Source organism: Pseudorasbora parva, chromosome 17 (genome assembly GCF_024679245.1).
Source record: "Pseudorasbora parva isolate DD20220531a chromosome 17, ASM2467924v1, whole genome shotgun sequence".
Classification (NCBI taxonomy): domain Eukaryota; kingdom Metazoa; phylum Chordata; class Actinopteri; order Cypriniformes; family Gobionidae; genus Pseudorasbora; species Pseudorasbora parva.
The window spans coordinates 42,234,170-42,378,348 of NC_090188.1; the positions used below are offsets into that span (position 1 = coordinate 42,234,170).

Sequence of the window (144,179 nt, forward strand, 5' to 3'; positions counted from 1 at the left end):
AAGTTATAGTTAGTAGAATGTCTACAGTGGACCACTGAAATAAAGTTTAACTCATTTCTATAGCTATCATTGTTTTTAAAATGACATTTGGCCATCCATGAAATGGGTCATACGGTCATACCATTGGCGTAGGAGTCAACATTGAAAAAATTAGAGGTTTAGTAATTAAAATTCCTTTTTTTGTGTGGTTTTATGTGTTGTAGGAACACAATGGCATTCAGTGTTTGCTGAAGTTCTTGTCTGTGCATATGTCACCTTTCTCTGTAGTCTTGTGCTGACATCTTTTGGCCGATGACAGAACTACAGGACTCACCAAGGACTTGTTCTTAACCAGCACATCCTGAGGCCAGCATAACTAGTAGTTAGCCAAGGGGTAACCAGCCTGACTTTTTATTATTAAATTAAGCCAATATATGTTTTTATGTAACTGTCTTATGAGTTATGAACAGTCTTAAAAATTAAAGGCAGCTCATTTTTATTTTGGAAGTGTATAAGGTAGTCATCTGTCCCCGTCCTTTCAGTGGGACGCCTGTACTTCACTATATACATACATATATGTGTACATCCCACTATATGTACATCGTGGGAAAGGTCTAAGACTCCCAGATAGATTTTTGACCACGTTTTTTTATTTATTCAAATCTTTTTTTTTTTTTTTTTTTTTTACAAATTATGTAGGAACAATAATAGATTAATTTGTGACAAGGGTGTACCTCAGAAAAATGTACATATGATTTCTGGCCTTTGTCACAAAAAGTTGATGCGCACACTTTTAATCACTGAAAAGTTTGTTTTCATGCTTCAAGGATCATAATAAAACATATTATAGTATTTGTACATTAAAATGTTTGAATAAATGTTTATAATAATGTTTAAATAAAATAATATCCTCTAAAAAGTGTAATATATATATATATATATATATATATGTATATATATTATGCTAAACTTTTTAGAGGATATTTATATAGGCCTAAATATGGATCTCTTCTAAAATATAATATTCCGTATCGCCTTTTTTTATACCACATATTGTCGAAAGCTTAAATTCAAACTTCACCCTGTGAAAACCGTTTTGATATTGAACGTTGCATTACGAAATTGTACTATAAATTATTTTAGCGGGCTCCTCCCCTTTTGGGCGTCGTCATGTTTCGTAAATTTAATTTAAAAAATCGAAATTTGACAAAACACATATCGTCAGTCTCAAGGTCTGATAGAAGAGATATTTGGACATTTATTAATTTGTTACAGCAGAATGGAATATTTAAAAAAAATAATAATAATAATTAAAAGAAACTCTATGGAATGTGCCACCCAGTGGTTGTTTTTGTTATTACGCCCTAAATAAAATCTCGTAGGAACTTAATGGGTTAGTTCACCCAAAAATAACAATTGTGTGATTAATTCCTCCTGTGGTTGGCCAGCCGTCAGACCTCCGCTCATCTTCACACACAGATGAAGATATTAGTGTTGAAATCCGATGGCTCAGAAAGGCCTTCATTGACACCAATGTCATTTCCTCTCTCAAGACCCATAAAGGCACTAAAGACGTCGTTACAAAGCCCATCTCACTACAGCGGCTCTACAATCATTTATGAAGACACGGGGAGTTTTTGTGCGCAAAAAAACACTAAATACTAAATATTAAAGCTGGGGTAAGTGCTTTCTGTTTACCGTTGTTGATATTTCAAATCACCAAAACAAACACACCCCTACCCCCAAAAAGGGTCTCCTCCCTGGTTTAATAGCTCCGCCCCACACATACGTAACCCAGGCAACGACTACGGCAGAATCTGTGTAACTAATCCAGATCGAATATTCAATGAAAAAGTCGCCCCTTCATCACAAAAACACAAACCGTTCTCATGAACAACTCGATAGAACACGAGCCGACAGTCCAGCTGACGACATATTACAATTATGACCGGATGGGTTATATAGATGTAAAGAGGAAACATATATTGGGAGTATAGTATCTTACCTGTCGGACACATTTTGTGAGCTGATCTTGAAACACTGAGGGGATTTAGATGCTCCATACGGTGTGGAAATGAACGGGTCTCTATCATCGCTGAAGTGAGCCACAATACGATCGCAAATGGACAAACAAGAGAACACTTTTGTGTGACTCGTGTGTTTTGAATAATGATGTGCACTGAGCCTCTCTTCTCACCATAGACACGCCCCTTACCTGCTGATTGGCTCACTCTCTTCTCACCATAGACACGCCCCTTACCTGCTGATTGGCTCTCTCTTTTCTCATCATAGACACGCCTCTTACCTGCTGATTGGCTCACTCTCTTCTCACCATAGACACGCCCCTTACCTGCTGATTGGCTCACTCTCTTCTAACCATAGACACGCCCCTTACCTGCTGATTGGCTCACTCTCTTCTGACCATAGACACGCCCCTTACCTGCTGATTGGCTCACTCTCTTCTCACCATAGACAAGCCCCTTACCTGCTGATTGGCTCACTCTCTTCTAATCATAGACACGCCCCTTACCTGCTGATTGGCTCACTCTCTTCTCACCATAGACACGCCCCTTACCTGCTGATTGGCTCACTCTCTTCTCACCATAGACACGCCCCTTACCTGCTGATTGGCTCACTCTCTTCTAACCATAGACACGCCCCTTACCTGCTGATTGGCTCACTCTCTTCTAACCATAGACACGCCCCTTACCTGCTGATTGGCTCACTCTCTTCTCACCATGGACACACCCCTTACCTGCTGATTGGCTACAAGTTTGTTATTCCACTCCCCGAGTCCTTTTTCTAAAACGGTTTTGAAATAACACTAACCCCACCTTTAAACGTTATTCTTGTCTTTCGTCTGAGCCTCTGACGTGAACTCACGAAGCATCACGATGCATTTGCATGACCATGACGTAGAGCCCTTCATTTCACAGCTTTGATAAGGCACTTTTATGTGCACTTATTCGTTTCTCAGGGCTCGGACATCCAGGAAATGCACACTTTAGCACTATTTTGAGCACAATGCCAAGAGCTAAAGCACAATCAATGTACACTGAAAAAAGTGTGTTGGATTTACCGTATTTAATTGTGTAGATCGGTCCCACATTAACCAATTGCGTTAAGCAAACATAATTTGTTCATGTAACTTCAACATCATGGAATTAATACATTTTAAGTAATCCAATTAAATAGATTTTTATACAGCTCAGCTACAGGCATTTAAAATCATATATTCATTCTTCCACTTCAATTTCATATATTTTAATGTTACATAACTGATCATAATACTGCACTAACTAGCATTAAAAGCTCTTTCAGAAAAGCCGCGATGACCTTAGTTTTTATTATTATTCCACAGGCAAAGCAGATGCCCCACACTTCTCCACAATGGCAACGTTGTAATTTAAATTTTTCTAATAATTCCAACATAATTGAATATTATAAAACACAATCAAGTCTCCTCCTTTCTCATCAAAAATATATAAAATAACACTTTTATAAATAAAATAACAACATTTACTCTCTCTTGATTTAGCCATATGCAAAGCATGCTGGGAACTAAGAAGCCCCGCCCAGTTTTAGTTAATACAACACAAATCATTCCAACACTGTAAAAATTTATTTAGAAAAAAGTAACCTGGTAGCCTTAAAATTTTGAGTTCACTGAAATTCAAATTTTGAGTTAATACAATGAACATTTTTTGAGATTAGACAATCTTTATTAAAATATTATTAAAAGATTTTGTAAGTATATTGGGTAATTGTGTGTGTTTTATTTGTGATGACGCAGTGAAACATGCCAAATTGTGCTATTTTCATGATTTATCAATTTTTTTATGTGGTTCAGATACAATAATATTTTGAGTTTCTATTTAGTAAACACATTTCCTTCATTGCATCAACTCAAATTTTTAATTTCAATAGACTCAAAATTTTAAGGCAACCAGGTTACTTACTTTTTTAAGTTAAACCAACTGTTTCTTTGTGTGTAACACAACACAAATGGATTAAGTTTTTACTTCAATCTGACTTATATTTAAGTGGATTGACCACAATCAAATTAAGTTAGGACAAAATGTAAAGCAATTGTGTTGCTTTAGCTCATTTTAACTAAGCAATTTGAACAAGCAGTAAAAAAAAAAAAAAAAATCAGTGTAGAATTCAACAGCTGAGATACAGCGCATCTTCCATTAGCACCATTTCTGCTTTAAACACAGTTCCTCTGTCCTGCTGGCTCTGTTTAATGTTCTGCCGCTTGATCGTGATGCTTCGTGAGTTAAAGAGTTAAAGGGAATCTCAAATAAAGATTCAAACGGATATGAATCAGCAAATTGATTCATGATTCGGATCGCCAATGTCTCGTGATTTCAGCAGTTTGACACTCGATCCGAATCATGAATCAATTCGCTGATTCATAACCGTTTGAATCTTTATTTGAGGATTGAACACAAACGCGGAAGAGAAGCCAATGCTGAATAAAGTCGTAGTTTTTGTTATTTTTGGACCCAAATGTATTTCTGATGCTTCAAGAGACTCTAATTAACCCACTGATGTCTCATATGGACTACTGTGATGATGTTTTTATTCCCTTTCTGGACATGGACAGTATAGTGTGCATAAACTTGCATACGCTCTCGGACTAAATATAAAATATCTTAAACTGTGTGTGAAGATGAACGGAGGTCTTACGGGTGTGGAACAACATTAGGGCGAGGAGTTAATGACAGACATTTCATTTTTGGGTGAACTAACCCTTTAAAGTCAGAGGCACAGATGGAAGACAAGAATAAAGTTGAATAAAGCCACTTTTTTTTTTACGCACTAACTCTATTCTGGCCTCTTCATCAATGATTGTAGAGCCGCTGTAGTGAGATGGGCTTTGTAACGACGTCTTTAGTGCCTTTATGGGTCTTGAGAGAGGAAATGTCAATGAAGGCCTTTCTGAGCCATCGGATTTCAACACTAATATCTTCATCTGTGTGTGAAGATGAACAAAGGCGTCCAACCACAGGAGGGAGAATTTACATTTTTGAGTGAACTAACCCTTTTTCTTGTGATATCAACTTCAAATTTGGAACACAACTTAAGATATGACTTTGATTTGATGGTAATTTTAGAGTAAAACATATTTTGTAAAATATATTTTATATAAAATAAAAATATATTTTGTACAGTCCATTTGATTTACAGTACATTTAAACTTCCATAACATTTTTTTGAAGTGCAGTAATCTGCTGAGTGTCTTTAAAACAACACCAAACTTAGGTCCAAAGTATCCGTAAATTATAAACCATTTAGGTTTGGACAGTGCATTTATATTTACACAACTTAACTTATATTAAAATGAATTTAAAAAAAAAAGTTAAATCTTGTATGACCATCAAATCAAGTTAATGCAATGTATAAACATATGTTGTCACAACTTATTGATTAAATGACTTCTGGTCTTAGCAGTTAATGCACCGGCCCATGGTTTCAGTTATTGAAATCAAACTTTGTTGCAGTATTGTCCTTTTTAACACCGTGAAGCTGCTTTGAAACAATAGTCATTGTAAAAGTGCGATATAAATAAAGTTGATTGATTGAGACGATGAGAAGGGCACACTGTAGCTAAGTGTGGTATGCAATAGGTCTGATTATTCAAACTGGACTAGTCTCTTATATGTGGACTTCATTACAGACAGATACAGATTAACCACTGATTCATAAACCAATTTATTTATTACAAAAATTCAAGACAGAACTCTTAAACTGTAATCTAATGGCAAACACAATACAAAAACATACATCTTTATATAGATGTAGGTCTGCTGCATCGAGAGATGAAATAGCGACAGCAATTGAAAACAAAGAAAATGACAAACATAAATCAAACCATGAGGAGGGTGGACAGGAGAGGATAAACCTTATATTAGTGGAAATAATTGAAAACAATGGCAAGAACAAAGGAAATATATTAAAACAACCAACAACTATAGAGAGTACCAAAGCGTTTTCTCTTTTGACAACATCATTCTGGGTGCAACAGTGTCATCTGTGCTTCACATGTGCATCTCAACTCTTCTCAAAGAATGGGCTAGCAACTATATTCAGACAGTAAATGGTGAGCGCAGGTCCAAATGTGCATGAACATCGAACAGGAGACCGATTGAACCGCACGTCTTCTGTGGTGCATTGAAGAGCTTTGGTCTTGCACAGAGTAAAAGTAGCTGAGGGCACTTGATCGATTTTTCAAAATGCGTGGAAGATATTTCCGTGCCTCGTTCATTTGAGGTTGACCGGGAGATCCAAAGTCGCGTTCCAATTTCCTAAATATGTAGTGCATCTGTCTATAAATACAATAGTGCAATGCTTGTTAAAATATGAAATCCCTTGGCTATTCCATAACTTATGAAGATACAGAAAAATAAATCAGATAGAACTTCTTTTTTTGCAACTGCAACTTTTTACACATATACAGAAGAAGTAAAAAGCACACGCTTTGCGAGTATATTCTTTTCTCATATTCATTAAGTGCACACAAATTTATATGAACAATATTTTAAGCGCATCTGTACATGTCCATGTCCAATAAGCATCAAATGTATCATTATAAACACCCTCCATGGACACAATGGATTTCATATTTTGACAAATGAACATCCGAGAGGAAATAAGTACCAAAGACAACATGTTGAGGAAACTAGTCAAACTCCCCAGACAGCAACATAGTGCCAGGTCTAGATACGGGCCACATCATGTGGATTCAGCGCGGGCCAGATGCGGGCCAAATGTAGGCCAGATGTGGGCAAATGTGGGCAAGATGCGGGCCAAATGTAGGCCAGATGTGGGCCAAGTGTAGGTTAGATGTGGGCCAAATGTAGGTTAGATGTAGGCCAGATGTGGGCCAAATGTAGGCCAGATGTGGGCCAAGTGTAGGTCAGATGTAGGCCAGATGTGGGCCAAGTGTAGGTCAGATGTAGGCCAGATGTGGGCCAAGTGTAGGTCAGATGTAGGCCAGATGTGGGACAAATGTAGGTCAGATGTAGGCCAGATGTGGGACAAATGTAGGCCAGATATGGGCAAAATGTAGGCCAGATGCGGGCCAAATGTAGGCCAGATGTGGGCAAATGTGGGCCAGATGCGGGCCAAATGTAGGCCAGATGTGGGCCAAGTGTAGGTTAGATGTGGGCCAAATGTAGGTTAGATGTAGGCCAGATGTGGGCCAAATGTAGGCCAGATGTGGGCCAAGTGTAGGTCAGATGTAGGCCAGATGTGGGCCAAGTGTAGGTCAGATGTAGGCCAGATGTGGGCCAAGTGTAGGTCAGATGTAGGCCAGATGTGGGCCAAGTGTAGGTCAGATGTAGGCCAGATGTGGGACAAATGTAGGCCGACACTATGTTACTGTCTGGGCTAGAACAATCGAATCACTCCAAAACACTCATCCAGCAGTTTTTTAATAAAACTGTATACACTTGTTTTTTTTTATAACATCCCATAAAACCAAACAGCAAAACCTGTTCTTGTGTGTCCAGCCTTCAAGTGAGAAAAACCTTAAATTTGTTGGTCTAAGAAATTAGGTCGCATAAATACAATTACAGGGGACATCAGTGATTCAAACCAAACAACGTTCAAATAAACTGCGTATAAAATTGACTTCTTGAGTACAAAACTTCCCTCCCCTCTACTCCAACCCACACCTCGATAAGTACTTTGAGTTCACAGGTTTAGTGCAAGCCCGAAAAAATAAATAACACCTGCATTGCCAATGCCATCTGTTGTTTTTCTTGTGGACACCTAAAGATGAGGGGACATAAATTAACTACACAATTCGGCTTCCCAGTAAACAGTGAATGAACAAAACAAGGGAATGTCAACCAAAACAAAAACTTGAGATTGCTACTATATCCCCGATAATGTGGCCGAAAAGGGCTATTATAATTACAAGACTATTAGAAAGAAGCCACACAGCCAGGGATGGCGTCAACACTGCAAAAAAAACGCTCTTCTTATTTAGGTTTTTTTTTCTTGTTTCCAGTCCAAATATCTAAATATTCTCAAATCAAGACTAGATAAGTAAAATGACATACGATATTTTTTCTTGTTTTGTTGAAAATAAAATCAAAAATGAAGTGAGTTTTTGCTTAAACAGGCAAAATGATCTGCCAATGGGGTGAGAAAAATAATCTTGTATCTGATTGGGATGAAAACAAGAAACAAGATTTCAATCAGAAACAAGATTATTGGCAGATCATTTTGCCTGTTTTAAGCAAAAACTCACTTAAGAAAACAAGAAAAAGTATCTTATGTCATTTTACTAATCTAGTAAAGGCATCTTGATTTAAGAATTGTTAGATATTTAGACTAGAAACAAGACAAAATTATGAAGTAAGAAGAGCTTTTTTGCAGTGAAATAAGAATGAGAGGGTCAACAAAAAACTGCAAAAACACAACAACTATTTTTTTCCCCAAACCGGCGGAGCCAGAACCAGGACAGTCCAGAATTTCAGCCCTTCTCAGTCGGAGTCGTATTCCAGCGGAGCCACCTCGTCGATAACCAGCTCCTCCTCGCATTTAATGTCTTCCAGCGTGGGCGAAAGTTTCATCGCCGCGTGGACCTTCTTATGGCGAGAGAAGCTGGAGGAATGAACGAAAGTTTTCCCACACTGCGGGCATTCGTAGAGCTTGCCTGAAGCGTGCGTTTGCTGGTGCTGCTTGAGATTAGACAGCCGAATGAAGGTCTTCTTGCAGATGTTGCAGGCGTAGCATTTGTCGCTGGCGTGTGTGTGCTCGTGCCGGGACAGGCTGGTGGTGTGGCTGAAGCGTTTGTCGCACATTCGGCATGGGTACGGCCGCTCCTCGTTCGGCAAGCACAGCCTCTTCTTGCCCCCTTTATTGTGCTTGTTCTTCTTGCAGAGGGTGTAGTAGTTGGGCTTGTCGCGGGAACACAACTTTAGGCGGATTTTCAGGTCTGAGGACTTGTCGAGTGTGTCTTTTCCGTGTGTGTACGAGTTGAGCAATTGGCGTACGTGAGCCACCTGATGCTTTGATAGGCCGGCGGAGTGGCTGAAGACCCTTTCGCATTGGGCACATTGGTACTGCTTCTCTCGCTCGCCCGTTCTTTTACTCGTACCGTGGCTTGATGGGAAACTGTGCTGGGTCATTATGGGCGCCGGGGTTGGAGCTGGATACAAGGGCCTAACGTTTTTATCCAAGCCTTTTTTGTGGATCAGCCGATGCCGCGACAGACTGGAGCTGTGATTGAACGTTTTCCCGCAGGTGTTGCACGTGTGCAGTCTCTTGGTTTTGTGGCATTTCTTGTGTATCGCCAAAAGCCGCTTCCCATTGCACCTTACTCCGCAGAGATTGCACTGGAGAGACTTTTTGTTGTCGCCCGATTTGCTGAAACCTTTCGCGGACGCGAGGGACGATCTATCCGAGTGTACGTGCAGGTGGCGAGCCAGACTGGAGGAATGGCTGTAGATCTTGCCGCAGAAGTGGCACTTATAGGTTCTAGTCTGAGACGCCTCCTTCTCCCAGGAAATATCCGAAACGTCCTCGTCTTCGCACAGCTGGCTATTCTCCGGTTCGTTGTCGTCCGAGTCCGATTCGCTTCCCACCTCCTCCTCGTGCGTCGGGATCAAATTTGGATCGATTTCCTCACATTCTGGGTACACCGACTCATAAGGGACGAAGAACGTCTCATCCGGTTCTACTTTCACTATCTGATCGGAGGTGAAGCAAGTAGCCTCGTCCAAATCCTTTTTGACACAGGCTATGGTGAATTTGGAGCCCACCTCAGCCCACTTGACCACATACTCGATGGGCTGGGTGTCAAGCTCGACCGTGATGAAGTCTGCTCCTAAAGCGTCCTGCTCGGAGCAGGTCAGCTCTGTTTCGATCTCTTCCATTAGGGCTGATTTTCACGGCCCTTCTGTCGCTTTCTCACTGGGGAGCAGTGCCTATTCCAGGCTTAATTTACACCTCTGCAAATCCTAGAAGGAAACAAAAACAAACAAATATTCCAGTTTGATTAAACAGTACAAGCAATAATAACATACATCAACCAACATTTAGATATTTTTAATATTATTGGCTGATAGTCAGCCTGATATTTTTATCCCCCCATGCTTTGTCAATGTATAATAAACAGTTTCTGTAGTAGTTAATTTTGAATTGATATTGAGTAAAATACACTGCAAAAAATGCTTTTCTTAAAACAAGAAGTATTTACTACACAAGAAAAAGCAATTGTCTTGTTTTTGGAAAAAATAACTCACAATTAAGAGAGTTTTTGCATAAATTAAGATAAATAATCTGCCAATGGGGTGAGAAAAATAATCTTAATTCAAACAGATAACAAGATTATTTTGCTTACCCCATTGGCAGATTATTTTGCTTATTTTAAGCAAAAACTCTCTTAATTGTGAGTTATTTTTTCCAAAAACAAGATAATAAAATGTACGTGTCTATTGTAAACATTTTTAGATATTTTAAATTTAAAAAAGACAAAAATACTAAGTAAGAAAAGCATTTTTTGCAGTGTAGATGTTTTTATGCTCATGGCATAACATTACTACATGAACACTGCCCAACCAAAAAAAAGTTGATGTTTGTATTTAAATCAGCAAATGCTTAAAGGAAAAGTTCACCCTACAATGAAAATGACCCCATGATTTACTCGCCCTCAAGCCATCCTAGGTGTCCATGACCCTTCTTTCAGACGAACACAATCAGTTATATTAATTAAAAACCCAATAATGTTCCTCCATCCATTATAAAAGTGCTCCAGTGGGCTAATAAAGGCCTTTTGAAGCGAATCAATGTGTTTGTGTAAGAAAAATATCCATATTTAACACGTTATAAAGCAAAACATCTAGCTTCTGGCGGACCGCCTTCCGTACGCAACTTAAAAAGAAAGTGTAGCGACTCTCGCAGTTAAAAATGCTTACGTTATGTCCAACATCGTCGTTGCGCCAGTTAAAGCCTTTGCATACGGAGTCTGAAGTTCACATGCCAATTTTCGCACGTCAAAAAAAAAGATTTGCCCTCACGTTATGTCAATCACGCTTGCGCACTGCCTCCGAAACTTTCGTCCACATTCGGAACAAGTTCGATTTTTTGCGTTTTTCGAATCTGTAAAAATGCATTTTGAGAGACGTTTTGACAACTCAAAGCCACCGTAAGCGAACGGCAAATTCAAAAATGCCAATAGCATTGCAGCACAAAGCACTGTACGAAAAGCAAAGTGCAGATTATAAAGATATAGAATACAGAGACATTGAGGCTGACGATAGCGGAGGCTTGGAAAGGATGGTAGATACGGATGTCAAAATCGAGGCTACACAAAACGATCCGCTCAAGTCAGCTAAACAGTAGCTTGCTGCAATGTCATTCATTCATTAAATGTGTCTGTTTGACGAAAAAGAAAATCAAAACACTTTTGGGAAGTGCTTTTAATAAGTAGTAAAAGTGGGATTTTTGGTGTAAAATTTGTTTGTTTTTGCAGCCGGGAATTTGGAGACTCCAAATAGACACAAAAATCTACTTTGCCTTTCTTTGGTTTCACAGATATAACACTGCCATCCTAAAGTAAACTTTAAATCGGTCTGGATGATCCCGCAGCTCCTTGATAAGGAGGAAATCTCCTTCCTCTCTACACCACCGCAGGAGTGGATGATGGACCCAATATTTCCTTTCTTTTTCTCTTTTTAAGAAGAGAGAGGACAAAACACAACAACAACAAAAAACACCCTCACTACTTGAAGACGGCATTTTGTATAGACCCTTTTACAGCCCACGTGATCAAAGAGTTGCGCGCGCATTTTGGCAACGGAAGTGGTGTTGTTCCCCAGTGGTTCTAACGTGTGAGCAACTCCGAAAGTTTATCAAAACGGTTTCCCAGCATCAAAATGTATTCCCAGCATCTGGCTGTTGCGTTTTCGGTTGCACTAATCGCTATTCCACCAATGGGCTTAAGTTTTATAGGATTCTGACAGGATCACGGCCGTTTCAGAAGAACTGGCGGTACGCAGGCGATTAAATGCATTAATTGGAACGAGGACATAAAAATGCTCGCATAAAAAAAATCATTTGTAAAACATTTACTGCACTTGAAACTTAATTATTTATAATAAACCTCCCAACATTGGCTGCCACTGGTGTGTATAATGTACATTTTATGTGTATAATGTACATTTTATGCATTATGCCACTGGTGTGTATAATGTACATTCACTGGTGTGATATGTATAATCCCCCAGATTATCATATCAATAATCACAGTATTTATCAATTTCATTTGTAATGATTTTATTAATAGTTTAATTGCAAAATAACCATCTGAGAAATGTATGCAAGCAACATAGTTGCTATTAAAGTACTAACGTTATAGCATTACAAAATTAAACTTTAAGCAGAAGTGTCGACACGAATCAATAACAAAATGTAAGGAAAATGATAAATGTATGTCTGTGTGAAGAATAAGAATAAATGTAGAAAATTGTATTGGACATTTTGTACATGCCCACAGACAACGTATTCATAAGCATCCAGTGATTTATATGCTTGTCTCGGGTGTACACGCTCGGTTTCTCTACTAAATACGTATATATCCGACCACCTGGCCATCTGCTAACGTCTTCTCTCCACTCCACTGTAGAACACGGATCTGGTAGCCGAATACCATTTGATAAAGTCAACTTTTTAAAATAATTTTCTCGGTTTGTGTTGCTTAATCCGCTCACGTAGCTTGACATGCTGCTGATTCTCGCCACAGTTTGTCGCCAAAATGCGCGCACATACGTTGCTACGTCATCATTGTATACAAACAGTAAAAGGGTCTATTGTTTCGATTTTTAAAAAAAATGTTTTTGTCAAAACCCCATCGGTTTGCTTCAGAAGGCCTTTATTAACCCCGGAGATGTGTGGAGTACATTTATAATCGATGGATGCACTTTATTGGGATTCAAATTTTGGGCTGCCATTTACTCCTATCATAATGCTTGGAAAAGAGGACATTTATTAATATTACTCAGATTTGTATTCGTCTGACAGAAGTAGGACTGTAATCAACCAAAGAAAAATTTTTAGACTAAAAATTACATTAGGAAAAAAAACTGTTAAATGAATTAGCTGCGCACTGTGCAGTACTTATTAGCCTTGTTGTCTGCCTAAATTAATTATAAATAAACATAACAACTAGTAGGCTATTTGCAGAATATTAAATGGTGTTTGACCTGATTATTTTGCACTGAAATGATTCTGTCGGCTCTACAGCGTTGCATCACGTGCAATTTCTCAATATCATAGTACTATATTTTGGGAAATCCTAAGCTATGTTGTTAACCAGTGATATCATCACGAGAACTTTTGAGGAATATGCAACATAATTCAATTGTTTTTGTCATATGTATTATAATAACTGACACACACTATCATTTCAGCTGTTCTGTGCCGCTCGAAGCTCAGCTTCGCCGCGGAGACACGAATAGACTATTAACTTAAACTTTTACTCTTAAACACAAAAGCCACGTCCACCTTGAAGGTGGGGTAAGTGTTATTTCAAAACCGTTTTAGACAAAGGACTTGGGCCGAGTGGAATAACAGACTTGTAGCCAATCAGCAGGTAAGGGGCGTGTCTATGGTGAGAAGAGAGTGAGCCAATCAGCAGGTAAGGGGCGTGTCTATGGTGAGAAGAGAGTGAGCCAATCAGCAGGTAAGGGGCGTGTCTATGGTGAGAAGAGTGAGCCAATCAGCAGGTAAGGGGCGTGTCTATGGTGAGAAGAGAGTGAGCCAATCAGCAGGTAAGGGGCGTGTCTATGGCGAGAAGAGAGTGAGCCAATCAGCAGGTAAGGGGCGTGTCTATGGTGAAAAGAGAGTGAGCCAATCAGCAGGTAAGGGGCGTGTCTATGGTGAGAAGAGAGTGAGCCAATCAGCAGGTAAGGGGCGTGTCTATGGTGAGAAGAGAGTGAGCCAATCAGCAGGTAAGGGGCGTGTCTATGGTGAGAAGAGTGAGCCAATCAGCAGGTAAGGGGCGTGTCTATGGCGAGAAGAGAGTGAGCCAATCAGCAGGTAAGGGGCGTGTCTATGGTGAAAAGAGAGTGAGCCAATCAGCAGGTAAGGGGCGTGTCTATGGTGAGAAGAGTGAGCCAATCAGCAGGTAAGGGGCGTGTCTATGGCGAGAAGAGAGTGAGCCAATCAGCAGGTAAGGGGCGTGTCTATGGCAATAAGAGAGTGAGCCAATCAGCAGGTAAGGGGCGTGTCTATGGTGAGAAGAGAGTGAGCCAATCAGCAGGTAAGGGGCGTGTCTATGGTGAGAAGAGAGTGAGCCAATCAGCAGGTCAGGGGCATGTCTATGGTGAGAAGAGAGTGAGCCAATCAGCAGGTAAGGGGCGTGTCTATGGTGAGAAGAGTGAGCCAATCAGCAGGTAAGGGGCGTGTCTATGGTGAGAAGAGAGAGCCAATTAGCAGGTAAGGGGCGTGTCTATGGTGAAAAGAGAGTGAGCCAATTAGCAGGTAAGGGGCGTGTCTATGGTGAGAAGAGAGTGAGCCAATCAGCAGGTAAGGGGCGTGTCTATGGTGAGAAGAGAGGCTCAGTGCACTCATTATTCAAAACACACGAGTCACACAGGACGGACATTAGCCAAGAAAGAACTAATATATGCTGCTTTTGCTTGACTATGCTCGTGTGTCATGTTCTCTTGTTTGTCCATTTGCGATCGTATTGTGGCTCACTTCAGCGATGATAAAGACCCGTTCATTCCCACACCGTATGGAGCATCTAAATCCCCTCAGTGTTTCAAGATCAGCTCACAAAATGTGTCCGACAGGTAAGATACTATACTCCCAATATATGCTTCCTCTTTACATCTATATAACCCATCCGGACATAATTGTAATATGTCGTCAGCTGGACTGTCGGCTCGTGTTCTATCGAGTTGTTCATGAGAACGGTTTGTGTTTTTGTGATGAAGGGGCGACTTTTTCATTGAATATTCGATCTGGATTAGTTACACAGATTCTGCCGTAGTCGTTGCCTGGGTTACGTATGTGTGGGGCGGAGCTATCAATATAGGGCCGAGACCCTTTTTGGGGGTAGGCGTGTTTATTTTGGTGATTTGAAATATCAACAACGGTTACCAGATAGCACTGACCCCACCTTTAATAAAAAAGGAAAATGTATTAAACAAGCCAGATCAAGAGCAGAAACGAAAACAAGTGTATAACTGAAAAATACTGACAGACTATGAAAACGCTCTCACAATTAAATAAATAATACAGCAAATAGCCTACTTCAATCTGTCTCTCTTCTCCAGTGGGTTGGGCCAATCCAAATGAAGTGAAAACAAGGGGGGTGTTACCTGTGAAACGGGTGCTCTGAAAACACCCCCATTAGCAACTAGTGCTTTCCACCTGATGAAATGAACATGGCAAATAATCGACCAATCTCAATTTTGGTCGAGCCAGAATCTACTAATCGACTGGGAGATTACAGCCCTTGAAAGAAGAGTTATATACACCAAGGATGACTTGAGGAGAGTAAATTATGGGGTAATTTAAATATTTGGGTAAACTATCCCCTTAAGAGCCTATGCTTGAGTCATTATTGCAGTGATTATGATGTTTCTAGCATGCTATATATGTTTGGCAACAGTTCTTCTCACCCCGACTGATGGAGTGTGTAGCTTTTCAGCTCTTTAGGAAGACACATTATGGCCATATTCCAGGAGGACAATGTCAAGATTCATCAGCTCAAACTGAGAGGGAATGGCCGAGGAGCATTTCCACACATGAGGCATATTCGGACGCAACTTAAGTACACGCATGTCCGAATCTCGAGAGAAATAGTCCAAACGCCTGGTGGTTCTCACCTACTCTTTTATGAATACTAAGGATTTGGACATACTATTCGCTCGCCTACTGCTTTTACTATATAGTAAGGAAGTAGGCGGTTCCGAACGCAGCCAAGGTCTTGAAGAAAAATGAATAAACCTCTTGATTGAGATAACATCGCAACATTTATTTTCATGTAGAGGTGCATACATTTTTGATCAAGATCTTGTGTTGACAATAAAGACTAAGCTGCTTTGACACAATCGTGATTGTAAAAGCGCTATATAAATAAAGTTGATTGATTGACTTTCAATGAATTTAAAGGATTAGTTCACTTCAAAATTAGAAATACTTGATAATTTACTCGCCCCCATGTCATCCCAGATGCCTTTCTTTCCTCAGTCGAAATTATTTTAAAGTTTCTGAGGAAAACATTCCAGGATTTTTCTCCATATAATGGATTTCAATGGGAACCAACGGGTTGAAGGTCCAAACTGCAGTTTCAAAAGGCTCTTCACGATCCCAGCCGAGGAATAGGGGTCTTATCTAGCGAAACGATTAAAAATGTGTATACTTTTTAACCACAAATACTCATCTTGCCCTAGCTCTGCGATGCGCTACACGTAATCACGTTGGAAAAAGATCAGGCAGAACGGCGAAAAGCTAATTTTCTCCTCTAACTTCAAATAGTCTGACCTTGTTGTTTTACCTTTTTTGTAAAGGCCGTTTGACGCTCGCTTTATAAACACTGGGGGACCTTTCCAACGTAAATATGTAATGCGTAAAATTGCAATTTGGACCTTCAACCCATTGGTTCCCATTGAAGTTCACTATATGGAGAAAAATCCATATTAAAAATCCTGGATGCCATGTGGGTGAGCAAATGATCAGGAGATGCAAATTCTGAAGTGAACTAATCCTTTAAAGGGTTAGTTCACCCAAAAATGCACATTCTGTCATTAATTCCTCTCCCTAATGTCGTTCGACACCCATAAGACCTTCGCTCATCACAGATGAAGATATTAGTGTTGAAATCCGATGGCTCAGAAAGGCCTTCATTGACACCAATGTCATTTCCTCTCTCAAGACCCATAAAGGCACTAAAGACGTCGTTACAAAGCCCATCTCACTACAGCGGCTCTACAATCATTTATGAAGAGACCAGAAGAGTTTGTGTGCGCAAAAAAACACTAAATAACGACTTATATAGTGATGGGCCGATTTCAAAACAAAGCTTCAAATCGTTATGATTCAGTGAATCGATTCATGATTCGGATCACGTGTCAAACTGCTGAAATCACGTGACATTGGCGATCCGGATCATGAGTCGATTCATTGATTCATAACGGTTCGACTCTTTGTATTGAAATCAGCCCATCACTATATAAGTCGTTATTTAGGGGGGGTTTTGTGCACAAAAACTCTTCTCTTGTCTTCATAAATGATTGTAGAGCCGCTGTAGTGAGATGGGCTTTGTAACGACGTCTTTAGTGCCTTTATGGGTCTTGAGAGAGGAAATGACATTGGTGTCAATGAAGGCCTTTCTGAGCCATCGGATTTCAACACTAATATCTTCATCTTTGTCTGAAGATGAGCGGAGGTCTGACGGCTGGCCAACCACAGGAGGAATTAATCACAGGATTTTTATTTTTGGGGGAACTAACCCTTTAAGGTCTGCTCTTGTTTGTGGAAATGCTCCTCGGCCATTCCCTCTCAGTTTGAGCTGATGAATCTTGACATTGTCCTCCTGGAATATGGCCATGATGTGTCTTCCTGAAGAGCTGAAAAGCTACACACTCCATCAGTCGGGGTGAGAAGAACTGTTGCCAAACATATATAGCATGCTAGAAACATCATAATCACTGCAATAATGACTCAAGCATTTGCCTATTTAAATCCAAGCAGTGACTTTTTTACACTGAAAAATTAGTATAGGCTGCATGGAGACTCCTGATCTACGCAAGATATTTGACTTCCTCTTTGGGTGTTTTTTGTTGTTGTAAGGATGTATGCATGATTACAATATCTGCACAGTTGACAACAGCCAAATGGACTATTCCAGATATAAGAGATCCAAACGAGAACACCCTGAAGAATCAGGCACACTTTCGGAGAAGGTTCTAGTACACGGATATTTACAGAACACTAAAGAATCATTCTGACATTTGGAGGCTGTTCAGAGGAATCATTCTGACATTTGGAGGCCATTCAAAAGAATCACTCTGATATCTGAAATAACGTTCAGAGGAATCATTCTGACATTTGGAGGTTGTTCAAAAGAATCACTTTGATTTTTGAAATAAATAACGTTCAGAGGAATCATTCAGACATTTGGAAGCTGTTCAAAAGAATCACTCTGATATTTACAGAACACTCTAAAGAATCATTCTAATATTTGAAATAAAGGTCAGAGGAATCATTGACATGTTGAGGCCGTTCAAAAGAATCACTCTGATATTTGAAATAACGTTCAAAGGAATCATTCTGACATTTGGAGGCTGTTCAAAAGAATCATTCTGACATTTGGAGGCTGTTCAAAAGAATCATTCTGACATTTGAAGGCTGTTCAAAAGAATCATTCTGACATTTGGAGGCTGTCCAAAAGAATCATTCTGACATTTGGAGGCTGTCCAAAAGAATCATTCCGATATTTGAAATAACGTTCAGAGGAATCACTCTGATATTTGGAGAACGTTTATAAACAGCATTTCCAAACATTTTAAAGAATAATTCTGACGTTTAGAGAACGTCCTGAAGAATCGTTCCGCGACTCGTGCGAACTCTGTCAAACGCGTTAATATGTCGATGGTGTGTAAAATGAAAGCTCCGCTTCGCGCCAGGGTATTTCCTCATCCGCGGGATGCCGCGAAGGCTCGGCGAGTCGCGTTTTTCGCGTGTTTACGTCGGAGTCATTTATTTATAAACTCACCTTCTCTGATCAATCGTGGGAAAACACATGCAAACCCAAGTACTTAAACCCGCGACAACAAGAGAAAAGCAAGCAAACAAAAGCGTTACAACGGTAAACAGGAAACAACCGTGTGTGTGTGTGTGTGCAACGACACGGTGCATTGTGGGAAAGGATTAAATGGGGCTGCAACCGAGTGTCCAACTGTATTTTTCTTCATGTAAGAGCCTTTAATATCGTTTGCGTTCAAGTTGACCACGTCAAGAACGTTTCACGGTCTCAATACTAAAATACAGACAATAATAATAGCCATGAATCACTCTGACCTTGTAATAATGGCACGAAAGAGGCGTTCGGCAAAGCCTTACTGTACTTACACATAACATATAAATGTCATTATACATATATTCAGCATTACAGACAGATCTACGCGTATATCTCACACCGAGGCCCACACACACACACACACACACTCACACACTGAAATTGAATACGATGTGTACAAGGTGTACTTTCTATACTACAGCCAAAACACTCTAAAATAACTCGTACTTACGATTGCACGAGAATATATATAATAATCACAGATCATTTCGAGCTGTGCATGACGGAAAGCGCAATCCGTGAGCCGATTGGGTGTTTAAAATACCTTTTGATCGGTTAACCATCGGATGCTTGGAGCAAAAACAACCCAATGCGCTTCAGAAAGAGCCGAATGTGTGGTTCTGATCAGGTGCCATATGGCCGGTGGACCGACTGCACGATCTGTTGTGTTTAAAGTCCTCAATATGAGCCGCTGTAATATTATCACAGCGCGTCTTCCTGTCCCCGACTGCTCTTCGTTGTGATCGATTACCCCGAAGCATCCGACGTTCAAACACTGTGCAATCCGCCAAGCGTGTTTAAAATGTATTTTAAAGTAATTACCAAGCACGGAGTGTGTAGTTTGGTCGTTGCGTCGGGAATCGGTTCGGTTCTGCCGCACCTCTGTCAGATCACCGCCGGTGACGTCACGGATGTCACTTCACAACCCAGCACCCCCCCGGCGGCGCGTCACCGGTGATGTATAAAACACACGGATTGACTTCCGCATTCCATTGTTCACGTCAATAAAATCTGAATACAAAATGTTTTCTGAAAATATAATATACTCAATGGTATATAAATATAACTCAATGGACTGCCTGCAAATGACTGAAATTGGTAATCAGTATTATTATTGGTAATTATTATTATTATCATTATTATATTATTATTATTATTATTATTATTATTATTATTATTATTATTATCATTATTATTTTATTTTTTGCAACGTTTAACTGTTATATGTATGTATGTATGTACAGTGCTGCTTGAAAGTTTTGAACCGCTTGCAGAATCTGTGAAAAAAATGCATGTTATTTTTTATTTAGTGCTGTTCTTGATCATATTTTACATAAAAGTTGTTTAAATATAGACAACAAGATGATATATATACACCCACCCACACACACACACACAGAGAGAGAGAGAGAGAGAGAGAGAGAGAGAGAGAGAGAGAGAGAGAGAGAGAGAGAGAGAGAGAGAGAGAGAGAGAGAGAGAGAGAGGATTACCTTATTTTTTATGAACCTTTATAATTTTAGTTATTAATATACACTTTTTCAACTGTTTTCCAAATCGCAAATCGTTTCAGTTTCCGTATATATTGATCTGGCCAGAAATCGTTTTCTGTCGCAAAAACTGTCGTGGATGTGCTTCGATGAAGCTTCGCAAGTATTCATTTCATAACCACAGTTCGTCCCCATCACCGCACTAACAGTGCTCTCTCAGATTATAACATACTAACACGTTTGACGCGTGGGTTTGAGGGATGAGAACTGTTTGTAAGGGGTAGTTAAATGAACGTCCACAGTTTACTTTACGGCAAACAAGTGGATCGTCAGGTTGAACGTGCGTCATGAAGTTGTGGCACGAGTTCGGTGAAAATAGTGAACAATTAAACCATTTAATTGTGTTTTTGAGGGCGATAAATGACTGATTTTCAAGTGTAACTGTCTAGAGTCCTTCTCTGACATTATTACTGTCTGCTAAGTTAAATCTAATCAGGGGAACAGATTACATTTGTTGGCTAACAGTAGTTGCTCAACGCTATTGCCATAAGTTAGGCATATCTTTAAATGTTTAGTTGAGTAAAAAGGTGTACGAACCTCTAAAAATGGACAAGGATCCATCAGGCTCCAGAAGTCCAGGAGGCTTGGGTCTGTTTGGATCTGGCCCTCAGTATTCAAAGACTGAGCTCGCTGGAGTGCCATGTAAGTCTGGCATATCTCTTATTATATCACTAATTACTAACTATCCATCTTCAGCAGATTACTAAAGTTTGCTTCTCTGAACAGTGACAGGCATGAGTCCCATCTCTCCATACCTTAACGTGGACCCCAAGTATCTCTTACAGGTGAGATCTGGCCGTAAGCTGCCTTTATTTGATTTGAATGTATGAGATGTAATGGATGGCTGTCTTTCTCATGTGCTCGCAGGATTCAGATGAGTTCATTTTACCGACCGGAGCCAACAAAACAAGAGGACGCTTTGAGCTGGCCTTTTTCACTATAGGAGGATGCTGTATCACAGGTGTGTGTCGGGTCCTTCTGCGTCACACTACAGTCTCCATCATATACACATCTGAGTTCACTAGTCAAAATGAATCCTTTTTTTGTTGTCTGATTTAATAAGACATTTTTCATTACACATTAAATGACCAAAATAAACGGCAAAATAGGCCAGAACAGGGTCGGAGGCAGGACATAGGGAACGAGGGGGCCTCATCAATTTTGGGAGGAATGCACACAATTACTGAAATTTAAATGAGTTTGTTACTTACGTTACACTTGCAAACAAGAAGCTCAAATCTAGGCCCTAGCCTGTGTGTTTTTTTTATTTTTTTATTTTACAAACTGTTGGAGCCATTAAGAGCATATTGCAGGTACAATATTTTTCAAAATGAATATATAACCTTGTAGGAAAATACAATATGTAAAGGTGATGCAGGATTTAAAATGTTTTAAAAAGACACAAGAGCACAAATGTATTAGATAAAGTGGCCGTTTCATTGGCTGTTTGTAAAAAACGCTTGTTTATTTTGAGTTGGTATTCAGTACGAGTCTGTGTATTTTCGGTCGTTTTTCTATTTCAGTTTGTCATTGTCATGGTAAGTTATTGCACTGCAAAAAATGCTTTTCTTACTTAGTATTTTTGTCTTGTTTCTAGTCAAAATATCTAAAAATTCTAACATTAAGAAACATTTACTAGACAAGTACAAATTATTGTCTTCTTTAGGGGGTGCACTATGCAGCTTTCCGTCCACTAGAGGGCGCCTATGCAAAACAAATGCGTAGTTTGATGACAAAGTGTGAGCGCAGCATCTTGGGACATGTGGTCTTCACCTCACAGCCGGTGGACAATAGGACTCGGGCAGAAATCACGTTCATGCGGTTATTAACGTTACTGTAGTCTAAAGCAGAGCAGGACCGAGTGTTGAGGAGCTGAGCACAGCTGCTGGAGCGATTGTTAAACAAATACCCGCCTCGCGAATACCGGGACTTTTATTATGACGGGACGGGACACATTCGCCGGGCGCCTGCACAGATCCGCTCTTCCGGTTATGATTATGAGGTAAAGCAGCTCTGTTTATCATATTAGATACATTTAAGTGTGTTTAAAACGATGTTATGACGTTACTCCGTGCGTTCACTTGTTCACACTGCTAAGAGTAAAGCGCTCCTGCCAAATAAAAGCCGAAACCGAGGGTAGCGCAGATATGACTCGATTGACAGGCGACTCCCTCAAACACTATACTGACACGTCCCGGTCCTCAGTTAAAATAGCAATTTTCTCACAATTTACAAATAGTTGGAAACATCTGGGATATTGTAGGTACTCAACTGAACAAAATATATAACACCGGCCTAGTGGTTTTTGGATATTTTACTGCAAAAATACTACATAGTGCACCTTTAAAATAAGATAAATAATCTGCCAATGGGGTGAGAAAAATAATCTTAATTCAAACAGAAAACAAGATTATTTTTCTCACCCCATTGGCAGATTATTTATCTTATTTTAAGCAAAAACTCTCTTCATTTTGAGTTATTTCTTCCCAAAATAAGACAATTACGTTTGCTTGTCTAGTAAATACTTCTTGTTTGAAGAATTTTTAGATCTTTGGACTAGAAACAAGACAAAAATACTAAGTAAGAAAAGCATTTTTTGCAGTGTGTGTCCAGCGACATCGACTCCACAGGTTTCCTAAAAAAATAAAGTTAGCAAAACCTGCATGGTGGTGTTTTGTGCTGGTGAATACTCAATACTCATGTAAAGGAAGGATGATATTAAACAAATTAACATGTAAGTTACACACAGTGCTTCTTTGTCGTTGTTTTTACGTGAATCCATTTCAACAATGATAAATACAAATATGTACATTAACACACATGCATGCAGTCTCACACTTTTCAAAAAAGTGTGGAATTAGGAGCTGGTAATGTAAACATTTTATTCATGCCATGTATGTACATTCAAGTTCACTTAAATACATACTCATATAACGTCATATACATCCTCACACTATCTGTGAATAGGCACGAAATAAACCCATAACACAGAATGAAAGAATAATGGATAACATGAAACACACACAATAACACTACAGTGTCTGTGGTTCGGTGGGAGATGTGACGGCCCGGCAGAGAAGCAGTTTGAAGAGAACATGAATGGTCCACCGTAAGTCTTGTTTTTTGAACATTACACCAAATCATTCGTGATGAGACACCGCGAACGTTATATCACAAAACATAGCAGCATCCGCGTCAAAAGCAGGGCAATGTATGTGCATTTATTGATACATTATGATATCTGCATTTGTGTAGTTTTTTTGTCATAAATACAGTTCACTAGCCTGACGTGGTCAGACTCAGAATATGAGTCTGATGCTCCATTGGGCTGTAATTATGGGGTGTGACCAATGAGATCATCAGCCCGCCCTGATGATCTCATTGGTCAGTTTCTGTTGATCATCGGTCCGTCATCGTCTAAAGCCCGCCCTGATGATCTCATTGGTCAGTTTCTGTTGATCATCTGTCCATCATCGGCTAAAGCCCGCCCTGATGATCTCATTGGTCAGTTTCTGTTGATCATCTGTCCATCATCGGCTAAAGCCCGCCCTGATGATCTCATTGGTCAGTTTCTGTTGGTCATCTGTCCATCATCGGCTAAAGCCCGCCCTGATGATCTCATTGGTCAGTTTCTGTTGGTCATCTGTCCGTCATCGGCTAAAGCCCGCCCTGATGATCTCATTGGTCAGTTACTGTTGATCATCTGTCCGTCATCAGCTAAAGCCCGCCCTGATGATCTCATTGGTCAGTTTCTGTTGATCATCTGTCCGTCATCGTCTAAAGCCCGCCCTGATGATCTCATTGGTCAGTTTCTGTTGATCATCTGTCCATCATCGGCTAAAGCCCGCCCTGATGATCTCATTGGTCAGTTTCTGTTGGTCATCTGTCCGTCATCGGCTAAAGCCCGCCCTGATGATCTCATTGGTCAGTTTCTGTTGGTCATCTGTCCGTCATCGGCTAAAGCCCGCCCTGATGATCTCATTGGTCAGTTTCTGTTGATCATCGGTCCGTCATCGTCTAAAGCCCGCCCTGATGATCTCATTGGTCAGTTTCTGTTGATCATCTGTCCGTCATCGGCTAAAGCCCGCCCTGATGATCTCCTTGGTCAGTTTCTGTTGATCATCTGTCCATCATCGGCTAAAGCCCGCCCTGATGATCTCATTGGTCAGTTTCTGTTGATCATCTGTCCATCATCGGCTAAAGCCCGCCCTGATGATCTCATTGGTCAGTTTCTGTTGGTCATCTGTCCATCATCGGCTAAAGCCCGCCCTGATGATCTCATTGGTCAGTTTCTGTTGGTCATCTGTCCGTCATCGGCTAAAGCCCGCCCTGATGATCTCATTGGTCAGTTTCTGTTGATCATCTGTCCGTCATCAGCTAAAGCCCGCCCTGATGATCTCATTGGTCAGTTTCTGTTGATCATCGGTCCGTCATCGTCTAAAGCCCGCCCTGATGATCTCATTGGTCAGTTTCTGTTGATCATCGGTCCGTCATCGTCTAAAGCCCGCCCTGATGATCTCATTGGTCAGTTTCTGTTGGTCATCTGTCCGTCATCGGCTAAAGCCCGCCCTGATGATCTCATTGGTCAGTTTCTGTTGATCATCTGTCCGTCATCGTCTAAAGCCCGCCCTGATGATCTCATTGGTCAGTTTCTGTTGATCATCGGTCCGTCATCGTCTAAAGCCCGCCCTGATGATCTCATTGGTCAGTTTCTGTTGATCATCGGTCCGTCATCGTCTAAAGCCCGCCCTGATGATCTCATTGGTCAGTTACTGTTGATCATCGGTCCGTCATCGTCTAAAGCCCGCCCTGATGATCTCATTGGTCAGTTACTGTTGATCATCGGTCCGTCATCGTCTAAAGCCCGCCCTGATGATCTCATTGGTCAGTTTCTGTTGATCATCGGTCCGTCATCGTCTAAAGCCCGCCCTGATGATCTCATTGGTCAGTTACTGTTGATCATCTGTCCATCATCGGCTAAAGCCCGCCCTGATGATCTCATTGGTCAGTTACTGTTGATCATCTGTCCATCATCGGCTAAAGCCCGCCCTGATGATCTCATTGGTCAGTTACTGTTGATCATCTGTCCATCATCGGCTAAAGCCCGCCCTGATGATCTCATTGGTCAGTTACTGTTGATCATCTGTCCGTCATCGGCTAAAGCCCGCCCTGATGATCTCATTGGTCAGTTTCTAAAGCCCGCCCTGATGATCTCATTGGTCAGTTTCTGTTCAGCCATAATTACTCTTCTATGGATCGAGGCCAGACCGAACCCGAGCTCAGATTTTGTGAGCGGGGCTGAGTTCAGCTGATCCAGGCTAGCACTAATAGGATGCGGGAGGAAATTAAGACGGTGGTTTCTCATCCACTGTACAAATCTGGGCTTATCTTGTATTTTAGTGCCTGTGACCCATTTAATTAATTTGTCGATTACGCAGGCAGTCGTTCCGTTGAGTTGGAAGGTTGCAAATGTCATACCAATATACAAATCGGGTGATAAACTAGACCCTGCTAATTATCGACCTATTAGCATACTTCCTATCTTCATTTCATTTCATTTATTTATTTATAAAGCACAAATAAACACAACAAAAGTTGACCACTGTGCTGTACAAAGAACAGTAATAAAAATAAGAATAATAAATAATAATATAAACACAACAATAAAAGAGAAATTAAAAAAATAAAATAATAATAATTTAAAAAAATAATAATAATAATAACAATACATCACTAAATTTAAGCTTAAAAGGAAACCATGAGTTATAATGAATGGAATGCTTGATTTAAAAAGTAAGACTGTAACATCGATTTAAATTCATATATCGACGATGCAGACCTCACAGATAATGGAAGACTGTTCCATAACCTAGGACCAGCCACTGAAAACGCACGGTCACCTCGCAACTTCAATCTTGTTCTAGGATATGCCAATGTAATACTGTCTGAGGATTGCAAACATCTAACTGACTTATTTACAATCAAAATATCTGACAGATATGCAGGTGCCAAACCATTTAACGACTTATAAACAAACAACAAAATTTTAAATTCAACTCTATAATGCACTGGCAACCAATTAAGAGACGCTAATACTGGAGTAATGTGTTCGCGTTTACGAACCTTAGTTAAAAACCTAGCCGCGGCATTTTGGACCATCTGAAGCCTTGCAATCGAAGATTGAGGTAATCCGATATACAAAGAGTTACAATAGTCCAAGCGAGATAAAACAAAGGCATGTATAACTCTTTCGAGGTCTTTTAAAGATAAAAAAGATCTGACTTTAGACAGTAGTTTAAGATGGAAAAAACATGATTTTACAACCGAATTTATATGTTTGTCAAATTTAAGGGACAGATCAAGAACAACTCCCAAATTTTTAACCGTTGGTTTGATATAAGAGTTTAGTTTACCACAGTTAAGATTTAGATTTCCTTTTTTAACTGAAGGCCCAAAGACAATTGCTTCAGTCTTGCACTCATTTAGATGCAAAAAATTCAAAGACATCCAAGATTGTACATCCGCTAAGCATGCAAGCAATGTTTCTAAGCCATGCTTGTCATTATGTTTTAGGGGTAAATAGATTTGGGTGTCGTCTGCATACAAATGAAAAGACACTCCATGCTTCCTAAAAATTGAACCTAGTGGAAGCATGTAAAGGTAAAACAAAATGGGAGCCAAAATAGACCCTTGAGGAACACCACAGGTAAGAGATGCTACAGATGAAGTAGCATGACCAATACCTACTGAAAAGGTTCGATTACTAAGATAAGATCTGAACCAGCTCAGGGCAGTTCCTTGGATTCCCACACACTTTTCAAGGCGTGATAAAAGAATGCTATGGTCCACTGTATCGAAAGCTGCACTCAAATCTAAGAGTACTAAAATTACTGAGTTCCCAGAATCAACTAGTAATAAAATATCATTCAGTACTCTTAGAAGTGCAGACTCAGTACTATGATTTTTCATAAAACCAGACTGGAATTTTTCTAGAATACTGTTAGTGGCCAAAAAACTATTTAATTGCAAAAACACAGCTTTCTCTAAAATTTTTGCAATAAACGGTAAGTTAGAAATTGGCCTAAAATGTGATAGGACAGTTGTGTCCAGGTTTGGCTTTTTCAACAGAGGTTTAACCAAAGCATGTTTACAAAAAGCAGGAACAGACCCAGAAAGAAGGCTCTTATTTATAATTTCTAGAATCCAGACCCCAACACTATCAAATACCTGTTTAAAAAATTGGGTAGGAACAATATCGAGAGCAGAGGTAGAAGGCTTCAGCTTAACAACTGAATCCATTAAACCCAGCATAGTAATCGGCTCAAATGAATTTATAAACTTAGTGGGAATCAAAACTTCTGCAGGGTCATCAGTACAGGGAGTAATGCACTGTCTAATTGAATCTATTTTATCCACAAAAAATCTCAAAAAGTCTTCACACAAAGAAGAAGACTCCACTAAATAATTATTACTTGTTGGATTAAAAACAGAATTCAATACTTTAAATAAAGTCCTGGAATTATTTGTGTTATTTAAAATTATCTCCGAAAAATATGTAGATTTGGCAACTTTCACCGCTTTTTGATATATAATTAATGACTCCCGTAGGATTTCATAGGATATTTGGAGTTTATCCTTTTTCCACCTGCGTTCTGCTCTTCTGCAGGCTTGTCTTAAACTACGAGTTTCACTGTTTAGCCATGGTTCAACTTTGTTTTTATGTTTTTTTTAGTTTCAAAGGGGCAACACTATCTAACACACTGGTGCATACAGAATTAAACATGTTAAGAAGCTCATCCACATTTAACACAGTAGTAAGATAATCAACAGAAAGCAGATGACAAGCCTCATTGAATGCTGCGGAAAAATTTACAACAGTGGTTGGGCCAAATAAGCCAACACGTGACCATTTCGCAGGTCTAGTGATTTCAGTAGTATGACAGGAAATATCAGCAGAAAACATTATAGGCATATGATCCGAAAAACTTAAATCACCAATAAGAATGTCTGAAATAGAAAGGCCATGTGTAAGTATCAAGTCTAAAATATGACCTTGTGCGTGTGTTGGTTCTTTCACCCATTGAGAGAAATCACAAGCATCAATAAGACTAATAAACTCTTTCGCTAATACTGTGGAGTCACAACAAACATGAATATTAAAATCACCAACGATTAGAATTTTCTCAAATTTAGGGGTAATGCCACCTAGGAATTCTGAGAACTCATTAATAAAGTTTTTGTTTGATTTTGGTGGACGATAAACCACTGCTACCACCAATGAGTTCTTGGAGTCCACTGAAAATAGTTGAACTTCAAAGCTTGTGAAAGTGTCCGTTTCTATTATTCGGCAACAAAAACTGTCTCTAAAAACAGATGCCAGGCCACCTCCCCGGCCAGACAAACGGGGAGAATTAAAAAAATTATAATTAAGAGGAGTAAGATCAGAGAAAGGACTATTATCTCCGACAGATAGCCAGGTCTCAGTCACAAATAAAAAATCTAAGTTGCCAGAGTTTATAAAGTCGTTGAGAATAAACGTCTTGTTTCCAAGCGACCTCGAATTTACTACAGCCATCTTTTCTAAGATAGCAGAGAAGTGGGTCGCCAACTCTATCATTGTACATCTTAATGATTCCAACCCGGGTCTGCACCCTATGCAATTTGGATTTCGATCTTTTCACTCAACTGAAACGGCTATTTGTGTTTTTGTCGAGAAGGTGAAGTTCTATTTAGATAAAAACAGTTATGTTGCTGCTGTTTTTGTTGATCTTAAGCGTGCGTTTGATACTGTGAATCATTTTAAGCTTTTGTCTAGACTGTTAACATTTGGCTTTAGTAATCAAACAGTTAAATGGATACAGTCTTACTTATCGGATAGAAAACAATGTGTGCAAATAAAGAATTGTAAGTCACCCTATCTTCAATATACACAGGGTGTTCCTCAGGGATCAATTTTAGGACCTCTGCTATTTTCACTGTATGTGAATAGTTTGCCCAATGTATGCAAAAATGTTGACACGATTATGTATGCTGATGATACGGTAATTTTTACACATGCCAAAAGTGCTGTGGATGCAGCTCATCAGCTTTCATTAGCTTTAAATGATTTGCAAAAATGGCTGAATGATTCATGCTTGTGTCTTAATGTTAAAAAGACTGTATCAATGTTTTTTTGTAAACCTAAAACAACTGTGGCCACAGTAAAAGTTTGCTTGGGTGGACAAGAATTAACTAATGTTGAGGAATTTAGGTATCTGGGAGTTCTGATAGACTCAAAATTATCTTTTAAAAAACATATCAAAAAAGTTGTGAATACTGTAAATGTTAATTTACGAAATTTTAAACAAATTCGTACATCATTAACGGATACAGCAGCGATTACATTCTTGCACTCTATGATACTGGCTCATATTGAGTACTGTGTCACAAGTTGGTCTTATACCAGTTATGCTGCGATTGTGCCAATTGAGGTATGCTACAAAAGAGCATTGAAAATATTAGATAAGAAACCTTCATCATACCATCATTGTAATATTTTAGATAAATATAAGTTTTTAAATTTTGCGAATTTCAAATTATTTAAATCAGCCTGTCTAATTTATAAAGTTATACATGGTCTAGCGCCTCCACCATTGAGTGATTTTATTAAACAAAAGTCTATCAGTGCTGTCGGGTCTCGAGTGACTAGAGCCAATATGAGAGGTGACTGTGTCTTGGCGTTTAGGCGGACATCTTTTTCACAGAACGCTCTATCGTATCAGGGGGTGAGCTTTTGGAATACTATCCCTCAGTCAGTGAGGGAAAGCACAAGTTTGCCTATTTTTAGGAATCGTTTAAAGGTATGGTTGAGGGACACACAAATATGCGAGCATGTTTAGTAATCGTTAGTATATATACCAGATGTAAAATAGAGTTAGTGTTTTATAAAAATAAATGGGATAGAACTATCAGTGTGATATGGGTTGTGTAATAGGAGTTAGTATAGCATGGATATAGTGTATTATGGGCTTGTATGTTGTGATCACTGTTATTGTCCTTTCTTCTCTGTATATAGCCTGTGCATAGTGTGTCTGTATGTAGTTATGTGAATTTATGTGTAACATCTACCTGCTTGGGGGTCTGCAGATGGAAATTAGCCTTTGGCTATAATCTGGCATATTTACATTTGTGAAAAATGTTCATTAATATGTATTGTCCCTTTTGTCTTTTGTTTCTACAAATAAAATAATAATAATAATAATAATAAATTCCCACTTGATGGCGATATCACAGCAACTGTCTTTTTCTACGGCTCTGGGCGGAGCCTTCCCGAAATGAAAACGTTGTGACGTAACTCCTCATTCTCATTCACAGTGACCCCTGGGGCCCTTTTGTGGCGCCAACCCTGGGCTTGAAGTTACTTTGATGAATGTTATTATTTCATATTTTTAAAATGATTTGTATTTACATGAATTGCAATGTATGTTTTGTCATACAGGTGCTGTATTTGGGGCTGTGAATGGGCTTAGAATGGGCTTGTCTGAAACCAGAAACATGTCTTGGTCCAAACCTCGCAATGTACAGTGAGTACTGCAGCAGAACCGCACAAATGAGCATATACGTTATGAAAATAATCAGTTAAGTTTACATTTTATATATATATATATATATATATATATATATATATATATATATATATATATATATATATATATATATATATATATAATATATTATATATGCTTTAACTGTCTGCATCTTATGGAATGGCACATAAAGGGGAAAAACATACTTAAAGGTAGGTAGGAATGATCTAAAACACTTTTGTCCAAAATTTGTTTAAACTTTCTTTATATGGCAATACATAATTAAAATGTAAGTACTTTGAAAAAGAGAGTATAAAAATCGAGTGATCCTAGACTTTTTAATCTGCAATAAACACCGCTCATTATTTTTGTCTGGGACGAAACAAATGATTGGCTTGGGCGACTGTCTCTCTCGCTACCATGGCAACCACTGCTTTCGCTACAGGACCCGCCCACACGTGCGCACACCAGGGATGGAAATTAACTTTTTTGTCCACCGGCCACTGTGGTTGGTGGATTTCAAAATCTACCAGCCACTCAATGTTTTGACCAGCCACTTTCTTGTTTTTAACCGACAATGTGTAACTGCATGTGAAAAACTAATACTACAAGCTCTACAATATTTAAGCAGTTTATTTAATCTCAAGTCTCAATGAAATACTGACATATTCTCTATCTCTCTTATACACACACAAACCATGAACTGATATACATTTCATTAAATGAGTAGGGCTCTGTGCTCTGTGCGCTTTTTTTTTACCTGGATGTGGCATTTGGATGATTCGTGATCTTTTATGGCTTCCAGTTTTAGGTTTTTAGTCCCAACAATGAAACTCTTAGTTTTGGCATCTTCTGAAGCGTGTTGACGACACACCGAGCAGAACATTGTCAGTAGGGATGCACAGAAATAAAAATTCTTGGCCGAAACCGAAGCACTAAAAGAAATTATGCCAACTATTAGTACCATTGCATTTATGGCTAACGCTGTGACTGTGTAACTTTACTAAAAATCAAGGCATTGCGATTGCATAAATTAATATTAAAGTTTCAAATATTAATCAATTACAAATTATGCAAATATTTATTTAGCACATTGCAACAATCCACAGTATAAAATACAATTCAAACTAAAATGTTTAACTTGACCTCACTCATGTGTGCATTTAATAATAGCTAATGTACAGGCCTAATGGCTTGCAGAAAGGTACAGAAATTAAATAAAGTAATCAAATGTAAAATAACTGCATATTTTAACTGTTTAAATTAAAGATTAATCCTTATTAAACTTACAAAAGCTATTCAAGAGCAGTGCGTGATGTCCTTTTGTTTGACATTAAACAGACAGCAGTAAAGGCTACTGCCCCTTTAAGACCTAATGCAGGGATATGCTCTTCTTTCTCGACTGTATAACGTTCACTTGAGGCATATTCAGACTATGTCTGCTTGGATACTCATCAAGATGGACATGTCAACATACTTTTTGTGTGAGTTTATCCATTTAAGCGCAAGACTTGAAAGAGAACTCAATATTTGCGGGCTATGAGACGAGTGCGTGTTCTCGGATGATGCACACAGTGACGGATCTTCTTTCAGCGCGCGCGAGTTCGTATTCGCGTCTTCTGGTACTACATCCAGGTAATGACAGCGAAAACGACTGGTCATATTCGGACATACTGCCACACTCGCATGCATTGAACACAGTTTACAAAGAGGGGAAACAGCATGCTATTTTTATTTACCCGCCACGGTGGCCGGTAGGTGAAGCGAGTTTACCCGCCACAACTCAAAATCACCCGCATTTGGCTGGTGGCGGTGCTAATTTCCATCCCTGACTCGCACACCTGGGAAGAGCAAAAGCAGGGTGTCCGCGGGGTTTTAAAAAGTATTAAAAAGTGATAAATCAAAATTGTCAAATTTAAGGCCATTAAAAGTGTTAAATTTGGCCTCATAGGTATTATTTCTTTCCAAATTAGGTATTATTTTTTCAGACTATCAGGTGTCCTATTATATTGAAATTCTATCTGCGTTCGCGTTAGTTCGTTTAAATATGGGCTTCATCATATCTGGGCACATAATCAAAGATCTTTCGTCTCCGTCTCAACGTGTGTTTGATGCTGACGGCATATTCAGCGGTCGTTCGGCATCATCTCAGAGCACAGCGCGCTCAACAGAAGTGGCTAGATTACGTTTTATTTTAGACTTGCTTCAAGGCATATCTTCAACGACTATCCTCATAAGAGCAATCTTAAACGATGTATATATAGATAGTCTAAAATGAACAAAGAGTTGTGAGAGAATGAGGCGCGATCCATAGACCGTATAAACAGTGAGATCCGCGTGGCTGTCTGCTCTTAAAGGGACCGCAGCCAATAAAGCTTCCTGTCAGTAAAGTTAAAGAACAAAGGGAACAGAGAAAATGACTCGCTGCGCTTGACTAAATAACTTTTGTAGCTTTAATAAGGATTAACTATTTAATTTATAGTTTATGCAGTGCAGACTACATATAACTTTGATAACTGTATTAAATTTCTGTATATTTCCTTACTGTTAAGACAGGAAGGGCAGGAATAAACATGACATTTATTATGGATTTATGTTAGCATTGTTTTAAGTTTATTTAAATTAAAAACTGTTGTATTTTTGAAGCCTAATAATGAATGTAAAAAAAAAATCAGTAACTGTATTAATATCAGTAATACTGGCCTTCATTCATAAAAAGATGCCATTTAAACAAGTATTTAAAATATACTGTCTTTATGTTGTTTCTACATTAATTTGATTAACTGTGAAATTATTATATTAAAAACGTACAAAAACTTTTTTTTATTGCGATTAATCACAGAAAAAATGTGTGATTAATCTAGTTAAAGTTTTTAATCGATTGACTAGTTTTTAGTATTTTGTTATAGTTATAGAAATGTAATATTTGGCTCAGGTTTTGTTGTTGGGAAAAAAACACTAAATAATTTAATTGCTGAATTACCAATTATTAATTGAAATCAAATGTGTATGCAGTAATGCTTCACCTCAACCAACTTTTGTGAATGTTGATATCTATTTTACTCTGTCTGAATGATAACTTAACAGATTTCCTCCTGGTGTCGATTCTAAATCTATTCTTTTTTGTTTGTTATACAGTCTTGTTCAAAATAATAGCAGTACAATGTGACTAACCAGAATAATCAAGGTTTTTAGTATATTTTTTATTGCTACGTGGCAAACAAGTTACCAGTAGGTTCAGTAGATTCTCAGAAAACAAACAAGACCCAGCATTCATGATATGCACGCTCTTAAGGCTGTGCAATTGGGCAATTAGTTGAAAGGGGTGTGTTCAAAAAAATAGCAGTGTCTACCTTTGACTGTACAAACTCAAAACTATTTTGTACAAACATTTTTTTTTTGATCCTGTGAATCACTAAACTAATATTTAGTTGTATGACCACAGTTTTTTAAAACTGCTTGACATCTGTGTGGCATGGAGTCAACCAACTTGTGGCACCTCTCAGCTGTTATTCCACTCCATGATTCTTTAACAACATTCCACAATTCATTCACATTTCTTGGTTTTGCTTCAGAAACAGCATTTTTGATATCACCCCACAAGTTCTCAATTGGATTAAGGTCTGGAGATTGGGCTGGCCACTCCATAACATTAATTTTGTTGGTTTGGAACCAAGACTTTGCCCGTTTACTAGTGTGTTTTGGGTCATTGTCTTGTTGAATTAACCGTTTCAAGGGCATGTCCTCTTCAGCATAGGGCAACATGACCTCTTCAAGTATTTTAACATATGCAAACTGATCCATGATCCCTGGTATGCGATAAATAGGCCCAACACCATAGTAGGAGAAACATGCCCATATCATGATGCTTGCACCTCCATGCTTCACTGTCTTCACTGTGTACTGTGGCTTGAATTCAGAGTTTGGGGGTCGTCTCACAAACTGCCTGTGGCCCTTGGACCCAAAAAGAACAATTTTACTCTCATCAGTCCACAAATGTTCCTCCATTTCTCTTTAGGCCAGTTGATGTGTTCTTTGGCAAATTGTAACCTCTTCTGCACATGCCTTTTTTTTAACAGAGGGACTTTGCGGGGGATTCTTGAAAATAGATTAGCTTCACACAGACGTCTTCTAACTGTCACAGTACTTACAGGTAACTCCAGACTGTCTTTGATCATCCTGGAGGTGATCATTGGCTGAGCCTTTGCCATTCTGGTTATTCTTCTATCCATTTTGATGGTTGTCTTCCGTTTTCTTCCACGTCTCTCTGGTTTTGCTCTCCATTTTAAGGCATTGGAGATCATTTTAGCTGAACAGCCTATCATTTTTTGCACCTCTTTATAGGTTTTCCCCTCTCTAATCAACTTTTTAATCAAAGTACGCTGTTCTTCTGAACAATGTCTTGAACGACCCATTTTCCTCAGCTTTCAAATGCATGTTCAACAAGTGTTGGCTTCATCCTTAAATAGGGGCCACCTGATTCACACCTGTTTCTTCACAAAATTGATGACCTCAGTGATTGAATGCCACACTGCTATTTTTTTGAACACACCCCTTTCAACTAATTCAACTAATTGCCCAATTGCACAGCCTTAAGAGCGTGCATATCATGAATGCTGGGTCTCATTTGTTTTCTGAGAATCTACTGAACCTACTGGTAACTTGTTTGCCACGTAGCAATAAAAAAAATACGAAAAACCTTGATTATTCTGGTTAGTCACATTGTACTGCAATTATTTTGAACAAGACTGTATATGTCAAAATCTGTGTACATAATAGAAAGGTCGCTGATTAACACTTGCAATTCAGTGTCGTGATGGTTTTAAAAAATATTCTGAAGGTAGTAAAAAAGGTATTAAAAAGTAGTAAATTTAACTTAAGGATTGCTGTATATACCCTGAAAAGCATTCAAAATGCACGGTGCCGGGTTTTGCAGTCAGCGGAGGCAAACAATGCACATAAAAAGGAAGACAGTAGGCCTACATGTGAAGGCAATGCACAAGAAGTCTTTGGATAAACAAAGAAATCAAACGCGAGTAAATATGGGCGTGGCTTTTCAACGATATCGAGAACTGAGGGACCTAAAGGGGCTGAAAAACGACTAATTGCTGGCTGTATTATATATTTTTTCTTTTTATGTTTTCATGAAGCATGTATCACTAGCACATGAAGCTGCCTAATATAGCATAACATTACTTAGCATAAAGTTACAATATTATACACTTAGCCATTAGTAGAGATGATAAATACTCAATATACTTAGCTCAAGTTGATCGCTGTCGTGTTGAATTTCACAAAATGTAACTTAAGATAACAAAATGCATGTGTAAAAGCTAGTACACCACATCCAGGAACTTTTTTTAGAGCTAAGTTAGCTTTAGCTACTGCTAATCAACAATGCTTCCATCATGGAAACTCTTACATGCAAAACACAGTATATGTTATGAATCTTACACGAAATTCATCTTCATTACAGTATAACTGATGCTATTGGAAAAAAATGTATCAATGCAACCCGTTTTTAGCTTTGGCTTATAAATATAACTAGCTCGTTACCGAAATTCATACTGATAAAGTTAGATGTTTTATTACATGTGATTGTGACGTGATGTCACTACATGCACACTGCTCGTCTCAGGTCAATAATGCGTCTTCCAGCTGATTGGTCGGTGAGGCGGGTTCATGTGTTTTGGGGGCGTGGCTTTGGAAAGAGCCCAGAAGGGAGAAGGTGGAGTGAATGGAAATAATGAGCTGTCTTTAAAACAGTCCTGAGAGGTCTACACACACTCAAATTTTAGACTTTCTTTTTCAGAGTACTTACATTTTAATTATGTATTGATATATAAAGAACGTTTAAACAAATTTGAAAAAAAAAAAAGTTTTTTAACCAATTCTTCCTACCTTTAATTAAATCATAATTATGATGTAAAAAGTCTTAATTATGAGATGCAAAGCATCCTGTTTTTTTATCTCATAATTCTGAGTCTTTTGTCTCATGATTATAGTTTAGTATTTCATTACATAATCAATTATGAGATAAAAGGTCAAATTTATGAGATACAAAAACATAGTTTGAAGTCAAGAATTTCTGTCACGATTTTGATGTGTCTCAAATTTTATCTCACAATTATGACTCAGTGTGTCATGACCTTTTACCTCATATTTACTACTTGCTATCAATTTTTCACTTTTGTCTCACGATTATAGTTTAGTTTTTCATAATTTTGACTGTTAATTATAGTTAATAATTAATTATGAGATAAAAGGTCAAAATTATGAGTTTGTGTTATGACAATTACGACAATCTCGTGATTGTCTTTATCTCACAATTATTACTCAGTGTTTCTACCTTTTGTCTCATAATTATTACTTCCTATACATTTTTTTTACTTTTGTCACGATTATAGCTTAGTATTTCATAATTTTAGATAAGTCAACTATTAGTTAATAATTAATTATGAGATACAAAGTCATAATTCAATTTCTGTCATAATTTTGACATATTGTGATTTTTTTCTCTCACAATTATGACAGTGTGTCATAATTTCAACTTTTTAATCTCAGAATTATGATTTACTATCAGCTTCAACCTTGCCTCTCTATTATAGCTAAGTATTTCATCATTTTGATTAAGTAATCATTTAATGATGAGATAAAAGGCCAAAAGTATGAGATATAACTTCTTCAACTCTTATTTTTGATCTCATTATTGTGGTTAATATCAATTTTGACCTTTGACCTTTAATCTGGACTACATGACCTAATGATTATACATTTTCTGATTATTTGTTATTGTTGAACTTATGGCTCATTAATTCATTATTACCAAACTGACAATGAAGAATACTTATAAAGAATTAATTATTCTAAGTAATGTTAATTTCTTAGTTACTGTTTAATAACATTACTAAAATCAAAAGAACTTATTTAATAGACCTAAGATAAAACTAACAATGATCATTTGTATTTCTTAACTAACATTACCAAAAACATTATACTTTCTGTACCAAATGTAGCTATTGCTCAATCTTCGTTAATGCATTAAATAATGTTGCCTGTTGTTCTTTAAAGCCTAATTCTTCTGCACTTAAATCTGTTTGAATGTTTTATTTTTATATTTTAGTGCATTGTATTATTGTATTTAAACATTCAGAGTTATTTTTATTACAAAGAGTTCTTAAAGCTGTTATGCTATGACAACACTTTTTGTGCAATTTATGACAATATCGTGATAGTACCGGATACCGCGATAAAAGCTTCGCAATTAATCGCAACATGAAAAGGGAGCGAGGATATATAATTTCACTGATTCAGGTTCCCTTTCGAGAGAGGTTCCTCGTATTGCGTATGGGAAAAACTCTTTTTCTCAAGAATGTGAAGCAAAACTTTATTAATAAAGGTATCTATGTAAAGCGCAGTGCAGCTGCACGGCCATAGCCCGGCGCGAGGAGCGCTCTGATTGGCCGGGCTGCGGCAACTGCAGGAACCTATGGTGAGGCGGCTGAGAGGAGCGAACCAATGGGGGCGCTCCAGAGAGACCGCCGGAAAAAGGGGGCTAAAAATAGCATACAGGAGGCTATATAAGACCCTGACTCACCATAGGTGTCAGATTTTATCTCCTTCAGCGACACCGTCGCTGACCTCCAGAATCAAGCAAACCGCCGTCGAAAAGCAACCAGCGGAACATTCCTGCAGCCCTGAGGACGCCGGATTCCCTCCGGGTCTCCGCCTTCAGCCACCTGCGTTCCTGCTGCGCCATCCGGCGTTATATATCCTTTATTCTGTGTGTCTATGTTGAGTGTTGTATGTGTTTGTGTGTGTGTTGCTGCTGCAACGCCACTTCTAGAGCTTACAGGCTTGTTCTATTTGAGGACTCTCTCGTTCCGCCGCGTCGTTTAGCGCCGCGGAAAGACGGAGCTCTTCTCACTCTCGCTCTTCTCTCGTTCCGTCGTGCTGAATAGCGCCGCGGAAAGAGAGAATGTTAGAGGACATGAGCACACTCAAGCCGAAGCTCTCTTCACTCTGCCGCCGCCACGGCTCTTCTTCCGCCGCTGCCGCAGAGTTGTCCTCACTCTTCTCTCGTTCCGTCGCGCTACAGCCGCGGACAGAGAATACTAGAGTGAATAGGCGAACTCGAGCCGAAGCTCTCGTCACTATACCGTCGTGCTCAGGAGGCGCCGCGGACAGACGGAGCTTTTCCTCACTCTTCCTCTTCTCTAGTTCAGTCGCGATATCGCCGCGGACAGAGAATAGGGCTTGGGCGCCGTGGTGCATTCTGGGACGTGGCGGCCATGTTGATGGCCTCGAGAATGTAAACAAACAGCAAGTCGAACGATGAGAAGAAGAGATTAGGAGAAAGAGTTAGGAGAAAGATAAAGTAAAGAAAGAAAAAGTATGTTAAAATCCCGAAAAGGATGTGGCATTTACCGGGATACATTAAATAAGGAAGCCAGGGACCGGTATATGGACAAAATTGGAACTATAAACGGTTTGGATCCATATGAAGTTCCCAACAAAGACTGGAGCACTGACGAAGACTTAAAGGGTTACTTCAGCGATTAGAATATGGCTTTGTATCAGTAGAAACCCTGGAGTATATTCAAATTATTGTGCTTTCCCCCCTCATATCCCCCTGAGACAAGAGATTTATGCATTTTATTTCTGGATAAATTCCTCCTATGAGGCAAATTGACGATATTTGCATCATAGGAGGAATGTTTGGCCAAAGGCTAAAGACTACAGCCAGCAGAGGGAGCCATTTCCTCATGTTTTGAATCTGCGCATGAGGATGGAGATCACACTCACAGCTCAGCTCAGCTACAGGCACTCATTTAAACGGAGCTATGGTGAGCAATGGAAGTCTTTTAACTTCTCAAATTAATTTCTATGAAAGTTAAGCTTGCAAAGGCATGAACTGAAACGCGCCAGACTGAACTCGCGTTGTGAATGTATGCCGCGAGTGTAGTCGTGATTACCTCAGCTCTCATCACTCTGCACGAGTGCTGTCTGTGAGACTCGCGCGGTGACTCACTCATTATATTGAACACACACGTTCAGTTTTTAATTGTAGTGTCTTCTCTAACTCAGTCACTGTAATCAAGTTGGTGGCTTTGGGAATGGCCTCACAGGGCAGCGAAGCATTCTGGGAATTGTAGTCTTTCATCCCCATGGGACAAAAATAAATTTTCTGTCTTTTCTCAGTCTAGAAGACACCAAATTCAAAAATAATTTCACATTTCTACTGCATTGATGACCCAGTTTAAACACAGATTCATCTTCCCAGCGCTGAAGTACCCCTTTAATGCCACAGTTTTGCATAACAGACATCTTCGGCTACCTTGTTTGTGGTGTGAGCGCCTACACATCAGAACAGTTTCGAAGCTACAAGTCATTGGAGTCTCATGTGCAGTTCACAAATGGATGGGTTCAGGAGCTGCAGATCATAAAGCCGGCAAACAGTGGGAACACAGTAATCCGGACAAAGGTAAGCTGCGCTCCACCTAGTAAAGTTACTAGTTTAGTAAATATTAGTGCTAATAACCATTCACACGTGTCCTTTTAACTATGTGTTTCAAAAGTGTAGTTAGTAGCTGTCAACCCTCCCGTTTTCCCGCTGTCTTCCCGTTTTAGTATTTTCCTGTTAAATATACCGTATTTTAATGCTCTCATAACCTTAACGTTATCCCTTCCATGTCAGTCTCTGTACTATTGTCCTGTTGCTACCCCCTTGCCCTTCCAGCGAAAACAGATGTTTTCAAAGCATCGTTTTGCTTACTTGAAGGCAACCATAGCGTGATGTTGGCCTTTGTAAGATAACAGCGTGGTTGTTGTTGTGCAGAGGGATAGCAACAGAAATATGAGTTTTAGCCAGGAAAGTAACCCAGGACATTTCACATATTTCAAATGTTCAATGTTGACTTAAGCTATATATATATATATATATATTAGGGGTGTAACGATACGCGTATTCGTATTGAATCGTTCGGTACGAGACTTTCGGTTCGGTACGCGGTACGCATTATGTACCGAACGGTTCTTGGACTAATTAATTAGATTTGGAAAATAAAAAAAGTGTGTGAAATATAATATTATGCGTTCAACAAGGTAGCCCAATAACCAAAACGACATAACAGGCAATGCCCCTGACACCGCCGAAGCTTGTGAAAAAAAAAAAAAAAAAAAACACCAAATATGTTTTAGGCTGCTCAGTCATGTGCTCGCTTACTCTGGTGTTTGGGTGAACTTTGGATTCTTTATAAGCTATGATGGTGTTGGCAAGAATGATGGATTAAAAAAACAACGGTATGTCGCATTTGCTGATGGTACAGCAGCGGGAATAATTCACGTCATGTCAATCAACTCATTTACGCCGACTACAAGACGACAAAAAGGAGAAACAGCCACAAACTATCCCACAAACTATCCCCGCAGCATTTAGACAGACAATTCCAACTTATTCAAATGGCAAAAGACATCACCGCGGCGAGTGGTCCATTTATAGCCGCGGATATGAGACGCCCGTTTCACACATACTCCGTCTGCAGTGCGTGTGCGGTGCGTATTTTTTTCAGTACCCATGTTAACGGATTACAGCTTTCACACTGCACGCGGGTGCTGTCCGTCAGTCCGTTCCAGGAGTGTTGCGTCTGCAGCAGTGCACGGATCGTTTTCGTACCGAGGCTATTTTTTGCTGCGTTAAAGCAACAGAACATTGTTCACATTAAAATAAACATGTACTGACGCGAAAATCTAGTAATTTCACCACAGATGCATCTCATTTAAAATATACTCTTGTTTCAAAGTCAACACACTGCTTTTTTTATCAAGTAAAGCAACAAAACGACACCTTACCTGGCATTTAGGTAAAAAAAAGTGCCATAATGGAGAGCACTCGTACTTTCTCGGAGGTGAAAAGCAAAGTTATTTTTGACCTGCAGGATTTCCTTTAAAAGGGTGTAAAAACGAAAGAAAAGACGAGAGTTGGCTGTTTTTGAAAAGACTATTGTAAGTTTCTAATTTAAAATGTTTGTGATTTAAGGCTATAACCTATGTTTAAATGTTTTGCCACTTGTGTGAGCTAAATCTAAAGTATATAAATATGAATAAATTATTTTAATAAAATGTTGTTTAAATGTAGTATAGGCTACGTAACCTGACTTCTATTAAAGAGTAAACGAAGAGAATTGGAATTCTGACGAGGCATGTTCAGTAAAAACTTTTGGATTTTAAATAAAAAATAATGAATCAATGCTGTGTTTGTGGTATGCAACAGCGGATCAGTTTTATTAGTTTTAATAAAAAAATTGTAAAAAAAGGTAATTTATCTGCCAATTTTTTCTTTTTGCTGTATCTAAAACATACCGAACCGTACCGAACCGAACCGTGACACCAGTGTATCGTATCGAACCGAACCGTGAATTTTGTGAACCGTTACACCCCTAATATATATATATTAAAATATTATACTTTACTGTTGTATATATAAATGTCATTATATGTCATTGTATACAACATTACTGAGAGGTTGAGGTTAATGTTTGGTTTCCAGAATGAAACATGAAGTGTTGTCCTTATCTGTCATTTTTAATGTAGAGTGTTACTTGTTTCTTACTGCTTTTTTTCCAGTTTTAAGACAAATGAACAAATGCATAATGTATGTAAATTTGTCTCCTCAGGTCTTGCACTCTCAGCGCATCAATGAGACTCCTCTGAAGCCATGGGTCATCATTGCCAACGATGGTCAGGTTTGCTGAGCACACTGTACATGCATGGCTGGGATTGCAGAGTCACATGTTGGGGCTCTATTATTTAAGATTGAGGCAGCAGTTCGCATCCACGGAAAAAAGACTGTGACAGATGTGCCTGCTTACTGGAAAATACCATCTGGAATTAACAAAGTCCACGGAGAGGTCGCCCACAAGATGGACTTTACTTCTGCTAAAGCTCAGAGGATTGCTCTGGATAGAGTCATCAATGACAACAGTCCCATGCCTGGCCTACGGACGCGAGCCAGCAGACACGCCTCAAGCCACATTGGACGACTTGTCGTCACTGCTCCCTGTTCTCCATAAACATAGGGCAGTTTGTATGTCGACAGTGGACACCTACTATCCCGACTATGCTGACCCTGTCCAGCCAGCTGTGATGCCAAAACCCCTGCAAGACCGTCTGCGTGACCCACAGTTTGCTCATGCTCCAATTTCTGTCCTTCTCCAGCACTGTGAGACAGTGAAAGACATTGCAGCTGTGACAAAGGAACAAGCCGACATCATCAGCATACACACAAAGCAGCAGCATAAGTCATCTGCCTGGTATGGAGTACGGGCAGGGAGAGTAACCGCCTCAGCTATGCATGCAGTTGTTGTTTGCAACATTGAGAAGCCGGCTGTGTCCACGGTGAGAAAATTGTGCTACCCAACAGCACTGTTGACTACACAAGACACAAGATGAGGAATTGAGCATGAGGAGACTGCAAGGAGTGCTTATCAGGCCAAACAAGCACCACACTACACTGACCTGAACATTGAGCTGTCTGGATTCTGCATCAACCCTGGGTTTCCACAAGTAGGCGCTTCTCCCGATGGATTACTTTACTGTATCTGCTGTGGGAAAGGCTGCCTGGAAATCAAGTGTCCAGTAGGGCTGGGCGATATGACGAAATATATCGTCTGGACGATAGAAAATGTCTATCGTTTTATATAAGGCTCTATCGCTTACGCCACGATAAGGCGTTTACGGCAGAATTTTACGTCAAGATGCACCTCACGCCACGGCATGCCCATGTACGCTGCAATACATAAACAAACATGGAGGAAGACGGTAGTAGACGCTGTTCAGACCAGGGTAATTCTCAGAGTAATTATGCCAGAGTGGTGGCATAAGCGCTCAAAACTAACTTCAGATGCAACAGGCTTTTACGCGTGGCACATCATATAGCCATATATTGAAATATTTTAATGGCAGGTGTAGGGATGGCGAAAACATTTTCTTGACCGACCACCGATTAGTTTAAAATATGCTTCGCTATTTGAAATAACAGCCCCTCTCTCTCTCTCTCTCTCTCTCTCTCTCTCTCTCTCTCCTCTCTCTCTCTCTCTCTCTCTCTCTCTCTCTCTCTCTCTCTCTCTCTCTCTCTCTCTCTCTCTTCTCTCTCTCTCTCTCTCTCTCTCTCTCTCTCTCTCTCTCTCTCTCTCTCTCTCTCTCTCTCCTCTCTCTCACACACACACACACACACCCCTAGCGCTGCCGCCTCCCTTCCACTCACGTCACTTTTTTTAAATCCCCCACAGCGCGAAACACGAGTTCAGCAAACGCGCCGCCGAGGAGCTTGTTTATAATCTGAGGACAATGGGTACAAGGTGATTGCGTTGAAAATAAAGATGTAATATATTTCCAAATGTAAGCCCATCTTCAGCGAAATGCACGCTTCATACTGTCGTCTGCCCTGACTCTAACCTCCAGTGTTTTAGCCTGTTTACTTTTTGAAAACCTTGAGAGCGCACACCAAATGTATATTGGTTTATTAAGTATAATTGTAGTAGCGTTTAGTCCACTGTATAATAGCCTAATTTAGAGATCCCTTTTTTTTTTTAACCGTCAACTTTGATCGGTTAACGTTGATACGGTCAACCATCGGTCAAACGGTCATCGGTTAGCATCCCTAGGCAGGTGTTAACTTTACCAACAGTCTTACTTGAAAAAAAGGTTCTAAATAAAATAAAAATGTAGTCCATACTACCTTTATTTGTTTTGTATATTATTTCAAACTGCATTTCCACGTTGCAATTTTGTATCACTATTCATAAACTGAATTAACAGAAAAATTGCTATATCGTTATGTTATCGGGATATCAAATGAGCTATATCGGGATATGAAATTTTGGCCATATCGCACAGCCCTAGTGTCCAGCAAAGCACAAGAATGCCACTGTCCAGGAGGCTTGTGATGGTGACAGGAACTTCTGTCTCCAACTTGTGGACAACACATTTCAGCTTAAACGAGGCCACAGATACTACACACAGGTGCAGACACAGATCTTTGTGACTGAGTCCAAATACTGTGACTTTGTGGTGTGGACACAGAAAGATCTTGTTGTTGTCCGAGTCATGCCAGATGTCAGGTTCTGGGAGTCGTCATGTCTGCAGAAGGCACAGGAATTTTTCCTGAAGGTTTCCCTCCCTGAGCTCATTTGCTGCCACTACACACAAGATGCCTCCACACCGCAGCCCTCTATAGTTATGCCTCTAAAGTCTCGTAACACTGTAACAGTCCCACAAGTAAGAGGGCAAAAGAGAGCGAGGAAGAGAACCACAAAAAAGAAAGAGAATATGTTGTGTGTTAGTGCCAAGGGCCTGAGGAACTGGATGACATGGTTGCGTGTGACAACAAGAACTGTGCGACGCAGTGGTTCCACGTTTCCTGTGTTGGACTTGATGCAACCACTCCAGCAGATGATTCCTGGTTTTGTGATGCATGTCTGTAGTCACACAGCTGTCCAAAGACATATATTGTATATTATATATTATATATACATATATTATATATGTATAGTTATTTATAGCATGGACATTATAAGAAACTTATATTTATTATTATTATTACATAAGAAATTGCACTACCTCCATTTTTATGTGTATACCTATTTATTTATTTATAGCATGGAAATTATACGAAACTTATATTTAATATTATTACATAAGAAATTGCACTACCTCCATTTTATTTGTATCCGTTATTGCAATGTTATTGTTTACTATATGTATACTTTGCACTACCTCCATTTTCTGTCTCCATTGTTATTTTATAGATACCTATTTATTTATAGTATTGAAAGAATTTATATTTTAAAAAATGTGTATTATTGTTATATAAGAAATTGCACTACATTTTTTGCGTCCACTTTTTATTTGTAACCTTTTACCTTGAAGCATTCCAACTGCACTATGTTCTCAGGTCGCACTACTTGCAAATAAACACCAAAAAACATCTGATTGTGTGACACGTCTTGCTTTTGCACATCATACTGTTATTGCTTCTTGTTTATAAGACACATGCATCTAAGTATATTTATTGTGAAGATTGTGGGTATGGATGCAACAGACACTTATGGCTGTATTTAATGCACATTTATTTCAGCACAACACTAGGGCTCATGTTTGTCAGAGCACAACATACAGACACAATCTTATCAAGGAATGTCCTGTCTTCATCCTTGCGTGGCAACACCATGTGAACCGGTACTTTAGCTGACAAAATAGTGTACTTGTTGCGGACGGTTCCAATCACCCTTTCCACATGAGTTCGGGCAATTTTTCTTGTGCTCTCCACATCTCTTGCATCTTGCTGACTGCATCCTTTTGTGAAAGCAGGGATCTTTACCTCGGCACACATAAGTCCCACACTGTCCTTTATGTCAAAGACACGATCAGCTAACACCAAATCCCCAGGTAACAGTCTGTCCAGAATCCCACAGTTATCAGTTATGTGCTTATCACTGACGCGGCCCCCCCATCCTTTGGAAATGAATGAAATTGAGCCCTGTGGTGTAATACCAATAAGGTACTTCATAGTTGTGTTGTGTTTGTAGTGGGAATATGACTGAGCTTGAGCTTTAAGATTTGATGGTCTCTGTATGAATATTTCAAAACAGTCCAGAATAACAGCAACACGCTTCCCAAAGGCCTCCACAAACTGATGGGGCATAGTTGCATGCAACGCATCTCGCCCTGGCCAGTTAATCAAAGGGCTGGTGCGCGCATGCAAAACATTTATCATGTTACTGAAGGTTTTGGAAACAGTTTTTCTGTCTACACAAAAGAGGTGGGCAATGTGTTGTATTGGTAAATTTAGTCTAAGGCGCATGAGAGTCAGGAAAAGCATCTGAAAAGGTGACAGAATACTCTGTGTCACATACGGTTCAACACAGGCTAGAACACCCATGACAACTTCAAAGTGTGGAAGTCCAGTGTAGTACTTCACTTTGACGTTGTCATCCTTCAGGAAATGTTCATCCATTTTTCTGTGGCTAAGCTCACATTTCAGGGCCCTGTTCTCTTCCATCAGCCGGTTGATTTCATCGCGCCGACGCTGACAAAAGTCACATTCTGTCATCAGTCTCTGGTCAACTCCATCCTCTACTGGTGCTGGTGTCTCCACTGTGGATAAGATAAGGATATTTTTTAGCTAAATGTGCCACATGCAGCTGCAACAGAAACAAAAACAATATAAGGTCTTGTATCTGCTGGCTCTGTTAAGCTTACCTCGTGGAACAAGGTCATCAATAACGATCTCATTCATCGCAGGTGTACTGTCAGTCCTTTGCCGTTTTCTCTTTTCCAGTCTCTGATAGCGTGCAGTCTCTGTGGGCTTCATGTCAGTGTGGCCCAGGTTTAGAGATGGTGCCCAATCCGGATGTGTGTTGTACATTTCATTTGATGGTTTTCCTGGTAAAACAATCAAAATTATCATCCCATAGCAGAAGAGTTGAAAACATATAAAACCATAATATTATGTTTGTGTGCGCGCGCATTCATGTGTATGTATGTGGTGTCGCGGTTGAAGGAAAGAAACAATGTATAAAAAGAAAATCGTACTTACCAGAATGAAAATGCAGGGAGCACACTCTCATTGACATCGGGATACTGTGGAAGGTTATGTTTGGTCGTCTTACAGCCGCGATCCAAGCGAGCCGACGACTCTTTGTTACCTCGGATACTTGGTCTCCGTGGTTGCGCCTCCAAGCAGGAAAGCGGTGGAAAGTTAACCCATTTGCGACTTTTTCCCCACGACGATTATGTGTTGCGCTGTTACACCCTACAATGCAGCAACGGTTTACCATGGTTAAAACAAAAACGCCAAATTAATCAAGTTAAAAAACACGAGTGAGAGGTGAGTAACGTTAGGTCTATAAACAGTGCGCAGTAGCTAAAGGAGGCCATCAACATGGCCGCCACCCCAAGTAATGACGTCACGACGCCCAAGCGTGAATAAACCAACTTGAGCCGAAGTTCTGAGACACCCCTCGCTGCAGCCTGTAGCTCGATGACGTTGCTGGATCATCAGATCCAATACGTACTGGATGGTGGATCGTTATGGCAATGTCATTCATACAGATCTCTGAGTTAACTTATAATGCGTATGCGCTAGTCATAATGTATGATCCTTGTATATAGATGATGTTCTAAACTGTGTAGTTGTAGTACTGATAAATAGTATTAAGTAATTATTGATTAATAAATCATCTTTTCATTAATGTGATGCTTAAATTATCCTAGTTTCGCTGTACATGCATGCAAAACAGTACATTTTTATATATTCTGATCGTACTTGCTGTTGAGTGGAAGGAAAAACGAGTCAAGTAACCCAGCAAGCAATTGTGCATCTAAAAGACGTCTAATAACCGTCTAAACACAGCCCAGACGTCTAGGCTAAATCAAGGCTAAACTTGGGCTGTCAGTGAAAATCTAATAGACGTCTAATCATAGCCCAAGATTAGACGGCTATTGAATGGCTACATCTATACGTCTAATAGACAGCAAATATGGGTCTAGGCTAAATCAAGGCTAAATTTGGGCTCTCAGTGAAAATCTAATAGACGTCTATCATAGCCCAAGATTAGACGGCTATTGAATGGCTACATCTATATGTCTAATAGACAGCAAATATGGGTCTAGGCTAAAACAAGGCTAAATTTGGGCTGTCAGTGAAAATCTAATAGACGTCTAACCATAGCCCAAGGATAGACTAGTCATCAAATAGACGGCTAACACATGACTAATCTATACATTTAATAGACAACAAAATGGCTAAAGGATTCTTTTCACTCAAATATAACGGGTTCTAAAAATAACAATCCATCCAAACACATTAAATATAAAGGTTTTATTTAGAAAAAGAACATTAACAACCTAGACAACTTAAGATAATACTAAAAGATCAAAACATAAAAATGACCAAATAAAATGTTAAAAATAAAATTAGGATAAGAAATATGGAATATTAACAACGTAATATAATAAAAAATATATATATATAAACTCTGTTGCCGCTGGGAAGTCGGTCATCATGGCATCTGCCAAATAAGAAACAAAACATTGCACAAGAAAAGCAATGTTGACATCATAATTGTTTACTTTATTTAAAGTAATTGTGATGAAGTCATTCTCTTTTGCTTGGATGCGCACTAAAGCTGGGCTATAAAAGGTTAAGATACATGTATGTGACATGTTTAAAGAGATAGTCATCATTTACTCACCCTCAAGTTCTTCCAAACCTGTATGGGTTTCTTTCTTCTGTTGAACACACACAAAAATATATATTTTGAAGAATGTTGGTAACCAGATATTTGATGGTAGCCACTGACTTTCATTGTAGGAAAATGAATACAATGGAAGTCAATGGGGCCCATAAAGCTTTTGATTACCCAGGTTCTTCAAAATATCTTCTTTTGTCTTCAACAGACAAAAAGAAACAACTTGAAGGCGAGTAAATGACAGAATTTAAATTTTTGGGTTTAAAAGATATTTTAGCCATTATGTTGCATTAGAACAATGAGGAAGATGATTGGGAAAGCATTGAATGGTTTAAGGCCAAAGTGAATTTCTGATCGTCTGTCGCATTATGAACCATCCTCTCAGGTCATCTGGGTCAGGTCTGCTTTCTGTCCCCCGAGTCAAAACTAAACATGGAGAAGCAGAATTCAGTTTTTATACATAACATATCTTGAACAAACTCAAAGAAAACCTGCAGTCCTCCGGCAACTCTTCATTTATTTTAAATCAAGGTTTACTGTTTGCCACTGCCTTTTATTAACTGGAAAGGAATAATGATACATTTCTTACACTGCACTTTAAGTTTTACTCTCCTGTTATCATGTTTTTTATTATTATAGAACAATGTCTTATATTGACTTTTTAAATTCCCCAATGTTGCTTTTATGTTTTATGTAAAGCACTTTTGGCTTGGTAAAATATGCAATTCAATTTTGCCTTGCCAATTCAAAGACTCATATTTTCATATAATGATCTAAAGAGTAAAAGGATATTTGTGGCTTTCATAACAAATTATTATAGGTTGCACGTTTCTTGTTTATCCCCTTGAAGGTGTACATGTAGCATGCTAACCACATGGCTTCATTCTACAATGTTACTAAGCTAAAATCTCACCGTTCATACACGATAACAAATAATGTATATAATGAGCATATGTCAAAACGAAAACACAGATACTTACAAGGCCAAATCATGTCCTTTAACGTTTACTGTTGCCCGTTGTTGTTCTCCGTTCTCCTCTTCTTGTGTAAAAAAAAATCCACTCCAAAATCCACTCCAACCGACAGAAATGTTTTTCGCGATATCTGCCGTTGCCAGTAGCACAGGCGACAGTTGCCACCTAGCGGTTGAGAGTGGTAATTCTTTTCTTTTTTTTCATTTTTTTTTTCCAAATATATCTAGCTTACGATTTTCTTTGACTGTCTTACATTTTAAGTGAATGTTATGCGGGACAGCAAAGCTAAAACGAATTCAAATGTTTACAAATGGGTGGGCTAAAAGCAGACTACACATAGCCGTCCAATTCAGAGCTAAATCGTGGATAGACCGTGACATGAAATGACACATCTTGCAGATATTATTGACAATGCGAACATGATGTAATATTAACCATATCATGTGCTACATTGCCAAAAACTACAATTAATCAGTTTTGTCTTTTGACTAAAAGTGAGCTACGAATAGCCGGTCTGTATAGGAGCTAAACCGTGGCTATACACAGCCTATGCACATATCATGTTAAAGAAATGACACCAAACAACTTGTAATCACTGTTAACTTTGCTTACATGATGGAATATCATACATCTCACAAGTTATTTGGACAAAAATTAGATGTAACCAAATTCAAGATTCTTTTGGCTAAAAGTGGTCTACTCATAGCCGGACTATATCAGGTCTATAGTAAACCTAGACGGTGAAATGTAGTGATGGGACATCTGAAGCGAGGCTCCGGAGCTTGTGTCGAGCAAAAAGGGGCGTTCCAGATGAAGCCCCGATTCGAGGCTTGTATCGTTTCCGTGAAAATCACGTGACGATGACAAACGAGGCCTCGTTTTCTGTTGAATACGTCATTGCTTCATTCTGAGTATCGCTTTCGGATAAAAGTGGTTCGAAACCTCGCGGCTCTTGTGGGGTTTGCAGTAGGCATTTGCATTGGTGTTGAGGTGTTGGTTGTATGTAGTAGCGATATCATTATATATCATAGCTTGTATTATATATTATATTACATTTTAGTAGATTTTTAGAGTAAATTATACATAGTTCAGTAGATTATTAGAGTAAATTAACCTATATCTAGTTGAAATAGCCTATACTACGTAATCATATATATATCCTATATTAGTAGTAGGCTAGTGTTATTTTATATATATATATATATATATATATATATATATATATATATATATATATATATATATATATATATATATATATATATTATTGCTATTATTATTATTAATAATATTATTATGAGACTAGACTGTATTAGGGAAAGCTTTTCCCATCCCTGCAGTTTGCTGTTCCACAATTCCAGTCCCATAAGCACTGCACTCACAATAATTTATTTACAATCATTCTGGGCATTCACTGTCATCACTAACCCAAAGAACTACTGAATAGTTGAACACAAAGTTGTGTGTTTGTGTGAGTTGTGTGTACATAGGCTAATACAGGCAGAGTAAAATACTTTATTAATACACAGGCAATAGAAAAAGGGTGTGCCCACACTATGACAATTTGGTTGCTCAGGATGAATAGATTTGTGTACGATGCATTGCTTTGCACAGCAGGTGTCACTAGGGAGCACACTGTTTCATGAGGCTTCAGGTAAATGAACCTTTTGGTGAACCAATGGGCTGGAAAGCCTCAGTGGTTCAGGAAGCCTCATTTGGCCATCACTAGTGAAATGACGGCTATTGCTTGCTGGGAATTGTCTCTGTTATTTTAATCCTCAATGCAACACGATCTGTAAAGAACTTTAAAATACCAGCCTACACATTCACAGGGAAAATGCCTACACGGAAAATGCAAAACGTGTGTCCTGATGGCGTGTGCATGTTATTAATCGTTATTTTTGCGCGAGCGGTTTGAGTATTTATCTATCCAGCAAAACTCTCTTGGGCATTCAATGATGTCCCCAAAACTCTTCTGCGCATGCGTATATGACGTCATCGAATTGTGAATGAAACCACCGCGCATGCGGGTCCAGTACGCGTTGGATCTGATCCAGTACGTCATCGTGCTACAGGCTGCAGCGAGGACTTCTTGGAGATCTCGCCGTGCTGAAGAAGCGCCGCGGACAGAGTTTTTTATGGGGGTAATATTGTTGCATTATTCCAAACAAATATATTGTTATCCACAAATAAATGTAAAGCGATTCACAAAAAATAAATAATTTCACAAATCAATAGAATGAGATCCACAAATATATGCGGGAGTTTCACAAAAGTAAATTAGATTCACAAATAAATACAATGATATTTGTGAGTAACAAAAAAATCCACACATGTCAAAAACACACAACTCTGCCTTGCATAAGTTGCATTCATTTGTGAATCGCTTCCTGTGCATTTGTTGATGGCTTCCTCTGCATTTGTGGATCTCGTCTTGCGCATTTGTGGATCGCAGCACAGCACGTGGATTCTGAAACAGTTCTAGCGTCTAGACTCAAGATAATCCACAAATACGGAGACTCCACCCACAGTCTACTTAAGCCAATCAGATCACGGCCATATCGTGCTGACCACTTGATTGGCTACAACACTCAACTCTGTAAAATCATATGTTGTACTCTCGTGACCCAAATGAGGATTCTCTTCTTTATCTCTCCTCAGAATAAAATGCTACTGTAAAGCCTTGGCGACGTCAATGCACATATTGTGTTAATATTTGCCAGACGTTGCTGCTAATAGCCTTTAGTGAAAAGGCTTGTCCTGCTATATCCTATTTAAAAATATTGACAGGATAGTTGTTTGGAACAATTGAGAGCTTGGCTCTGGTCAGCACGATATGGCCGTTATCTGATTAAATAGATATATAGAGTTGGATATATATAGAGAGAGAGTTATAGATATATATAGTTATAGATATATAGATTTATATAGATCAGTGGTCGTAACTCTGTTTTTCAGCGGCACTGGCCAAAACGTGATTGGTTGGAGCGAAAACGTGCTACGATTGGTCAGCACGATATGGCCGTGATCTGATTGGCTTAAGTAGACTGTGGGTGGAGTCTCCGTATTTGTGGATTATCTTGAGTCTAGACGCTTGAAATGTTTCAAAATCCACGTGCTGTGCTGCGATCCACAAATGCAGAGGAAGCGATCCACAAATGCACAGGAAGCGATTCACAAATGAATGCAACTTATGCAAGGCAGAGTTGTGTGTTTTTGACATGTGTGGATTTTTTTGTTACTCACAAATATCATTGTATTTATTTGTGAATCTAATTTACTTTTGTGAAACTCCCGCATATATTTGTGGATCTCATTCTATTGATTTGTGAAATTATTTATTTTTTGTGAATCGCTTTACATTTATTTGTGGATAACAATATATTTGTTTGGAATAATGCAACAATATTACCCCCATAGTTTTTCCTCACGCTTCTCTCGTTCAGTCGCGCTGTCGCCGCGGACAGAGAATACCAGAGTATGGCAAGCCGAATGGGTCAGAATTACGCTATAGATGAATCGCGTTTACAGTCAGTAGGATAGGATAGGTCAGTTTACAGTAGGATAATTGCTGAATATGAAATCTTAGCAAAAGTTACATTAAAGTAGCCTATATGATAACGAGTTGTGATCTTTTAATATGTTTAATGTTAGTAAATATGAAAATATCCAAAGAGTTATAGGCTATTGTAGAAGAAAATACCCTATCAAAGGCACTCCTTTGGCTAAAATGATCCGTGCTGAACTTGTCTGGTCTGACTTAGTTCATCATGGATTGGGTGAGAACAGTTTAAAATGACTGGCTGTGAAAATCGAGTGTGGCTCATTATACTACAAGCAAAACGCCGTAAATAACGCGCGCTCTGTGCAACCAAAGCGGCGTTTTTTCACCGTCATATGACAAGCTGAACGGCGTAAAAAGCGGCGCTTTTCAGACAGACTAAAACGCCACAAAATACGGCGTCCTTGATATATTTCGCGCATTTTTTACGGCGTTTGTAATCACAACGGCGTATTTTGCGGCGCAAATACTGTTTTTTACGGCGTTTGACTGTAAACGCGATTCATCTATAGCGTAATTCTGACCCATTCGGCTTGCCATACACCCCTACATAAGCACTGTTAATTCAGCCCCACAACGGCCGGATTACACCATATAAAGTCAACTAGCCTTATTGCAGTCAACTAGCCTGTGGTCAAACACGCTTGTCTGCATGCGTGCTTTCAGTCTAGACTAGAGCATAACGGCATTGTGGAATGGCTCACATACCACCCGCACTTCCTTACATTCTCCCAGTTCCCTTAAGTTAAGTGACTGGAGATGAAATATTGCAGTCAACTAGCCTGTGTTAAACACGCTCGTCTGCAAACTAATGCTGTGTGCGTTTACCCCTGTGGACTCGCTCACTGGTTTGCACCGTGGGTATTCTACGTAGGTTGTGCGCCACTGCACATTGTTTACACTACACACAAAAGAGCTTCTCTATGTAGGAAATGTGCCCACTTTACAGTCTGCACTCCTGCACCCAAGCACTTTTCACAAAGTTCACTCTCGCACACACAATATAAATGTGAGGCGAGCGCCCACTGCAAAGCCTGCACCGCCAAAACTAACACTATCCCCACAGTGTTACAAGCAGTGTTACAGCACAAGCAACCCGGCTAACAGGCCCCTATTACTAAGCGGCCAGCCCCCGAATCTAATTCAACCCCTGGCTTCACGAGCCCATTCCTGGTATATAATATTGGGTGTTGAACATATAAAACGAGGTTCTTGCTACAGTTTTGCTCGCAGACCCCCGCGATTCAAGCCGTGGTTGAGCCCTCAGTAAGAAGCAGTGTCAGTCACGTGCTTCTCGCTGAGGCGTTAAAACTGTTAAAGGAGAGTGCGGTGGAAACAGTACACCCGACGCTAGCGAGTCAGGTTTTTACTGTCGCTAATTCCTCATCCCGAAAATGGATGGCGGTCTCAGGCCCATTTTCCAGACATCTGAACAAAGCACTTATGACACGCTCGTTTCAAGGTGCTGACGGTGAAACAAATCCTTGCGCACATTCGCCCCGGGGATTGGGTTTTCACAATAGATCTGAAAAACGCATACTTTCACATTACGATACCCCCCCCCCCCCCCACTACAGGCCATTCTTGAGATTCGCCTTCGAGGGGCAGGCTTATCAGTACAGTCACTGTCATAGACTCAAGACTCAACGAGCGTCTTACGTCATAAGAACCACCACGTCTTGATAACGTACATAAAATCACTAGGGCAGCCGAGATCAGACTCTCTTCACCGCATGGCTAAGTATCTCCTTTTATGGGCAGAGCACAATCTGAGCTCCCTAAGGGCGGCTTACGTGCCAGGTATTCTGAATCAGGGTCCGGACATGTTATCCAGAGGACCCATGCCCCCAGGGGGATGGTCCCTTTACCCGCAAGCGATTCAGCTCGCACAGCACACGCTGCCCAATATTTTTCTGCAAACGCAGGGATGCCCTGGCCCATGTTGGCCCAGACTCCCTCTATATGCTCCCTCCGATCGCGATGCAGCTGCAAGCCTGTGCTTTTTAATAGCCCCACTTTGGAAGAACCGCACATGGTTCTCCAAACTGTTTCAGCTGTCAGACACAGTATTCCACAAAAAAGAAAAGGGGATATCTGGCATCCCAGTCCCGAGCTGTGGGCCCTCCACGTATGGCCCATCAACGGTATCCGGGAACCTCTCTGACAAGTTATGAACACTATTTCGAAAGCTAGAGCCCCTGCTATCTGGCAGCTCTGCTTTGAAGTGGTCAGTGGTTTTCTAACCAGTGTGCTACGCGAAACATCGACGCACACTCATGCGAACTGGCGGAATTGCTCGCTTTCTCCAAGAGCTAATGGACGCGGGTCGTCCCCCCTCCATACTCGGGGTGTGTGTCTCCGCCATAGCAGCTAGCCACGCTCCGATCGCGGCACATTCACTAGGGAAAAGTGATCTTATTGTATGTTTTCTTAAAGGGGCCAGGAGATTCAACCCGCCTTGCCCCTTCCTCGGTCCCTATTTAGGAACTCGCCATGGTTTTAGAAGCCGTGAAGGGTTCCCCCTCCTAACCACTTCAGACCACGAGCTTGAAGCACATATCACTCAAAACCGCTTTTCTGCTGGCTGTGGCCTCGGTTAAGCGAGTGGGTGGCTTACCTGCACTGTCCGTGAGCCCTTCCTGTCTTGAGTTTGGGTCCAGCAACTTCAAGGTTGTGCTCAAACCGAGGCATGGTTTTATGCTGAAAGTGCAATCAACCCCTTCAGTATGCAGGTCTTTTCACTGCTTAACCCGCGTCTCAGAGAGAATAAGACGCGAACCTATTCTGCTCAGTCAGAGCATTGAGATTGTATCTAGAGCGCTCCGCCCCCTTCAGGCAGTCGGATCAGCTCTTCATTGCTTCGGTGGCCGCACTAAAGTTTGTGCTGTCATGAAACAGACTCTCACACTGGATAGTGGATGCAGTCCCACTAGCATATAGGTCTAGGACCTAACCTGTCCTACAGGCATTAAAGCCCACTCCTCTAGAGGCATGGCTTTGTCTTGGGCTTGGTCATGTGGCACTTCCATGGAATATATTTGTGCGGCGGCAGGCTGGGCCTCTCCGCCCACTTTTAACAGATTCTACAATTTGGAGGTCCCAGCTTTACAAGCCGTGCTTTTTTTTCCGTCTAGGGCGCTATCTGCAGCCCTGGCAACACGATTGTTTATTGCGTTCCGCTTATACACAATCGTTCATAGCACCATTACACTCTACCTTAGATCCGACAATGTCCAGTCAGGTGTTCAAATGAACCGACTCTTCCAGTTCTTTCATTCTCCTTCGAAGCCCGCCTGTGTCGTTCTCTCTAAAGGTTTTTTCAGCTCATTCAGTTGGGGATTTTGGGTCAGTCAGCGCACACAGCGTTTTACATTGTGTTCCCATACGCAATACGAGGAACCTCTCTCGAAAGGGAACGTACTCGGTTACTTTCGTAACCTCGGTTCCCTGAGAGAGAGGAACGAGTATTGCGTTCCGTGCCGTGTTTGTGCTTCTCAGGTGTCGCTTCAGTCGATTTTAAAACCTGACACCTATGGTGAGTCAGGGTCTTATATAGCCTCCTGTATGCTATTTTTAGCCCCCTTTTTCCGGCGGTCTCTCTGGAGCGCCCCCATTGGTTCGCTCCTCTCAGCCGCCTCACCATAGGTTCCTGCAGTTGCCGCGGCCCGGCCAATCAGAGCGCTCCTTGCAGTTGCCGCGGCCCGGCCAATCAGAGCGCTCCTTGCGCCGGGCTATGGCCCTGCAGCTCACTGCGCTTTACATAGATACCTTTATTAATAAAGTTTTGCTTCACATTCTCGAGAAAAGGAGTTTTTCCCATACGCAATACTCGTTCCCTCTCTCTCAGGGAACCGAGGTTACGAAAGTAACCGAGTACGTTCTCTGTCCTAGCGTCTTTTCCTCGCGTCCAGAAGGGGCGGGGCTAAGGCGCAAGGAAAAGACGTGAGGATGCACAAATAAGAGTTGGGAAGCAGCCAAGATTAGCAGCAGAAGTCATGACGTCACGTCCATTAATGAAGATGGACCAATAGCCATCCAGTGTAGACGTGCCTATAAAAACTGACAGGAGGCGGGAGAAAGAGAGAGCACACACACACACACACACACACACACACACACACACACACACACACACACACACACACACACACACAGATACAGGGACGCAACACTTTTCTCCAGAGCGGCTGTACAGCCGAATCAAATTCTGTTGCATTATTTATTTGTTCTTTATACCTGTTAACACTGTGAAGCTGCTTTGAAACAATCGGCACTATAAAAGCGTTAGATAAATAAAGGAGTCTTTCTATATTTAGGGGTACACTTTATGTCAGGAAATCAGTATACTTTTTTGATCAATAAACTAGGTGGTTGAATAATATATGCCCTTTATGTGCTAAATTAATTATTTGGCAAGCTTAAGCTCTAATGACTTTTTTTAAATGTTAATGAAAATTAGCATTTGATTTATTATTTTGTCAACTGTGTTGCAGACAAATGCTGTCATAAATCCACAGTATGCTGAATTTAGTAGCTATTATTCACCATCCTTACCCAAGATTTCCATCTCCAGAGATATCACTTTCTGTTTCTGACGGTTTAGTTCATATTTAAAAGATTTATGACATAACAACCACACATAACACAGTTGACAAGCGTAACAGCGTTTACAAGACACATTAGAAGGAAAAGAGAAAACTCTCTTTAATATGGTAACTTTCTTTTTATTCAACAAATGTGAGTACAAGCAATTAATTACATTTAAATTGAATTGCCAACACTGTCAACCATGTGGATCCTGGTCAGCGGTTTCAGTTGATGGGTAACATAGTTGACATTTCGGCCATTTTAGGGTCTTGTCCAAACTGCTGGCCTTGGACCTTGATTAACTTATGTTTTTATATTCTTTCTCTACACATTTACAAATATTAAAAGTTCAGCAGAACATGTTGATAACACAGTTGATGTCAATTAATCTACTCTATGTGCAGACAATATAGATCATATCTGGAGAAGTTATGACTTACCACACTATCTTCAAATTTACCTCATGTGATGTTGGACATGTGACTTTGGAGCAAACCATTGCTGATTTATAGGGGGGTTTATAGGGAGTAACACAGTTGACACTGATTTCTCGGACACACACAAAAAGGATGATTTAATGTAGCTACATGAGCAAAACATTTTTTAAACACCTTTCTCATACTTTAATGATTATTTTGGACAAATATTTATAAGAGATATATACAGAAAAATGAATTTTAGAGCTTATCTGAAGAGCAAAACCTCACATTTACCAAATCGGACGGCACAAAAACAGCAAATTGCAGTATAGAATATGCCATTTTTTGCTAGATAAAGGATGATATCTGTTGGATTATTGTATTAAATGAATAAGAAATGTCATCTGATATAAAAGCGATCATTGCTTGAAGTGAAAAGTTAAAGAAAAATCTGTAAAATTGGTCCACAGACATGACATGTACCCCTAATTATAGAATGACTCAAAGGTGACTTGACTAGCTTAAGCCTTTAAAAAAGTGTATATATGTATATTTTAGACATCTCATAATTATGAATTTTGCTTCAAAATTATGACAACAATTGTCATCATTTAAACCTTTTATCTCATAATTATGAGAATGATTTCTGAAGGATCATGATCACTGAAGACTGGAGGAACCATCCTGAACATTCAGCTCTGATCACAGAAATAAATGATCATTTAAAGTATAATTAATTGAAAACCAAATATTTTCAATTGTAATAATATATTACAATATTAATTTTTTTTTGATCAAATAAATGCAGGCTTGATGAGCAGAAGAAACTTCTTTCAAAAACATTACAAATAGTAACTTTTGGCCTGTACTATATATATATATATATATATATATATATATATATATATATATATATATATATATATATATATATATATATATATATATATATATATATATAAAAAAAATATTTGTCAAATTAAGATTAAGAACAGGACATCCACTGCATATTAACACACACCGTATCGTGAGCAGTATCCAGCAGAGGGCAGTGTTCACTGCGCCGCTGACAGGAACTGCAGCAGTGTTTCCTAGTAAAGGTGCGGGCGGGTCAGGTAACACACAATAGGGCTGTTCCAGGATGTCAGAGGCGGCACGCTTTCATGAACAGGCAGAAATAAACCACAGCGAGCTCTGTCCTGTCAAGTTTTGGCCTGTGGGGGTGCACCACATTCCACTGAAACCAGTCACGAGCGCTTTGCTCTGAGTTAAACCTGTGGTGCGGGTTAGTCTGGGGGATTCATAAGGCACGCTGGCTTTGATGTCTCAACATGGAAAAGAAAACCAATAACAATACATGCTACAAACATCTTCTGATTTATAAAACAGCTTTTCTTTTCATGCAAATCCTTACTGAAACGAGTAAGACGGCTGCTTGACACACACACACACACACACACACACACATAATTTAGACATTACAACAGTCGGTTCCCCTTCTGTCACTGTTTGTGTTCTGGTTATCAGGCCTGGTTTGAGCAACATCTTAAGCAAGGCTCAACTGGACATATACTGCTAGTACAAACATAGAGTGATACGCTGCCAGACATTGACATAGTCAATCAATAGTGCTTGTTATGCATATATTTTATACTTTATTAATAGTGATTGATACTCTCTAAAAAAAAAATGCTGGGTTAAAAACAACCCGAGTTAGGTTGAAAATCAGGGTTGCCAGGTTTTCAAAACAAAACCCACCCAATTGAACCTCCAAACTAGCCCCAAAACAAGCCCAATTGCCTTTTGGAGAGGTTCCCTGGTAAAAAAAAAATGCATTCTGGGAGGTAAAATATGTTTTTGGCAAGGTTCCCTGCTAAAATTAGCATTTCTGGGGCTAAATATCACATAATTGGGGTTACTTTAACCCGCAGACATGAAAAACAGCCCGCGGACTTTGCGTCAAACCCAGCAATTGGGTTGTTTTAACCCAATGATTGTAGCCCGGCGTGGTCATCCTCAGCTCTAGTCAGAATATGAGTCTGATGCTCATTGGGCTGTGATTATGGGGCGTGTTTCAACCCAACCAGGAAAGACCTCGATTGGACAGACCGACAACCAATCAGAGCAGCGGAGCGACGCATAACGTTAGTTGTCAAATGTCAACAGAGCTCAACTGCACTGTGTTGCCAAGTCTGCGGTTTTCCCGCCGGTTGTTTTCCATGTCCGCGGGCAGAGTCCTGCGCGGGTTCGAGTACCCGACGGGTTGACCCGCAAATTTTGCTGAAATGGGTGAAAAAGATCCAACTGTGTCGGATACGGGTCAGGTCGGACAAGGGGAAACACGGGTCTAACACGGGTTTAAAAAAGTCACGTGCCAACGTTAAAATGTATGCATATTTTTAGGAACACATCTACTAACATGTGTCTTGCCTGTATTTCAAGGTAATCGAATAATTAAAAAATAATATCAGGTTATTTGTGCTCGCCGCGCGCCCTCACAGGATTCTCTCACTTTCAAAAAAATCACACAAGGCTTCAAGGGGGTCACACACCGGACTCAAAGCTCGGCGAGCTCAGTTTTGAATCCTCTTGTGCCAGAAGAGCTGCCGGATGTGCATCTTGTAGCTCAGGGTGAAATCAGTACATTGGCGCTCTGTGGCACAGCAGGATTTTCAACAACTTCCTGAGTCGCCGCGGTGTGCGTACACTCATTGAAAATAATGTGTTCGAATTTTAAAGACTCGGCGCGGTGCTGTAATTACTTTTGTATGACCTGGCATTAAATGTGTAGGCCTATAATGTTTTATGCTAAACTGATTTTATTTCGGGTGTCGGGTTGGTGCAGTTTCTGTTCAGGCATAATTACTCTATGGATCAAGTCCAGACCGAACCCGAGCTCAGATGTTGTGGGCGGTGCTGAGTTCGGCTGCCATCCACGCTAAAATGATTGGGTTGTTTTCAGCAAATATTTAACCCAACCACTGGGTTAAAAAAACAACCCAATTGCTGGGTTTTGTCCATTTCAACCCAACTCGGGTTGTTTTTAACCCAGCATTTTTTGGAGTGTATGATGAATGTTTCGCAACTGTTTTGAAACTGTGTGTACAGCTGTGCGGCCCAAAGCATCATGTGGCCGAGGCAGCACTAAAGGCCGTTCACATGCACTTCTTTACAAGCACAGCGGGCCAAAGTCTGCCTTTCTACCGCTGTCAGCAGATTTACAGGGTGAAAAGTGTCATAATGTATTCTCTCAGAGACGGACACAGGTCAAGGAAGCTGTTATTGAACGATTCAACCTTTAAAAACACCAGCTGCCGATGCATGTGCATTGGACCAAAGATATGCATGTGTTTATTGATAGAGACAGACTCTGGAGCCCTTTCCCAAGACCTGCTCGTTTATTAGTCAAGTCAAAATATCTAAATATTCTAACATTAAGAAACATTTACTAGACAAATCCAAATTATTATCTTGTTTTGGGAAAAAATAACAAAAAAGGAAGAGAGTTTTTGCTTAAAATAAGATAAATAATCTGCCAATGGGGTGAGAAAAATAATCTTAATTCAAACAGAAAACAAGATTATTTTTCTCACCCCATTGGCAGATTATTTATCTTATTTTAAGCAAAAACTCTCTTCATTTTGAGTTATTTTTTTCCAAAACAAGATTTTAATTTGGACTTGTCTAGTAAATACTTCTTGTTTTCAGATTTTTTGGATATTTTAATTAGAAACAAGGCAAAAATACCAAGTAAGAAAAGCATTTTATTGCAAAAAATGGTTTTCTTACTTAGTATTTTTGTCTTGTTTCTAATTAAAATATCCAAAAAATCTGAAAAGTAAAAATTAATGTCTTGTTTTGGGAAGAAATAACTCAAAATGAAGAGTTTTTGCTTAAAATAAGATAAATAATCTGCCAATGCAAAATATTTTTTAATATTTTTTAAAGATTTTTTATCTTAAAGCAAAAACTTATAAGATACATTTTTTTAATCTTATTTTAAGCAAAAACTCTTAATTTTTTTTTACCAAAACAAGACAATAATTTTTACTCATCAAGTAAATCTTTCTTAAAGGTGCCATGTGTAAAAATTTAGGAAAAAATATCCAAAAAATGACCTACACGCATCAAAAGAATGAGAAGAAATAAGGGCGTCGATGTCATTAAAAAAAATCTGAAGTTATAGTGCCGCAGAGATATCAAACTTAATTACCAGTAGCATTACTAGCCCCGGCCCGACAGGTGTCGTAATACCAGTCTCGGCCATGGGAGGCGGTATGCGGCCAACATAACCACCAGCCAACCTGGCGTACTTGAACCTGAAGTCAATCGTGTGGAAAGTACAGCCCACTACTTCATTTCAGTTCAGGGAAGAGAGAGGACGGATGGCCGAAGCCCTTGGCCCCTTAAATGTATCAGATAAGATAAAAATAGCTGTTTTTACCTGAGCAGAAAAAGCGGAAGTGCAGGCGCCCGGCGACTGTGTCCCGTCCCGTCATAATAAAAGTCCCGGTACTCGCGAGCCGTTTAGAATAGGCGCCCTCCAGTGGACGAAAAGTTGCAAAGTGCACCTTTAATGTAAGAATTTTTAGATATTTTGACTAGAAACAAGACAAAAATACCAAGTAAGAAAAGCCTTTTTTCAGTGTGCTGTTGGCATATGTCATGTTATGAGGCAAGACACGGGTCGTAATCTTCATTAAAGGGCGTTTATTGGACCATCGCACAGAGAGCATAAACCGTGAATTGAACTCCCTCCATAACCTTCCTCTCGCTCGTGGTTAGCATACCCAAACTACGGTAGCTTCACCTGGACAAAAGACAATCTCACAACAGCATACAACATTTGAATTTATGATGAACCAAAGTTATTAGTGATTAGGGTCAATTCAGACTTTATTTTGAACTCTTAATCTCCATCTTTCTCTCCACTTCAGAGTCCTGAATATGGTGACCCGCCAAGGTGCCACATGGGCGAACACTTTGGGTTCAGTCGGTGAGTGGCCCAGTTACAGCATCCCTAACCCTCAGAATCAATCTTGTCCATCTTTTTAGTTCACTCATAAGGCGATCTTTATTCGTTTTCAGTATATTTTCATTTAGAAGTCAAATATTAATGCTTGAAATTAATGTATATACCTCTATGTGTTCAGCTCTGCTGTACAGTGCATTTGGGGTGATCATAGAGAAAGCCAGAGGAGCGGAGGACGACCTCAACACGATCGCTGCCGGGACCATGACTGGTGTCCTCTTCAAATCTCCAGGTAGATCATGTATAAAATTAAAAGTTGCAACTTTTTTAGACTGATATAGCTAGGAACTATACTCTCATTCCTGCGTAATAATCAGGGCACTTTGCTGCGGTACCATCCGTGCACCGTGCAATGATATTCAATGTTCAATGTTATGCGCCTGAAATCAGCCCCCAGCCGCTCTCTGTGTAAGCAGGTTGTCACGTTGCATTTTGTCTTGTTTCCAGTCCAAATATCTACAAATTCTTAAATCAAGATGCATTTACTAGATAAGTAAAACAAGATAAGACATTTTTGCTTGTTTTCTGGGGGGAAAGAATAAAAATGAAGTGAGTTTTTGCTTAAAACAGGCAAAATGATCTGCCAATGGGGTGAGAAAAATAATCTGATTTCTGTTTGGGACGGAAACAAGACACAAGATTTCAATCAGAAACGAGATTATTTTTCTCACCCCGTTGGCAGATCATTTTGCCTGTTTTAAGCAAAAACTCACTTCATTTTGATTTTGTTTTAAAGGTCCCATTCTTCGCGTGTTTTCGAAGCTTTGGTTATGTTTACAGTGTGCAATATAACATGAGTTCATGTTTCGCGTGTAAAAAAAACACAGTATTTTTCACACAATTGACTTATCTGTACAGCGCTGTTTCCTCTGTCCTAAAAACGGCCTGATGATTTCCTTGTTCTATGAAGTCCCTCCTTCAGAAACACGTAACGAGTTCTGATTGGGCCAGCGCTTCCCGTGTTGTGATTGGACAACAGCTTAGCGCACTTTGCCCGGAAAGGTCCCGCCTCTTACCATAACGGGGCGATGCAAGCGCTGAATGCGCGCTCTTCTCCACGTGGGAGAGCAACGAGACCACGCCCCTATTTTGCGTGTTCTTGTGGGCGGAACACGCAAAATAGGGGGCAGCCTATTTTGCGTGTTTACGCAGCATTTAGCCTCATCGTTAGAGCGTCAGACTCCCGAACAGAAAAGACCCGAGTTCGAGCCCCGCTCAGAGCGGGCAGTGCGAATTTATACAACATTCAATCAATTTTGTCTTTAATTATTTTGCCTTCAAAAAAATACAGCAACGTTTTAGCAGCAATGTTTTATTTTGGGATAAATTCAGAGCTTTCAATTTGACAAGTTCTGAAAGACATTCAGGAGTCTGTGGAATAGATCGCTAGACACGCCTCTAAAAGAGCCGTCATGAAATGTCTGGTATGATGACGAAACGAACAGTGAAATATTGAACGTTTGATTATATCGCGAGGCGTTGGCACCAACATGTGAACAATAACAACTGAAATTCAGCTTCTTTTATATCAAAAAATATTGACAAGAATCAGCAAAAAAGGTGCCATGCTTCGTCTCATGGTGCCGTCTGATTCTTTGTGACAACTTCGTTGAAGATTAGACTCACCAGCTTTGCATTCACAAAACCAGGTAGGATGCATGCACAGATGTCTTCCCATTCTTCCCACGAGGCTGAATCCAGCTTCTTATTCGCAGCTTCTTATTGACGCTATCCGGTCCACCTTAAAAGACGCGACGCTTCCGCGTCTTTGGTTTCTTATTCACGCTCATTTTAGGGACCGTGATTAAGGGATTGTGTTGCTTTTGTGTCCATTTTCAGAATAAAAGAATAATATATTAGCGAAGATTGACTGTAAACATATAGTACACATTGCACATACAATATAATTACAGTATGCCTATTCTTTAATTATTGCTCTTGCCATCAGCTCAATTTAGGGACCATGCATGTGGTTTTTCTCTTATTCACTTTTAGGGGCCCTGATACTATTGTGTCTATTTTCAGAAAATAATAATAAACCATTTTAAAAGGTAATTACAGAAATATCAGTGAAAATGACTAAAAAATATAAATGTTCATACAATATAATTACATTTCAATTATTGCACTCAAATGCTTTAAATACATTAATAAATCAATAAAAGGTAAGGTAACTAGAGATTAATGCCAGCTCCAGCTTGGATCCAGCCTCCGAAGACTTCAGATGAACCAACACCAGATGATACCTACCCCTGCAAGCTCTCCAGAACAACAAATATGGATGAAATACAAAATGTATGGAAATTGTAATCTTACAACTGTACTTTCTGAATTAATTGATTAATTTTGCATTATGGTTACTTATTTTGATGTTATGAACACAATCTGACAATGCAGTTAGAAGAGCCATCACATTGTGGACCCATTTGGGGAAGTGAAAAATTTCACTGGTGCTTTATACCCATCGTGATTGAATATCTTCATTAAAAAATGCAAATATTTTTTACTGTGACGTTATGAATTTATGAACCAACGAATTTGACAAACAACAGTACAGTTAGAAGAGCCTTTGCATTAATGGCACCCGTGGCCCATTTGGAGGCGCTATATCTCGGCTGCCTTTATGGGTGCGTTCAAAGTTGCACTGGGGCATTATACCCAGTGTACTTGACTGTCACCATGCAGAATTCCAGACATTTTTACTGTAGCATTTTGAAGTTATGGATCCATTAATTTGACATGAAAGTACAGTAAGAAGAGTTATTGCAATGTTGGCCCATTTGGAGGCGCTATATCTCGGCTACCTTTATGGGTGCGTTCAAATTTGCACTGGGGCATTATAATCAGTGTGCCTGACTGTCACCATGCAACATTCCAGACATTTTTACTGTAGCATTTTGAAGTTATGGATCCATTAATTTGACCTTTATGACAATACAGTAAGATTAGCTAGCGCATTGTTGGCCTATTGGAGGCGCTATATCTCGGCTGCCTTTATGGGTGCGTTCAAATGTGCACTGGGGCATTATAACCAGTGTGCTTGACTGTCACCATGCAGAATTCCAGACATTTTTACTGTAGCATTTTGAAGTTATGGATCCATTAATTTGACCTTTATGGCAATACAGTAAGATTAGCTAGCGCATTGTTGGCCTATTGGAGGCGCCATATCTCGGCTGCCTTTATGGGTGCGTTCAAAGTTGCACCTGGGCATTACACCCAGTGTGCCTGACTGTCACCATGCAAAATTCCAGACATTTTGACAGTGGCATTTCGAATTTATGGATCCATTAATGTGACATTTATGACAATACAGTAAGAAGAGCTGTTGCATTGTTGGCCCATTTGGAGGCGCTATATCTCAGGGGGCTTTATGGGTGCGTACAAAGTTGCACTGGGACATTATACCCAGTGTGCCTGACTGTCACCATGGAGAATTCCAGACATTTTTACTGTAGCATTTTGAAGTTATGGATCCATGAATTTAACATTTATGACAATACAGTAAGAAGTGTTATTGCATTGTTGGCCCAATGGAGGCGCTATATCTCGGCTGCCTTTGTGGGTGCGTTCAAAGTAGAACTGGGGCATTATACCCAGTGTGCCTGACTGTCACCATGCAAAATTCCAGACATTTTTACTGTAGCATTTTGAAGTTATGGATCCATTAATTTGACATATATGACAATACAGTAAGAAGAGCTATTGCATTGTTGGCCCATTTGGATGCGCTATATCTCAGGGGGCTTTATGAGTGCGTTCAAAGTTGCACTGGGACATTATACCCAGTGTGCTTGTCTGTCACCATGCAAAATTCCAGACATTTTTCCTGTAGCATTTTGAAGTTGAGAATCCATGAATTTGACATATATGACAATACAGTAAGAATAGCTATTGCATTGTTGGCCTTTTGGAGGCACTATATCTCGACTGCCTTTATGGGTGCGTTCAAATTTGCACTGGGGCATTATACCCAGTGTGCTTGACTGTCACCATGCAGAATTCCAGACATTTTTACTGTAGCATTTTGAAGTTATGGATCCATTAATTTGATATGGCAATACAGTAAGAATAGCTATTGCATTGTTGGCCTATTGGAGGCGCTATATCTCGGCTGCCTTTATGGGTGCGTTCAAAGTTGCACTAGGGCATTATACCCAGTGTGCTTGACTGTCACCATGCAGAATTCCAGACATTTTACTGTAGCATTTTGAAGTTATGGATCCATTAATTTGACATATGATAGTACAGTAAGAAGAGCTATTGCATTGTTGGCCTATTGGAGGCGCTATATCTCGGATGCCTTAATGGGTGCGTTCAAAGTTGCACTAGGGCATTATACCCAGTGTGCCTGACTGTCACCATGCAGAATTCCAGACATTTTTACTGTAGCATTTGGAAGTTATGGATCCATTAATTTGACATATTATAGTACAGTAAGAAGAGCTATTGCATTGTTGGCCCATTTGGAGGCGCTATATCTCAGGGGGCTTTATGGGTGCGTTCAAATTTGCACTGGGGCATTATGCCCAGTGTGCCTGACTGTCACCATGCAGAATTCCAGACATTTTTACTGTAGTATTTTGAAGTTAAGAATCCATGAATTTGATCTGGCAATACAGTTAGAATGGCTATTGCCTTGTTGGCCCATTTGGAGGCGCTATATCTCCGCGCCTTCAAATGGGCCAACCATAGACCGTAAAAAAATATGGACGACTCGACATCATCCGTTTCCGCTTGCCATATTTGAAGCTTTCAGGCGGGGGTGCACGGCGCTGACATCTTGGGACCGAGTCTGCGCAGTAGCAGTTTCGGGACTGGAGTTGCGCAGTAGAGCGCAGGAAGTAGAGCAGGAAGTACAGCCGCGATATCAAAAGCCCGCCCACACTCTCGCAGATGCAGAACAATTAATTATGTTGGTGTGAAATAAACAGTTATGGAAATGTAGAAATTAAAGCTAAAGCTCTAATCTGCTCCCAAAAATTTCGAAAAAAGTCCGTTAGTGCCTCAGTGACAACTTCACTCAGAGAAGCCGTCAGTCTCAGCTGTCAATCATGACGTCACACCCCCCGTTTTATAGCATCAAATAACTAACTCAAAGTAAACTTATTTTTAAAACGAACACCTGAAATGAAATCATCGTGATGATAACTGCCTTCAGTGACATAAACTCACTTTGGGGAACATTTTTTGAAGTGTAATTTTATTATTTACTTTGCCTCGCGTCCATTAGAAAACACAGAGGGGCGGCTATACTGGGACCGGTCACCGGGGGGCGATCGAGGCCCGAAAGCTTCAGTAAATGAGAGGGAGACTGCAGGCTTGGGGCCAACAATGCAATAGCTCTTCTTACTGTACTATCATATGTCAAATTAATGGATCCATAACTTCAATATGCTACAGTAAAAATGTCTGGAATTCTGCATGGTGACAGTCAAGCACACTGGGTATAATGCCCCAGTTCTATTTTGAACGCACCCATAAAGGCAGCCGAGATATAGCGCCTCCAAATGGGCCAACAATGCAATAGCTATTCTTACTGTATTGTCATATATGTCAAATTAATGGATCCATAACTTCCAAATGCTACAGTAAAAATGTCAGGATTTTTTTATGGTGACAGTCAGGCACACTGGGTATAATGCCCCAGTGTAAATTTGAACGCACCCATAAAGCCCCCTGAGATATAGCGCCTCCAAATGGGCCAACAATGCAATAGCTCTTCTTACTGTACTATAATATGTCAAATTAATGGATCCATAACTTCCAAATGCTACAGTAAAAATGTCTGGAATTCTGCATGGTGACAGTCAGGCACACTGGGTATAATGCCCCAGTGCAACTTTGAACGCACCCATAAAGGCAGCCGTGATATAGCGCCTCTAATAGGCCAACAATGCAATAACTATTCTAACTGTATTGTCATATATGTCAAATTAATGGATCCATAACTTCCAAATGCTAAAGTAAAAATGTCTGGTATTCTGCATGGTGACAGTCAAGCACACTGGGTATAATGCCCTAGTGCAACTTTGAACGCACCCATAAAGGCAGCCGTGATATAGCGCCTCCAAATGGGCCAACAATGCAATAGCTCTTCTTACTGTACTATCATATGTCAAATTAATGGATCCATTACTTCCAAATGCTACAGTAAAAATGTCTGGAATTCTGCATGGTGACAGTCAAGCACACTGGGTATAATGTCCCAGCGCAACTTTGAACGCACCCATAAAGGCAGCCGAGATATAGCGCCTCCAATAGGCCAACAATGCAATAACTATTCTAACTGTATTGTCATATATGTCACATTAATGGATCCATAACTTCCAAAAGCTACAGTAAAAATGTCTGGAATTCTGCATGGTGACAGACAAGCACACTGGGTATAATGTCCCAGTGCAAATTTGAACGCACCCATAAAGCCCCCTGAGATATAGCGCCTCCAAATGGGCCAACAATGCAATAGCTCTTCTTACTGTACTATAATATGTCAAATTAATGGATCCATAACTTCCAAATGCTACAGTAAAATGTCTGGAATTCTGCATGGTGACAGTCAAGCACACTGGGTATGATGTCCCAGTGCAACTTTGAACGCACCCATAAAGGCAGCCGAGATATAGCGCCTCCAATAGGCCAACAATGCAATAGCTATTCTTACTGTACTATCATATGTCAAATTAATGGATCCATAACTTCCAAATGCTACAGTAAAAATGTCTGGAATTCTGCATGGTGACAGTCAAGCACACTGGGTATAATGCCCCAGTGCAAATTTGAACGCACCCATAAAGGCAGCCGAGATATAGCGCCTCCAATAGGCCAACAATGCAATAGCTATTCTTACTGTACTATCATATGTCAAATTAATGGATCCATAACTTCCAAATGCTACAGTAAAAATGTCTGGAATTCTGCATGGTGACAGTCAAGCACACTGGGTATAATGCCCCAGTGCAAATTTGAACGCACCCATAAAGGCAGCCGAGATATAGCGCCTCCAATAGGCCAACAATGCAATAACTATTCTAACTGTATTGTCATATATGTCACATTAATGGATCCATAACTTCCAAAAGCTACAGTAAAAATGTCTGGAATTCTGCATGGTGACAGACAAGCACACTGGGTATAATGTCCCAGTGCAAATTTGAACGCACCCATAAAGCCCCCTGAGATATAGCGCCTCCAAATGGGCCAACAATGCAATAGCTCTTCTTACTGTACTATAATATGTCAAATTAATGGATCCATAACTTCCAAATGCTACAGTAAAAATGTCTGGAATTCTGCATGGTGACAGTCAGGCACACTGGGTATAATGCCCCAGTGCAAATTTGAACGCACCCATAAAGGCAGCCGTGATATAGCGCCTCTAATAGGCCAACAATGCAATAAGTATTCTAACTGTATTGTCATATATGTCAAATTAATGGATCCATAACTTCCAAATGCTAAAGTAAAAATGTCTGGAATTCTGCATGGTGACAGTCAGGCACACTGGGTATAATGCCCCAGTGCAAATTTGAACTCACCCATAAAGGCAGCCGAGATATAGCGCCTCCAATAGGCCAACAATGCAATAACTATTCGAACTGTATTGTCATATATGTCACATTAATGGATCCATAACTTCCAAATGCTACAGTAAAAATGTCTGGAATTCTGCATGGTGACAGTCAAGTACACTGGGTATAATGCCCCAGTGCAACTTTGAACGCACCCATAAAGGCAGCCGAGATATAGCGCCTCCAAATGGGCCACGGGTGCCATTAATGCAAAGGCTCTTCTAACTGTACTGTTGTTTGTCAAATTCGTTGGTTCATAAATTCATAACGTTACAGTACATTTTTTTTGCATTTTTTAATGAAGATATTCAATCACGATGGGTATAAAGCACCAGTGAAAATTTTCACTTCCCCAAATGGGTCCACAATGTGATGGCTCTTCTAACTGCATTGTCAGATTGTGTTCATAACATCAAAATAAGTAACCATAATGCAAAATTAATCAATTAATTCAGTTGTAAGATTACAAATTATAGTATTGACAAATACCATATATCCATTTAAGCAAATTTTGTTAGCATTTTAAAGCAATGATAACATGATTATACATTTTGTATTTCATCCATATTTGTTGTTCTGGAGAGCTTGCAGGGGTAGGTATCATCTGGTGTTGGTTCATCTGAAGTCTTCGGAGGCTGGATCCAAGCTGGAGCTGGCATTAATCTCTAGTTACCTTACCTTTTATTGATTTATTAATGTATTTAAAGCATTTGAGTGCAATAATTGAAATGTAATTATATTGTATGAACATTTATATTTTTTACAGTCATTTTCACTGATATTTCTGTAATTACCTTTTAAAATGGTTTATTATTATTTTCTGAAAATAGACACAATAGTATCAGGGCCCCTAAAAGTGAATAAGAGAAAAACCGCACGGTTCCTAAAATGAGCGTGAAAAAGAAACCAAAGACGCGGAAGCGTCGCGTCTTTTAAGGTGGACCGGATAGCGTCAATAAGAAGCTGCGAATAAGAAGCTGGATTCAGCCTCGTATTCTTCCCTGTATGCCCTGTTTTTGCTGTTAACGTTCCTCTTTAGACTCTTTAATAGTGCTATCTTAAATGTTAATATCACTCTGCACTCGTGTAATCGTTTAGCCTACCTCCAATACGCAAACGATTACAAAAAAATGCAGATTACTACTTGAGGATGCCAAAAAATAATTATAAGCATAAAAGTATGCTAAGTGACGTCAATATTACAATAGGTTCCATGTGTAACAAGCAAATTAAAATACATTTATAATTCACAATATGGAAAGTGAAAATAATAAAACATAGTTCGTTAATAGCAATCAAACCTGTCAATAATGGGCTTATTCAAATCCTCTTTTATGTTTTGAGTTATACTTATTTATTTATTTATTAAATTATCCCGTGACTATATTCTGTGTGAAATAGTCCTTTACCTGGGGTGAAAAGGGGTGTTTAGAACAATGAATCAAATCAATGACACAGACACCAATATTATGCAAATAAAAACATTAACCCAGGGTTTAAATATGTACACTGAGAAACGGTAGCGTATAAATATTAAGGATGGATAGTTAACCCCGGGTAAAGTGTGAAACATAAAGCACGATAACCCATGATTCAGTTTACCCGGAGTTTAAAATGAGCCAGGGTTAACTATTGTAGTGTTGTCTTAGAGAAGCACAAATGAAACTCTTTTGTCAGCGGACTGAAGAGGAAGGCGTCGCAATGTTGTGTTGTGTAGGCGTAACATTACTTCCTTTTCTGTGGAAATTATTCGAGGAGAAAAGGGAAACTGCTCTGTTCTCAACAAATCACTGAAAGTTTTACAGAAAATATTGATTAGCTTTTATAAAACTCATTAATAGCAGTATCAGACAACACTAGATTATATAAAGCTTAAAGCCGTGTTGGGGAAAGTTACTTTTAAAAGTAATGCATTACAATATCGCGTCACTCTCTTAAAAACTAATTTAGTTACTTAGTTAATTTTTAAGAAAAGTAATGTTACGTTACTTTTTCTCACCTTTGTTTTTTTATAACAAAAAAGTTATATTTTTGTGCAAATGTAAAGACCTCTTCACACCAAAACCGAAATAATAAACCTCAGACTGAGGTAAAAATGCTAATTCATGCATGTACAGTCGGGTGCCGCTCAAACAAACCTTTCAGCTGCCGTTCTGGATAATGGAAGATAGGACGCAGGAGAAATAAAGCTTAACACTCTTACTTCTCCAATAAAATAAAACATCTAGTCATTTTTGCTTTTGGTTTACCTGAATCATCGAAAGTTAGCAGCAAGACTGGTCAATAAAGGTAGATTAAACGCATAAAAATACTTGTTTTATTTAATATTGCATATTATTCTGATTTTGCTTTTGACTGATTTTGTTCATTAATTCCTCCCCCTCATGTCGTTGGACACCCGTCAGACCTTCGTTCATCTTCAGAACACAAATGAAGATATTTTAGTGTAAGGCTGAGAAAGGCTTCAGATAGGCCTCCATTGGCATTCAGTACATTCCCACTCACAAGACCCATAAAGGCCCTAAACACATCGACACACAGCCCATCTCACTACACCGGCTGGACAATCATTTTACAATGAGACGAGAATAGTTTTAGTTTTTGTGCTCAAAAAAATCAAAATAATGACTTTATCCGCCAAGTTATTGTCTTCCAAGTCAGGGGCGTTTCTAGGATTTTTATTTTAGGGGGGCTCAGCCTCCAGTGAGGGAAGGTCTGTAGAAAAAATGGTAACACTATTTAGTTTAGGGTCCAAATTGCGCTATTAACTAATAGCGTACAAACATGCATACCCAGAAGATATTGGCTGTTTATCATTACTTATAAAGCAAATATTAACACCTTACTGCATGGCCATACTGTACATGCATTAATCATACCCAATAATGTAGGCAGGTTTATAATAACCAAGATCCCAAATGTTAGGGGGTTCTAACATGGTCCCCCGAGAAAATTTTGATTTCTATGATCTACATATGAGCATTTTATGATGTCCTGAAGGCCAAAAAATTTGATAATAATAGCTTGAAAACCATGTCACTGGGCAGTAGATTATTTGTCTTTCTTATCTCCACATCTCTCTTTTTCTCTGTTTTTATCTTGCCCTGTCTCTTCATAACGCTGAGCTTTGACTGTTTTTTTTCCGTTTTCGTCAGTGAATAAAGTGAACATATGGTTTACAAATTAACATAGGCCTACTGATATTTATGTTTCATGAATAATTTTCTTAGACACGTTAATTTACTGTTTATCACAGTTTTAAGTTTATTAAAATCACAGTATGAACATTCATTAAGCTACTAATCTTATGCCCAATACAGGCTGAAAAAGCTGAGTTTTTTTAAAATTTACTGAATGTTACAAATAGAATTATATTAATTTACAATATATACACATTCATTATTAAACTTACGCCTAATCTGATGAAAATGGCTTTGTTAACATTATGAATCACATAGGCATATTTCCAGTTAAAATGTCTAAAAATTAGACACAACAAGTTTATTCATTTGCCTAAATATTTCTTTTTCTTTTGATTAACATTTCTGGCTTAAAGCAGAAGCTGTCAAACATGAATGTTTAATTTAGCTGCATTTATCTTACTTGACGTCGAGTTGCTCTGCTAAAATTTGCGCTCAGCCTCAGCAGTTTCTGTGTGACCATAAAGCCCGCCTACTCTGATTTGATTGGTTTTATCAAATATTTTGACATTGACGAGCGGTGACAGACCAATGACGCTCAGATTTACACACACACACACAGACACACACACACACACAAACACCTCTGCTTCTGACGTGTGCTGCGCTCTGTTCAGAGCCGCTGCGGATTGGAGAGACAGACTAAAAAACGGGACGAAGCCGAAGCCTGCCGCCAGTTTCATATGTTTTAAAGGTTAATCACATATTTTTTAGGGGGGCTGAGGCCTAAGTTTAGGGGGGCTGAAGCCCCCCTAAAAAGGGCCTAGCGACGCCTATGTTCCAAGTTATGGTCTCGCTCCTCCTCTTCCGGGTCATGAACGGCGGATCTGCGTCATATTCTCGCGCATGCGTCGAGTTCACATCAATAACTTGGTGGATAAAGTCGTTATTTTGATTTTTCGTCGCATTGTAAAATGATTGTACAGCCGCTGTAGTGAGATGTCGAGTTGTTCGCAGATGGACGACATACAACATAGATGCCATTATGCAAATGTATTTTTTAGTGACGTAGAACCGTAACGCAGTGAGATTCAAATTATAGACAACTCATTTGGGTGGTCCAGAGTGGATTCTTTCTTCCTTTCAGGAGACAATCACTTTCATTTATCATGCACTTTCAACTTTGCTGAACGTTTACACAGTGCATGAAAGGGAAGATCCAGAAGATGAAAAAACACATTGGCCCTCATTCATCAATCTTGCGTAAAAACTCCTCTCACCGCCTGATTTAGAGAGGCGGTGTTAACATTAAGTGACATGGCATCTGACGCACAGGAGCCAATGGCATATGTCGCTATGCTTAGTGACACGCGGTGGCACTTCCGGCTCTTATTGGCATGTGTCAGTGGATAGTGACGTGTGTCACTGACACTCGCGAAACACTGACACTGGCAGTGACACCGAGTCGCGGAACATGACGCTTTTGTGACACTCACTGGCAGATGAGCTGAGCAGCTATGTAATTGTGCCACAAAAGCCAAAATAAATATCCTATTTTCGTGCTCTTTTTCTCCTAAGTGAATGTTAATCTAACTTGTTAAAGTTAGTAATATGTGTCAGTTTGTGACAATCAGTATCTGAGTTGAATGTGCCACTGAATGCTTTATGTAATGCCAATGTTGTTGATCACGCAAACTGCACGTCCTAGAAAACACGAACAAACCATTCATCATAAGTCTCTACAAATATCGCATTAACAGTCGCATCCGTTACTGTAAACCTTTAATTTTGCATCATGCTGCAAAAAAGCGCACAGGCTCACGACTGGAGGAATACAGGCCTACAAATCAAATGCTTTGGTAAAGTCACACAAATTAAACATTGAAGTCCATGTTTATGTTAACATACAACATATAACCGTACATATAATTGTCCCAACAGTTTTTAAGGTCTATCCACGTCATTACTGCAAGGTGGATGGTTCTGATTGGCTCAGGAGAAGAATGAACAGTCATGGTAAATGTCCACACATTGTCAGTTAATCAGATGCACGTCTGCATAGATCATGTGTTGACGCTTTCACCTTGAAATTAGGCCCATAGTGACCCTTCCTGATCTGGAGCAGGCGCCAGCTTGTCCACCTATCTCTTAGATGTCCATTCTCAACACTGATCTGTAACTCAGAATATTGCACGCATACACAGATACACAGTCTCTCCAAGGTTGGAGCTGATTAGGCTCCAGTTCTGACCCAAAACACACTGATAACATGAGCTTTATCTCAGTGAGAAGTACAGGCAATATCCATCTCGAGTCTTAAGTGTTTAAAGGCGGGCGTACACTGTGCGAATTCGGACACTCGGGACGTCGTGAGATATTGCAGACGCTACGAGCAGTGATGGGAATAACGGCATTATAGATAAATGCCGTTACTAACTGCGTTAAGTTTTTCAGTAACGACTAATCAAACTAATTACCGTTTCCCCGTTACAACGCTGTTACCGTTACTGAGTTACTATAATTGAGCTCACTCAAGCGGTTTTCATCCGAACAGGCGCGCGCTCTGTCAGCGGACCTGCAGCTGTGTGTGTGTGTTTGTGTGTGTGTGTGTGTGTGTGTGTGTGTCACGCACGCGCGCGCATGCGACCAGCGATCAGGAACAAAATAGGGTTTTCTTTAGCGCAAACTCTTATCACCCAGACAGAATTTAACAAAATAATATCTAGATATATAGTTGAGGACATGCTGCCGTTGTCGACAGTTGAGTCGGAGTCTTTCCGGGCGATCATTGGGAAAATCCCCACGAGAGAGAGAGTGGGTAAGCCAGCCATACAAACAAGACTTGAGAGCACTTCTTGTTAAACTATTTACTTTTGTGAGGAAGAAAATACTTCAAGCAGGCTACAGTATGTCTACCAGTTGTGTGACAGTTTAAGGATTTCAATGTGCACTACAAAGAGTTTAGGCTATCTAAATTAGGCTAATATATTTTTTATTAGGCCTATTATTATTTTCTATTTTTGGCAGACTTTTCTTAAAGAGCATCATATATTTGATGGCCATTTGGGGTCTGTGTATTAAATATTACAGTTCTAAACAATCTATTTTGTTTTATTGTTCCACTATATTACTGATATTTACAATAATGTATTGAATTTGATAGGTGTTGCAACATTAAAATAGTGTACAATGTTTTATAATAATAATTTATTCTAATAACTGTCCATTTCAGTCATTTAACATTTAATATTGGGGGCATCCAAGTTATTTTATATATTTGAACATTTAAAAAAGTTATAAACACTTGTCTGTTCTACTCATTTTTTTACAGTAACACAAATATATACTTTCCCTGGTAGCGAGTTACTTTTATTATAGAGTAATTCAGTTACTAACTCAGTTACTTTTTGGAAAAAGTAGTGAGTAACTATAACTAATTACTTTTTTAAAGTAACGTTCCCAACATTGCCTATATACAGTGGCGTAACTTTGTTTTAAAAAGTGGGTGGGACATAAATTGCGTATCATATGCACGCGAAAAAAGCTCATTTTGACATGTGAGGGGCGCTCATACGTCAAAATGAGCTTTGGCATGCATGTGGTTTTTCGCGTGCATATGATATGCACTATATGGCGTATTAAGGGGCGTAGCATTGCTGATACAATGTTATATCAGATGTAAAATATGTACAATAACAATTGCAGAAAAATGAGTATTAAGATGTCCGGAAATCAATTCAATAGTTCATTTATGGATATAGATCTCGTTTAATAATTGCATCTTAACACAATATAGCGTTGTGCCAAGAATGTTCACGTGAATAAAGGCATTTAGATTTGCACACTTTGCTTATAATCCCTGGTCTAGTCTGTTAAACGTGTCAGAAGTTCTCGTTTCTAATCTGCCCTCGTAGCCTATTTTTTCTCTCATCAAAACCGAATATCATCAGTACATCAAGAGCAGGGACAGTTTTTGTGCATTTTGTTTCGTGATCTGACCGGAACAAATAGAAAGTCTCTGCAACGGCGTTAAGCGTTAGATTAAAGCGCTCGTCTGTGTGAAGACATGAGACGTAAGAGAAATCTGCAGCACTGATAACAGCGGCAACGAGCACCAAATCGCCTCTTATTTAACAAACGAACAAAATGATACTCTTCTAGTTAACCAGAGATGTTTTGTATGTATTAGTTAGGTTCATCCGCGAAGCAAGATGTTTTAAAAAAAGTGGTGGGGACATGTCCCACCCGTCCCACCCGTAAATTACGCCTATGCCTATATATATAAAAAAAACAATGTGTATGATTCATAAAAAAGGCAAGTTCATGTTCTTTAGCATCTTAGATGAGAGAATAAACTATAATCCCATAATCATTGAGAATTAAACATTTATAAAGACGGCAAAATATATGAATATTGCTCACATTCAAGTAATAATAAATTATATAAAACAAGACATGATTTGTAGAACATAAAACTTGGAAAAATGTGTCGCAAAATACAAATAAACTAGTTTTAAAGGAATAATTACTTTACTAATCGAGGATGCAAGATTTCTATTTCAAATAAATGCTCCTTTTGAGCTTTAATCAAAGAATCTGGATTCCCACAAAAAATATTATCTTTCAACATAATAATATAATTATTAATTTAAATAAAAAAATTGATTAAAAATAATTGTTTTGTGAGCGTCATATCCTCCTGTGAGAATGATTAGTGAAGGATCATGTGACACTGAAGACTGGAGGAATATGATGAATTCAGCTTTGATCACAGGAATAAACTCTAAAATCTCTCAAATATGAAGGTCATTGAAGGCCATTCGGTGGTTATAAACACAAAATGTCATTGTTTCTGTAAGGAAGTACGTGCAGAATTACCCAGCAGGTGTTTTCCTGTAGCGCTGACTGGGAATATTCTGTGTATTTAGAAGAGAAGAGCTGCTGTTTTTAAGACATTAGGGGAAACTGCTCAGCTGGTATGCTACAGTCATTTCCCATCATGCTTTGCTGCACAGTTCTAATGAAGGGAAGTTCTGGGTATTAAGTTGAGGCTGCACATTTTCAACTTCGGCAGGTTTAGTGTCAGATATAAGAGTTTTGCCATTAGCGCAGCAGAGCTGGACAGTAACTAAATACTGAAGTTCACTGTTTGAGTATCTGTGCTTTACTGGAGTATTATTTTTTCTGTAAACTTCTGACTTTAACTTCACTACATCTGAAAGACAAATATCGTCCTTTTTACTCCACTACATTTCTATCAAGGTCCTCGAAGTGGAAAGTCGTTTCTGTCGCAGCTTTGAAAGTCAGTCGATGATTTTTTTCTTCTTTTAAAGGTGTTTGGGTTTTTGCAGAAAGCCTTTCAGGAATCACTCTTGTAGAGTCTCGTGAAGTTCAATGATTTCACAGCATTTATTAAACACTGATTTATAGTTTAGAGCAAAATGGAAGAAGACGGATGTCCAAATGCTCATTTAGTGGAGGATTCACATAAACAAAGTTGATTCTGTCTTCAGTGAAGGTGAACAGTGTGAGAATATCAGATGTGTATCAGTGTATTGGATCCGTGCGTTCGGTCTTAAAGTGACAGCAGCTTTATAAAGAGCTTTGTAACTTTTCTACAAGTATTTAAATGAGTTTAAGTTAGTCGTGTGCTAGTGTGTCAGATGGAGCATCACTGACTGGCTTAAACCATGATGGCATAATGGGCATTTATACAACTATAATAAAATAATGAACTGACATAAAGAAGGAAATTTACTTTGATACTGAAGTACTTTTGAAAACAAATACTTCTGTACTTTTACTCAAGTAAAAATCACTTGTAACGGAGTAATATTTGACCAGTCGTACTGTTACTTTTACTCAAGTAATGAAGTTGTGTAGTTTGTCCAGCTCTGGACCGCAGTGTGTGTTGAGTGTGTCCTGAGCCTTTCAGACCGGCACCAGTTCCCTCATAACTGTTATCATCTCACGTTTCACGGTCATGTGTTGCACAGGATATATTAAAACACATCTGAAAGTGCAAAGGAAGTGTGCAGTGATAAAATCATTTACAGTTACTGTATTGTTTTACTGGCATTGTGTGTTGTATCTGGGGCATTTCTGTTTAATATTAACAGAAAGCAAGAATAAAGGATCTGGAAGAGTTCTTTTGTAATGGGTGGGCTCTCCTCTCCTCTCCTCTCGCTGGTTTATTCAGCCGTTATCAAGCCTCGACTCATGGTGGGTGTGGAGTCAAAGCTTTATCGCTCGGCTCATGTCCTCGGTCAGGGTGGGATGAACTTCTCCAGCACAAACAACGCTTATTTTGACACATTTTTAGGTGGCGCTATCGAGCCACTTTACCAGGCCTAATTCTGAAACTCTTATCAGACGTATTCACAACTTCTGATGTGTGTGCAAAATCTTGGGAGTTTTCGAGCATGTTTAAGCCCTCAAAAATGCAATTCATTTCAGAGAATAATAATAATAGACTGAGCCATTCCAGAAGATCCTCACACCATCGGTGCTCGGCTCTAATAATATGGAAAGAAATACCAGTATCAAGCAGCGTACACTGCAAAAAATGCTGCTCTTACTCAGTAAGTAAGTGTGTGTTCTAAGGTCTAAGTATGTGAAAGGTGTGAACATGAACGTTTGTACAATTTTTATTTTATTTATTTTTTTGGCAAGTGTAAATCTTATTACTCATGTTTGTTTATATATTGTAGCTTAACATCAGCCTGCCCCGGGACTACGGGTCAAAATTAGCTCTTGAGCTAAAACCCGGTACTATCATCTCTCCCTTTGAGGTTAATGTTTATTGTACGCTGTCCCTGTTTCTTAAATAAAAAACAAATTAATTTTGTCTTTTGTTGAAAAGGAAAAAAAAATCTTATTTCTGATTGAAATCTTGTTTTCGTCCCAAACAGAAATCAGATTATTTTTCTCACCCCATTGGCAGATCATTTTGCCTGTTTTAAGCAAAAACTCTCTTTATTTTGATTTGATTTTCAACAAAACAAGAAAAAATATCTTGTTAATATCTTTATATCTAGATTTCAGAATGTTTTGATATTTGGACTGGAAACAAGAAAAAATACTAAGTAAGAAGAGCATTTCTTGGGGTGTAACAGGCAAATGACACCAGAAGCCAAACATTGAATTTACAAAATGGTGCTTGAGTTATAAATGAGCTGAAGAGGACCATAATGTTCAGAAAACATCAACCTTTATTATACTATTTTGCGAGATGGATGAGTGCAATTTAGAGGAGAAGTGCCACAAGTTCATCTAGAGATAAACTTAGATTTAGAAGAACTGCTGATTCTGGTCCTCTCAGTGGGTTAATTTCCTGAATGTGTGTGTGTGTGTGTGTTTGTGTGTGTGTTGCAGGAGGTCTGCGGGGGGCAGCGCGGGGGGGGCTGGTTGGACTGTCGCTGTCTGGACTCTATGCTCTCTACACTAACTGGGACCATCTGATGGGACGCTCTCCGACACGCTACTGAGACACTTCTGTTAAAGGGTTAGTTCACCCCAAAATGAAACTCCTCTCCCTAATGTCGTTCCACACCCGTAAGACCTCCGTTCATCTTCACACACAGTTTAAGATATTTTAGATTTAGTCCGAGAGCGTATGCAAGTGTATGCACACTATACTGTCCATGTCCAGAAAGGGAATAAAAACATCATCACAGTAGTCCATATGAGACATCAGTGGGTTAATTAGAGTCTCTTGAAGCATCCAAAATACATTTGGGTCCAAAAATCATGACTCAGATCGTGTGTCAAACTGCTGAAATCACGTGACATTGGCGATCCGAATCATGAATCAATTCGCTGACTCATAACTGTTTGAATCTTTGAGGATTGAACACAAACACGGAAGAGAAGCCAATGCTGAATAAAGTCGTAGTTTTTGTTATTTTTGGACCCAAATGTATTTCTGATGCTTCAAGAGACTCTAATTAACCCACTGATGTCTCATATGGACTACTGTGATGATGTTTTTATTCCCTTTCTGGACATGGACAGTATAGTGTGCATACACTTGCATACGCTCTCGGACTAAATCTAAAATATCTTAAACTTATACATTTCATTATTGGGTGAACTAACCCTTTGAGATCTCAAATCATCAAGCATAATCGGTGCTTCTTTTCAAATGTCCAACTTTACAGCTAAGATGAGAAGGTCAAGAGACTGCTCTTCATGACCATTACCTAAAATGTCATAATTTATGCTTAGAGGAATGTTTGCAACTAATTGTTAAAAAAAATATTTAGACAGAATTTAATTATTTAATGAAGTAAAGTTTAAACTTAACTCTCTCTCTCTGTAAATATGTATAATGGCTGAAACAGAGAACTGTGAAATGTTGCTTGTTTTCAGTGTTTGTTTGCAGTCTAACCTTGCACTGTAATTCATTGTTGACAATGTTAAGAACTAAATTAAACACTGCACTAGAACTGGATAATGAGTGTTTACTAGAAAGCTTTGCTGTAATATTTGGTAGTTATGATTGAATGCATGTTATTACATGAGATGATAGTTGGGAGATTGCTCACAAACTCAGCTTAAGATTGAACATTGGTCTGGGGAGTCTGCTCTGTATTTTCTGCTGCACAAGAGGCGTGATCAACGGGCATAGTTCAAATGACTGCATGCAATTGGATAGTCCTTCAACCAATTAGCGCTGGAAAGATTGTGTTGTAAATTTTAAGAGTAATGCATTACTTTACTAAACTGTAAAAAAGTGTTTTTTTTTTTTTTAAGAAGTTCAAAATTTTGATTTCATTGTAAAAGATTATTTATAAAAAAAAAAATAGTTACCTGTATGCCTTAAAATTGAGTTTATTGAAATTAAAAATTTGAGTTAATACAATGAACATTTTTTGAGATTCGACAACTTTTATTACAATATAATTAACTCTTTCCCCGCCAGCGTTTAAAAAAAAAAAAGTTGCCAGCCACCACCAGGGTTGTTGAAAATTTTCTCCAAAATTTAATAGCCCATATAATATTTTGTTTAATGAATATCTGAGCATCCAATATATCAAAATAAAGAGCTGACCCTCTTCTTTTAAACAAAAAAAAAAACCCCGTTTTATTTTAGCTTCATGCGTTCCTTTTTTATCAACACTTGAATATGGGAAGGTTTCATAAAAAAAAGCAACATTTTGAACAAAAAGCTGAGAAAATCTAATTTTTGTGAAAGACTGACTCCAGATCAGATTCAGAGATGATCAGACACAGATGAGGAGATCGAGTCCATCAACACCCCTAATGCTTACACAGTCCTGAAGCTCGTCCTGGGTCCACATCTCATTCAGTAACATTCGATAGTTTTGATTCATATGCTGTTTAATGAGGATGATCACGTTATCTTTAATATGCATATGATTACATGCGATCGCTCGATTCACTGCGTCTTCCTCACGTGTGCTTTGATCAGGAGATTCAGGACTCTCATTCAGAAGATGCGCAATAGCGCCCCCTAGCGCCCGACAGTGAAAACACGGAAACCCAGAAAATTCCTTTATTGGTCTGGAAGCGTTTTCTCACAAATTACGGAAATTTCCGTGTTTGGCGGGGAAAGAGTTAAAAGATGTTGTAAGCATATTGGGTAATGGTATTTGTGATGATGCAGTGAAAATGCCGAATTGTTCTATTTTCATGATTTATCACATTATGTGGTTCAGATACAATATTTAGTTTCTATTTATTAACCTAATTTCCCTCATTGTATCAACTCAAATTTTTAATTTCAATACTCAATTTTAAGGCAAACAGGTTACTTACTTTTTTAAGTTAAACCAACAAAACAAATAAAAAAAAAAAAGTAATCTGATTACATAACTCGTTACTTGAAATGCGCTACCCCCAACACTGGTTAGTACGTCGCCGCACGTCAGAATAAAAGCTGCTTTTTATAGGATGTGAAATGTAAATGGTGATCTAAATGTTGTGGTGGCCATTCAGACGTCGGCTCCGCCACTGGAACAGACACCAGAATCTGTGCGTGTATCAAATGTCGCTAAAAGTTAAACTTTCCCATGTGTGTGTTGGGCAGAGATGTAAAGCAGTTGTTGAAGCGAGGTTAGTTTGGTCTCATGTACATTAAAGAATAACATTCACATCTCTCGTCTCAGTCAGGGGTCGTTATATCAGCAGCAGATTCTCCGAAAAGTTTGATAGTTGTCCTTATTGTTTAGGTTTCTTCCTTGTGAGCATAAACTGATCATTTTCTGTGTCAGGAAATAGAAACATGAAATGAGTGACTTCACAACAGGGCATCTTTTTATTTTGTCTTTATTTAATTGACAGGGAAAGCATAAGAGATTATGACGGCGATATTTCGATTCGCCTGCATGTGTGTGTACATGTGCAGTCCAAACACTGGCACATGCCGACGTATGCATTGCTAATGCTTATGTACTTGGTCCATTACTAAATGACAGATCAAATCCAACTTTCAATAAGAAGCAGAAGTGTAGTTCTCATCTTATGTGGACGGCATTTCACAGCATAGACATAAAGCAGATTCAGTGGTTAGATTCAATTTATTAACAGCTATAGTTATGGTTTTCTGGTAAACATTGACGACAGGTTGAGCTTGAAGATCACACACACGCTGAGCGACTCAGCAGAAACGGGCGGAGATGAACGGCTGCACATTCGATGTCAGGCACGTGTTGTCTGAAGTTGAGGTTACAATGCCTACGATAAATGACATCTGTATGCCACGGAAGTTATAATTAAATCATTACAAATAAAAAAGTAATATGAAGAGTGAGGGATGCTCATTCCATACTTGAGAAAATAGTACAATTCTATATAAATATATATTCAAAGAAGTGAAGCATGTCTTCCTCTAAATGTGCATGGATGAGATTTAAAACTTGAATTAAAAAAGATGTGCATGATTAAAATTAATATAGATTTATTTTATATTTCAGCTCGTCCCACTGCAAAAAACGCTCTTCTTATTGAGTACTTTTGTCTCGTTTCCAGTCTAAATATCTAAATATTCTTAAATTAAGTTGCATTTACTAGATCAGTAAAACAACATAAGATATTTTGTCTTGGTTTGTTTAAAATAAAATCAAAATGAAGTGAGTTTTTGCTTAAAATAGGCAAAATGATCTGCCAATGGGGTGAGAAAATCTTGTTTTCGTCCCAAACAGAAATAAGATTATTTTTCTCACCCCATTGGCAGATTATTTTGCCTGTTTTAGCAAAAACACTCACTTCATTTTGATATTTTTCCCCAGAAAACAAGAAAAAATGTCATTTTACTCATCTAGACAATGCATCTTGATATAAGAATATTTAGATATTTAGACTGGAAACAAGAAAACAGTACTCAATAAGAAGAGCAGTTTTTGCAGTGCATGGGAAAGAAATTAAACAATGGCCCATTTGCTCGTGACTTTTACATCACATTACTGAATACTAATAAACACACTGGCTTCGTCAACACCACGGGACTTAACTTGTATTTGGCCAATAAGAAGAAAGGCAGAAATACAGTAATTCCCTCGAGTGAAGGTGAGCCGAAAGCCTCAGGACACGCCACTCTTCAGAGGACTAGAGAGAGCGGATCCCTGAAGGGCACGGAGGGGAAATATTGTGCGATTAAACAGCGCTATAGGAGTAATCTCTGGATGTTGCCTTCATATCTGAAAAAGAGAAGAGAGAATGGTTACCTCCTCTGAATGCGCTTTATAAACCGCTCAGGTCTCTGTCACTGCTCTCACCTGTGTGGTTGCGTGATGAAGCCACTTTTCTTTGTCTCCGCCGAGCTTCATACAGGAAAACAGGTCACAGACGGTGGGCAGGCCGAGCCTTTCCTGCACAAACCACAGGAACACATGCACATCACCCGATCTGACTGTAGATTGACACAACTTACATCCAGAGTATTAGGCTTGGAGAACGTAAGATGATTCTTTAAAGGGATAGTTCACACAAATGTAACCAATTCATGCCGTTCCAAACCTGCAATACTTGCGTTCATCGCTGAAGCAAAAATGAACTTTATTTCTAATGCAACCGGAGTGATTTCTGTCCCTCCATTGTAAGTTTATTCCACAAAGAATTAGCACAAATAAATACTACTGAATAAAGATTCAAATGAAAGGGAGAAAGAGAGAGAACTCTTTTTGGTAGGTCTAACACTAGTATTCAGAAATACTACAGAAACTGAGTTAAGTCATCAAATGTAAAATAACACAGTCCTGTATGAATTAAATACATTCATCCTGATTCCTTACAATTAGAGCTCTCTTTTGTTGTTTTATCAGCATTAATAACAGATACGTATTAGGCTGCTGTTACTTTAATGCTGCGTTCACACAAAACGCAAATTGAGCGTCTAGTTGGACGACGCTTGAACATTTTTAATCCATTCGCAAGAAAAACGAGGAACTGTGTCTGGATGACGGCCACTAATAAAGCAGAGCGCGCCAGTTATTGCGCAGAATGCACACACACACACACTCTCTGACTATTTTCCAGTAACAAGTAATCTAACACGTTACTATTTCCAAACCAGTAAACAGATTAAAGCAACTTATCCAAGCCACTGTGAGTTACTATTTTAGTCATTTTCCTTAGTAAAAAATTAAAAAAAAATTATTCTTGTGTCTTGGGGAGAATATTTTTTCAGGAAATATTTTTTAATTTCTTTAAATGTCAGGAAATACATTGTTGACGTTACTATTAAAAATGCACTTCCAATAAAGTGAGTGTTGGCAAAAACGGTCGTCATTTCTGTGTTGAGGCGGCGGCGGTGTTGTCTGAAAGTAACTAATAAAGTTAAACTCGATTAAACTCGTAATCTTAGTTACTTTTAAAACCAAGTAATCTGTAAAGTAACAGTTACTTTTTAAAGAAGTAATCAGCTTACTTTCCCAAAGTAACTGTGGCAACACTGCATTTTAATATTATTTAATATTATTATTTAATATATTAGTGCTTGTGCGCATTGGTCGAATGAGGCATCTACATAAATATATCTATGATCGCTCCGGTATTTTGATCTTCAGACGGAAGTAATGAACACTAGATGAGATTCGTCTGATATGAGGTAAAAAATAACACAAATACTGTTGTGCTTCTGGCAGAAAGCGATCATTTCGTGTCGTAAGACATCAGTGTGTCTCCAGGAGCAGCAGGGTTTAATATGGATTTGTATGTCTGTGTGTTTTGTACTCTCATAGAAATACACCCCATTGACACGCATTATACGAGCAACGGCTGAGTTAAACATCTTCATGTGTGTTCTCCTGAAGAAACAAACACACCGACATCTCGGACGCCCTGGGGGTCAGCAGATAAACTTTAATCCCTTTTCTTTATGAACCACTTGAAGCATAGACTTTTGATGGAAGGACCGAAATCTCGGTTTCATTAAAAAATGAAAATGAATGAAAATCCTATGGGTTTGGAATTTTACTTTTTTACTCCCATTTTACTTTTTGTGCACATTAATCAGCCTTACCTGTGCACTGGCCCGCTTTCGTAGAAGCCATTTGTCCTCCTCAAGGTCTTTTGTGTTCTCGCTCTCGGGCGTGTTTGGCGTCTCAGTGGCGCTGCTAATGTGCTTCATCGCCGGCAGAAGCCAGTTCTCCGTCTGCAAAGGCTTCTGGATGGAGATTTCAGAGTCGGAGGTCTTGTACCAGGATTTGGCACTGTTGCTGGGATGCAGCCAGGCCTCGAGGATGGCCTGAACCTTCAGCTGCTGCTCCTGCTGGTGACTGGAGGCTTTATTTGTGGAGCTCTTACTGACGGAAACCCCATTCTTATCTCGGCCCTCTTTCTTGAGGAGCCAAGCACTAAGGGCCTCTTTCCCACAGTTTTCATCACAGACACATTCGGCGTAGCTGGCACAGGTCTCATTGGCTTTGCACGTGGTCTCGAGAGGGATGGTCTTGTGAAGCCACATCTCGATTGGATCTGGATTGGTGTTTGGAGAGCTGGGAGCGGATAAAGGTGGAGTCTTTAGGCATTTGAGCTTTCCGAGGTTCTCGATTTCCACGGCCGTGGTGCGTGTGGCACAGCAAGAGCCGCAGTCAGACTTTGCTAGCCAATCGCTGGAGGAGAAGCTCTCATAGAAAGGTTTGACGATCAGATTAAAGCGACCTGCATCTGATTCTTGGCCCGTCTCATCTTGCTTGAATGGGCTTGGGCTGGCAAGCCACTTGCGGAGTTCTTCCTCCTCCTCAAAAGTGTCGTTCACTTTCTCCTGCTGGTCTTCCAGTTCCACCTCTTCCAGATTTAAGTCGCTTTCCTCAATCATCTCAATCGAGAAGGTTGAGCTGCCGCTACTGGTGCGCTCACGGACAGGGAGTTTCTCCTTTATCAGCCACGACTGCAGGTCTTGAAGCTGGCCCCAAGATTTGTAGAAGTCAAAGACAGGTAGTTGTTGCTCTTCCTGTATGGTGGAAATAAAAGATTAAAACTCAAGTGTGCAATTTGACAGAAGTAGCACTTTAGCTACAGTCAGCAGTTCATCATCAGGGTTCTTCCTGGCTCAAAATGAGGCGGAGGTGGGAAAATCCTGCTTGGCCCAGCCGACCCGCGATTTTGCCAATTAACTGTCAGTTTTAATAATAATAATAATAATGATGCGTTACATTTATATAGCGCTTTTTTCTGGGTACTCAAAGCGCTTTACATAGAAGGGGGAATCTCCTCAACCAGCACCAATGTGCAGCAGCACCTGGATGATGCGACGGCAGCCATTTTGTGGCAGAACGCTCACCACACACCAGCTGATTGGTGGAGAGGAGACCGAGTGATGAAGCCAATCAGAATAGGGGGATGATTAGGAGGCCATGATGGACAGAGGCCAATGGGCAAATATGGCCAGGATGCCGGGGTTACACCCCTACTCTTTATCAAAGGACATCCTGGGATTTTTAACGACCACAGAGTCGGGAACTCGGTTTAACGTCTCATCTGAAGGACGGTGCTCTTTGTCAGTATAGTGTCCCCATCACTATACTGGGGCGTGAGGACCCACACAGACCACAGGGTGAGCGCCCCCTGCTGGCCTCACTAACACCTCTACCAGCAGCTCCTGGTTTTCCCAGTTGGTCTCCCATCCAGGTCCTGACCAGGCTCAGGGCAAGAAACCACATGATTACCACAGGTCTAATCTGAGCAATTCTTGAGTTTTGTCAACAAACAGAGGCGGCCTCCATGCAGAAAAACCCTGATGTTCACAAAGGACAAAATAAAAAAACCCAGCTCACCTGAGCTTCCTTGGAAACAAGCAGCCAGTCCTGGAGGTTTGTGCTGAAGTCTCCTCTTGCAGGAGCGCTGCTAACTGGACGGGCCCCTAAAAGCCACTCAGCCAGAGGTGTGGCCTGCTCAGGATCCACTTTCTAAGTAAACAAGAGGGGTATTTAACGCTGTGTGCACAAGACTGAGCAAGAAGTTAGATTAGCCAAGTAGAACACCAAAAACAAACCTGTTTCTTGCAAGAAACTGGGCAGTCCTGGAGACGCCATGGTCTCTCAAAAGAGCCTGAGGTCTCCATTTGCTGCAGAAAAGAAGAGTTATGAATGCAGGAGCTTTCACACAAGTCAACACTGCAAAAAAATGCATTTCTTACTTAGTATTTTTGTCTCGTTTCTAGTCTAAATATCAAAACATTCTTACATTAAGAAACATTTACTAGACAAGTAAAAATTATTGTCTTGTTTTGGAGAAAAAAAACCTCAAACTGAAGAGAGTTTTTGCTTCAAATAAGCTAAATAACCTGCCAGTGGGGTGAGAAAAATAATGTTGATTTAAGAATCTTTTTCTTACCCCGTTGGCAGATTATTTAGATAATTTAAGCATAAACTCTCTTCAGTTTGAGTTTTTTTCCCCCCCAAACAAGACAATTACTTTTGCTTGTCTGGTAAATACTTCTTGTTTTTAGATTTGTTAGATGTTTGGACTAGAAAACAAAATACTAAGTAAGAAAAGCAGTGTATTTATAGCAACAGAACGAGCACACAGTATTTTGACAGACTATTTACACCAGGGGTGGGGAACGTTGATCCAGAAGGGCCATGAAGAGCTTAGCTCCAACCCTAATCAAACACACCTGAAGCTAATCAAGGTCTTCAGGATTACTAAAGTTACAGGCAGGTGAGTGTTTATTTTTTTTCAGGGTTGGAGTTAAACTCTGCAAGAGAGTGGCCCTTCTGGATCAAAGTTCCCCACTCCTGATTTACACCATCAATGGACATCTCAATCAAACGTTAAAGGGGCGGTGAAATGCTGTTTCATGCATACTGAGCTTTTTACGCTGTTAAAGACTTGGATTCCCATCCTAAACATGGACAAAGTTTCAAAAACTAATGTTGGACGTTTGATGGAGTATTTCTGTGTTAAAAATACTCCTTCCGGTTTCTCACAAGTTTCGGCGAGTTTTTTTCGAGTATGGGTCTACTTGACGTTAAATAGAGCGGAAGGTCCTTGTATGGGCCGTACGGGCTCTTCTCCCGGTAGGGTGCGCGCGCGTGACTAGAGGGAGAGAGAGGAAATGCACGCTGTAAACAGTCTCTCAGCTGCAGATCCGCACCGTGCTCCACTTTATTCCTATGGGTGACGTCGAGCGACTTCAACGCTTCAGCACAGCGTTCCGGGAAGGCAGCGCTGCATTTGAACCGATTTGAACGCAGAAATGACGGGAAGCTTCAAGGCATCGCTTCAGTCGCGTCGCAAAGTGGATTTCCACGGTCACTGCTGTCACAGGACTTCACCAAATCATACCAAAGAAGTGTGTTTTTGACAGAGCGGTCCTGCTTTGGAAGATGCCGGTGAGTAAATCAACTTCAAATGTCTCTGCTATTGGCTACCGTCGCGTGAGTAAACATCAGTAAACGATACGATCGCGTGCTTCGTCATTCAAATGCGCTAACGGTTACTCCATTGTTGTTCTGTATAACGTTACACTATTCTGACTCTGACGTGCAAAACCGTTTTGCTTGCTACCTCTAAGGTCTAGTCACATACAATAGTCCATAAACCGAATCATGTCCTCATAAACTGCACACAAAAACCCCTAAATACAGTACATACCACAGAGATGGACATTATGATGTTGCCGTTTTTCCTGTTCAATTTATTTCAGCCTCAGATTTGATTGTGGATCATTATCTGTATTAGCTGAGATAGATGGGTTTCTCCACGCTTGAGGACGTCACCGCTTTGCGCGCTCATCATTCTTTAGCTCCGCCCACACGATACGCCTCCAGGCGCTCGGTTTTTTCCGGAAAGACTCGGTACAGCCCATATTTCTTTTATAAATATGATAAAACTAAAGACTTTTCGGAGATATGCAGGATGCAATACTACTCTATAGGTACTCAAGATTGACATGAGATTGACTGAAACTGAGTGTTTCACCTGCCCTTTAAAAGCGGGATCAGAAAACTCAGAGTCTCACAACGTGTCTACACTGAGCAAGTTCAGAATTCATTTGCACAGTTGTCAGAAGTAATGCAAGTGCGTTGCGTCAGAGTATTAAAATAAAATAGTGTGCAGCTAAATTGTATCACTATGCACTTTGTTGGCACAATGAAAGTGTTCAAAAAGCATGCTTCATGTTTTCATCTAGGGATGTCACAAGTACCGGTACTTCGGGACCAAGTCGGTACTGAAATTTAAAAAAATGTGCCGATAGCAGCATTTCTGTAGAACCGACTCTCGAGTATATTCAGTCCCGCAGCTGTTCAATCACTTCCGTGTTAATCTACACGCAGGGCTCCAGACTGAAGCCCAATATATACTAGTGCATACTATACTAATTGCAAAATACCATTTCAATATTACTCCTGCATGTTCTGCTGTTGTGTGAATGATGTGCAGATGCACGGTTTTCGTTCACACTCGCACACAGATGTATGCCCACACACACACACACACACACGTGACACTTGCTGTCTTTTGAGCCTCTGTCGTGTCACTTTATGAGGATATGAACACATAAACCGTCGCTTCATGAGAATTTACCGTTTCATTTAAGAAAACATGATAGTCATATCATGAACACAAAGCTCCTCAGGGCAACCCATCAAAATAAAAGTTTGGTTTGATTTAAAGAAATTTACAATTATATCAGGCTTCTGTTGTGCAGTAGATTTAGCCACGTCTCTGTTATAACAATAGGCTACTACTACGATAAAGCAGTTGAATCTCACGCAAGAGGCCCAAAACGAATGAATAAAGAGAGGAGTAGAAGTGACATTTGTAATGACTTTGCTTATAAAACTGATGAAGAACCATCAAACCTAGCCAAGAAGCATCGTCACTATCCTGACTTTAAGACTTCTGAAGAGATCGACAGGTCAGTGAATCATGCAAACCATCTCATCTAGACATTTATTTTCTTTACACTGATCAACGGACACACATAGCCTAACATAAGATCGAATATCACAATCTCCAGCGTTCGTTTCAACCAATGACATTTAGATCTCATAATATATGCATGCGTACTATTGCACTATTTACATTTGCGTTAGACACACCCGACTGTTAATGTGATTACTCACAAAAGACGGACATTTAAACATAATTCTGTGTATTTGACTGTTTAAGGAAACAATGTGTAATGTGCGAGCTCTAAGTTACAGGCTTGTGTGTGTGTGTGTGTCGTTGTTATGAGCTCATATCTCCTGTAACTATTACGAAATGCTATAAAATCGATGATTGATGAAAAAATGCTTTCCGTTCTCCGTCCCGAGACGAGCGTAAAATGTTGAATAGGATTATGCAGATTGCTTTAGTGTAGTGCAATGTCTTTTGAAACCAGAAGCAATTTAATAATTTTGAGATTTTTGCTGAAATTATTTCTCACAAGAAAGTTTTCAAATGACTGATTTGATGTGATAAGCTTTGCTGATTAATTTACTAATAAACATTTGTGGTAATTTCCCACTTTATAAACTCAAAACTTGCACAATTGTACTCATTCGTACCCGTGCTAATATCCGACCGTGTGGTATTGATTTAATATTGGTATTAGATTGTGGTGCCGTACCGAAGCCAAAATTGTGGTATCGAGCCATCCCTAGATTGGGGTTAGAGCTAACCTCTGCAGGACAGCAGCCCTCCAGGACCGAGTTTGGAGACCCCTGATCTAAATCAAACACAAGCCTTGGTGTCCAAGTGTGCATATCAGCAATCCCACTAACCTGGGAGGAAATGGTCCCGAAGGATGTGATAGCCTGGCGCAGGGAGCGTGCATCTGCTTGGAAGCTCATCTCTGGGGTTTCTTCAGGAGTCAGATTGAGTGAAGATAATCTGAAAAAACAACAGATGAGTTTTAAAACGCTTTTTATCTGAGCCACATTTATCCTCTACATAGGCATTCCTCAGAGAGTTACATTGATTATGGGAGATTTAAGTCTCTGTTGACTAGCTTGACATGTAAACAGCCTTTTAGTGTCTTACTTCTCCAAGCAGTTGTTGAGCTGGGTGGCGAGGTTGTTACTGCTGGAATACTCCAGCTGATGAATGAGGACGTCGAACTGGCCTTTGAGCTGTGAGGAAACATGAGGGAGTTCGTGTCATTTCAGCTTTACAGAAACTTAACTAGTGCGGAACAGCTTCACTTCTTTAAATGAGTTTCAGTATTTAGTGTGAATATTTAGATTATGCTTCTTTGTAATAGAGATCTCAAAACTAGCTTTACTTCAGTACCAAGTGATTACTAAAATAAAAAAAAACTAAACTATACCAGTCTTTCCAAACCAGCGCCTCAATATGCCTGCCTGACGTACAGATGGCTGCCTGCACAAATGACCAAACCATAAACTAGTGCTGGGCGGTATACTAGGGATTAGGGATGCACCGATCATGATTTTACATGGCCTTTTCCCATACCGATTTTATTTTATTTTAAGTAACAAACAAAGAAAGAAAGAAAGTATACATGAACAAGATGTTTATTTGGCATTTAAAAGGCCAAATTGGCTTTTGGCCAATGAAAACAAGTTTGCAATCTGAAATTAAATTAGGCTGAACCTATGTAAAAATTAACATTACCAATTAACTTTAACATACGCATATTCTGCCATCCAAACAACACAATCAACACATTCAACAATACAAACAAAGAATTTACTTAAATTCAGTTTAAAGAAAAAGTCTTTAAAATAATCATTTTAAAATTAAATGATTTAAACAAGTATATACACCATATATATACCCTAACCTTTAACATTGTTCCAAAAATGTTAAATCAAATAATGTTTAGTGCAACGAAAAAACAAAGAAAACAAATATGCTACATCAGGTGCTTTTTAAACCAAATGAAGTCAATGTAATTAAGGTAAAATAAAATAAAATACCAATGATCATCCTTAACTGATAGCATTTCACTTCAAAAGTGCGTGGATGTTTTTTACAAACAGAAGCATTTCGGCTTTCTCACAAGTTAGTCTGTTTCGTTTCTCGTCCAACACGTGAGAAGCTGAGCTGAACAAGGAAGAGAGGAAAGCTTGCGCAGCTTCAGCGAGTGCAGGAAAGCGGCTCTTATTTGTGCGCCAGTACACCAACGGCTGTTCGCTTCTTGGTATCTGTGCTTCAGACAGGCAGCTCTGCATTTCCAGTCCTGCTCGCATATTGCAAAATACTTCCACACAAGTGACATGTTTGCGAATGATTGCAATTGTATGTGGATTGGGCGCGTTCCGGAAAAATCGCGCTAGAAGCAAAAACCCGGCGCTTCTGATTTTTGGCCGGTCAACTGGTGCATCCCTACTAGGGATGCTGACGATTAAACAATGGCCGATTAACAATGGTGCTGCTCAACCGCGAAACACGTAAAGCAGGCACAATAAAGCAAGTTCTGTGTGGCACCATTTTACAGCTGGAGTTAAACCTTCATTATGACTAAGGGCGTGTTCATTCGCAGCCTTTTTGTTTTGTTTAAATGTATGTTGTAATGTTGTGTTTATTTTGTGGTGTCTATCTAGATCTGATTACTGTCATATAGGATGCATTCGGTTAAGAATTAACATGGTATTCAGCTATGTGTTATTCATAATTAAGGGCTTTACAAGGAATATAAAGCATGCGTCATGTTTAGGACAAGTTATCATGTACTTTCCCTGCATCAGCTCACTCCGCTATTTTTCAGATGTGCTCGTATTAATCTACACTATATCAATGTAAACGGTATTGCCTCATTCCATATCAATGGATGGATGGATGGATGGATGGATGGATGTAGTTGCCCTAGTTGTGTCCCCACAGAATCACATCAGGGACATTAAAATTTATAAATTAAAAATAAAGTTACTCAACTAAATATACAAATAAAATGAATGAATTAGGTCTTATTTAATTCTATAAACTATAATACTGATCTGCCAACATTGTCGCTCTATGATAAATTAGAATAAGCTGATAACATCACGGTTTACTCCAGAACGACTGTACGAATCTAATTTTGTTGTAATATTGTTGAAGCTGCTTTAAAACAATCGGCATTGGAAAAGTGCGATATAAACAAAGCTGATTGATTGATAAAATCATTTCGTGGGGCTTTGTTAACCTGTATTAATTATAGTGTGGGATGTTTCTACAATATTCACTCATGACAGTAAATTAGGGCATTCTAGTCGATCTACTGCAGCTCTCAATCAGTAGAGAATGTGGTTAACACCTGGTCCATGCATAGGGGAACAAAAAAAACATCTACATTTGTGTCCAAACCTCCCAGCACTACTATAAATGTAAGGATGCTCAGTAAATCTAACTCACCAAATGAAGCTGCTGTAGCTGCTGATGAAAAGTTTCTCCTTTGAGCTGCTCCACCAGATCAATCTGCTCCAGAAGCCAGACCTCTCGAGAGCGCAGGATCTCCAGATGTCTGCTGATACAGGTGTGCAGCTGAGACTTCACCTGTTGGATAGAGGAGCACAGGTGTGAATGCAAGCGGGTGCGAGTGTCGACGGGTCTGCCCTTGAGCAGACACCGAGCCGCTTTTAAAACTCCTGCTGAGGTGGATAAAGCGACCCCACCTCCGAAACGCCGAAGGACAGCCTGCAGCGATCTGAGGTCTACAGTAATGGAAACAAGGTCCTTATTCACTCAAAACAGACCTGAACCATGCAGCTGTTTTGAGAGATTATGGGGAAGCCCAATGAGGTTTCTCAACAGAGCTGTGCGCAAATCCCACAAACTATTTTTGAAACGATTTCTCAATTGTTAATACTTCTGAACTTGTTTAGCTGTGGTCTAGTAAGCCCTACTGCTTTTACACTACCTGCATGCAAGTAGTAATTATAAACCCTGTCTGGGGTGACAAATTATTATGTCATATGCATGGATGTTTATAGCACAAACAAGAAAATAACATCTCATTGTGCAGTAATGAGCTGATTTAAAGGGATTGTTCACCTAGAAATTAAAATGTGATGTTTATCTGCTTCCCCCCAGGGCTCGTGGAGACACACTGATGTCTTAAGACACGAAAAACGATAGTCAGTGTTCACACCCACTGCAGGGACGTTAAGCCTTTAATAACACAAGCATGATTTAAGCATATAAATAAAAGATTAAAAACAGGTCTGCATGTCATCTCTTATCCAACATGACACCAAAAACACACAGGGCTATAAAGCTGTTGTATTTTACCTGAAACGTGTGTATGAAAAGTAAATACGGGCATGACGGGCTGCAAAATTGTCAAGAAAAGCTTGTTGTGTACTGAAAATCATCCAATATCTTTATAATAAATATCAAAATATTCATAAAAACACAATTGTATAAAATACTTCTCAGATAATTTTTTTCCCCCGAATAAAGTACGTTGCATCAAAATTAGAGATGGGTTGTGTTTTAATCTACCCAGGTGTATCTAAAATAAAATGTTTAACATACAGACTTTATTTCTTTTTAATTAACCACTTGTAAACTTTGGTCACTGTTCTCTTTTATAAATAGCTATAGTATTTGTATTAAATCTATATTAATTGAGTCGAGTCGGCCCGAGAGCTCGCGAACCGAAGCCGAGTCGGCCCGAGAGCTCGCGAACCGAAGCCGAGTCGGCCCGAGAGCTCGCGAACCGAAGCCGAGTCGGCCCGAGAGCTCGCGAACCGAAGCCGAGTCGGCCCGAGAGCTCGCGAACCGAAGCCGAGTCGGCCCGAGAGCTCGCGAACCGAAGCCGAGTCGGCCCGAGAGCTCGCGAACCGAAGCCGAGTCGGCCCGAGAGCTCGCGAACCGAAGCCGAGTCGGCCCGAGAGCTCGCGAACCGAAGCCGAGTCGGCCCGAGAGCTCGCGAACCGAAGCCGAGTCGGCCCGAGAGCTCGCGAACCGAAGCCGAGTCGGCCCGAGAGCTCGCGAACCGAAGCCGAGTCGGCCCGAGAGCTCGCGAACCGAAGCCGAGTCGGCCCGAGAGCTCGCGAACCGAAGCCGAGTCGGCCCGAGAGCTCGCGAACCGAAGCCGAGTCGGCCCGAGAGCTCGCGAACCGAAGCCGAGTCGGCCCGAGAGCTCGCGAACCGAAGCCGAGTCGGCCCGAGAGCTCGCGAACCGAAGCCGAGTCGGCCCGAGAGCTCGCGAACCGAAGCCGAGTCGGCCCGAGAGCTCGCGAACCGAAGCCGAGTCGGCCCGAGAGCTCGCGAACCGAAGCCGAGTCGGCCCGAGAGCTCGCGAACCGAAGCCGAGTCGGCCCGAGAGCTCGCGAACCGAAGTCGAGTCGGCCCGAGAGCTCGCGAACCGAAGTCGAGTCGGCCCGAGAGCTCGCGAACCGAAGTCGAGTCGGCCCGAGAGCTCGCGAACCGAAGTCGAGTCGGCCCGAGAGCTCGCGAACCGAAGTCGAGTCGGCCCGAGAGCTCGCGAACCGAAGTCGAGTCGGCCCGACAGCTCGCGAACCGAAGTCGAGTCGGCCCGACAGCTCGCGAACCGAAGTCGAGTCGGCCCGAGAGCTCGCGAACCGAAGTCGAGTCGGCCCGACAGCTCGCGAACCGAAGTCGAGTCGGCCCGAGAGCTCGCGAACCGAAGTCGAGTCGGCCCGACAGCTCGCGAACCGAAGTCGAGTCGGCCCGACAGCTGGCGAACCGAAGTCGAGTCGGCCCGACAGCTGGCGAACCGAAGTCGAGTCGGCCCGACAGCTGGCGAACCGAAGTCGAGTCGGCCCGACAGCTGGCGAACCGAAGTCGAGTCGGCCCGACAGCTGGCGAACCGAAGTCGAGTCGGCCCGACAGCTGGCGAACCGAAGTCGAGTCGGCCCGACAGCTGGCGAACCGAAGTCGAGTCGGCCCGACAGCTGGCGAACCGAAGTCGAGTCGGCCCGACAGCTCGCGAACCGAAGTCGAGTCGGCCCGACAGCTCGCGAACCGAAGTCGAGTCGGCCCGAGAGCTCGCGAACCGAAGTCGAGTCGGCCCGAGAGCTCGCGAACCGAAGTCGAGTCGGCCCGAGAGCTCGCGAACCGAAGTCGAGTCGGCCCGAGAGCTCGCGAACCGAAGTCGAGTCGGCCCGAGAGCTCGCGAACCGAAGTCGAGTCGGCCCGAGAGCTCGCGAACCGAAGCCGAGACGGCCCGAGAGCTCGCGAACCGAAGCCGAGACGGCCCGAGAGCTCGCGAACCGAAGCCGAGACGGCCCGAGAGCTCGCGAACCGAAGCCGAGTCGGTCCGAGAGCTCGCGAATCGAAGTCGAGTCGGTCCGAGAGCTCGCGAATCGAAGTCGAGTCGGTCCGAGAGCTCGCGAATCGAAGTCGAGTCGGTCCGAGAGCTCGCGAATCGAAGTCGAGTCGGTCCGACAGCTCGCGAATCGAAGTCGAGTCGGTCCGACAGCTCGCGAATCGAAGTCGAGTCGGTCCGATAGCTCGCGATTCCAAATTATGGATGCACCGATACCATTTTTTTTTAGAACCGATCCGATATTACAAATTCTGAGTATCTGTCGATACCGATACTAAACCGCTCCAATACCAATCTATGTAGAATTTCTAAACATTAGTGTGTTGAATTGAAAATCACTCTTTTGCGAGTTAAACACAATCAACTAAATACAGACTTCATTATAAAGAAAAACAACAAATAAAAAAAATATATAAAATTACAATCTATGACAAAAATAGCCTACTACTAAAGATGGTGAATAAATTAGATTAGTGGATAATTCAGCAGCAAAAGTTACAAAATCACGAGTGCACAATAATTGTATAAAATCTAAACATTTAGTGGGGAAAAAACAGGAAACCACAAAAGTGAATAAGTGTAGCTGTAAATCTGGTAATATTTTACACACAATATATTCATGAAAAACAAGTACATATATTTATGGCCTATATGCTAAGAAATTACATTTATTTTAAATGTATAGTGTATCTTTTTAATGAGGCAGAATGACTTAAATATTCATCTGTACTCGCATTAACCTATGTAATGGCTTCAGAACACTTATAATATAGTGCACAAATCATTGATGATGCTTTATGTTTTTGTGCCTTTTGTGGGGCACTGGAGCTTAACAATAACACAGAGTATTATACGCACAGTATCGGATTTGGATCGGTCCTGTCTGTCCGATACCCGATCCGGCAAATAATGGCAGATCGGAGCCGATCCTGAGTATCAGATCGGTGCATGCCTAATCGAAATCGAACCGATTTGACAGCTTGTGAATCGAAATCGATTTGGATCATCTGAATCGATAGCCAGCCGTATTATAAAGCGGTTGATCTCTCACCTCTCTGGAGTTGCTCCTGAGCTGAGCTTCAGCTCTGATGAGCCCAGCGATGGCCTCCTCCAGCTGGGCCTGGGCCTGAACGCACTGCCTCAGGACAGCCGTCTCTCTCTGCCCCACGGCTGACATGCTGCGGACAGAGCAAACAGCCAACATAAATTACATTTTTCTCAATTCCCAAATGATTGGTTAAAAAGACAGGTCAGGTTTATCTTAACAGGTTATCTTCTATTTTTCACAGAGGGAAGTCTAGTCTAACAGGTTTGAAGCTACTTCAGCTAGCTTAGTCTCTTGAAGCATCGAAAATACATTTAGGTCCAAAAATAACGAAAAATACGACTTTATTCAGCATTGTCTTCAAACCTCAAAAAAAGATTCAAACGGTTATGAATCAGCGAAATGTTTCATGACTCGGATCGCGTGTCAAACTGCTGAAATCACGTGACATTGGCGATCCGAATCATGAATCAATTCACTGATTCATAACCGTTCGAATCTTTGAGGATTGAACACAAACCCGGAAGAGAAGCCAATGCTGAATAAAGTCGTAGTTTTTGTTATTTTTGGACCCAAATGTATTTTGGATGCTTCAAGAGACTCTAATTAACCCACTGATGTCTCATATGGACTACTGTGATGATGTTTTTATTCCCTTTCTGGACATGGACAGTATAGTGTGCATACACTTGCATACGCTCTCGGACTAAATATAAAATATCTTAAACTGTGTGTGAAGATGAACGGAGGTCTTACGGGTGTGGAACGACATTAGGGAGAGGAGTTAATGACAGACATTTCATTTTTAGGTGAACTAACCCTTTAAGATCTCAAATCATCAAGCATAATCGGTGCTTCTTTTCAAATGCAATGTCCATCAACAGAGCGACACGCGTCAATCTGAAAGCCACGCCCGCCGGGGGTGGGGGGGACAAACCAACCGTCTCCATTGGCTTTCTATTGCGGGAAGCGGCTCCTTGTCATTTCTGACTTTTTACAAAAAAATCTAACAATGTCTAAAAGCTGACATGTGACAAGGGGTACAGAAAACAAGCTAAACAACCCCAGACGTTTTTATAAGCGGCTGACCCCAAAAACGAGCGTTTAAGGACACAAAAGTGGATACAGGCACTTGAGATACAGCGCGACTTGTTATATTACACCGAGAACTACGCTCACTGTAGGAGAACGTAATCAGCCACTGCAAATATAATATATAACACTGACATTTGGATATTTGACTAAATGTTTACTGCACATGTAGGCAAACTGAGGCATACTGAGTGTCAGAATCCCAAAATTAACCCATTCTTCCAGCTGAAGCTTCACCTCTTATTGCCTGTGTCCACTTTGGTCTCCTTAAACCCTCGTTTTTGGGGTCAACCGCTTATAAAAACTTAGTTATGTGTTTTTTAGCTTGTTTGCTGCACACACAGTCACATAGCAGCTTTTAGACATTGTTCTGTTTTTTGTTATAAGTAAGAAAAGACAAGGCGACCACTTCTCACAATATAAAGTCAATGGAGAGCGTTGGATTGTTTCCCCCCGGTGTGGGCGTGGCCTAAATATGCTCAGTCTCTATGGCGTGAAGCTTATTACAAAACACAGAATACCTAAACGCTGATATGTGACGAGGTGTGCAGCAAACAAGCTAAAAACACATTTTTATCGTTTTCCCAAAAAAAACGAAGCAATGCATTTTGTCATTGAGGATTTCTTAAAAATACAGTGCAAAAATCTCATCTAGTCTTGTTCTCATGAACGCAATATCATGAGTTTAGTGTCCTCTAGTGTCAAATGAAATAAACTAAACAGTAAAATCTCTATCGATAGACACTTTACACTGTGGTCACGATACCATCGCACCGTCCAGCCCCTAAAAAACCCTTATCAGTCGCCTTCAGCTGTGGCCTTTTCCCTGTGAACCCAAAGCCTGTCTGACATCCCGTAAATATGTGTGTGTCAATAGGAGAGATAAACGCCTGCCTCAGTTACAGCAACACATGACGTGTCAAATAATATCGAGCGGACCGTGTCTGACCTCTGAAGGGCATGATGCTGCGACTCCTGGAGCACTCGTGCCACAGACTCAAATTCGGTTACTTCTTCATTTTTCAGTTTTATTTATTTACTTATTTATTGTTGTTGATTGTTTTTACTTCTGTAGCACTTTGATATTTTGTTAAATATAAATCAAATGTATTATTATTATTATTATTATTAAAAACACTATAGCCTAACAGGAAGAGCGTTTTAGTGCAGATAGTTTAATAATAGCCTATTTTTAATGCGGCAACACTATAAACATTTTAAGTAATAAAAAATCTTTAAGAGGAAAAAAGGAAATCTTTAAAACACCAGAGGAAAGGGAAATAAGATTTCTCAATTAAAACAACTTAATCTAATTAATGCACTTTTACTAATATTTTAAAGCCACAATATCACCGCTATAGAGAACCTACATATAACAATAACACAAATAATCGTCCACACCAGGAGTCTTTGTTTACCTGGATGTCCTTGATGTTCAGTTTTAGGCTGATATTACTATATATTACCAAGTGTTTTTGGTATTTAAATATTTGGCATACATTTTCTTTGTTGGTTTGTTTACATTGATGTTAAAATGACACTGTCAGATTTGTGACATACACTTTGCTAACACACTGCTGGTCACTTTCAGAAGATGTAGCGATGCTTGCTTTCCCCAAAAAGGATGTGAAAAACATAATTCTCAGTTTTTAAATGTGTATATTTGTATACATACACAATAGAACAAAAACTCCTAAAGCAATATCGCACCTATTACGCAGCTAAAGGTATAATAAGGTATTGCATATTGCATTTTTCTTAAATATCGCACAGCCCTAGTACTACCATAACAAAAAAACCGAAGTAATAGCACGGTACTGTTTGATGTTGTTGTTGGTTAGTGCAAGCGGCGTCCGCAAGAATGCATTTCGTTTGCAATCTAGAATAGACGCATTTAAAACGTCCTGTCAAAGTACCGATTGGGTTCCTACCTCTTCTTGTCAATCAAGCGATATACAACGACCGTCAAATTGCTCCAAATGTGCAGCTTAGCTCGCCTTTTGTCAATAAGATGAAAGTCTAATTGTTCTCGCCGTTTATCCGAGAGCCCCTCTCCTCGGCCCACGGCGACGTCATCGCATACGTCAGCAGCGCGGCCCCTATCGGCCTCCACACGCGCCGGCTGATTCTGCACGTACACGGGGGCCCGCTCACGGGGGCGCGCGACTGACGGCTCGGACCGATTCAAGCGAGCGTTTAGAAACGACACCAAAACACGTTAAAGAGCACAAGTCCTAAAAAACGCGGGGCAACTTCTCTCTAAATAGGAAGCAGAAACCAGAAGGCGGAACTGAAACTTCTTTATAAGGATAAAATGCTGACATGTCTAATAAAAATAATATAAGGTCTAATATCAAACCTTGCAAGATGACCTATGACAGTGTAAACATCTCAATGACAACATTGACATTAAGCACGCATTGCTATTTAACTAGAGATTATGTAATCGTGAAAACATCCAGTGATCTCAGTACACAAATAAAGTGCACGATAAGCAAAAATAGCAACCTCTGAAGGCCACCAAATAATAAAACACAATCTGAAAGATAAGCTACATTTATATGTAGATTAAAACCTTCCTAAACAAATCTTTATGGTGCTAAAATAACTTAATTAGATGATATATGACTCATTTATTGCACTTTTACACAGTAACTTTCACTAACCACACACACACACACAAACTACTGGCACTGACGAAATTCAAGCGCTTAATAGAGAATATTACGCAACATTAGAGCCCAGATTAAGTGCATATTTTACCGAGACATGCGAGATCATATAAAAGAGCAAAACCAAACAATGACTGAACATCTAAAGCAGACATTGAAAATGTATCCTACAGGTCGCCCGTCTGTAACCCCCTTTATAAGTCACATTACCGAGGACACAAGTGAACTCAATTTGTAGTTCACAAGAAAAATATGTACATTTTATAGAATGTAATTAAACCGATTCTCAGATTATGTGTACACCTGTAAGGGTCTTAAACACATCACCATAACAACAAAGAAGAAAGTGTGGTTGGTTACAAAATATGATGAGGTCGCCCCCTCTCACCCAGATTAACATTCCGACGCCGTATTAAACTTGTGCTACCAAAAATGATACTGCAGAGCCTCGATTTATACATACCTTCACTCTCGGCTAACCTTGTGTGGACGAGGTTGTTATTAAACGAAATGTTATTAATGTAATAAAGTCTTCGTGAGAGAGAGCAACACCGCGTCCTCTCGTGCGCTACGCTACCTGCTTCAAGGCTAATGTCAAAGAAGATGACGCGAGAGACCGTGGTCTCGCGATATTACGATTGCCTTTTCAAATGTGATGCTACCATCTACTGGCCATTGAAAGCCATTTAGATAAAAACGATGGAACTAGATTTCGGATATTTGTTTTATTGTATATTTAATGTATTTATTTGACCATTTGTTTGTACTTTGTTTCTTGTTCTCATCGTATGCATATATAAATCAAAAATTGCCTTAAAAATGCACTGGTGATAGATGTTTTATATTCGTTTTGTTTAAACATTAGACCTGATTTTGTTTAAACCTTCTGTTTATTTTGCTATATATATATTTTACATGTTCAGATTATAAAGTAAAAGATCCAGTAAAAATCAGGTAATTTAAGCATGCCAAAGTAAACTTTAATCATATAAAATGTAATTTCCAAACACCAAAATTGTGGCCAGTGAAAATGCTGAGTGACTAGTAACTTTGGAAAACTACTTGCTATATATAGTGGCTAGCATGGTGGCTAGTGAGCAAAAAAGTTAATGTCAAGCCCTGTGGTCCATTTTACCGGTGGCAGGAAAAAACTGATGCATTGGGCGTTTTAAATATTGTGCATGAATGTTTTGCTATAATTAAATCTATTCAAAATAATTAGGCCTTATACCCACTTCGTTTGTATTAAATTCATATTTATTTTAAATTCTGAAAAGGAAGCAGATAGAAATAAAATGAAAAATAATATATATATATTTTTGTATTTTTCCATTATATGTACAATATGCATACACAAATCTACAACTCATTACCAATAGGAAAGCAAATAAATAAACAACAATAAATAAATAAATGAACTCAAATCAATTTATGCCAGGGGTAAAATTATAAGGTTTAAGTAAACAAAATAAAGTAACAGTCCCATTCGTCACACGACTTTTATTTTGACTTGACATACTGGTATGCTTGTCCGATGTTGACTTTTTAAAATGGCGACATTTTTCATCAATATGAATGCTTTTATTATTATGAAAGCCAAGGGTGTGTGTGTGTGTGTGTGTGTGTGTGTGTGTGTGTGTGTGTGTGTGTGTGTGTGTGTGTGTGCATAGGCTTATATATATATAAAGCCTAAAAAGCCTTGCTTCACAAAATCTTAAATGTATTAAATAAATAAAGTTTTTGGTTTGTTTGTGCTCTCCATAATATTAACTACATAGTTTTCTCATTCTTTCAGTACCACAGAAATAGAAAAGAGAAATGTATATGAAACAGACGGTAAGAAATGAAAATATTACAAGACTAACCCGGAAGTTTTGATCAGCGTTTAGAGGAAGTAGCGTCACAAATCTCGTCGTCATCACGTCACGTTTTTGTCCCAGCGCTGTACAGCTGGCAAAACAATTCACACAAACCCTTTTAAACATTAAACTACAATGAGCGCCAGAATCAAACTATAGATTGTAACGTCTCGATATTCTAGCAGCTGAAGTTTCTGCTTATGTTCTTGTACCCGTTTGTGCAAAACAATGTCGGCATCACAAGGAAGCAAAAACACGAACACGGAACCATGGGGAGGTTTTGATGACAACATTATCCAGGTAATTCAGCTCTGCTTAATACAGTCACATTAACACGGTTACCCGATAAACAAGACATTTGCTTTTTCTGGCCTCACTGTTGTGGTTGTGCTATTATAGGATCTCGCTTACTAAACATACTCATGAACCAAAGGTGCTTGAAATACAATGAGCTAAACTGTGATGTAAACCCTTCTGTACAGGTTAGTATAAGTGGAGAGAGATGATTGTCATGTTGTTGTTATTGACATGTTCAGAAACATGCTATTAGCTTGGTATATGCACAAATAACCATGATATTACTATTGTACCATGTCCAAACACATTATTGCAGTTCAGTTTACACAATCATTTGCCACCCCTTATACACTTTCCCTATACAGTACCAGTCAAGAGGTTGTTTTGTTCTTGAAAGTATTCTCGTAGTCTTTTGCTCACCCACCAAGGCTGTATTTATTTGATCATTTGTACAATATTATTACATTTTAAAATATACATATCAATATAAAGTGTAATTTATTTCTGTGATCAAAGCTGAATTTATCATCTTTACTCCAGTCTTCAGTGTCACATGATCCTTCAGAAATAATTCTCATATGAGGATTTGATGCCCTATATATATATATATATATAAATAACGGAAGTTTGGGCACACTTTTTGTAATGTTTTTGAAAGAAGTTGCTTCTGCCCATCAAGCCTGTATTTATTTGATCAAAAATACAGAAAAAAATGTAATATTGTGATATATTATTACAATTTAAAATACTTGGTTTTCAATTTATTATACTTTAAATGATCATTTATTTCTGTGATGCAGAACAACAATAATATATTGTAACAACAGTATACACTACTGTTTAGTATTTTGGGGTCAGTCATTTTTTTTCTTTCTTTTTTTGAAATAAATCAATAATTTTATTCAGCAAGGATGTGTTAAATTGATAAAAATTGATAGTAAAGGAGATTTATATTATTTTAAAATATGTTTTTATTTTGAATAAATGCAGTTCTTTTGAACCTTTTATTCATCAAATATATACGACGACAGAACTGTCTCCAGCACTCATAATGAATCCTCATCTGAGAATAATTTCTGAAGGATCATGATCACTGAAGACTGGAGGGACTGTCCTGAACATTCAGCTCTGATCACAGAAATAAATCAGCATTTAAAGTATAATAAATTGAAAACCAAATAATATTTTAAATTGTAATAATATATCACAATATTAAAAAAAAATCTGTATTTTTGATCAAATAAATGCAGGCTTAATGAGCAGAAGAAACTTCTTTCAAAAACATTACAAATAGTAATGTGTCCAAACTTTTGGCCTGTACTTATTTCAGTCAATCTTAATGTTTCCAAACGTTTGGCCAGCACTATATTTGCAGTATTCAGAAAACTTTAGCAAATAAAAATGAACGTTCCTTCAACTCAGTTTTTTACTAAATTTGAATGAGACTTTGTGAGGTGCCTTTGTGTCCCGTGACTGACCCCAGGGCAGCGGCTCGGCAGTGGTGGACATGGAGAACATGGACGACACGTCGGGCTCCAGCTTTGAGGACATGGGGGAGATGCATCAGCGGATGAAGGAGGAGGAGGAGGTGACAGAAGAGGCAGCGGCCACGGAGGAGGACAGCGGAGAATATGGGGAGTTCCTCGGGATGAAGGGCCTGAAGGGGCAGCTGGGCAGACAGGTGGCTGATGAGGTGAGGGATAGCAACTTGTTTGACATGCGAGACCCTGTTTACACCTGGTATTAAAGGGATAGTTCACCCAAAAATTCAATTATCCCATAATTTAATCACCCTCAAGTCATCCTAGGTGATATGATAGCCTATGACTCTTCTCTCAGACGAATACAATCAGAGTTATATTAAAATATGTGAAGGGGAGCACAACATTTTACACCATCCATCCATTATAAAAGTCCTCCACACGGCTCCAGGAGTTAAAGGGTTAGTTCACCCAAAAATGAAATGTCTGTCATTAACTCCTCTCCCTAATGTCGTTCCACACCCGTAAGACCTCCGTTCATCTTCACACACAGTTTAAGATATTTTATATTTAGTCTGAGAGGGTATGCAAGTGTATGCACACTATACTGTCCATGTCCAGAAAGGGAATAAAAACATCATCACAGTAGTCCATATGAGACATCAGTGGGTTAATTAGAGTCTCTTGAAGCATCCAAAATACATTTGGGTCCAAAAATAACAAAAACTACGACTTTATTCAGCATTGGCTTCTCTTCCGGGTATGTTTTCAATCGTTCACGACTGTGCAGTCTCGCTCAGACCATAAACGAAGCTCGAGCGCACCAGATAACACGTCAGCAACACTGCGGAGGATTGAAAACAGACCCGGATATAATATAGAATATAAAATAAAATATTTTCCTTGACGTCACGCATAGGATTCTGAAGCGTAAAGTAGGGTCGAGCTGGTGGTCGCCATCTTAGCAGCGCGTCACTCCTGGATAACAGAAAATGGGCAGAGAGGCGGGACGTGGGCGGAGCTTAGGTGATGCGATGACTAACAGACAGCAGACAAACGACAATCCACCTGTCACTCAAAGTGGCCACGCCCTTAATTATGCAGAACTTTAAAGGGGGGGTGAAACACTCAGTTTCAGTCAATCTCATGTCAGTCTTGAGTACCTATAGAGTAGTATTGCATCCTTCATATCGTCAAAAGTCTTTAGAAGTATTATATTCAATAATATAATAAAGAAAGATAGGATGTTCCGAGTCTTTCCGGAAAAAACTGAGCGGCTGGAGGCGTATCGTGTGGGCGGAGCTAAAGAATGGCGAGAGCGCAGCTGTTGCACGAGAGCGTCTGAAAGCTGACATCCTCAAGCGTGGAGAAGAAAACGTTACCCTAATAAACCATGACTATCAATCAGATTCAGCTAATACAGATATGATCCAGAATCAGATCCGGAGGCTGAAATAAATTGAACAGGAGAAACAGCAGCAGCAGGACGTCCGTCTCTGTGGTATGGACTGTATTTAGTGGCCTGTCAACATTTGTGTGTGTTTACTCGCAGTTTATGAGGACATGATTCGGTTTATGGACTATTGTATGCGACTAAACCTTAGCAGTAGCAAGCAGAACGGTTTAGCACGTCAGACTAGTGTAACGTTATACAGAGAACAGCAATGGAGTCCGTTAGCGCATTTGACTGACGAAGCACGCTTTGTGTGAACGTCCCCTAGGTTTATGTTTGGGGTGGTTCAATAAACAGACAGACACCTATAGTGGTCAGCTAAACAAATGTATTTAGACACACACCATAGATCGCATGCTCCATTGATAAATTAACTATATATGATCGTGTCGTTTACTGATGTTTACTCACGCGACGATAGCCAACAACAGACATCTGAAGCAGTTTTACTCACCGGCTGCTTCCAAAGCACGACCGAACCTTTATCGCTGGGACCGCGCCATCAAAAACACACTTCTTTGGTGATGTTGTTGATTTGGTGAAGTCCTGTGACAGCAATGAGAGCAGAGTTTATGGGTGTTCATTTGACCCCCTCATAGTCATCATGAAGGGTAAAATTAGCCGTATAGACCAAAACCACAAATAGTACCAGGCTGTAAACATGTTTTTTTCTGCTGTAAAGTTGGGCATTTTAACATGAGGCTCAATGAGATTCTGCTCCTTCTGGAGCCGCTCTAGTGGCCGATGGAGGAATTGTAGTTTAAGTCACTTCCTCATTGGCTTCAACAGAAACTGGGGGAGGTTGCAGCTTGGTAGAGACTCAGGAACTATTGAAGAGAACTATGCAACGCAAAAACTCGATTTTAATTAATGCATCCCTCACTATGCGATCTCACTGAAGGGACCGAAAGTGGATAAAAGAGGTGGATTAAAGCCCTAGGTGTAAACAGGAATGAGTCTCCCTCGTCTATTTGTGATCCGATTGACCAAAACCCATCTGAATATCAGGCGTAAACAGAGCCTGATTCACATGTACATGAAATGAGGTAGAATATCTGAGCTGCTTTTTTCCATTCAACAAATGTGGATAATTTATACTGAACAAACCTCTTCCTGTCTAACTTACGTTTTTCTGTTGAGCTGTATATAGCGAAGATTGTTACTAATATAGCTTATATCTCCACAGGTATGGCAGGCAGGAAAGCGACAGGCCTCAAAAGCGTTCAATCTCTACGCCAATATTGACATTCTCCGGCCGTACTTCGATGTGGAACCTATTCAAGTCAGAAACAGGTCAGATGCATGTCAAGCAGAGCTTTCACATTATCTACAGCAGCTTCACTGCTTCAGACTCAATGAACCAACTCTTAATCCACAGGCTGGTCGAATCCTTGATCCCAGTCCGAATGATCAACTTTCCACAGGTAAGGCATTCGATCATTTTAGCACATTTTATGTCATTTTGAGCAGTTTGGAAGCCAAAAGTGGGCACATTATGAGCTCTTTTTGCCTTATTTTCTCTCTTCTTTACCCAGAAAGTTGCAGGAGAGCTGTATGGACCGATGATGCTGGTGTTCTCACTGGTGGCTATTCTGCTGCATGGCATGAAGACGTCAGGAACCGTCATTGTAAGCAATGCACCATACATTTGTCAGTGAGAAATTGAATCCAAAATGAAAGTCCATGCAGGCGTTCTTCATCAGCCGTGTCTCTCGCTCTTGCCTGGTGTTTGTTTGCTGAAACAGCGAGAGGGAACGCTGATGGGCACGGCCATTGGAACCTGTTTTGGATACTGGCTGGGAATGTCCTCCTTCATCTACTTCATTGCTTACCTGTGCAACGCTCAGATTACCATGCTGCAGATGCTGTCTTTGCTAGTAAGTCGCTCACATTCAGAGCTGGACAAAGTACACAAATTACTTACTTACTTGAATAAAAGTAACAGTACTGCCGGTCAAATATTACTCCGTTACAAGTGAAAGTTGTAAAAACTGATTTTTACTTGAGTAAAAGTACAGAAGTATTTGTTTTCAAAAGTACTTCAGTATCAAAAGTAAAAAAAAATTATGTCAGCGCATTATTTTATTATAGTTGTATAAATGCACATTATGCCATCATGGTTTAAGCCAGTCAGTGACGCTCCATCTGACACACTAGCATACGACTAACTTAAACTCATTTAAATACTTGTAGAAAAGTTACAAAGCTCTTTATAAAGCTGCTGTCACTTTAAGACCAAACGCACGGAACCAATACACTGATACACATCTGATATTCTCACACTGTTCACCTTCACTGAAGACAGAATCAACTTTGTTTATGTGAATACTCGCCGTAATGAGCATTTGGACATCCGTCTTCTTCCATTTTGCTCTAAACTATAAATCAGTGTTTAATAAATGCTGTGAAATCATTGAACTTCACGAGACTCTACAAGAGTGATTCCTGAAAGGCTTTCAGCAAAAACCCAAACACCTTTTAAAGAAGAAAAAAATCATCCACTGACTTTCAAAGCTGCGACAGAAACGACTTTCGACTTCGAGGACCTTGATAGAAATGTAGTGGAGTAAAGAGGACGATATTTGTCTTTCAGATAGAGTGAAGTTAAAGTCATAAGTTTACAGAAAAAATAATACTCAAGTAAAGTACAGATACTCAAGTAAATGTGCTTAGTTGCTGTCCACATTCCCCTTGAAGAGATTACATGATGTGCCAGTTGGCACTGAGGCTGTTTAGTTTATGATGTGTTATGGAGTGTGTCTTATTATCTCTGTGTTCAGGGCTATGGTCTCTTTGGCCACTGTGTGGTCCTTTTCATCACTTACAACGTCCACTTCCACTCGCTCTTCTACATTCTCTGGCTGGTGATCGGAGGACTCGCTACTCTACGCATGGTAAAGCAAACAGAACAAAGGCCAAAATGATGCCTGTCTGTATTAGATGTGTGTGGTCACCGGTGTGTGTGTGTGTTGCTGTCAGGTGGCTGTGCTGATCTCCCGAACTGTCGGTCAGACCCCTCGCCTCATCCTCTGCGGATCACTGGCTGCTCTTCACATGCTCTTTCTGCTCTACCTGCACTTTGCTTACCATAAGATGGTTGAAGGTAAGACACGAGTCTGAGAACAAGTAGACTAGGGCTGTCAAAATCTCTCAAAAATGAAGTTCGAATATTCCCTCTAAAAAAACACCACTATTCGAACATCTGGTTGCACATTTTGTCAATGCATTATGTCAATAACAGGACGAATTAATACAAAGAGACATAACTACTTGTATAGGTAGTCTATTTAAGATTAAACATATTTGACAACGGATTACTGACACAAAAACAAGAAAAACAACTAATGACCTCACGCTCTTCACTGCAAAAAATGCTCTTCTTACTTAGTATTTTTGTCTTGTTTCTAGTCTAAATATCTAAAAATTCTTATTTTAAGAAACATTTACTTGCCAAGTAAAAATGATTGTCTTGTTTTGGAAAAAAATATCTCAAGATTAAGAGAGTTTTTGCTTAAAATAAGATAAATAATCTGCCAATGGGGTAAGAAAAATAATGTTGTTGGATGCCGCCGAAAAGGAACACTAAAAGCCCTTCTTACACCAACCCCTACCCAACAAATGCTTTTATTAAGATTAAACATTTCGTTAGGCACTTTATTTCCACATTTAGAACATTTTCTTAATTTTTATTTAAAGTAAAGGCCTTTCTGATGTGATTTGTGATGAGAAAAGAGAGAAGAGCGAGCTCTGCAAAAGGCGGATTCGAACCCGGGTTGATCATGTCAAAACAATGACCCATTAGCCGTACGCTTTACTGATCACGCCACTGGGGACGTTGAATTATGAGCGTTTTTTATTTTATTTATCGTTTGGCACAGCCAGGCATCGTTAGGCAGAGCTATTCACACTTAGTGTGAATAGATACTCCGTTAAATGAAAGGGTTAAAATTGTCATTAATTCCTGTCTCATGTCGTTCGACACCCATAAGACCTTTGTTCATCTTCAGAACACACATGAAGATATTTTTATACTTTATTTCTCACTTGGTACCTGATGATTTAGGGTGCGTTCACACTTGTCATGTTTGGTTTGATTAAAACGATTGCTCGTTTAGTGCGGTTCATTTGAACATATGTGAACGCTGCCATCCGAACCCTGGAGTGCACCAAACAAGCGGACCGAGAGCGCTAAAAGATGGGTCTCGGTCCGCTTCCAAACGGACTCTGGTGCGGTTCGATTGATATATGAACGCAACACGGACCAAAGACATGTAAACAACCCAAAAACAGGAAGTGATGTCACAAGATGCGACGCATAGTCAGCTGATTTGACGACACGCCATCGTGTATTAAATGAGTAACGTTAACGTTAGAGGGCAAACGTAGAGCAACGAGGAAGAGCCTCATCAATATTGGGTCCGACGAGCATGTTTCGAAAATAATAGAAAAAACGCACAAATAGCAGACCTGGTTCTTCTCATCAGAGGACCTGTTGCCCATCAGTCGGTACAGACGACCTGCCGTCTCTCTTCTGCACAACGGAGGAAATCCTGCTGCTGTTTTGAATGTTTTGAACATTTCATGAGCTCTTCATGAGTTCTCAGCTGGTAAAAATAATGCCATATGTACACGCATAAAATGATGGTGTTTAATCCGGCACACAGCGTTGTTTTGAATGTTCGGTAAGCGAGATATACGTCATATAAGCCGACCAATCAGGTTGTGAGCGTCTCCCTGTGCCTTTGGTTCGGTAACTTTAGGTACGCTGTTAAAAATGCAGTGTGAGCGCTAAGCGGACCAGGACTATGTTTTGTTTTTGTTTTTTGGTCCAGACCAAACGAACCGAACTACAAGTGTGAACTTAGATGTTTCGCAGCACACAACGCACGTGCTCTTTAGTGTTTGTGGCGTGTTCAAGTGAAGCTTTTTTTTGTTAACCCAGACAACACGATCGCCGCTAGTTCTGTGACGTTGTCTTGGCGTGTCACGCTCAGGGCCTTCTCAGACCTTACTGCTGTTTTGTCATTGTTGTGTTTTCCTGTTTGCAGGTATTCTGGATACTTTGGAAGGACCCAACATTCCTCCCATCCAGAGAGTGGCCAGAGATGTTCCCGTTGTTGCCAATGCTGTTGTGAATGCAACCATCAAGTCAATATCTGCAATTGTACAGTCAGAGTGATCATATATTGGGCTTCTGGGTTGGTCACACAGTACAGTGAGGCTGGTGTGTGTGTGTATATATATAGGGTCAGGGCAAAACTACATAATGGGGCACCTTCAGTCTGAGCTCAGTTGGACTCTGTATACTGTTCCTGACGCTGTCAAACGGGCATAAAAAGAAGGCTTCACTTCATTAATATGAGACTTTGGCACACTATCCCATTCACTGTATGCTTGTCTTTATTATTTCTGTTGCTAAGAGTAATCATACCTATGACCTGCTAATATTAGAATGATTCATGTGGATTGCTTAAGGATCCTGATATTAATAACTGAAGTTATTCCTCAAAATGTTTTGTTAAACCCAGCTGGATGTGCAGCGATTGTCCTCTTAATTACGGAGACGGCTAATGACGTCACACAACACGTCTGCTTTTAGATCTTCACAGTTGAAAAGGAAGTCTTCATCAAGATTAAAGAGGCCTGTCTCGGTCGGAAGGCAACATGTGTTGATACAGAAATGCGATGATATTTTATTTTAAGATGAGAAGGGTTGTTATGGTGCATGCAGTCTTGTATGTGTTTCAGTGATTCCTGCTGTTTAAAGCTCTGGCTGGGTGTGAGGGTTTTCTGTGCTCTCTCATTATGTTGTCTTTTACACGTGAGCTTATTTAAAGGGTTCTTTTAAAGAGAAAATAAACAAACGCTGTTGTCCTTGTTTGTGATCAGAAGCGTCATGTTTGATACAGTTCATGAGTTTTTCTGTCTCATTTTATAAAAGCAATAAGGTACTCGAGGCTAGTGCTGTATCACGAATAAGTCACTCAGCCGGATCACTCAGAGCCACTAGTGGCCCCCAAGAGCACATCAAATGACAGGTTGATCTTTGTTTTTTGTGCTAGATTATGTTAATGTACTATGGTAATTATACAAAAATGCTATGTTAAAGAGATAGTTCACCCAAAAATGAAAATGACCCCATGATTTACTCGCCCTCAAGTCCTCCTATGCAGAGGTGGACAAAGTACACAACTGTATTACTTGAGTTACAGTACTACTGGTCAAATATTACTCCGTTACAAGTGAAAGTTGTAAGAATAGATTTTTTACTCAAGTACTGAAGTATTTGTTTTCAAAAGTACTTAAGTATAAAAGTAAATTTCCTTTTTTATGCCAATGCATTATTTTATTATAGTTGTATAAATGCACATTATGCCATCATGGTTTAAGCCAGTCAGTGACGCTCCATCTGACATACTAGCATACGACTAACTTAAACTCATTTAAATACTTGTAGAAAAGTTACAAAGCTCTTTATAAAGCTGCTGTCACTTTAAGGCCGAATGCACGGATCCAATACACTGATACACATCTGATATTCTCCCAACTTTACTCTTCTCTTTCTCCCAGACGTTTATATTGTTATTATTGTATAAGACATGCACCAAGTGTATGCCAACTAAACTAATCTTGATTTTTAAACTGAAGTATACTGTCAAAGTATGGCTATAGGTGCACACACTTGTGCCTAAGAACCGTCTTCTTCCATTTTGCTATGAACTGATGAGTGTTCAAAATAAGAGTGATTCCTGACAGACCGTCTGAAACAACAACACCAAAAAAAACTTTTAAAGATAGAAAAAATCATCCTCCGACTTTCAGAGCTGCTGCAGAAACGACTTTCGACCTTGAAAGAAATGTAGAGGAGTAAAAAGTATGATATTTGTCTTTCAAATGTAGTGACGTAAAAGTACAAGTATCCAGAAAAAATTATACTCCAGTAAAGTACAGATACTCAAAAAGTGTACTTAAGTAGAGCACTCAAGTTAATGAGCTGAGTTACTGTCCAGCTCTGCTCCTATGCGTGTATGACATTCTTCTCTCAGACGAACACAATCAGAGTTATAAAATCAAAGTTATCAAAGTTAAAAAATGTCCTGGATCTTCCAGGCTTTATAATGGCAGTGACTTGTTGGGTCATTAGCGAGTCCATAAAAGTACATCCATCATAAAAGTTGAAAAAAAAATTAATCATCCATAAAATATCTACGATTGGATTTAGTTTTCGCAATTTGGATTAAATTGATAAAATCTCATGAGTCCTGATAAATGCATTTTAAACTATTTCTGAAGTGCTTATAAAGACCACTGCTTTCTCAGATCCTGTAATTATACAGCCCCTGCAGTGAATAATCGACTGCTGAGCCATTGATAAACTAAGTCAGCACCGCCGCCATGAGATGCAGGTCCTCCAGAAGCTGAGAGAGAACCACATGTACCTCAAGTTGGAGAAATGTGAGTACCACACCCCATCTGTCCAGTTCCCTGGATACATCATTGACCACTGAGGTATCCAGATGGACCAGAGGAAGGTGGACACCATTCACAACTGGCCCCAATCTACAACTATCACCAAATCTTACCGTTGATTCATCCAGTTTTATAGGCCCTGTCCCAAATGGCACACTTCATGTGCACTTTCGGTCTTGTGGACAATGGCCGCTGCGTACGCGAGTCCACGAGACCGAAGGGTGTCCTATTTGTCATTTTACGTATCAGAAGTGTGCTCACGAGTGGCCGTTATACGCCCTCGATGAACACTTCTGCCGGGCCCACACAGGTGCGAGCTACGCAGAGGACTTCTTCCCGGTAGTCAAAGCGGCATTACGTTGTGAAAGTGCGGACTCAGAGGAAGACCGTGAGGGTTTAGGGTGCCATTTGGGACAGGGCCATAGTCTCCTCAGCTCACCTCTAGCCTCACTCCTCCAAAACCGGCCCTAATCTCGGTCCTGGAAACTGCTCCAATCCTGGTCCCATTCGTGGTAGAAGTCGATACATCCATTACAGGGATTGGAGCAGTGTTGTCCGATCGGCAGGGTGAGCCTCCTCGACTCCATCCATGCACCTTCTACTCTAAGAAGCTCTTAGATTTGATTTGATTTCTTCTCTAAGAAATCGTGAGTTGCTTGCCCTCAAGCTTGCCTTGGAGGAATGGAGACATTGGTTGAAGGCAGCGCAGAATCACATCTAAGTGGTTATTGATTGCTGGAACTTGGAGAACCTCCAAGATCCCAAGAGACTCAATCCTAGATTAGCCCGTCAGGCTCTTTTCTTCAAACGGTTTGACTTCATCGTAATGAACCGGACTCCAATCCTCCTGATCCTGTTCTCACCTGTTCTCATCGGACCTGCTCCGCCGGGGGTTATACGTACCATCCATCTGTCCCTTATGGAGCGCATACATCTCCAGGCTCTGGACACCCAGGCAGCCAGCGAACCCTCTCGCTCTTAAAAGATCGCGACTGGTGGCCCAATATGAGCCAGGAGATCTTCCGGTATGTCAAGGGCTGCTCGGTCTGTGCCATTTCCAACACAGGTAAGTTGGTACCCTGACCAATACCTGACGTCAATTAAAGGGAGTTAATTAAATTGACCGACCTCCCTTCATCTAACCATCTTACCTGCATCTGTCATCATCGACATATTCTCAAAAGCCTGCAAGCAGATCCCTATCATGGGCTAACCCTGAGTCTAAAACACAGACTCAGAACCAGGCAGTCAGACTGAAGGAGTAGCATGCCTAAACCCAGGGAGAGCGCACTGTGCTAAAGACTAATGACCCTTTCTGTTCAGACATTTACCCTTTTCATCACGGATAAAGTGAACCATCCTGGGACCGCTAGGAGCGAAAGACACCCTTGAAGCATTTAAAGGGGCGGTTTCATGCGATTTGCCTTGTTTAACTTTAGTTATTGTGTAGTGTCGCTGCTTGAGCATAAACAGTATCTGCAAAGTTACAGCACTGAAAGTTCACTGCAAATGGAGATATTGTCTTTTAAAGTTCCGGCAGTTTATTGCCTACAAAAAATGGGTTGGTGACATCATAAACCCTCGCTAGTCTCCGCAGATGTGACTTCTGCCCGTAATTGGAAGGGGCGTGGCCTTTCCGGCAACCTGTGCTTGTCACTTCAGCCAATCAAAATACAGGAAACTACATTTGACCATCTGACCAATCTAAGACCATTGCGTTTTTCAGAGGGATGGGCTTCATAGAAGCAGGAAGCAAACGAGCCATTCAAAGCACAGAGGAGACAGCGGTGTGGAATAAAGGGAGAATAAAAGAAAAGTACGCAGTTTAAAAAAAAAGAAGTATTAAGACATGTTATACTGCGCCCCATAAACACAACCAAGCCTAGAAAAACACCACAGAACCACCGCTTTAAGAGCCAGGCAGGCAGACCGAGGGAATGGCCTGCCTAAGCCGAGAGAGAGTGCATTGTGTGCAGGCTGAGACTTCCAGTAATGGATATGCTAAATTCTAACATCCACCCTTTCAGTGCAGGATAGGCATCCTGGGGAGGATGACCCAGCTGGGTAACGAATCAAGCTCAGACACCCCTGGACGACATTCCTCCATAATAAAGTCTGAAAAGTCAGTTGTCAGAATCCTCCATGCTCACTGATGTCCCCCTCCAGCCCAGGAAGGGTGGCTCATTCCCCCGCCTGGAGAGCACTGTCGAGTAAAGGTTGGACTACCTAGAGAAAAAAAAACAGACCAGTGTGTTGTCAAAGACTCTGAAACGCGGAAGTACTAAGGTCGGCCTGGAGGACTCGCACTCCCTCCTCAGAGCGGTTGTCTGTGGTGCCGTTTGTTATTCTACATTACCTGGTCGAATGTAGCTTGTGACATGCTAGGGGCAGAACACTTCCTAATTGACATGACCTCTGTGGGCAGTGTGTCAATTGAGACGTCTCTCTCCATTCAGGGACTCGATTCCGAAACTCCAGCCAGCCAGCAATAAAAGGTTGTCTTAAAAAATATATTAAAGCATTTGAAGGGAAATTCATGACCAATTTTCTGAAGACGGTTTGCGGTGGAATTCCTGACAAGACTGGATAATAAGCAGCTGCTAGACTTTTTCAAATTGTATGATATGTGGGATTGAACTTTATACATTTGGTTGTCCCTTTTAAAGTCGTCATTATGGTCGTTTTTGTTGCCTTAAAGGAAGTGTGTGTGAGATTGTGGCCAGAACTGGTCCTGCAATCCCTTTCAGATGCCTGTAGAGCGGCGTCTCCCCCTCCTCCTCCCCCTGACTCGAGGTTGCCAGATTGGCTGCAGGATCAGCAGAACGTTTGTAGATCTGCAGCTGTGGGAACTAGAGCAGATCTGGCAACCCCAAACACTACTGACTCTGTGATTGGTCGATAGGTGGAGGGCGGAGCTTCAGGCCAAAACACAACATGACATCATCAACATCAGCTGAGCCGCAACAACTTTATAATGACAATATCCTGCTGGACTACTGCTGGCAATGATAGAAGTGTTTGAAATTAACATGATTTCTTAATGTCTAAGACATATCAGCACCATTTTATGATTCATTGAAATACATTTCTTACATACAGTTCCTTTAATGATTTAAATTCACTCTGAACAGTGTCTTGGTCAATACTCATTCTCGCACTGTTTGGCATATATATTTAGTCAGTGTGGTGTCAGATGTGACCTTGGGGAATTGATTGGATTGTGATAAGTGGGCATTACAGTTGAAAAACATGAGAAATGTTTGACATCAGCCTGATTTAAATGTTTATTACATAAGTTGTTTGTGTTGTAAAAATATAACCTTCACATTTTGCATAAGAACGCCTCTCAGCAACTTGAGTCACTATTGCAGATAATATTACCAAGAGTTATAACACTTTTTTTCTTTAAAAAACAACAACCCTATAATTGTACATTTTAACATAAGACATACATGTGGCATGTAAACAGTCCAATTTGTCTGGCAATGTTACCGTAACTCAAACGGTGTTGAGTTTGGTCACAATAAGCACTCGTACAGACTGGTCAAATGAGGAGCAAACACAGAGTCCCTGTTTGTCCGGGCTCCAGTCCAGGCTAGAAATGGGCTGTGTGGACACGGTGACGTTCTGCAGGAGGGTCACTGACCCGGCCACGCCCATGTCTAAATCATCCGCGCTCTTCTTAGTCCTCTGGGCTGGATACTCACTGGAACAATAGAAAAGCAATGAGGAATCAAAAACAGCCCACTACGGAGCAATGATGAAGCACTCTTTAGATTAGGGATGCAACGGAAACAAAATTATTGGCCGAAACCGAAAAAGAGGAAGCCAAGACCGAAAAACACCGAAGGCCAAAGAAAGAAATCATGCCAATTATTAGTACCATAGCATTAATGGCCAGGACTGTGTAACTTTACTAAAAATCAAGGCATTGCAATTGCATAAATTAATATTAACATTTCAAATAATAAATCAATTACAAATTATGCAAATATTTATTTAACACATTGCAACAATGCACAGCATATAATAAAATTCAAACTAAAATGTTTAACTTGACCTCACTCGTGTTACTGGCCTGCAGAAAGGTACAGAATTAATTGAATAAAGTAATCAAATGTAAAATAACTGCATATTCAACTGTTTAAATTAAAGATGAATCCTTATTAAACTTACAAAAGCTATTCAAGAGCAGTGATTGATCTTATCTTTTGTTTGACATTAAACAGACAGCAGTAAAGGCTACTGCCCCTTTAAGAGCTAATGGAAGGCTCTGCGTCGTCTTTCTCGACTGTATAAAGTCCTCTTAAGGCATATACAGACTATGTCTGCTTGGATACTCATCAAGATGGACATAATGACATACTTCTTGTGTGAGTTTGTTCATTTAAGCGCAAGACTTGAAAGAGAACTCAATATTTGAGTGTGATGTGAGACGAGAGCGCGCTTTCGGATGAGTGCACAGTTTTCAAGTTATAAACCATATTATAGATGCCTCATCAGATGTGAGATGTGACTAGCACGTGAAGTCGTGGTTTCTGTTTGCGTCATCACAACATTTCATCCATATTGTTTCAGTGATAAAAGTCTTTTGGCCGAAAACATAAAAATGCCCGTTTAGGCCATTTTCAGTGGCCGAATATTCAGTGCACCCCTACTTTAGATGTCAAAAATATCAACGAAATTCCTTACTATTTCCATAAATGCAGATTACCCGCTCCACCAGCCGTCATGAAGATGTCACGATTTTGTGGCAGATGCCTCACTTGCCATACTGTAGACTTATGAGCCTGCAATACAGAACACAAATGAGTATAAGGAGTAAGAGTTAAGATTTAGGATGCAAAGTGAAAAATGTGCAACAATCCAAGCCTTCTGAAGCCATATGACTCCCCGTGTGAAATCTTGACATCCGCCCTAGCCCTCCTTGTGATTAGGGTTGGGTAAGGCAAGGCAAGTTTATTAATATAGCACATTTCATACACAATGGCAATTCAAAGTGCTTTACATAGAAAGGAATTAAAATAGGGATAAAACATGCATAAGAAAAAGAAAACAATGTAAAGAGAATTAAAAATAATAAAATGATGATAACCAAAGAAAAGAACAAAGGTAAACTACAACAGTTATAAAAAGAATAAAAATGAAAAAATAATTTAAAAAAAGAGTTCGGGTACCGAACTCAGCCGAATTACTACCGAGTATTGGTTCACATTAATTCAATCGGTACCTGAGAACGCATCTGGTGATATAGACTAGTGTCTGTGAATATAAATCAGCAAAAACACTATTTAAATACAAATCCTGCGTGTTTGTGTGAATGAATGGTGCTGACCTGCAGTTTATTTACCACACACACACACACACACACACACACACACACACACACACACACACACACACACACACACACACACACACACACACACACACACACACACACACACACACACACACACACACACACACACACACACACATTTATATACTTTATTTGATTCCACATTACAAGTCATTTCATTAGAGATCAAATGTTTTGAATTATCTGACAGATTAAAACACAGCAGCACATCATCATAGATTATGCAGTTCTAAGGGTAGAGGAAGCATCGCCTCTTCCAGATAAACATGCTTCCTATAGTAGCTGAGACTGAGCAAAACTTTGCCAGCTGTTTAGCCCCTGTTTTAGAAATCCCCCCAATACGAAGTCCACGGGTCGCCAGCCTGTGCACATGACCCAAACTACCAAACACTAACACTATAAGCTGGCATTTATACCCAATGTTCTCAATTATAGATACCAACGACTGATATTTCAGAGTCTTAGAGCAGTAAGAGTCCTCCATAAATAAGTCAAATGCACATGACACTTCAAATAATTTGACTGTTTTGCCATTCTGAGAGATGTTAACAATGTCTGGTGTATTTGCAATTCCTACAAAAGTGTTAGCAGGTGAATTGAACCATTCACACTGTACAGTAGTGTGTTTAAAAATCTGCTCATCAGCCGTACAGGGAATCTGAGCAGCGATGAGGTCCACGAGTCGGTCATGTCTGGCGGTATATAGTCCTTTCAGAGATGAGCAGCTGTTCATGATGTGGGCGACTGACTCCAGGTGTTGAGGAGGGTCGTGCAGCATGCAGAGAGGCGAATGGGTGGAGGGAAACCACAGAGATAAGTTATATTTAGTGGGAAGAACCTGCAGACGTGCTTTTACACAGAAAGTAAGGATCTCTTCACTGATGGTGGCATTACTATAGATGGTGTGTGATACAGAGTGGTCCGCACAGGGCAGGTTTGCCAGCTTTCCCTGGAGCTTAAGGCTGGACCAGTACTCCATATTTTGGGCTCTTTGAGTAGACAGAATAGTCTGTCTCGATGTTCTGGGCTGGAGCAGGTGAACAATATTATTATGGTGCAGCCTGGCCTCCACGATGACAGATGGGTCCTCTACCACCGCCTCAGAGACCTCTACAGGTGTATAATGTGATGTCCAACTCAGGTCAGTGCCTGTCCTCCAGCATAGGTCATTCAAATCCGGCCAGTCTGAGGACACACCAAATCCCTGTGCCCTTCCCTCCAGCTTCCCATTGGTCTTTCTCTTAAAGCCCAGGAAGCCATCTTCCCCACCGCATGCCTGCTGCACCCTCCGTCTTTTAAAATCCAGCAGTAAGGATGCTCTGGCCATTTGCCTCACACTAACATCATCGCAGTTCAGCATGTTGGTGAGGTGAGACTGTCTCGTGGCTGTGTACTCCCACATGCAGTGTGGAACTCCAAGCCCCCCGTCCTGTCTTTTCTGAAAGATAAAACATCTTGTGGAGTGTGTGTTGAGACAAAGCCATTTCCTAACCACATTTACAGTCTTGTTGTCCATTTCACGCAGAACTTTTTGCGGAATATGGACATTTGCAAAAAGATGTTGAATTTTAGAGAAAGCTATGTCTCTTATTGCTTGCACTTTTAGGATTACAGGAAGAGGTGATGCGTCAATGAGATCCAGTCTGGCCATAAACTGATGTGCCATGTCAGTCACTTGCAGACTCCATTCTCCAGCGATGTTAAACTTGTGGCCCAGATAGTTATAGGTCTCATGTCTAGAGTACACTCTGAGTGGCTGGTCTAAGATGCCAAAAGAGGGAGGTTGGTCGGCCTTCGACCTATACCAACGGTTGCCGCCGCTCCTCCTCTCGTAAAAGACTGCACATTTACTGTGCTTTACATGTAGGCCAGACCATATCAGGAATCTGTCAGTGCATGACAACATGTTTTTAATCACGCCTTCATCTCGAGATGCGACGACCACATCATCAGCATAACCCTGGACTGGGTTCGGAGACAGCACGTGGGGCGGGGCATGTGCACACAGCCATTTTAGCCATTGATTTATTGCAATGATAAAGTTTACAGCACTCCATGGACAGCCAGTTTTGATTCCTACCTCCAGTGGTATTGGTCTGGTGAGATCTTTTCCACAGATCACTTGTAGGTAGGAGTCACAATACACATCCTTTATTATGTCCACGTAGATCTTCGGGAGCTGTATCTCTTCTAGAGCATCAATCATGACTCTATGAGGCAATGTGCCAAAGGCATCTCTGAAGTCAAGGAAGACGATGTATAGCTTAGCAGATTCGTGCTTAAAATCATCAATGGCAGTCTTTAAGCAAAAAACATGTTCATTCATGCCTTGTCGCTCAATATAAGCTTTTTGTTTATTAGACAGAATTCCTGTATCAACCAGCCATGGTAATATTCTTGAAAGCAAGCACTTCATAAAGACTTTATATACAGATGGCAGTATAGAGATGTCCCTCCATGTTGAGGGGTCTTCTGGTACATTGTCTTTCTTCGGTATTCTGTGAATAAGTGCTCCCTTCCATGAACTAGGGACTTTGCCATTAATCAAACAGGTGTTAAATATGCTCTTCAATATGTAGCGAGATGTTTGTCTAGTGGCTTTCAGATTCTCATAAGTAACACCATCTGAACCGCTAGCTTTATTTTTGGGCAGATTTACAATTACTTCTTCAATCTCTTCTACTGTAAACGGCGATGTAGAAAGCGGCAACTCAGTCAATACACCGTCTACGTCATCCTTCCAAGGGGGTAACTCAAGCGGGATAGTAGTTGGATCAAACTGACATTTTTTCCGATAATAATCATACACCTGCTCAGTGTTGCCAGATTCTGGCGGTGGCATGGGAAACATGCAGTCATTTAAAATAATATCAATCGCCTTCGTTCTACGATGCTGCCATAGATAGGTTAGTTTGTTTTTGCCTACCTTTTGAGGATTTCTCCGGTGCTGTGCAGTGGCAGAGGCGATCGCCGGTTGTATCACCTCCCGCAGGTACCGCAATTCTCTTTCAATCCAGTCAGCCGGGTTTGTAACATGGACTGATTTAGATCGCGCCTTATCTTCCAGTGGCAAAGTTCTTAAAATCCGCATTACATACTTGAGCAGCGGTAGTCCAAACTGTCTTCCATCTGTGCGTTCTATGGAAAATATTCCGGTTTTAAAGAAAGCGCCATTGATAACTGTAAACAACTTTGACCACTTCCTGAAATCTCCGGTGAGTACAAAGTTTTGTTTTTCTTGTAATCGTTTTGTATCCAGGCTTTTTCTAAATTGTCTTTCGTGATATTGGAAATGTGTCCACTCATTTTCTGTCAGCAGTCGTTCATAATCTGTCAGGTCTGTAGATAGACTGCTACAGGCCGATGGTAGATGTTCTGGGATAGGATCCAGGACTCGCCGGTGGTGTTTGTAAATTTTGCCACTTTGTATCGCCTGCTTAAAGGCTACTTTGATGGAAGTTATCAAACACATAATCAGGAGTGCTGTGTGCAAACTCATATCAGAAGATTCTCTACATTTACGGCGGCAGTTACGACGGGTGTTTGTTTGCGTCCGATGCGCACACACACACACACACACACACACACACACACACACACACACACACACACACACACACACACACACACACACACACACACACACACACACACACACACACACACACACACACACACACACACACACACACACACACACACACACACACACACACACGTTTGTTTTTGTGAAATGTGGGGACATTCCATAGGCATAATGGTTTTTATACTGTACAAATCGTATTTTCTATCCCCTTACACTGCCCCTGTCCCTTAACCTACCTGACACACACACACACACACACACACACACACACACACACACACACACACACACACACACACACGCACGCGCACACACACACACGCGCACACACGCACACACGCACACATGCACACACAGAATCGCGTGACGGTCGCCTGTTTTCATCTCATACGCATGTCCGTCATCTCCAGAGCCGCTCTGAGAGTCACTTCATCAGCATTTTACAGTTTAATTTGAGAAAACTACCGTCATGTCAAACACACACACAGAAACTCAGAGGCAATCTGTCAAAATAAAAGTTCGGTTTAACTGGACAAATATATCACTGTTGTACAGAATAATCTAGAGACGTCTCAGTGTAATAATAATACCAACACTGATGTAATAATAATAAACTAATAAAACTTTATTGTTTAAGTAAAATATAATCATCATTCTTCCATGTTTTATTTTAACAGTATAAAGCTCAGGTGTGCAGCTTTGTTTGACAAAAAAAAAGTTTTATTAAATTAAAAGATAAATTAATGTTTTGTCTTTATTTGATTACCAGAAAATACACAACACAGAATTTGTGGGAAATCTTTTCATAGAATATGGTCGTTTTTATGAATTCAGTTTATTTAGTAGCTGTAGCCTACACTTTACTGGTAAATATTACAGTGAACAAACACCAATGGCAGACCAAGGCAGCTCTGGCATAATGGCAGTAACACTTCAATAAATGACTTACAGTTTCTGAAGTACAGTTACTGATATATCCCTAAAGTAACTAAAAAAGGTACCATTGGGTACCGGTTAAAATGTGAAGGTACCCAACCCTAGTTGTGATGTCCACTTTGTGAACGAATCATTCTTTTCAATCAGATCTTTTCGATTAGTAAATTGATCCAGTCGGCTCATTTGTATGTTTGATTATTAGTTAAGTACTGGTTCTTCTCACACAAAGCTATAACACCGCTTAAGAAGACCGTAATATTGCACAAAAATGGCACAGGCCGCTTTTATCACCCTTTTAGGCTGCTTTTGTGTCATTTCTGAAGCTTAAAAAGAGCTGGGCCGATAAATATATCGGTACTCTGTATCAGCGTATACCGAAATATTACAGTATCTGTATTGGACTCATTCTGGAAAAAGTGGTATCAGTGTATCACTATTTTTCATGGTTTTATATGAGGAAAGCTATTGTCACATACACACCGAAACGCAAAGGTTTTCACAACAACCCGCCAAAATAAAAGTTTGGTTGAAGAAATTATGACAGAAATATATTACTATTGTGTAGTAAAATGTACTTATTACTATTATTAATAAGAAATAGTATAAAACCAAGATATTTTTCCGTTCATGTTTTAATTTATACAGTATGCAAGTTCTGTTTAAATATTTGACAAAAAATAAAAATGCTATGCTTTGCTGTAAATAAATACATATTTTCTTTTTATTACATTTTAAAAGATTAATTAAATTGTTTTAATAATTTCATTAAATGCCATTTCATTTGCATTAAAATCACAAAACATAATCCAGAAAAAAATATAATAGAAAAACAGAATTTGGGGAGGAATTAAACTCGTTTTCAGTCCCTCCAGGATTTCGCGATATTTTTTTGTGATTTTTGCGATCAATATGACTGATTTTGTGAAATTTCCAGAAATTTGCGAAAAAGTTTGGAATGTTTTTTTTATTTATTTTTAATAATTAATATACCACATTTACCATATTATGTATTATGTTAGATGTACAATAGTCATACACATCAATAGAACAAACAATGCACAAATCTTCTTTATTTTGGTATCTTACAAAAAAGGCTAGCCCAGTGGTGCACTATAGCTTTAATAACATGATCGCTTAGAAATATCTGGGGAAAGTAAATACAGCAATACGCAATTGTCTAATATAAAAAGTTCTCAAATAATTAATTAATCAAGTTAACAGTCAGTAATACAATAAGAACTAATAAACAATTGCTACGAGGACAAATAAATAACATAAATATACAGATAAACAGTGTTTTTTAAAGTCGTTTAAAACAAGTTTTTTAGTTTAAGTCAGGCTACTGTTTTTTTTGTTTTGTTTTTTCAGTGGTTGAGGTAGCCTATAGGCAGCTGTATAGGTTGATTTCACTTTAAAGATTACTGCCTACAGTGGCCTAATACCAATACGCAGACCCAATGCCAATACGCAGACCCAATGCCGATACGCAGACCCAATACCGATACGCAGACCCAATGCCGATACGCAGACCCAATGCCGATACGCAGACCCAATGCCGATACGCAGACCCAATGCCGATACGCAGACCCAATGCCGATACGCAGACCCAATGCCGATACGCAGACCCAATGCCGATACGCAGACCCAATGCCGATACGCAGACCCAATGCCGATACGCAGACCCAATGCCAATACGCAGACCCAATACCAATACGCAGACCCAATACCAATACGCAGACCCAATACCAATACGCAGACCCAATACCAATACGCAGACCCAATACCAATACGCAGACCCAATACCAATACGCAGACCCAATACCAATACGCAGACCCAATGCCGATACGCAGACCCAATACCAATACGCAGACCCAATACCAATACGCAGACCCAATACCAATACGCAGACCCAATACCAATACGCAGACCCAATGCCAATACGCAGACCCAATGCCAATACGCAGACCCAATGCCAATACGCAGACCCAATACCAATACGCAGACCCAATGCCAATACGCAGACCCAATGCCAATACGCAGACCCAATGCCAATACGCAGACCCAATACCAATACGCAGACCCAATACCAATACGCAGACCCAATACCAATACGCAGACCCAATACCAATACACAGACCCAATACCATTACGCAGACCCAATACCAATACGCAGACCCAATACCAATACGCAGACCCAATACCAATACGCAGACCCAATACCAATACGCAGACCCAATACCAATACGCAGACCCAATACCAATACACAGACCCAATACCAATACGCAGACCCAATACCAATACACAGACCCAATACCAATACGCAGACCCAATACCAATACACAGACCCAATACCAATACGCAGACCCAATACCAATACGCAGACCCAATACCAATACACAGACCCAATACCAATACGCAGACCCAATACCAATACGCAGACCCAATACCAATACACAGACCCAATACCAATACGCAGACCCAATACCATTACGCAGACTAGAGCTGCAACTAACGATTATTTTTTCTGTCGACTAATCTAACGATTATTTTTTCGATTAGTCGACTAATCTAACGATTTATTTTTTTACCCTTTGAAATTTTTCAACATTCTGTGGCACCCCCTCGCATAAGTTACGCTAGAGGTGTAACAGTACAGACTGCTCACAGTTTGCTTTGTATCACGGTTTTAGGTTCACGTTTCAGTACAGTTTGGTATTTGCTATGTTCAGGGGAAAAAGGACTACTGTCAAATGAAAATAAAGAAAATAAGAACAGATAACTTAAATAGAAGCAGCAGCACAAATAAATACTATTGAGCAGAGATGAGAACAAAATAAACAATGCTTTTCAGGTAGGTCTAACATTAGTTTTTAGGTAGAGAAATGGAATGAAGTAATCAAAAGTAAAATAACCACACATTTAACTGTTTAAAATAATAAAAAAAAATCCTTATTAAACTTACAAAAGCTATTCAGTCAGGAGCAGTGAGTGATGTCTTTATCTTTTGTTTGACATTAAACAGACAGCAGTGAATGCTACTGCCCCTTTAAGACCCACGGATAGTCGTCGTATTTTCTGTATAAAGTTCACTTAAGGCATAGAGTAGGCTATGACAGTTTGACATACTTTTTGTGAGTTTGTCCGTTTAAGCACAGGATTTGAAAGATAACTCAATATTTGCGCGCTTTGGGACGAGTGCAGAGACAGATCTTCTCATTCGAGTCTCCTTGCTACACGGGGGTGATGACTGTGAAAATGACTGCTCATATTCGGACGTACAGCAGCACTCGCATGCGTTTTATAAAGTTTACAAAGAGAGACCGTTTTGCCCACGTTTTTCTTTTATTATCGCTGTTGTTGTAGTGTATACCTGAGGAGTCAGCACGTGTATCCATCGACAGAAACATACATACAGCATTATTTCCAAGTTACAACCCATATTAAAGATGCGCCATCAGATGCGAGATGAACCGAAGTGTAAGTGCGTCCCCGCAACTTTTGCTCGGGATCCCGGTTGGGAAACACTGGTCTGTATTGATTGACACCGCGCTGGTTTGTTTAGAATTATATGAGCGCCGTGACCGCGCTGCCGCGTGATGAAGGCGTGTCGCAACTCTGTTATTCAACTGCTCTGGTTTTAAAAGCTATGTCATACTAAATGCGCCAAAATGCAATAAAACTTGTTTTACGGTCGAATGCAACGCGTGTGTGTGTGTGTGTGTGTGTGTGAGTGAATAAGAGACGCGCAAAAGGACGGAGAAAGAACTTAAGGAAATGCAGCTAAACGAATATACGTGCGTCTTTTAAATAGCGTAAAAATGAATGAATGACGAATGTGGCGGCTGTTATTGATTATGTGGCAGTCCGCCACAAATTAGTCTATGTGTGGGAAACACTGTTTGGCCTCTGTTTAAAGTATTCCCATACTTTTGATATTCACGGTCTAGGTTTTTGTGATAGAACCAGGAGCAGAAGCCAACATTACGCGAGATGAACGTCTGACACGACGCGTCGACGCATTTCACGAACGTCGACGTATTTCCGTAGTCGACGTCATCGATGACGTCGACGCGTCGTTGCAGCACTAACGCAGACCCAATACCAATACGCAGACCCAATACCAATACGCAGACCCAATGCCAATACACAGACCCAATACCAATACGCAGACCCAATACCAATACGCAGACCCAATACCAATACACAGACCCAATACCAATTCGCAGACCCAATACCAATTCGCAGACCCAATACCAATTCGCAGACCCAATACCAATACACAGACCCAATACCAATACGCAGACCCAATACCAATTCGCAGACCCAATACCAATTCGCAGACCCAATACCAATACACAGACCCAATACCAATACGCAGACCCAATACCAATACGCAGACCCAATACCAATACGCAGACCCAATGCCAATACGCAGACCCAATGCCAATACACAGACCCAATACCAATACGCAGACCCAATACCAATACGCAGACCCAATACCAATACGCAGACCCAATACCAATACGCAGACCCAATACCATTACGCAGACCCAATACCAATACACAGACCCAATACCAATACGCAGACCCAATACCAATACGCAGACCCAATACCAATACGCAGACCCAATGCCAATACGCAGACCCAATGCCAATACACAGACCCAATACCAATACGCAGACCCAATACCAATACGCAGACCCAATACCAATACGCAGACCCAATACCAATACGCAGACCCAATACCATTACGCAGACCCAATACCAATACGCAGACCCAATACCAATACGCAGACCCAATACCAATACGCAGACCCAATAGCCTACTGTCACACGTCCCAAACCTATTCACTAAGACACCTCCAAGACGGACATTTAGGCATAATCATGGGTGTATTTGATTATGATTGTTCAAGGGCATTAATCCTATAGAACAAATCTGTACACTCGCGAACGCTTATAGGCGGCAAACGCACAGAATCCTCCGCCAGTCTGACATCAGTCCGTGTCAGGAGCGAATTGAGTTCGTGGTATACAGCGCTTTTATTAACTTTTTTAGTGTTATCTGGCATATTATACTTTTATTTGCTCATTCATCCATCTAGAGTAATCAATTCGCCCGGTCCTTGGCACTTATGCGAGACGAGACGGTAGGCGAGAAAGATTCACTTTCGCTTTCACAAAGACCACACACAAGCACCCCAACGTCTGTAATCCTCATAAAAACTATGTATTAAAGCTAAATATATAACTATGTATAAATTAGAGATAGTTCAGTTAGATATTTATTTATTTTTTGGGTTTTGAAAATAATTTTTTTGTGATGATTTTGCGGTGAAATGGCAAATTATGCAGGATCGCAAAAAAATGCGACACTTTGCTGATTTTGCATTGTATTCAGCGATCGCGGAATCGCAGAAAACTGGAGGGACTGAGCTTTATAGCATTTACTTGTAAACAAAGTGATGTTTCCTTTCACCCTTAAGGTCAAACTTTAAAAATGTACAGAAATTAATGTTTTCTCCTGCGAGAAAAAGAGTGAATGAAGGCAAACTGAAATGTCATCGTCACTCAGTAAAAAAACACATAAAATAAACCATGAATAAACCCTTTGAGTGAAACAAACCTTTTCGGACACTGAAGCGAAGCCCTTGGTGGGGTGCTGGGTCCTCATGTCGAACACATGAAACTTGCCCTCTAAAGATGTCGCCACTAGTTTGTTCATGTTAATGTCTTTTCTGTCAAATTCAACAGAGCATACCTGTCAAAGAAATGCAAAACAAGCTTCCATTATACTGCATCTACACAAAACTAGATAAGACTCAAACTATAATAGAGAAAGTGCTCTAGACTGTAACACCTGCACTACATGGGGAGCGGATGGACAGTTTCTTATTAGTTGATGTGCTGGTCACTACAGCTGCAGGATTCTGGATGATCTGACACGTTTTTTGTTTAAAGGTCCGATTCTTCGCGTGTTTTCGGAGCTTTGATTATGTTTACAGTGTGCAATATAACATGAGTTCATGTTTCGCGTGTAAAAAAACACAGTATTTTTCACACAGTTGACTTATCTGTACAGCGCTGTTTCCTCTGTCCTAAAAACGGCCTGATGATTTCCTTGTTCTATGAAGTCCCTCCTTCAGAAACACGTAATGAGTTCTGATTGGGCCAGCACTTCCCGCGCTGTGATTGGACAGCAGCTTAGCGCACGTTGAACGGAAGGTCCCGCCTCTTACCATAATGGGGCGATACGCGCGCTCAATGTTATTGCAAAAAATGCCTTATCAATTTGAGCCGGAATCAGACCCGGAGAATATCGAAGAGGATCGATTACAACCTGCTCAGGAAAGACTTTTGCTGGATGTTTCAGAATGGTCAGCTGTCTATTCAGGAGTTTAAACTGATCATCACAAACACCAACAATCGATGGTGTCTGAATGAATTACTACACTTTTATATGCTAAGTTTTTCGGATTAGTTTCAATTACCATCTAACGTTAGTTAACAAAACTAAACAGCGTTGCACTTTGTGTCATGAGTTACATAAACTGTTAAACGGACCGACTTAAATAATAAAATACACTTACCGGTTGTGGTCAGACAAAGAGGGAACTGCGTCATCTTTTAAGAATAATCTTTCTGCGAATCCGGCATTAAACTGATTGAGATTGAGGAAGCAGTCCTCAGCAAAATGTGCTGCACATAGTTTTAAGTTGTGATTATAATTTTCCGGAACCGATTTAAACATAAACTGTAGCCATTGATCTCGTGCAGCGTCCGTGGGAAGGCCAAACAAAGGTGATCTGACTCCGGGATGAAAATAACAGCGTTTCAATGGCATGGCGACAAACACACTCTACAAAAACAACGCTTCCTATTCTCGACCTGCGAGAGCAAAAGGACCACGCCCCCGAATCTGCGTGTTCTTGTGGGCGGAGCTTTAGTCAACAGACGGTTCTAGTGACGTCATCACAGCAGGAAGTGCAGCGGTGTAGTCCAAACCGGCCGCTCGCTGTAGGCTTTGAAAGGGAACTTCTGTTAAATAAAATATCTCGCTTGGCATTGAACTTTGAGCTTTATAATTTTACAGGTATTATTTATGCTCTAACAGCAACATTACACACTAACTAAAGTTTGAAAGATGGAATCGCAAAGAATGGGACCTTTAACTAATCATCATAATTCTACGATTCTGAACGGAAAATTAAACAAAACTTCTGTCAAAATGCTAATCGCTGCAGTTCCTTTTAAATGTATAAATGTAAAACGTTTAATTAATTTGAATTACTTAAAAAAAATGAATGATTCAATGACTCACTCACAAAGATTCCACTTGTTTGAATCAGTGTTTTTGAACAAATCTCCTGACTGAATGATTCAACAGCTGTGTCTTGTTAGCTGTAGCTGTGTCTCATTTCGTCAAATTTCTAAGGCTGAGTCCTCCGGAGGACACGTCCTGTGTAGGATGCAGTATACGGAGTGTCCTCAATCAGAATTAAACGAGACGTCCTTCGTAGGACACACAGACAGGAAGTATCACGTTGCTATGCCAACACGTTCAGCCTCGTTGCGCTCTCACGCAGTTTATATTAATGAAAATTATTTATAACTTGAAAATGACTATGAAATGTTTCTTGTCTCGACAGCAATATACTGTTCTAAACGTTTAAAAAGCACTAAAGCGTTGTAATCCTGTTAACCACAACTATCTGTTTGAGGTAATAGAGCTTAAAAAAACAAAAACAAGCTCAAACTAATTACATTTAAACACCACACCTACGCTTGCATGTATATCAGGCGGTGGTACGTTGTTGTTTTTTTATTTTATATAATATAAAAAAATATGACGGCTGTTAACGTCAACGCAAAGAATTGTAGGTTATCTCCAGCCGCGAAGGCTACACCTCATGCACACTCCGAATTCCTGTGAAAGAAGGACGCATTCGAAGGTCGCATTTGAAGTGTCCTACTCACTTTTTTGAAATGAGACGGCCTTATGACGTATGCACCCTTCGAATGCGACCTCCGGAGGACGCAGCCTTCTGAAATGAGACACAGCTAATGACTCACAGACTTCACTTGTTTCATTACTGGATGATTCAGTGTTTTTGAACAAATCTCTTGAGTGAATGATTCAGTGACTCATTCATAAAGACTTCACTTGTTTCATTACTGGATGAATCAGTGTTTTTGAACAAATCTCTTGAGTGAATGATTCAGTGACTCGCTCATAAAGACTTCACTTGTTTCATTACTGGATGAATCAGTGTTTTTGAACAAATCTCTTGAGTGAATGATTCAGTGATTCGCTCATATAGACTTCACTTGTTTCATTACTGGATGATTCAGTGTTTTTGAACAAATCTCTTGAGTGAATGATTCAGTGACTCGCTCATAAAGACTTCACTTGTTTCATTACTGGATGAAACAGTGTTTTTGAACAAATCTCTTGAGTGAATGATTCAGTGACTCACTCATAAAGACTTTACTTGTTTCATTACTGGATGATTCAGTGTTTTTGAACAAATCTCTTGAGTGAATGATTCAGTGATTCGCTCATATAGACTTCACTTGTTTCATTACTGGATGAAACAGTGTTTTTGAACAAATCTCTTGAGTGAATGATTCAGTGACTCACTCATAAAGACTTTACTTGTTTCATTACTGGATGATTCAGTGTTTTTGAACAAATCTCTTGAGTGAATGATTCAGTGATTCGCTCATATAGACTTCACTTGTTTCATTACTGGATGATTCAGTGTTTTTGAACAAATCTCTTGAGTGAATGATTCAGTGATTCGCTCATATAGACTTCACTTGTTTCATTACTGGATGATTCAGTGAAAGTGTTTTATCGACTAAACGTGACGCACACATTTATTCTCCTTCCCCTTCATATCGTGCCACAGTTTATTCATCATTATTATTATGTTTACATGTGCAAGACTCCAATGTTTGCCAAATAAAAACACCTGACAGTTGCAGAATTATATTAAAGCACAAAAAAATGAAAGAAAAATAGAAACTAATACTATACAATGAATAATTCGTTGTTAATAATAACTGGTAATATTAATTAAAATATGAACAAATGTGGTATTTTGTGGAGGTTGAATCTCACAGTATAAATAGTTATCTCTAATGTTCAAGAATCCGACTAAATCCAGTGGCGTCATCATTGACTGACGCCGTTTTAAAGTGACGATAAAGGAGCGAGGATATATCATTTCACTTGATTCAGTTCCTCCGTCCTCGCGTCCTGAAGGGGCAGAGCTAAGGAGTGAGGAAAGGACGCTAGGACAGGAAACGAGGATGCACAAATAAGAATTGGGAAGCACCCCATGACTTACTAAGAGTTAACTCGTTTCATTACTGGATGAATCAGTGTTTTTGAACGAATCTCGAGAATGAATGATTCAATAACTCACTCATAAAGACTTCACTTGTTTCATTACTGGATGTCTACCGTCTACTACACAGTCATGATCAGGCGTTGTTAGGCGTTTAATAATGCACACTGAAACACTTCTGAAGAAGCACCAAGCAGAAGTTAAATGTCCACTTACCCCATTTTTGATATTTGTCTCCCACCGTAAAGCCATATTTCTAAGATCAAATAACTTGATGTCACCATTGTCATATCCAGCACACACACAGCGGTCCTGGTCGTTGAACGCGTGACCTTGAGATAAAACGAGGACAGTAGAGATCATTTTTTTTCTCTCCATATACTTGTATTTCTAACTCTAAAAAAGCAGGTAAAACATTTGATAAATATTGTACTTTTGAACAAAACAATGGCAGAATGTGCCAGACCTATAAAATAAAATAAAAACTGGGTATGAATATGAATAAAATCAGGTGTTTTATCCTGGAGGCAGCCTGTAGCACGCTGACGTACTGGATCAGACCCGACACATGCTGAACGCTCCTGCGCATGCGTGGGTGACGCCAGCAGAATGTGAATGTTGTTAACAGATCTTGTTGTATTGTACCTTGACGATTAAAATTACAGAGAAATTTACTTTACTAATTTTTGCTTCCACTCAACAGCAAATATGACCAGAATATGTAAAAATGTGAACTCTTTGGCATGTATGTATAGTGGGGGTGTAACGATTCACTCGTGTTCTCGATGCGTTTTCTGATATTTCCTCTCCATGGTTAATGCCTGGAACACTTTAACACTATCATACACAAACAATACTTTTAAAGCCTTTTTCAATTTTGGCTTATTTAAATTTCTACAAATGCCATTTTATCTAGGCTATTAAAGTAAAGTGTGTAATAATAATAATAATAATAATAATAATAAAGCAATCAAGTAATAATATGAACTAACATTAACAATGGACAAATTTTTTTTGTTTTTTTTAACACTTTACAGAAAGTTTGTTAACTAATGAACTGCACTTATAAAGCATTTATTTATCTTTTTGATGTTAATTTCAACATTTAATACTTAAAAGCTTGTTAACATTAGTTAATGCACTGTGAACTAACGTGAACAAACCATCAACAGCTGGATTTTTATTAACAAATGCAGCAACAAATGTACTGCTCGTGGTTTGTTAGTTCATGTTAGTCAATAAAATAACTAATGGTAACTAATAAAACCTTATTGTAAAGTGTAACTTTTTTTTTTGGTAACACTTTACAATGTTTCATTAGTTAATGCATTAGTTAACATGAACTAACCATTAAAACACCTCTATTCAGCATTAGTTCATCTTTGTTAACATTAGTTAAAAAAATCTAGCTGTTCATGTTAGTTCATAAACTAATGTTACCAAAGTTTTAATAATGCATTAGTAAATGGTAAAATTAATGTTAACAAAGATAAATAAATGCTTTATAAGTGCAGTTCATTATTAGTTCATGGTAACTTATTTTAAAGTGTAACTGGGCGTGTTGCCCACTCTCTGATCCCTGAAGGCCGCTAACTCATGTATTTAATGTAATTCACACCCTGACACATTAGGGGAAGCATTTTAATAATCCTATAAATGCATATAAAAAATGCATAATCGAATCAAATTAATCGAACCGTATCGAATTTGAATGAGAATCGTCTTGAATTGAATCGTTCTGAATTGGCAAAATCGTTCTTGAATCGAATCAAAACCTATGAATCGTGAATCAAATCGATTCGCTGCCTACCCAAAGATTCACAGCCCTAATGTATAGAGCAGTGGTTCCCAAACCTGTCCTGGGGACCCCTCACCACTGCACATTTTGTATGTCTCCCTCATTAGACACACATAATTCAAGTCTTGCAGTCTCTACTAATGAGCTAATAAGTTGAATCAGGTGTGTTAGATGAGGGAGACATGCAAAATGTGCACTGGTGGGGGGTCCCCAGGACAGGTTTGGGAACCACTGGTATAGAGAAATTAGGATAACTTAAGCATCACATTTATGAAAAGATGTATTTTCTATCCCCCTACACTGCCCCTGCCCCTAAACCTACCCATCACAGGAAACATTCAGCATTTTAACATTTTCAAAAAACTCATCCTGTATGATTTATAAGCTTTTTGAAAAGTGGTCCCCACAAAACCGGCTTTTTTAATTTTTTTATACTGTTGTCTGAGGTCAACTAATGACGTTCGTGTGGTTTTTACATTCGAAAGCAACATTCAAAGGAACTCCCGCAATATGAGTGACAAAAATACCCACCGAAAGCTACAGTCCAGCAGTCTCTCTTGGTCTCTCCCTCCATCGGCTCCATGTTTACCACCGGTGTGTCTTTCTGCCGGGAGTCCCACACCTTCACTGTACCTAATAAAATAAAAAAACAAAAAAATGCTGTGAACAAGCATAAGAAGTACGAGTTCTAAGTACAATAAGGTCAATTTTCCATGAGTGTGAGAGTGATAGTGACCATCTCTACTGCCAGTGACGATCTCAGGAGCCCCGTCCCCGATGCCCAGTCCTCCCACTCCATCGATGCCGTTTATGATCTCTTTGTGTGCTTTGACGGAGTACACCGGGCAGTCGGGTGCTTCCAGATTCCTGCAAAACAAGGTTTCATTTTTACACCGCACATTACTGCAACGCAAAACAAGCAAGCGTTATCCTACCAAACACTGAGGTTTCCGTCGAAGTCTCCTGTGGCCAGATGCCTCTGCTGGAGAGACGTGGCTCCAAATGTCCCACATTTGATCGGCTTGGCCTTTTCTATCTGGAGTGAGGTAGTGGTGTAATGGGCACGCACACACACACACACACACACAATTTTAATAAACCCATTTTGATACCACAAAATAACTTTTTAGGTACTGTGATCATATTTTATTACATTTTACTTAAATTAAATCACAGCATTATTTCACGCGGGGTTCATTTTGGCGACTGTTGCTATAGAAACTGTTAATCCCCATTTTAAGATTGTGAACGGCTCAGAATACGTCACATGTTGTCATCGCAAGATTCCGGTAAACACGAGGTGGCGTGAACCCAGCACACATCATTTGACATTCCTCTGTCAGCCAAACACAATCGGAGTTATACTAAAGAATATCCTGGCTCTTCCAAACTTTATAATGGGAGCGAATGGGGGGTGAGTTTTTGAAGACCCAAAAAAGTGCATTCATTCATCATAAAAGTGAGCTATACGGCTCCAGGGGTTAATGCAGACCTTCTGAAAAAAAATATCCATATTTATAACTTTATAAACTATAATCACAGGCTTCGGGAAACGACTATCTGCAGTCAGTAACCTCTGACCTGACCAAGCGGCAACCACCTTCCACTAGAGCGGCTCCAGAAGGAGCAGACTCTCATTGGCCCTCATTGATCAAAAGTGCGTACACCAAATTTCCAGCGCACACCCAAACCCACGGTGACTTTGAGATTTATCAATATGGACGTTGGCGTACGGCACGCTCAAATCCTACGCCAGCTCAGGAGGTGGTGTACGCACGTTTGAGTTAGTGGGAAAAATCGCAGAAAAACAATTCCTAACACCACAAAACGCACTGACAAGATATGCTATATGACCCACTGTAAAACAACAACAACAACATTCAGTGTTTATTTTTGTGCAACATGAACGTCAATGTTTAATTTGTGTGACTTTACCAAAGCGTTTGATCTGTAGGCATATGTATTCCTCCAGTCGCGAGCCTGTGCGCTTTACCTGACGCTTCAGGGTTAGGCCCGGCAGCTGCGCACGGACTGGGACTGAATAATTCACACTGACAAAATAATAAAAATGACCTTCTTCTTTTAAATAATAATAATAATCTTCTTCTAAATAACAAGCGTCATTAAGAATAATAATCATAATAATAATAAGAAGAATCTTACAAATTGTCATGTAATTATTAATGTGAATGAATCTTACTCCACATCACATCATCATCACTATTGTACCCCAATACATGTGCCGTGATACGAAATTAAATGCTAATTGTTTCAAAACGTGCTGTAAAATAATGCAGTGATGGTAATTGATCATCCAAACAGCTTTAAACTGCTGGAGTGCGCTTCTCATCCACTTTATTAAGAGTAGCTACTCGTAATTTGGGTCCATATTTTGTTTTTGTGGGTGCCTTTATTCCCACTCTTTAAACTCCCAAATAAAACAATTTGGGGTTTTTTTCCACTTCCCTGGTGATGGTCTCGATGGGCGCGGCTCAATTATCTCACTAGTCCACTAGTCAGGGCACTGATCAGGGAGTCAGCCCGTTGACTTATGTCCTAATCCGTGCCCTGACTAGTGGACTAAAGAGATGATTGAGCGCGCCCGATCTCCACGGCGGAAAAGTTTCGCTTCTTTGCCGTCTTCGGTGTGTCCATGGCGTAAAATGAGGGCGTGGGGGAGGCGGAGACTTGAATATATAGGGGCGTGTTATTCTAATGACGATCGTTTTCAGCCGCTGCATTTACCAAGGGCAGGTATTGCCTACACCTGGATTGCAGAGGTGCGCACAGCTTCATAAATCAGGCGGTGAGAGGAGTGTAAGCATAATCTTACGCCAACATATACGCCCGTTTCTACGCAAGATTGATAAATGAGGGCCATTGAGCTCATGTTAAAATGCCCAACTTTACAGCAGAAGAACACGTTTACTGTCTGGTACTAATTGCGGTTTTGGATACGGCTAATTTTGCCTTCATGACGTGAGGGGGTGAATTTTTTTTATGACTCATTCATTAACATAAAGCCTTAAAGGAACTGTATGTAAGAATTGTATATCAATTAATCATAAAATGGCCCTGATATGTCACTAGACATTAAAGGGGTCATATAATGGCATTTTTGTACAAGTTAATATGATTATTTAGTGTCTAAATTAAAACTTTGTAATAAACATTAATAAAAAAATTCTCATTAGTATTGTAAGAAAACACTCCTTTTACCTAGTCAAAAACAGCTCTGTTTTCAGCAAGCCGTTCTCTTGCCTACGGCTTTAAATGCTAATGAGCTTTGCTCACCCGCCCCTCTGTTCTGTGGGGCGCTTTCACTCTCACTCTGCTGAAACTGCTGTCAATCAACAGTCGTGGGAGGGGTGTCGGGTCGTGTGACGTCACACGGCCGAACGGCTCGATTTGAGACGGGAAAACATATAAGGAGATTAAAAAAAAAAACACTTGATGGATTTTTATCTTTATAGGATGGTTGTGTACAGGCACTGCCAACACACATTTCCTTACAATCAGCTTGTAAAAGTGCATGTACCCCTTTAAGAAATCATGTTAATCTCAAACACTTCTATCACTGCCAACAGTAGTCCGGCCAGGATATTGTCTTTATAAAGTTGTTGTTGCAGCTCAGCTGATGTTGATGATGTCATGTGTTTTGGTTCCGCCGTCCACCTATCGACCAATCACGAAGTCAGTAGTGTTTGGGGTTGCCAGATCTGCTCTAGTTACCACATCTGCAGATCTACAAACGTTCTGCTGATCCTGCAGCCAATCTGGCAACCTCGAGTCAGGGGGAGGGGGAGGGGGAGGGGGAGACGCCGCTCTACAGGCATCTGAAAGGGATTGCAGTACCAGTTCTGGCCACAATCTCACACACACTTCCTTTAAAGTTCTGCATAATTAAGGGCCTGGCCACTTTGAGTGACAGGTGGATTGCCGTTTGTCTGCTGTCTGTTACTCATCTCGTCACCTAAGCTCCGCCCACATCCCGCCTCTTTACCCATTTTCTGTTATCCAGGCGATGACGCGCTGCTAAGATGGCGACGGTCAGCTCGTCTCTACTTTACACTCCAAAACTGCTCTTCAGAATCCATTGAGTGGCGTCACGGACACTACGTCGATTTTATACGGTCTATGGACCCGACGCATGACGAGTGACCTTCTGGCTTCAAAATCTCACCCCCCATTCACTGCCATTATATGAAAGTCACATACTCAAGAGGGGGGCAAGTAAATTATGGGATATACACATTTTAGCAGGCTCCACCCCCTAGCATGTCGTGTTTCATATTTTCCTGCACGGCTACTTGTAAACAGATCTTTTTCTAAACTTGACAAAACAGCTTTATTAAATTTTGCATCAGATCAACAAACATTTTTTTTTTTTTTGTATAAACAATTCGCAGAACCCTCATTTTTGGACCCACATCTCAACATATTGGCTTTGATCTTATAGCAACTCTAGAGTACAAATATTGTTTAAAATATATATTTTGTACAACAAATAAAAGCTGTTTAGTAGAGTAACGTTACATTTGCTAAGCTTATTTTACGCTTTCATTTGTGCAGATTATCCTCTAAATTACAAACCAGACAAACCTTCGGTCTGCATTCCAAAGAGTTCATGAATTACAACTAACATTATTTAACTTTGGAAAGCGCATTGTGCTCAAAAGATGATGATAGGTTTAATTATATATATTAAAATAGTTTATTATGCATCAAAGCGGTTGGGTTTAAACAACAAACCGCGTTCTGTTGCCATGACAACCCGGCGCCAGGAGTTTTCTAGAAAGCCGCTCATCTAACTTCGCTCGTGAATGTTCATCAGTCTTCATTATTAGTTTAAAGTGAAGTTAAACCGCTCCGACCTCTTTGACCAGCTGCAGCTCGCCGTGCTGGATCTCGTAGACCTGCATTACTCCGGTTCCCCTGGCGAAGTTTCCCATGCAAACAAACTTCGCGCTGCAGGGAATCCATCGGCTCTCGAACACCGTGTAGTTTAGACTCTTCTGGATGTGCGCGATGATCTGCGGCTTCTCGAGGGCGGATGACATTATGTTTCAGCGCTTAATTCAACACGAGAACACTTGGTGTTTAAGCGGAATACACGCGATGTCAGTGGCGCTGCGTGATGTGAACAGTGCGTTTAAGGACCCTCCCACTCCATCACATAGCTGACCTAATTATAGCCTGATCAAAATGAATGGCATATCTTCACAAAACGAACAGACTATAATACTTGATTATTTAATGTTTAACAGGTAAAAGAAAAATCATAACTAAAGGTATGCTTACTTTAATAATCAGCGTCATATGGCACTGCTCGGGCAGCAATGAGGTCCTTAGAGTAAGATGACAAACGCCACATGTTCTCGGTAAACATCTCTGTCGAGCTGTAGGTTTTAATAGCACATTTCGCGATGGAGTCGGTAACTGACACGACAGCGGAGGTGACCGCTATTATGGACTGCGACGGGAACACAGACGCGTTTGAGAAAGTGAAGTCGAAAAGGGGTCGTAAACGCACTCGGGACGCGGCGGGAGTCAACATGCAGACCGAAGACTCGGTCGCGGCTAAGAGACCGCAGTTCCCGGCCATATCCGGAGACCAGCTCAAGGTACGGAGATACTTGATTTATACACGATGTACATCTCGGGAATGACTCCAAACGCTGGGAATTGTAACGCAATGTGTCTATATTTGATCAGTGAGCAAACGGTTCTTTTGAATCGGTTCTTTTGAGTCGGATCTTTATAATGAAGTGAGTCCTTGATCGTCAACTCAACCAGGGGATCCTCGACTAAAAGTTTAAGTTTGATTAAAAAAATTATTGGTAAAAGAAATGCATAAATAATGAAGAAAACGAAAATATAAATACATGGTATAGTCGCCCACGCCCACTTCTGTCGGGTGTACTATTTATTATTTACTGATTAAATGAAATAAGCTTTTCAACAAAAAAAAAAAAAGTATAATTTTGACCCGTGAGGGAAGGATTTGTTACAAAGTGTGTGTGAGGGAAGTATGAGGATTAATAATGACTGTAACAATTTTGATTATTTATGTCTTCATTATAATGTACAAAAGCATGATTGTTTTTTCCCACACTGTCCTGTCTGCTGAGAAATATCACGCGAGTTGTTGTGTGTTTCAGGGAGGCACAGATGAGATGAGGAAAGTGTGTGTTCCTGCTCACCGTTACACACCCCTCAAAGAAAACTGGATGAAAATATACACCCCCATCGTAGAAAACCTGCTGCTTCAAGTGCGGTTCAATCTCAAAACCAGACACGTGGAGATTAAAGTGAGTGATGACAGTCAGCATTAGCACACTTCGGTTCTGTTTTTATTGAGAAACTGTCACCTTAAAGGGTTAGTTCACTTCAAAATGAAAATACACACACACAGACTTCAGTTTCAGAGGCTCTGATGATCCCAGAGTAATAAGGTCTGATCCAGAGAAACCATCGGACATTAAAAACAAAACAACAAGTAAATACTTTTTAACTTTAAATGTTTGACTTCTGTGATGTGCTTCTTCAATTCAAACTTTATTGTCATGTGTACTGGAGACAGTCGTCACACGGTACAATGAAAATGTGAATCCTCCCAGCAGCATTAAACAAATAACAAGTAACATAAATAACAAAGAAACACAACAACAATGTGTATG

The 144,179-nt window shown here is 40.1% G+C and overlaps 7 protein-coding genes and 1 long non-coding RNA gene across 11 annotated transcripts in view; 4 read left to right on the forward strand and 4 right to left on the reverse strand.

The window, feature by feature from the left end:
* The first annotated feature begins 7,125 nt into the window (after positions 1-7,125).
* Positions 7,126-7,623, forward strand: LOC137045013 (uncharacterized). Its single transcript, XR_010898675.1, has 2 exons — positions 7,126-7,278; positions 7,323-7,623. It is a non-coding gene; the product is annotated as an uncharacterized lncRNA (long non-coding RNA).
* On the reverse strand, positions 7,437-19,755 carry LOC137045012 (zinc finger protein 135). Of its 3 annotated transcripts, none has more exons than XM_067421434.1 (2): positions 19,631-19,755; positions 7,437-9,956 (listed from the first exon to the last, which is right to left on the reverse strand). In XM_067421434.1, the coding sequence occupies exon 2, from the start codon at positions 9,870-9,872 to the stop codon at positions 8,478-8,480; it is 1,395 nt and encodes a 464-aa protein (XP_067277535.1). In that variant the 5' UTR covers positions 9,873-9,956; positions 19,631-19,755; the 3' UTR covers positions 7,437-8,477. The 3 variants fall into 3 exon arrangements, with proteins under 3 accessions (XP_067277535.1, XP_067277536.1, XP_067277537.1); XM_067421435.1 differs by lacking the exon at positions 19,631-19,755 and adding an exon at positions 19,353-19,602; XM_067421436.1 differs by lacking the exon at positions 19,631-19,755 and adding an exon at positions 18,725-18,837.
* A 605-nt stretch (positions 19,756-20,360) lies between these two features.
* Positions 20,361-82,904, forward strand: timm23b (translocase of inner mitochondrial membrane 23 homolog b (yeast)). The gene is made up of 7 exons (XM_067421914.1): positions 20,361-20,998; positions 21,083-21,141; positions 21,224-21,317; positions 30,834-30,918; positions 63,652-63,710; positions 63,868-63,978; positions 81,832-82,904. The coding sequence occupies exons 1-7, from the start codon at positions 20,902-20,904 to the stop codon at positions 81,942-81,944; spliced, it is 618 nt and encodes a 205-aa protein (XP_067278015.1). The 5' UTR covers positions 20,361-20,901; the 3' UTR covers positions 81,945-82,904.
* Positions 46,033-47,896, reverse strand: LOC137044687 (uncharacterized). The gene is made up of 3 exons (XM_067420924.1): positions 47,519-47,896; positions 47,182-47,364; positions 46,033-47,076 (listed from the first exon to the last, which is right to left on the reverse strand). Exons 1-3 carry the CDS (start codon positions 47,757-47,759, stop codon positions 46,049-46,051), a joined length of 1,452 nt encoding a protein of 483 aa, XP_067277025.1. The 5' UTR covers positions 47,760-47,896; the 3' UTR covers positions 46,033-46,048.
* A 1,827-nt stretch (positions 82,905-84,731) lies between the features above and the next one.
* ncoa4 (nuclear receptor coactivator 4) lies at positions 84,732-104,521 on the reverse strand. 2 transcript variants are annotated; one of them, XM_067420631.1, is made up of 10 exons: positions 104,364-104,521; positions 100,143-100,269; positions 96,211-96,351; positions 93,895-93,983; positions 93,636-93,744; positions 89,915-89,986; positions 89,697-89,828; positions 87,941-88,873; positions 86,196-86,288; positions 84,732-86,117 (listed from the first exon to the last, which is right to left on the reverse strand). In XM_067420631.1, the coding sequence occupies exons 2-10, from the start codon at positions 100,266-100,268 to the stop codon at positions 86,112-86,114; spliced, it is 1,701 nt and encodes a 566-aa protein (XP_067276732.1). In that variant the 5' UTR covers position 100,269; positions 104,364-104,521; the 3' UTR covers positions 84,732-86,111. The 2 variants fall into 2 exon arrangements, with proteins under 2 accessions (XP_067276732.1, XP_067276733.1); XM_067420632.1 differs by lacking the exon at positions 104,364-104,521 and adding an exon at positions 103,160-103,377.
* A 1,254-nt stretch (positions 104,522-105,775) lies between these two features.
* On the forward strand, positions 105,776-114,339 carry yipf3 (Yip1 domain family, member 3). The gene is made up of 9 exons (XM_067420801.1): positions 105,776-106,059; positions 107,540-107,749; positions 110,177-110,283; positions 110,369-110,414; positions 110,526-110,618; positions 110,736-110,867; positions 111,771-111,884; positions 111,970-112,093; positions 114,039-114,339. Exons 1-9 carry the CDS (start codon positions 105,988-105,990, stop codon positions 114,167-114,169), a joined length of 1,029 nt encoding a protein of 342 aa, XP_067276902.1. The 5' UTR covers positions 105,776-105,987; the 3' UTR covers positions 114,170-114,339.
* Positions 114,340-119,731: 5,392 nt separating this feature from the next.
* On the reverse strand, positions 119,732-142,667 carry dnaaf10 (dynein axonemal assembly factor 10). The gene is made up of 8 exons (XM_067422186.1): positions 142,374-142,667; positions 138,435-138,535; positions 138,236-138,366; positions 138,031-138,132; positions 135,918-136,033; positions 131,975-132,109; positions 121,153-121,250; positions 119,732-120,166 (listed from the first exon to the last, which is right to left on the reverse strand). The coding sequence occupies exons 1-8, from the start codon at positions 142,557-142,559 to the stop codon at positions 119,959-119,961; spliced, it is 1,077 nt and encodes a 358-aa protein (XP_067278287.1). The 5' UTR covers positions 142,560-142,667; the 3' UTR covers positions 119,732-119,958.
* Positions 142,668-142,827: 160 nt separating this feature from the next.
* pno1 (partner of NOB1 homolog) overlaps positions 142,828-144,179 on the forward strand; it is an 8,296-nt gene continuing 6,944 nt past the window's right edge. Inside the window, exons 1-2 of the mRNA XM_067422187.1 lie at positions 142,828-143,123; positions 143,661-143,810. Coding sequence (XP_067278288.1) covers positions 142,926-143,123; positions 143,661-143,810 — 348 coding nt within the window. The 5' untranslated portion in view covers positions 142,828-142,925. The remainder of the gene's footprint in view (positions 143,124-143,660; positions 143,811-144,179) is intronic.

Coding starts and splice junctions, on each gene's coding strand:
- LOC137045012 (XM_067421434.1), bottom strand. CDS start 9,872: ATGGAAGAGATCGAAACAGAGCTGACCTGCTCCGAGCAGGACGCTTTA.
- timm23b (XM_067421914.1), top strand. CDS start 20,902: ATGGACAAGGATCCATCAGGCTCCAGAAGTCCAGGAGGCTTGGGTCTG. Junction 21,318..30,833: donor AGGAGGATGCTGTATCACAG/GTGTGTGTCGGG, acceptor TTTGTCATACAG/GTGCTGTATTTGGGGCTGTG. Junction 63,979..81,831: donor TGTCCTCTTCAAATCTCCAG/GTAGATCATGTA, acceptor TGTGTGTTGCAG/GAGGTCTGCGGGGGGCAGCG.
- LOC137044687 (XM_067420924.1), bottom strand. CDS start 47,759: ATGGTAAACCGTTGCTGCATTGTAGGGTGTAACAGCGCAACACATAAT. Junction 47,365..47,518: donor CTCCCTGCATTTTCATTCTG/GTAAGTACGATT, acceptor TTGTTTTACCAG/GAAAACCATCAAATGAAATG. Junction 47,077..47,181: donor TGATGACCTTGTTCCACGAG/GTAAGCTTAACA, acceptor TCTTATCCACAG/TGGAGACACCAGCACCAGTA.
- ncoa4 (XM_067420631.1), bottom strand. CDS start 100,268: ATGTCAGCCGTGGGGCAGAGAGAGACGGCTGTCCTGAGGCAGTGCGTT. Junction 96,352..100,142: donor TCAGGAGCAACTCCAGAGAG/GTGAGAGATCAA, acceptor TCTATCCAACAG/GTGAAGTCTCAGCTGCACAC. Junction 93,745..93,894: donor CTCAACAACTGCTTGGAGAA/GTAAGACACTAA, acceptor TTGTTTTTTCAG/ATTATCTTCACTCAATCTGA.
- yipf3 (XM_067420801.1), top strand. CDS start 105,988: ATGTCGGCATCACAAGGAAGCAAAAACACGAACACGGAACCATGGGGA. Junction 106,060..107,539: donor TTGATGACAACATTATCCAG/GTAATTCAGCTC, acceptor GACTGACCCCAG/GGCAGCGGCTCGGCAGTGGT. Junction 107,750..110,176: donor GCAGACAGGTGGCTGATGAG/GTGAGGGATAGC, acceptor ATATCTCCACAG/GTATGGCAGGCAGGAAAGCG.
- dnaaf10 (XM_067422186.1), bottom strand. CDS start 142,559: ATGTCATCCGCCCTCGAGAAGCCGCAGATCATCGCGCACATCCAGAAG. Junction 138,536..142,373: donor AGCTGCAGCTGGTCAAAGAG/GTCGGAGCGGTT, acceptor ACCTCACTCCAG/ATAGAAAAGGCCAAGCCGAT. Junction 138,367..138,434: donor GACGGAAACCTCAGTGTTTG/GTAGGATAACGC, acceptor CTTGTTTTGCAG/GAATCTGGAAGCACCCGACT.